General features: G+C 48.9%; 1 protein-coding gene across 1 annotated transcript; it reads right to left on the bottom strand.

The window, feature by feature from the left end:
- Positions 1-45,378: 45,378 nt before the first annotated feature.
- On the bottom strand, positions 45,379-111,128 carry Col4a1 (Collagen type IV alpha 1). Its single transcript, XM_065437187.1, has 38 exons — positions 110,777-111,128; positions 110,360-110,420; positions 81,468-81,635; positions 80,023-80,157; positions 79,215-79,259; positions 78,966-79,028; positions 77,928-78,050; positions 76,908-76,943; positions 76,753-76,815; positions 76,226-76,303; positions 76,009-76,125; positions 74,630-74,683; positions 73,941-74,003; positions 73,817-73,861; positions 73,072-73,191; positions 72,341-72,431; positions 70,403-70,696; positions 68,671-68,793; positions 67,706-67,884; positions 66,232-66,322; positions 65,307-65,422; positions 64,229-64,406; positions 63,094-63,276; positions 61,623-61,844; positions 58,498-58,659; positions 57,884-58,054; positions 56,553-56,831; positions 53,857-54,032; positions 52,795-53,038; positions 51,769-51,876; positions 51,268-51,339; positions 51,038-51,160; positions 50,670-50,912; positions 50,239-50,373; positions 49,879-50,016; positions 48,882-49,190; positions 48,096-48,385; positions 45,379-46,615 (listed from the first exon to the last, which is right to left on the bottom strand). Exons 1-38 carry the CDS (start codon positions 110,824-110,826, stop codon positions 46,346-46,348), a joined length of 5,418 nt encoding a protein of 1,805 aa, XP_065293259.1. The 5' UTR covers positions 110,827-111,128; the 3' UTR covers positions 45,379-46,345.
- Positions 111,129-134,126: the final 22,998 nt, after the last annotated feature.

Here is a 134,126-nt window from a genome sequence, read left to right as displayed (position 1 = left end):
TCTTCACGAGCGTGCCTCTGCTGGCGGCAGCCTGGGGTCCTGTCTGGAATGACAGAAAGCTGAGCTAGTTGGTTAGGATTCATTATGCAAAAAAGAAGTGAGGCGTGCAGACAGAACACTAGAGTAGAGAAATGGACAACACGAACGCCGTAGCTAACGAAGCAGGATTGTGCAGATAAGTAGGGGAACATGGAAAAGCGCTCAGAGTACTAGAAATGAAGCTTAGAACGACAGAAAGCTGAGCTAGTTGATAAGGATTCATTATGCAAAAAAGAAGTGTGGCGTGCAGACAGGACACAAGAGTAGGGAAGCGGACAACACGAATGCCGGGCAAGGCAACGTGCTGGCGTTCGTGTTGTCCACTTCTCTACTCTTGTGTCCTGTCTGCACGCCTCACTGCTTTTTTGCATAATGGTCCTGTCTGGTTCGCGGAAAGGGTTTTCACGCAGACACACAAAGGGGCCTGTGAACACTGCGGGGCGTCCGCCAGACCGGCATGCACTCGAGACAACCATGGCAAATTAAGAATCCATCCTTCGTTTCAATGAGGCATGGTGGTAGAGCATCCTTTTTGCCCAGGGTGTTACACGCCACCCGTAACAATACCTATAGGGATACACAGGGCTCCTTAAAAATGCTTGGGGAAGCTTGTAGTAGGAGTGGGCCAACTTGAAATGTGGGGTGAGCCAACTGAAATTTTGATGTGGGCGAACTTAAAATTTGAGCTTGGGCCAACTTAAAATTTGAGTGTAGGACAACTTGAAATTTGGGTAGGGCCAACATAAATTGGGGGTGGGCCAACTTGAATTTGCGTGTAAGCCAACTGGAAATTTGGCTTGGGCCGACTGAAATTTGGGGGCAGGCTAACTGTATATCATATTAACAGCAAATAAAGACGGGGACAGCGGGAGAGAACACATGAACAAACGTGTTCTCTCCCGCTGTCTCTGTCTTTATTTGCGGTCAATATGATATCCAGTAAACACCAACTACGCCAAACTGAAGTTCTTCTGAGGCTAACTGTAATTTGGGAATGGGCCAACTTGACTTTGGGGGTGGAGCAACTTAAGTTTGGGGTGGGCCAAGATGACATTTGCGGCTGGGTCAAATTGAAATGTGGGGTGGACCAACTGAAATTTGTAAGTTGGCCCACTTAAAGTTTCAGCATAGGCCAACTTGGAAGTTTGGGTTGGGCCAACTTAAATTTGGGGGTATGTTTACGCATACATAGACAACTCCCGTGGAGTTTCTGCATTTTCTACTCATGCCACATCATCCGATTAATCGCGGGTAAATTATTAATCGATAAATTATAGTTAGAATTGCCCCGCAACAAGGCACTAAAATCACCGCCAGCGCTTATGGAATCGGTGCTGCAGTGCTACAGTTGACCTGCCGCTAAGAAAGTTCTGTTTTCCCCGGAGGTCTAAGCAACTGCTGCTGTACAGCAGAAATAGCGCTACGGCAGCTATACGGGCGTCTCTGAAAACTGGCTTGATGAGAAGCGTCGCCAGCGGCATTGCAGGTGGCGCACGTCGATGGTGCACGAGATGAGACCGTTGGCGCTTGCAACTTGAAACGTTATGTCCATTCCGCTCGGACCGCGGTGTGGTATGCACACGGCTGCGCAGCAGGAACGCTAGTATCTGCCCACGGCGCTCATTCCAGCAGCAGAACGCTGCTCTGGCTTTGCTCTAGGACAGACTGAGCAGAGCGTGATGGTGCGTCCACTTGTCTGGCGTCGTTTTTGCAGCCAAATGCACACGGCGCAAAGCGTTATCACCCCTCCCCACGCAAGGGGCCGCACATGCACATGCCGTCGACGGCGGCCGCGCGAACGCGCCTCGAGTGTCCGTATTATTTGCTAGATCGAAATAAAATGTTCAGCAGTGTGTGCCGAGGTATGCTCCGAGTGCCCGCACTATGTGTTTATCTGTTTAGTCAAGATTAGGAAATGTGACTGAATTCTCCTACTGAAAGCCTTCTTTTTTTTTCTTTTTTGTCACGGCGCCCGTTCTTGCGGCGAGCGTCCGCGTAACCGAGCGAGCAAGCATAGCGAAGAATGAACGAGCGAACGCGGAGCACAGCGGGTGATGAAAGAGGGCGATAGTGAAGAGAGCGCGAGGAGGAACTCGGAGGAGGGGAAATCGTAAGAAAAGCGTAGTGCCGCCCAAGACGGGCTCTGCGGCGACGATGGCTACGAGATGGCGCCAGAGTAGTGCGCGTCGTCTGTTCACCGATGACGCCACCGATACCATATACGGAAACAAAACGGTGCATTAGCGGTCTGTCTGCGGCTTCTGCTGTGAATCGCGCCTACGCGTCATTTACGCGCGGCCTATCGCGATCTCCCGGTAACCAAGCAGTCGCGCCTCACTTAGCTCCGTTTGTAACGTGCCGCACGAGACAGATTATCCGCGCCAGCCGATATATTGCGATGAAAACACGTATAGAGCTGCACTCAAATTTCGCATTAGGGTGTATCGTAATCGTCGGGGATTTTTTTTTTTTACGGATATGAACACGTGCACCTGGGTATAGTTAAGCGTTCGATTATGTATTGCATTTCTTGTTCTACAGTACAGTCTACGAGCACGAGCAACTCTAAGAATCTAATGCAGGGGAACATTTGTAGGAGTAGAGGGACGCGCATTGAATCGCCGCACAGTCCACCACGAAGAACCCGGCCTTGATGTACAATTTCAACAGTGCATGGCGCCAAAGCTTTGCGACTCCCCTGTATGCGACCACTGTAACTAAAGTGAAGAGACCGCGGAGCACCTCGATTCTCTGTTACTGCACCCGATTTGACGTCCAACGTCAGCCTCTTCACAGCGCACTCAGCCAACTGGACGGTCGACCCTTCACAGTGGCAGAGAATCTGGATCCTTGGCCATGTTCTTCATCAACCTAGAAAGCTATGCTAGTGCAAAGGGAACCGGTCTGCAGTGCTTCTACACAATACTCAAGCGAACTTGGGTGTTTCGACAATAGCACTGTCCGTTGTGGTGAAAACCACAGGCACGCGTCATTTTTTTTTCCTTCGAACCCGTTTGAACCCGAATTAACAGTTTTAAGAAGCTCTGAACCGCTTAGAACCGTTATTGGCGGGGAGGAGTTACGGAGTCGCCATCTGGCGGAAGCGCCTCCCTTGCATAGTATGAGGGATCACGCGGCGCGCTCCTCATAGGTATCGCTTACGGCGTTCACTAAACACACCACGCGGCAGCCCTCCTGGACATTTATGTAGGCACTCTCAAAACGAGGGAAGTTTTTGATTGTCGTTACAATAAACTTGGGCAAACTGAAAGTGCAGAATCGTTTACAGACGCTATCTCCTCACCGAATGCGAACAGTGAACGCCACTGCGCGCGGTCGCCGCGATAGAGTCTCCCGAACCGACTTCTTGTGTGAAAGGTAGCCAAACCCTGAGAGTATAAACTATGTGGAAAAATTGGAGGCTTATCAAGGTTAAGCCCAGTGGATTCGCATCCACTGGGCTTAACCTTAGCGTATCCTTAGCGTTTGGAGGCATCTTGACCGCATACACGCCCGGCGCAAAGACGCTGGCGTGGTTGCGGGCACAGAGACTGACGCGATGGCGGGCGCGCGCCGCTTCATCCCTGGCGTGACGTCACATATCACGTGATGCAGCGATTGTGGCGCCGCCGCCGCGTCGCGCGCGACGGCGCGAACCGAAGCGCGGAGGCCTCCGCCGGGCGACATCCGACGGCGCGATATGAGGCCCCATCTGCAGCCGGTGTGACGTCATCACGTGACGTCACATCATGTGATCTCACTTCAGGGTCAATGGTGGCCACCGCCGGGAGGCGACCGACGGCGCGATATGAGGCCCCATCTGCAGCCGGTGTGACGTCATCACGTGACGTCACATCATGTGATCTCACTTCAGGGTCAATGGTGGCCACCTCCGGGAGGCGACCGACGGCACGATATGAGGCCCCATCTGCAGCCGGTGTGACGTCATCACGTGACGTCATGTCACGTGACCCCACTTCAGGGTCAATGGTGGCCACCGCCGGGCATCGCGCGAAGGCCTGAAACCTACGTTAATATGATTCGCATAATATGTTCTTATAGAGGGCTGTCTGTATAACCAAATGGAGAGCAGAATGGAGCCTCAATCCAGCGATCGCACGGGTTCGCAGCGACCGACTGCCCGTCTGCATGCGTGTCCGCGCACAATGTTTTTTTTTGCTTTCGCTGTGAGCGCGTTTTCGCACTATGCCATGAGCTTTAGGCCACAGCGTATGAGCATTTGACAGTACACTAGCAACCATTGTTGCGTGGACGCTATCAGAACTGTTCAAAAATAATTCCGTTATAGAGACTTCGACGGCTAGCTACGGCGACTGTGATGTGCCGTCGCGACGATTCAATCTTTTTTTGTCTTCTAAATTCTTGGAAATTTCAATATTATTTCTCAAGTTGCGTCGCACTGTATGTTTATCGGTCTTCTCAGCGTGAGATTTCCCTCTGCTTGTTTTTCGTAATCCAGTGCATTCATTCATAACACAAACATGACCATATGCCGTGCCTTTTTCTTATATGCGTCTTACCGCTCCCTTTCGTTCCAGTGAAGTTGCCAGTATCTAGCATCAACAAGTTCATAGACCAAACCGTCATGACATTAGCCGGGCAGCGGGCGCGGGCCAGCGTCTCAGTGCGCGTTTTCTGCTACTCACCAAACATCGCGCAGTCCCGGCGCCGTAGCAGAAATGTTCCTCGCGTCTGTGCTTGCTGCATACCCGAGTTGTACCCGATGGCTGTCTGCCGGTTCTAAGTTTCGCCAGCAAAGTTTCACGCAGCTCCTTGCCCTGCGGCTACGTGTGAATAAGGCTGGCACCGGGCTCCGTAGCGTACGTCTGGCACTGCGGCGTCGAGCAGTAGCCTACCATGCTGCACGCCTCCAAAGGCAGCCACTACCTATTATAGTGGTACTTTCAAATGTTGTCAAGCAGACACCCAAGGCGGTAAAGCCTCACCACTTAATCAGAACCGCGGCGCAGGTGGGACTTTAAACTTTCGTTTTCAGCTCGCTTCGGCGCTTCCGAAGCAGCCGACGCGGCCGCTGTGTCCACGTGATCCCTCATGACACGTCACGCCGACGGTGGCGCTAGCTTTTCCAGTGGTGGGGCTCGCCCCTAATATTTTTAGCTCCGGAGCTGAACCTGTAGTGAACCGAGAAGCGTGAGCTCGAACCCGAAACGAATCCAAAAAAATTACGGTTCGACACTCTGCCCAAAATGCTGCAAGTCAATTACAATACCCGTGTAGAGATGGCCGACTAATTTTTTTTATTCGATTAACAATTAATCACGGATCATCTTAGCCTTTAATTGATTAATATTTTTTGATGCAGAGTTTTTCATCAATTAATTTATTAATCGATATTTTAGGAGGGCCCTTTAGAAAGGTTGAAACCGAGTTATCTATTTTGTAAGACTCTATATTAATGTTTGAGGGGTTGAACCAGGATAAAAATACATTCGTATAAACGTTTGATAAGAACTACTCTTTATTTGTTAAATACTAGATATAGTTGGCCCTATATAGTGGCTTGTGAAATTATCAACAATATATGGTATAAAATGGAACTTAATTGAATAAGATACATATGACACTCGTGAATCACTGTACGGTTAAACAAGAAATAAGAATGATGGCAAGTGAAAGGTGAGGTCCGACTAAAATGCGCAAGAAATTCCAATATGCAAAGGGGAAAATAAAAGCACTGAAGCACGTGCTTTTTCGTACAGAGCGAAGGAATGCCAATTGTCTGAGATGCTTGGGTGTTGTTGCATCTCAGGGGCGATCCCACCGTTACAACCAGTTTGTTGCGTTTGTAGGCGATCCCACCGTTAGCAACCTGTTTCTTGCGTACTCCAGGGTAGCGTACCGTACTGCTGCCGAGAAGTAGCGACGCCTGCCTTTCGAAGCTCGACCGACATTACTTATTGGGTAGCGTAGCGTTGTCGGCGGGCTGCAGGCATCCGGTAGACCATGGCGACCGAGCAAGGGCGAGACGACGATTTGCTATAGTGCGAAACTTGCACTGTTTATTCAAAGGTAGTTGAAAGAAAATAAGAAGAGCATAAAGTATCAAGTATGAAGTATATATAAGTACATTTCGGAGCCCCTTAAATAGGCTCTCCACAACTGTGGGCGGGATCTTGCTTCCGTCGATGACACGTGACAGGCACCGAGAGAGGGCCCCTCCTCCTGCAATACCGAGCACGGGAAGGAGAAGTGAATCCTCTTTTCGACGAATCCGGGGAGGAGGTCGGGTGAATGACCTCTCCGGCGCCGTGGGGTCCGGCCAAGAGAGGGTAAGGGGATGACGTAGCACCCACGGTGCCCGACCAAGTAGAGGGTAAGGGGATGACGTATCACCCACGGTGCCCGACCAAGTAGAGGGGAAGGGGATGACGTAGCACCCACGGCGCCCGACCATGTAGAGGGTAAGGGGATGACGTAGCACCCACGGCGCCCGACCGTGTAGAGGGTAAGGGGATGACGTAGCACCCACGGTGCCCGACCATGTAGAGGGTAAGGGGACGACGTATCACCCACGGTGCCCGACCAAGTAGAGGGTAAGGGGATGACGTATCACCCACGGCGTCCGGCCATACGAACAGTGTCAACTGACAACTCCTTTGAATGGCCACACAACTAGCGTGCGAGAATAGACGCTCTCACGCTACTGATTTACTGGAACCGACAAGAACTCCGTCGCCATGTCAGATTATGCTTCAAATAGGCGCACATGCAGTGCCACGTCTACAGTTTACTGGGAGTGGCACGACGATTAAGGACTCGGTTGCTATAGTATGCCTTGAAATGCGAAGGCATTTGGCGTCCCGACTTTTGAAACATTGCACCAACGCAGTTATGGCGAAATCGACAGCGGTCCACATGCTTGGCCGAGACAGAGGGGAGGCCCAGTGCATGGCCGACTGTGGTTTCCCTTGTAGGACGCCCCTTTTGCCCTTGAATGAAGTGGGCGTGCAGCAGGTGGCATCTGACGATTTCCGTTGCCGGCTTGGAATACTGCATACCACATTTATGATTTTTGGCAGCCTTCGTCTTTGCATCTTCAGTGAAAAAATGTCCGCACTGCTCTTCTCTTTCGATTGCATGGCTATATGGTATGGCGAAGGTAACACACAATTACACTCGGGAAAATACAATGGCCAGGTAAGACTGAGGGCACAAACCGCACGTGTCTTTCGCCAGCGGCCAATCCACGCACAACGGTTGGATGGGGAGGCGGTAGACGGAGAGCAGGATAGAGAGAGAGAGAGAGCTCCGACTTCAGGCGACTTGGCCGCGTGTGTTAAGAGAGAGGAAGCGCTCAGCTAGGCATCAGTCGGGACTAGAACAGTCGGTCGCAACAGTCGCACAGTTCCTGCTCGTCCTCCGCCATTCTAGTACGTTTTCAAATGTTTCGCGCCAACCCTGTGTAACTCTCGAAAATAATTAATCGAACATGTTTGATCGATTACGTCGATTGAGTGCAAGGGGAACATCGATGAAGATTAATTGTTTTGCGGGGCACTTTTGATCTATTAACCGTTCATCGACATTACCAACTCTATACCCATTCCACCCACCCTTCCCCTCCTCTTCTCGATCTATCATAGCTTTGTCGAGGTCCATTCAAGCGTCTGTACTCTGCTACGTTTTCGAGATATTGCTGACAATTATTATGCTTGTTCTGCGGAAGCTGCAAGGAGCATATACACTTAAAAATGTTTATACTGGTATTGATTTGTTCGTTTTGGGGAGAAGTAATTTAAATTGACGATGAAGCTGTTTTCAGCCTCAAATGTTACAGATGTGGTTATGCTCCTGGCTCAAAACAAAGCCTTTTTTATTTTAGTAACAATAGTGTTCACTTCAGCAAATATTCACGCTTAAGGTCAGTTAGCTTCAGCTCACTGGTGAATGTGCTGGGGAAGCAGGATGAATGGTAGCGAAGTTCGATGCGCTCTTTGTGCCGTGGGAATGCCATCTAGCCACCGTACTGTGGGTTTTTCATACTCCAGAGCTGTGATCCACTCTTGCGAACTGTGTCTTCGATCACTAGGCTGAGACTGACGTTGGTATTTTGGAGCAGATGAATGTACGAGTATCGGTGTTGGAGAAGAAGCGAAGGACTTTGTAAACGTATATACATGTATTTTACAAGTTGGAGATAGCTGACAAATAGCTGGCGAATAAGGGACATATATACGTTTTTATCCAGTGCACTGTCTGACTGCATATAGGCAGTGGCGCCAAATCTGACCCGGCTGATTTCACTGCCATGCTGGCTTGGGCGAATGCTGTGTTGAATGCGATGCAGTAGTGCTGCCAACTCCAGAGGAATTTCCCTAGATCTCTTGATTTTAAGTCTTAATTGTTTAGGAAAATAGGACAAATTTCGCGCTAGGACATTGAAACGGCGAAACCACGGACATAACGGCGTGTTCTTTATTTTCAGTCACTATTAGCATGCGAAGTATGACTTGATCGTACAACAGCAGAGTGAATGCATCTCGTCAAGTCATCGGCAGCGTGTGGATGCCCGTTCTACGATTTTGCCGTTTGTACATCTACTGTCGATGTCTCTGCACTCTGAATGAAATATTTTGTGTAAACGGCGAAACAAATGTGCGCTGGAACGTTAAACAAAGCAGCACGGGAATATCTGAGCGCAAGTGAACACTCTATATATATATACCTAGAGTCACTGGGAAAACAATTTCTTGTGACTCTAGATATACCTATACCGCCGAGCATGACAATGCGGTGGTGGCGCTAAACAGCAGACTATGCTCGCGTATACTAAAATCATACCTGGAACCGCCCATAGACAAGGAAACCTTGCACAGGGTCCTCTGGTCATATGATTGGGCGAGTGTTGCTTTCGCGAAAAGATTAATATCAGCCGCGTATATATCTTCGTGTTTCGCTGCAAATGACGCGTGAGTGCGTGTGGGGGTGCTACGTCAGTACGCAGCATGTATATATATATATATATATATATATATATATATATATATATATATATATATATATATATATATATATATATATATATATATCACCTGCGAGATATGCTAGAAGCGATCCGATCGGATGATCTCACGCTTAAACAAGAAAAGCGCCGCTTTGGCTATGAAGAGCTCAAGTTTCTCGGACACGTCTTAAGCGCTAGAGGAGTACGACCCGATCCTGACAAGCTTGCCGCAGTAACCGCGTTTCCTCCTCCTGCCGAAAAGAAGGCCGTGCGGCGTTTCCTAGGTTTGTGTGCGCATTATCGCCGTTTCATTGAAACTTTCTCGCAGTTAGCGGAACCCCTGACTCCCCTTACAAGGGATGACCCGCCGTTTGCCTGGACACATGAGCAACAGGCGGCTTTCGCTGAACTACGACAACGTATGCAGTCAGCACCCGTCCTGGCGCATTTTGACGACGACGCTGACGCCGAGGTACATACTGACGCCAGTAACATCGGTCTTGGCGCAGTCCTCGTCCAACGTCAAGACGGCAATGAAAGAGTAATAGCTTATACTAGCCGCTCGCTGCTCCGTGCCGAGGCGAACTACTCCACCCCAGAAAAAGAGTGTCTCGCGGTTGTGTGGGCGATCACAAAGTTTCGCCCTTATCTCTACGGCCGTCTTTTCAAAGTGGTGACTGACCACCATGCCCTATGTTGGTTGGCGAATTTAACATACGCGATCCTTCAGGACCACTGGCAAGGTGGAGCTTGCGGCTACAGGAATTTGACGTCACTATCGTTTACAAGTCCGGCCGCAAGCACGAAGACGCTGACACACTGTCGCGTGCACCCGTCGAATCTGTACGTCAGTCGAGAGTCAGAGGAGGATGACGGCTTCCTGGGCGCCATTACTGCATCAGACTTGATAAGACGGCAGTGTGACGACGCTGAAATTCGACGTATCATCGACCACTTAGGGGGCCGGCCAACAGCCGTTCTACGCCATCCATGTCGCGTAGTGGCGTCCTTCTGTATGCGAAACAACGTGCTCTACAAGAAGAACGCCCCTTCACATGACCGAGCCTAGCTCCTGGTGGTTCCAAAAGTCTTGCGGGACGACATTCTTTTGGCTTGCCATGACGAGCCCACATCTGGCCACTTAGGCTCCTCACGAATGCTTGCCAGAGTATGCGAAATGTATTACTGGCCCGGGCTTTCGGCTGGCGTCCAACGTACGGTAAAGGGACATTAAAGGTTAATATTAAGCAAACCTGGACTGTTGAAATACCATCCCAGAAACCTCGACACGCTTGTTTCGTGCGAAGAAGAGACTTATTTTAAAACAAAATACGTTCTGAAGCATCCGCGTATCTCTAGCGCAGTTCAAATCGCCCGCCCTCCGATCGAGGAGTGATGACGTCATGGTCTCATACTGACTTTACGCCGTCAGTGAGTAAAACGGCGCCCTCAGACGGCGCTACGGCTTTTCCACGCAAAACGCAAACGCGCGGCCAGAAACAGAGCCAAGACAGAGCCGACAGCAGCGCGAAAGCGGAACTATGGTCGCTAGAGGAAGGGAAAGCGCGCGACGCTAAGCTGGTTCTTTATTTTATGACGCCAACTTCGACGCTCGTTGCAATCGATGACCCTGACAACGACACATTGACTCGCGATCCTGGGCTCGACTTCAGCGATTTAAGCACTGATGAACGTGACCTGCTGCTGAGGGCTCGCGCTGCCGGCGTCGTTGCGTACTACTACGACGGCGGCCTGCGTTGTCTTCTTGTCTCGTCTCTTGTCTACATTTTGCGCTGTTAACAGCAGCTGCTTTGAAAGGCACTCCACACGACTTCAGTAAGTCGGCGTTGAACTCGTAATCATTTGGACGAAAGTGCAGCGAGCACACTATGTGATTTTTCGGCTCTTTACAAACGCGCTGTGGCAGAGGTACGGCACTTAACCACTTCGAACGTAGAGGTTCACTCGTTGGCACACAGTGATAAGTAACGTTGGGTTCGCCGCTGCAAGTGCCCTTGGGCAAGTTCCGCGGACCGTTCGCACGTCCCACGACATTACATGGACGTGGCATTCTCGCTGCTTGTTCCAAATGCAAGTTTCGCAAGCCAGAGAACCAGCGCAGCACGACGCAATAACGAAACAACTGAAACTCCAAAGCGCGCGCGGCGCAGAGTCGACCGAGCAGAGTCGAGCGAAAACGAAACCTTTCGATCACCCATGCTACTCAAGGGTAACGTCAAAATGTTATTTTTTTCTTAGAATCGAATAGAAGTAGACAAGTAGCATTTCCTTCCGTCTTATAATCTAATGAAATTAAATTTTTAATATGAGTAGTTGAGTACTAGTGACATAAATTATGATGAGGAGTGCCTTGGTCATCGGGCTATAGTACCGGAATGTCACTGGGGGGTCTCAAATCGTGTCATGCATTTACCTCAGTTTCTCGGTTACTAAAGCTCTGTTCGCGATTATATTGACGCCTTAGACGTTCTAGAGCATTGCCTTATCACTTTACCTTAACTTCATAGTACCCTTTAAAGGCTGCCACGATTGTCAGCGGCGAAAGTCACCGCCCATGAAGCCCGCCGGGTTATTGAAACCCATCGAAACACCTCATAAGTCATTCGACCAAGTCGGCTTGGACATTCTTGGGCCTTTTCCTTTGTCAACCGACGGCAACAAGTGGGTGATTGTCGCGACTGACTATTTAACCAGCTATGCCGAGACAGAGGCGCTACCACGAGCCACGGCTTCTGAGGTAGCGCAGTTCTTCATGTACCCCATTGTCTTGCGTCCTGGTGCCCCGTCCACTGTAATCACACACCGAGGGACGGCGTCCACAGCACAGCTCATGGACGAAATTTTTCAGTTGAGCAACACTAGGCACCAATAGACTACTGCCTACCATCCGCAGTCCAACGGACTTACGGCGCGTCTAAATAAGACCATCACGGACATGATCTCGACGTACTGTACATCAACGTCCAGCACAAAACATAGGATCATATTGACACGTGTACTTGACTTGATCAGGCGACCACGTTTCGCCGCCTAACAAATGTTATCGCACAGCGCGGGACGCGCCTGCATATATCCGAAGTTTCTGGAAAGTTATCGATGCCTCTATCCGCTGTTTGTTGTCGCCGAACCTTGTGTTATCTGATTTCGTCGCCTGACGCCAATGGTGTAGAACGTTCTGGAAGGCACGCGGGTTGCGCAAGTCCCAACGATTAGTCTGGAACGCTCGACGACTGCTGTATAAAAGCCGACGCGCTTGACCCGCTGATCAGATTTTCGACGATCGCCGACCGTGTTTGTCGCTATCGTTCTGCTATAAGTGTGTTTCTGTGGGCATAGGTTCGCCCAATAAAAGTTGTTTTGTGGCGCAAGGGCCAGGTTTGGCCAGCAATAAAAGTTAGTTTTGTCTTTCACAGTATTGCTACTGTGTTTTTCAACTTCATCACCACCTGACATCTGGTGGAGGTGCTTTTCGTTCATGGACCGGACGCCCCCGACAAGCCGTGATCCAAGCCCGGACCGCAAAGAGAACAGCAACGTAGTCCCAGACCATCGAGCAAGCCGCCGTCTTCAACAGCTGCCCCCGGTGCTCGGACTTCAACCTGAGAAGGCCAAGAAGATTGTCGCCAAGGCAACCCCAATGGCAGCCCCAGCGTCCCCCATAGTGCTGCAGCAGCCCAGGGAGCCTCCGACGTTCCGCGGTTCAACATTCGAGGACCCGGAAACCTGGCTTGAGACGTATGAGAGGGTCGCTGCATTTAACAGCTGGAACAGCGACGACAAACTGCGACATGTCTACTTCGCATTGGAAGATGCTGCCAGGACATGGTTCGAGAACCGAGAAGCCACCTTAACGACCTGGGATCTTTTCCGAAGCGGCTTCCTGCAGACATTCACAAGCGTCGTACGCCGAGAACGAGACCAAGCACTACTACAAACCAGAGTGCAGCTGCCTAATGAGACCACCGCGATTTTTACAGAAGAAATGAGCCGCCTATTCCGCCACGCCGACCCGGAAATGTCCGAGGAAAAGAAAGTCCGCCTACTGATGCGTGGTGTAAAGGAGGAACTTTTCGCCGGAATGGTACGCAGCCCACCGAAGACTGTCAACGAGTTTCTTCGCGAGGCCACTAGCATCGAAAAGACGCTGAAAATGCGGAACCGGCAATTCAACCGCCGCACGAACTCGACAAGCTACGCCGGAATTCAGTCACTGGCCACCGACGAACTGCGCGAGACTATCCGAGCGGTCGTGCGGGAGGAACTACAGAAGCTGTTCCCGTCATCACAGCCTCCAGTGGCTTCTATTGCCGACGCCGTATACGTGAGGAGCTCCAACAACAACTCGGAGTAGCCCCTGAATCGCCGCAGCCTCAGCCGCAAGCGATGACGTACGCCGCTGTAGCTCGCCGTCGCGTTCCTTCTCCGCACCCACGGGACAGCCCAGTGACTACATAGCTCCGTCGGCCACCACCACCCCCGCCGCCAGCACGCCAACCCGTCACCCCACGCGGCATTCCTAGGAAGGCTGACGTTTGGCGCTCCTCCGACCACCGTCCGCTTTACTACTATTGCGGAGAAGAAGGCACATCTACCGCCGATGCCCATTCCGGGAGATGGGACTCCGAGGGTTCGCCGTTAACGCGCCGCGACCACAGATTGGCGAACGACCTCGCGATATCGCCGACTACCTCGCCGCTACTCAGTGGAGCCCTGGACGACCGTCCCGTTCGCCGTCACCAGGCCGCTACCTGTCACCGCAGCGCCGACCATACACCGGCCCAGCCCGGGGCCGCTCTGCGAGTCCATATCCGGAAAACTAAAAGCAGCAACCGATGGAGGTGCGGTTGCTGTTCGTCGAATTGACGAAGATCCTCTGCCGCCGACGAAGACGACGAAGAGACCATCTCGACGACATAATGACGACACGCTGCCGACCCGACGAAGTCAGGAAGCCGAGACTACACCGACGAAAGACGACTTGACGACGCCACGTTCCAGCTTCAGTTGAACACGACGCAGCCGTGATACGACGCCGAGACGCAACTGCAACGCCAGACAAAGAACCACCGACCTCGACGTGCTTCTCGACGGCCACGCGGTCACGTGCCGCCTTAGTAGACACAGGAGCCGATTACTCCGTCATGAGTGGACCCATCGCCGCGCAGTTGAAGAAAGTTAAAACTGCATGGTAAGGCCCTCAAATTCGAACTACTGGAGGACACCTCACTACGCCGACTGGAATATGCACGGCAAGAATTACTGTTCATGACCGCACTTACCCTGCCACCTTCGTTATCCTCCAACAGTGTTCACGAGACGTCATTCTCGGTATGGACTTCCTGAACCAACACGGTGCAATCATCGACCTGAAGACGAGGTCATTAACGCTGTCGGAAGATAAAGCGATACCACCGGAGAGCCCTCGTAGTCACCACGCCATGAGTGTGCTCGAAGATCAAGTGAGCATCCCGCCTCACTCCAGCATTGTTATTTCGGTCGGCACCTAAACACCCGCTGACGTAGAAGGCGTCATCGAAGGCGACCAACGTCTACTGCTCGACCGCGAAATTTGCGTCGCAAAAGGGATCGCTCGACTGCACGGAGGAAACACGAAAGTGTTGCTGACAAACTTCAGCCAGGAGTTCAAGCACATCAACAAGGGCACGATGATCGCATACGTCGAGGATATTCTGGAAACCAGAAATGCGTTTGTCCTCTCGGATTCTGCCGCATCTGCCCCGATGACCGTAGTTCCCGAACCAGACTTCGACATTAATCCAAGTCTCTCCACGATTAAGCAACAACAGCTCAGAAGTCTACTTCGACGATACAAAGAGTGCTTTTCGACGTCATCAAGGATTTGACAAACACCAGTCGCAAAGCATCGCATAATAATCGAAGAGTGTGCTCGACCACTCCGCCAAAGCCCTTATCGAGTTTCTACGCGAGAACATGAACCTATAAGGCCAGAATACATGGAGCGAACTTTCACGACGAAGTTCGGGCGGCAGAAAATCTGCCGCGTCGCGACGCCGTATGTTCGTCGGGCTGCGCTACATCGAGCGAAGACACGGCGGCCGCCGCCGGCGAGTCGCTGCGTTGTTATCGGTGTGGCTAGACAGTTTTATTTGCGCTAAGCCACTACTTCAAATATAGACGAGGCAAATGCGCTGTAGTGAAACACATGACTAAAAAAAAAAAACTATAACGACAACTATTATTTATTTATTTTTTTTTATTTAGTACATACTGCAGACCCTTTTCAGGGTCCAAGCAGGACAGGCTTTTGAATTGCGCTTTTGCATTGCGGAACACTCTAAAAACACGTAAAATTTTGTTTAGAAATGATTTCTAGTGTTTTTTATGTATTTGAGACATTCAAGTGCCGATGTAGTTTAAAGAAAGCGGTGATGCTATGCGTTGTGGCAACACTGGGCGGGTAAACAACTTTCGGCTCCTCCAACTCCGCGGCTCTAGCTGTTCTGTGGCTCAACGCGCGCGCGGCCGAAGCAAGCAGACCCGAAAGTAGCGCACGTGAGCTTGTCTATCCATGGCTGTTATTAACTTGTTAAATTCCAGCTGCGCCGCTTTGGATGCCGTTAATGCGAAAAGCGGTAGACCGGCGTGAACGATAGAGCGTGATCAGGATACACGGACAAGCGGGGAAGCCTAGTCGGAAGTCGGGGCGGATAGTGAGACCAGATTGGCTCGCTTTGGGGCGCCGCTCGTTTGCCGCTTCCGGTATCGTCGACGCCCGACGAACTTTTCTGCGCCAGCTAGATCGGCGGCGAACGACGTTTCCTCCGCCGCCGCGCGTCGCGCGTACGCCGCCGGGCGTCGAACGCCGACTATTCGTCGCATATTCGCTCCGTGTATTCTGGCCTTAAGGCACCAAGTCGACGAAATGCTGCGCGACGACATCATCCAGCCGTCAAAAAGCCTGTGGGCGTCTCCTGTAGTTTTGGTGAAGGAAAAGGACGGTACCCTACGTTTCTGCGTCGATTATCGTCGTCTGAACAAGATCACGAAGGACGTATACGTCCTTCTTCGTGATCTTGTTCGTGTATCTTCTTCGTGTATCCGTGGGAGGGGGTATATATACCCCCTTCCACGGATAGACGACGCATTGGATCGGCTGTGGAACGCTAAATACTTCTCTTAGATGGACCTCAAGTCTGGCTATTGGCAAAAAGAAGTCCGCGAAAGAGATCGCGAAAAGACCGCCCTCATCACCCCAGACGGCCTCTACGAGTTCAAGGTTATGCCATTTGGACTGTGCTCGGCGCCTGCAACGTTCCAGCGCGTGATGAACACGGTTTTAGCAGGATTGAAGTGGCAGACCTGTCTCGTTTACTTGGATGACGTCGTTGTCTTCGCCGGAAATTTCGACGATCACCTTAGGCGGCTTGCAGCAGTACTAGACGCCATCAGGGCTTACTCTGAAGCCTGAAAAGTGCCGCTTCGCTTACGGCGAGCTTCTGTTTCTAGGTTAGGTCTTCAGCAAATCTGAAGTCCACCCCTACCCGCAGAAGACAGCTGCCATCGCAAAGTTACCGCAGCCCATCGAAAAGAAGGCAGTGCGTAGATTCCTTGGCATGTGTGCCTACTACAGGCGCTTTGTCAAGGACTTTTCACGCATCGCGGAGCCGCTAACGCATCTAAACAAATGTGATGTCGAGTTCAAGTGGGAAACGCCGCAGGCCGATGCATTTCGCAATCACAAACGACATAGCAAGCATGGCCTGGGTTAGCACGTCTGCACCCCAACACATGTCAGCTTCCTGCAGGTGCAACCGTGCACGCTGATCTCTTAGCTATATGGGGAGCGGTCAACACAATTCCAATTGACATGGGAGGCATTGTAGAGCAGAGTGTGCGAAATAATTACCGGATCCTTACTGACTCGTACGAAGCGGTGACCGAATTAACGGTACCTACGACAGATGATGCAGTGGCCAACGACACCAGAAAAAAAAAAGCTAAAGAGAATACAGGACAATGGGACCAATGTTGAAATCCTATGGACACCGTGGCACACCGGCACGGACGGAGGAAACGCAGCTGCTCACGCAGTTGCCGCGCAAGCGGGTGGGCTTGCGCGGCAACTGCGCGAGCCGCTCACGATTACACGTACAGGTCCCCACACTCCACTTCCTCGCCAAACCCCGCGGACCAAAATCCATACCTGAAGGTATTGGCCGAAGGCTCTCCTAGCAGAGCACTGATGCATTGCATTCGTACTATAAAATAAAAGCAGACAGTAAACGGAGACTATTAGAAGCTACACCAGTACATGTGTTTGTCGACAAGGGCGGGCTTACTCGCACGGAAGAGTTTTTTTGGAATAAGGTTATGGCCAACGCTGCATACACACCACACATACTTGAGAAATGGCACCAACCCAGACAAGCTACGATTGCGAAGGCTTATACCCGATTCACACATTGCCAGGAGTCATGCAGAGCAGACTTGCAACACCTCATTTGGAGCTGTGCAGCTTTTTCCCAAGGGAGATCCAACATTAAACATTTACTACGCGGATACATTAGAACACTAGGAATTGGAATACAAACCAACCCTGAAACACGGAAAGCCATTGCGACATATGGCAGACAAAGTGGCCTGTTTCAAGTAGTGTAGAAGGGGTGGATCAACCCATGTGAGAGCGGCGGAACTGAAGACGCACCTGAGTCTGCATAAAGCGGAAGATCCAAGACTCAGATGAAAATGTGCTTCAGCCGACAGTCCGTGAATCCACATTCCTTTCCCTCCTAATCCCCAACAGTGGCCTAGAGCCGTCCCCTTCCTTAAAATAAAGGCTTTATTCATTAATTATTCAAGAACTCAAACGACGCATGCAGTCGCCGCCGGTACTTGCACACTTTGACGAGAACGCCGATACCGGAATCCACACTGACGCCAGTAGCCCAGGCCTCGGTGCTGTCCTAGTCCAGAGGAAAGACGGTCTTGAACGGGTAATATCTTCCGGTCGCTGTCAAAAGCGGAAGGCAACTATTCTACGACCAAAAAGGAATGCCTCGCCATCATTTGGGCTACAGCAAAATTCCGCCCTTACCTATATGGGAGGCCATTCAATGTGGTCAGCGATCATCACGTGTTGTGTTGGCTAGCTAACTTAAAGGACCCTTCAGGATGGCTGGCACGGTGGAGCCTCAGACAACAAGAATACGACATCACTGTAGCCTGCAAGTCCGGGCGAAAACACTCAGATGCCGATTACCTATCACGCGCCCCCATTGACCCGCCGCCGCAAGATGACGAGGATGACGACGCCTTCCTTGGAATAATAAGCGCGGAAGACTTCGTCGAACAGCAGCGAGGAGACCCGGAGCTAAAAGCCCTAGTCGAGTACTCTAAAAGGCACACCGACGTTGTCCCTAGGGCATTTAAGCGTGGATTGTCTTCGTTCACGCTTCAAAACAACCTATTCGCGAAGAAGAACTTCTCACCAGTCCGCGCCAACTACCTTCTTGTTGTTTCGTCGGCGCTGCGTCCAGAAGTACTGCACGCCCTACATGACGATCCGACCGCTGGGCACCTCGGTTTCTCCCGGACGCTATCGAGGATACAAGAAATGTATTACTGGCCGCACCTAACCGCCGATGTCGCCCGTTACGTCAAGACATGCCGAGACTGTCAGCGACGCAAGACACCACCGACAAGGCCAGCGGGATTACTACAGCCGATCAACACTCCTTACCGACCTTTTCAGCAGATCGGGATGGACTTGTTGGGACCGTTTCCGACATCAACTTCCGGAAATAAGTGGATCGTCGTGGCAATGGACTATCTCACCCGCTTCGCTGAAACTAAAGCTCTACCGAAAGGCAGCGCAGCCGAAGTGGCGAAATTTTTCGTCGAGAACATCCTGCTACGAAATGGTGCTCCAGAAGTCCTCATCACCGACAGAGGAACGGCTTTTACAGCAGAGCTCACACAAGCCATTGTGCAATACAGCCAGACAAGTCACAGGAGGACAACTGCCTACCATCCGCACGCGAATGGTCTCACGGAGCGCCTGAACAAGACCCTCGCCGACATGCTGGCAATGTACGTCGACGTCGAGCACAAGACGTGGAATGTGGTCCTGCCGTACGTAACATTCTCGTACAACACGGCGGTGCAAGAAACAACAGAGATCACGCCATTCAAGCTGGTTTACGGCAGGAACCCGACGACGACGCTCGACGTCATGCTGCCGCACGTCACTGACGAGGAGAATCTTGACGTCGCTAGCTATCTCCAGCGCGCCGAAGAAGCCCGACAGCTCGCCCGCTTGCGGATCAAGAACCAGCAGAAGACCGACAGCCGACACTACAACCTCCGACGACGCTTCGTCGAGTACCAGCCCGGCGACCGTGTTTGGGAATGGACCCCGATACGCCGACGAGGACTCAGTGAGAAACTACTGCGACCTATTTCGGACCCTACAAGGTCATCCGACGTATTGGCGCACTGGACTATGAGGTCGTGCCAGACGGCATTTCGCATTCACAGCGGCGCCGCGCACGATCTGAAGTGGTCCACGTGGTGCGCCTTAAACCCTTTTACGGACGCTGACGGACTTCCCTATTTTGTTGTTTTCTTTGCTACGAGTGCTTTTCTTTATTACTTTCATTTGTTTGCAGCATTGGGTCGATGCTTTCTAAGAGGGGGGTATTGACACGTGTACTTATCTTTATCGGGCGACCACGTTTCGCCATCTAACAAATGTTATCGCACAGCGCGGGACGCGCCTGCATGTATCCAAAGTTTCTGGAAAGTTATCGATGCTTCTATCCGCTGTCTGTTGTCGCCGAACCTTGTGTTATCTGATTTCATCGCCTGACGCGAATGGTGTAGAACTTTGTGGAAGGCACGCGGGTCCCAACGATTAGTCTGGAACGTTCGACGACTGCTGCATAAAAGCCGACGCGCTTTAGCCGTTGACCAGATTTTCGACGATCGCCGACCGTGTTCGCCGCTATCGTTCTGCTATAAGTGTAGCCTGTTTTTGCAGGCACAGGTTCGCCCAGTAAATGTTATTGTCTTTCACAGTATGGCTACTGTGTTCTTCAACGTCACCACCACGTGACAATAACTTGCCTTACGTGACCTTCGCTTATAATACCTCCGTACAAGAAAGGACGCGCTTTACACCATTTCGTCTCCTTTACGGTCGCGAAGTTCAGACGATGCTGGACGCTATGTTGCCGTGTCAAGAGGACGAGCGCCTAATTACTGACGCCGAAGAATTTGCCCAACGTGCTGAGGAAGCCCGCCAGCTTGCGCGGCTTCACATCGGTCAGCAGCAGCACGCAGATGCACCGCGTTATAACATCCGTCACAGACAAGTATGCTACAACCCCGGCGACCAACTGTGGGTGTGGACTCCTGTTCGACGCCGTGGCCTTAGTAAAAAGTTGCTCAGCCGATATTTTGGCTCATACAAAGTGCTGCGCCGAATTAGTGACGTGAACTACGAAGTCGTTCCGGACAGTGCAGCTCACACACAGCGTAGACAGCCTAGTCCTGGCATGGTTCACGTCGTTCGCATGAAGCCATATGTTACGCGTTCGTGATTATTTTTTTTTTCATTTACTCATTTTTTAACTATTTGCGCTCATATCTGCAGCAAATGCGGTTACATCTGTTCCTTTAGACTCTGGACGTCACGCTTCACCTCTGTTGTACTTGTGTCTTTCCTCTGGCGGTCACTGCCAGCATCTGCCTCGACCACATCTTTGTTTCCTTTACACCGCTTCTTAACCATCGAGCCAATTCTCTTTTCGAGGAAGGGGGGAAATGCCACCTGTAGTAGTGGGGACACTGCAGAAGAAGAGACAGGAAGGCCAAGAAGGAAGACGTGCGCGTGCCACCTCCGTCCGCTGGGTAGCCTGGTCCCATCGCCGTTGTTTTCAGACGCCAGTTGTCGCCATTAAACGTCCTCAGTCCTTTTTAGAGGCACGTGACAATATCAATGACAAAAATACCTTCATACCAGGCTAATATATAGGAAATGCAGAAGGATTACAAACGCTAATAACTCAGAAAAGAGTATGCACGAGAGTCGCTAATACATAAATAAATTTCCTTAGACATCACGATGTGTTTTATAAGAACCAAATAAGTATGACAATTCACCTTGGCATTGCTGGATTTATTTCGCCTGAAGATTAAATGTGCAGAAGGGATCTTTAAAAAAATCTGCAAATTCTTATTTGTTTGGGCATGCGTCCTTGCATGCGGCGCGCACACGCTTTTGTTTCTGTGGCGCATGTGCATTTTTGCCACTTCCGCATAGATCACGATCCTTTCTTTCTAGCACTTTACTAAAGGAAGTCTTGCATTGTAAATACAAGTTCTCCCTGCTGGAATTGTGCGCAACAAAAATACATATCATACGTAACGCCACTTATTAGAGAGTTTTAGAATAGATGCCCCAGTAGTTTGGGGCCCCAAAGAGCTTTGCGGGTGCTAGCGTTGGGGCACGCAGGAGTGAAGAGTTTTAGAATAGGGCTTTGCGTTTGCGGGTAGCGTCTTGCGCTGACAGCGCCACTACGGCGCCAAAGAAAAGCTATTAGAAATAATTAAATAAAATATACCATATTATGATAGGAATAAAGTAATTTTGACTTGCGTGTATTCGCGTTTAATTACAATTTAGAGGTTATTCTGTAAGTAGCGAACAATTAGTTGCGCTTAGTTTTGAGCAAACCAACTTTACGTGCCTTCACAAGCCAAGCTTAGCCGTGTTAGGCCTACGAGCCATAAAATCCACAATCGAATTCGGAATTAGTGGCGTCTAATGAATCAATCTTCATAACACACGCTAGTTGAGAGAAAGCGATAACCGCACTCACTTCTCCTAACTTGCGAACTTCACGCGTTACCACGAATCGAACCCAGTTAGGTGCAAGGTTTGAGCCGTCGCTTTGATGGGTGCCGCCATGTTTGCTGACGCAAAGCTTTTGGGGCCGCTATTTGGGCTCCCGCTAAATCGATGAAATAGCGTTCCCTACGCAAAACCCTAACGCTGTTTCGTCTTGCGCATGCGCAGTGGCTTCGACGCTATTTCTTTGGGGCCCCGAAACGTTTGGGGCCCCTATTCTAATACTCTCTATTATCCACGATTTACCGTAGAACCGCAGGAGGTCCAGCTCACTGTAATGCTTTTTGAGGTGTCGGGCAATTCTAGGCGCTGATAATTTCTTAACTCCTGTTTGGACCTCGAAATCAAGCGTAATTTGGTCTATGACACAATATATTTACCATAAGTGCAGATATATAAGTGCCCTCACCACGTGATGCGAACGCAATAATTTTTATCCGCTGAGCGCGTGGAATCGAGAACGCGTGACGAGGGCGCCACTAAAGCCTACCGCGTACTGTACAGTCTGTTGCGGCTCAAGCTGGCGTTTGCGCCAGGAATCCACCAAATCCACTGATGAGTACGTCCGGTAGAAGAGATGCAAGAAAAAGTGTATATTTTACATTATTTACACTTGCTCCACATACGGAAACCTACTCCAAGAGTAAACATCTGAGTTCCCATCAGGACACGTCACCACACTCTCACTGTCCCAACGGTATCCACTTTTAAAACCGTCGTCTTCCTCGGGAGACTAGACTAGGGAATCTGATGACTGTATCTCGGCCAAACACAATCGCCCCACCCATGACGCCTCATCGTTCCGCCAAACTCCGCCTCCTATGTTGCACCTTCGCCCCCGCATATGGAGCAAGCGGGTAGAAATCTGGGAATCCGAGGCTGACGCAGTTCCCATGGTAGCATTCGACGTTGGCCCCTTTTATCAATTAGTTCAGCCTGTCAGGGTCAGGTAGAGTGATCGTCGCGGCAGTTGTCAGATCGAAGTGAGCTCCTTTGCTTGCGCGTCACGGTCCATTTCGCGCCCCGCGTCGTCTAGGCGCGCGCTGATGAAGGGACTGCCTCGTAGAAAGCGTCTAAGGAATGCTCATCGCCGTATTGAGACATATGAAGTGTTTGAAAAAGCCCAATAACCCTGTAGGGCCTACTCCTAAAGACTAATTGCACAGATTGGCGCTAGAGAGAATGTCGTGGGGCGGCATCATAGGAGGCTGGCTTGGCGAGGCCAGCTGCTCGCCCTCATGCTCCCTGCTATAGACAAGAACGGCGCCGCCGAGCGGTGCTGTCGGATGGATGGATGGATGTTATGAGCGTCCCCTTTGGAACGGGGCGGTAGGTTGCGCCACCAAGCTCTTGCTATTATACTGCCTAATATCCTACCTAGGTTAAAAAAAAAAAAACACGATGAACTCCCACAACCAAATCTCCTGATCCCCTATTGCGAACTTTGCTTTTGTACGTCTCCGTTTTTTGTTGATTGCCTACTTTTCTTCCACCAATCCCCCAATCGACCCTTACGAATCTCTATTGCGGACATGTTTACTTTTCCACTGCTCTCGCTGAACCCAAGGACTTCAAGGAGGCCAGCGGTGCCTAAAACGACCACTGGGCAGACGTCTTCACATTCTAATAAAACATGCTCCATCGTTTCCCTAGCTTTACCGCAGCAAGCACATGCTTCTTCTTCCTTCTTATATTTCTCTTTATAGGTGCGTGTTCTTAGGCATCCCGATCTCGCTTCGAAAAGTAGTGAGCTTCCCCTTTAGTTATCATCAGTTGTTTCTTTCCTGATTTCGCTTTTTCCTCTTAAGTAGTTACTCATGGCAGGTTTCTTTTCCATCGCCGCACCCACGGGATTAATTCAGCCTCTCTGACTTTCCGCTTGACGTTCTTTGTTGCTGTGTTGCCCACCCTACAGGCTACATACTTGCTACTAAGCTTCCTAGTTATTTTCCTCCACTGTGAATCAATTTTTTTCCTGTACAGATACCTCAACACTCACCCAGCCCATTTACTTTCTTCCATATTCCTCAGTCGTTCTTCATAATCAATTTTACTGCGAGCTTCGCACACTTCAAAACTAGTCCAGCCCATATCATCCTGCACAGCTTTATTTGTTGTCTTCCCGTGAGCGCCCAATGCGAGGCGTCCCTCTGACCTTTGGTTCCCATCGAGAGCTGATTGTACCCCTGATTTAAAGCGAACAATCGCATTTCCAAAAGTCCTGGAGCCATTACACCTTTCCACATGCCTCCGCGCACCTCGTACCTACCGTATACGCATAGCCCTCTGTGCTTCATTATGGCTGCATTTCTCTTCCCCTTTACTGTTATGGTTTTTTCCTGTGTTTCCATATATCCATTGCCTTCGTTTATCCATATACCAAGGTATTTATATTCTGTTACCCGAGGTATTTCCTGGCCCTGTATCTCCACTGTCTGTTCACTGTTTTCATTGAATATACCATAACACCTGATTTTCTAACACTAAATTTCAAACCTAAATTGTTGCCTTCCTGTCGACAGATATTATCCAGAGGTTGCAAATCACTTTGCTTGTTAGCTAGCAACACAATGTCGTCCGCATAAGATAAACCTGGAAGCTGCTGCTGTACTACTGTACCCGCCTGTTTGTACGAGAGATTAAATCCGATATTACTTCCTTCTAGCGCCCTCTCCATCCTCGCCATGTACATCATAAACAGCAGTGGGGATAAAGGGCACCCCTGCCTCAGTCTCTTGCTGATATCAACTTTCTCCTCGCTCCTCATCTTTTCCCATTCAACGCAAACGGTATTTTCTAGGTAAATCTCTCTCAAAAGCTGTAGACAATTGTCACTTAAGCCTTCCACTTCCAAAATATCCCACAAATTGTTGCGGTCTACGTTGTCATAGGCTCTTGTAATGTCTTAAAAGGCTACATATAACGGTCTGCTTTCTACTTTTAATATTTCAATACACTCAGTAAGAGCCAATAAGTTATCATCAAAACGCCTATCAGCTATTCTGAAGCCATTCTGAAGTTCTCCCAAAATGCCATTATTCTCTGCCCATGCTTGCAGCTTTAATTTGATTGCCTGCGTTGCTAGCCTGTATATTACCGATGTAATGGTCAACGGTCTATTCGAGTGAATTCTATCTTTCTCACCCTTAGCTATATAAAGCAAATTCATTCTACTTTGTCGCCAACTGTCTGGTATTCGTCTATCTTTTAGAGTTTTTTCCATGGCTTTCACCAGAGCTTCCTTACTTTTTGGTCCTAATTCATTAATTAGCCTAACGGGAACCTCGTCTAGCCCCGTGGCTGTGCGCTTAGGAATTTTCTCTTCAGCTTTCTTCCAGTTGAAATTTGTCAGCACCAGCTGCTTTTCCACTTGGCTCTCCTTCAGGCTTTTTTTCTTCTTCAAATACACCCTCGTCCTTGCTTTGGAAAGATTCGGCTGTTATTTTTCGGATGTAATTTATTGCCGCTTCCCCTTCCAGTTTGTTTCCATCTTCGTCTAGGATGTGTTGTATTGTTGTTGACTTCCTGCCTAATAGTTTTATGTGATTCCAAAATATTCTAGGTGCGGCTTTCTTTTTCTCACGTATTTCTGACAACCAACGTTCACTTTCACCTTCTATCTTTGCTTGCACCAGTATGTGAACCATAGACTTTTTATCCCGGTATATTTCCCATTTACTGGCTACTTCATCCTGCTGGAATTGCGCCTTCTTTGCCTGCCTGTGCCGGCGTGTCGGATGGATGGATCGATGGATGTTATGAGCGTCCCCTTTGAACAGGGTGGTGGGTTGCGCCACCAAGCTCTTGCTATTATACTGCCTAATGTCCTACCTAGATTAAACAATAAAAAAGGAGAAAAAAAACACTATGAACTCCCACAACCAAATTTTTCTGATCCCCTATTGTGAACTGTGCTTTCATACGTCTCCGTTTCTTTGTCGTTTCCCTACTTTCCTTCCACCAATCCTCCAATCGCCTCTTACTCGCCGGCGTGAGAGCGCCGCATGCGGGGCAAAATTCAACTAGCCGGGTGTACATCTCTCCCACCTGTGGTTCACACCGCCTTGATTGCCTCTTGCACTGCGCGTGTTTGGGCACGTTTCATACCGCGTGGTGTGTGCCTGCGTGTGTGCGTGTACGTTTTATTCGAAGGACGGTGTACACGCTTCTATTTGCGTTTAAGAAGATCGGTGCGCTTGGCGATTAATTTCATGGTTGCAATGCGGCGAAAGGGCAGCGTCTGCTTGGCAATGTGTGACGCTCAGCAGGTAATTGGAAACAACATTGTATGTGCCGCCAGAGAAATCGTCGGCACATGCGACGTGTGTTAGCTGAAGTCATTTTTGCAGTTTCCCACAAAATGTTTGCTACAAATTCGTGTTGTCTCTGATGGCGACAACGGACTTCCATCGACACGGTGCGGAAATATACAAAATATACCGCCGCATAGCACAAATACGACATGCGCACACAGCTTTAACTAGTACGTTTCCTACAATATAGAATAGAGGCAGCAATGTAAATAGCTTGGCCACTTTTTAACAGTGCTCAAAAGACGGAAGTTGAAAGTATTAGTAATCATTTCTGCTTCAGCAATGCCAGCTCTACGAAGGCGCGGGCGTGTATCGTTCAGTAACTCGATCGATCGGTGCAGTGGTGATGCAGGAATGAACTCCGGTCATGTTCAATGCATCGTGCACATATTCAATTTCTCGGCACGCGTGAACTCCGGCCTCTGCTAGCGCAAGCAACAGAAGTGGTTTCCATTCTTGGGCAGCGCACACACAAACGAAACACAAGAAAGAATACAGGACAAGCGCTGGTCTAAAAACTTAAAGTTCTTATTTGAGAAAAAAAGATTATATGCCCAGTAATAATGAAGTTCCTGTGGATTACATGTAAAAACCGTCATGCACTTGCGAGTGGTCAATGGACGAGGTCGCTTCGTTTGCCAGTTGTTTACTTTGTTCGGCGCACCCGCAGTAATCCATGTCTGCCGTCTGCTTTTTTTCGTACCATTTTCTTGTGAATCGGCAGCATTTCACTAGTGACATTAATCCTTTCTTGCTTATATTGCTGTTGTGACAGTTAACAACACAATAATAATTTCCAGTCATCCGAAGAGGCGCCGTCGCAAACAAGATACGTTTCGCGTGCAGCGCGAGCTATGCGCGGGCGCTACCTTGAAGGGAAGCGGCGGAAACGTACACCCGTGGGAGGTGAAATCGTTCCGCCAGGGAAGAAACGAGCGCTGGCGTCTAGGATGAAACTTGGCGTGCGGGCGTCTATTTGCGTTTTTCGTCGGTGAAGGCACCAAGTGCGCGCGCGAAAGCTATATCGGCGACGTTCAGTCGAACTACAATTCACGAGTGCAATGCTGAAAGTCCACCTCACCTCGTTCTTCTCGAAGGTTCCGCTGGGCACTAAGCATTTGGAATGAACGGCCGCTCCACAGACGCAAAAGCAGTACCACTCATCAAAGGCAATGCCACAAGTGTAGTTTAGCAGCTCGACCAACGAATGAGCAACGCCATACTTTCATGTCACACTGAACGGCAGCCCCCACTGCTTCCTCACGAAGGCTTGAGCGCCCAAACAAACAGAGGTAAGTTCGAACAAACGCTGAATGGGAGTGGTAATTGCGCTGACGAAACCTACTAAACTGGAGAAACTCGGACAGCGTCGAACTTCCTCGCTTCTCGCAACAACGCAGCCCACAGCGCACCTTATTTGACTTTGGCCGCAAGAGAGAAAGGGAATGCTTACATGGCATGCACTATATATGCTCGCAAGTACCCGGATGCTTCGCGCTTTGCAGCGATTCATGCAGCGATCCTTCCACCATTTCCCTTCCAAGCCTGCTTAATGCTAACCAGAGGGAATACGTGAAGGGGGGTGGGGTGGAAGGACGGCGCCGGTAGTCGGAAGTAGCGACGCCTACTGCGCTCCGCGGAAGACGTGGATAAAAGAAGAGGCGCGCGTTCGAGGAAGGGAGGGGAAAATCCCAGTTACGTACGGCGCCGAGCCGCGTATTTCTGTGCTTGATCTTTTTTTTTTATGCGCTCGTGTGATGTATCCAGTATCATATGGCCGTCGCCGTCGCGAATTTGTATGTTTTTCTTTGTGTTTAGGTCGGCAAAATAAAGAGAATTTAGTCAGACTCATTCACAAAATATATTGTTACGCGAAGGACGAGTGAGTAAGACGAGCAACTATTTACAGGTTGTATTTACAACAGCGGTTACAGCGCTGACCAGTTAGATTCAGAGCGCGAGCCCAGTTCGTTCTCCCTCCTCCTTTCTCGAGTGATGGCGCCCACGCGCCTCGTTAAAACAATCAAATACCACACGCGTGTAGCATAATCCCCCGGCAGCAGAAGCGACGTCCCGGAGCGTCTAAATGCCAACAATGGGGGGGGGGGGGTGATACTGCTTCAGTCGTGTAACGTGCACGATATCACTGGACTGGGAAGCACATGGGGCGTCAGAGGCGATCTCGTAGGTGACGGGAGTCACGGCACGAAGCACTCGGTATGGGCCTGTGTAACGAGACAGCAGTTTTTCTGACAGGCCGACCTGACGCGACGGAGACCATAGAAGCACCAAAGAACCACGTGGGAAGTGCACGCTCGGTGTCGCTGGTCGTACAAACGACTTTGACTCTCTTGGGATTTCAGAAGGCGGTCACGGGCAAGTTCCCTTGCGTAGGCACAGCGGGCGATGGCGTCAAGTGCATATTCACTGGTCTGTGCCACGTGAACAGGGAGGGTTGTGTCGAGGGGCAGTGCTGGTTCTGGCCCGAACAGAAGGAAAAATGGGGAATAACCGGCTGTGTCATGGCGCGAGGAATTATAAGCAAATGTGACAAACGGTAGAGCGAGGTCCCAGTCAGTGTGGTCTGAAGAGACATATTTCGCGAGCATGTCTGTGAGAAGGCGATTGAGACGCTCCGTGAGGCCATTTGTTTGTGGATGGTATGACGTGGATAGCTTGTGCCTCGTGGCACAGGACTGCAGGATCTCCGCGATACCTTTCGATAGGAATGTCCGGCCACGGTCTGCGAGAAGTTGTCGCGGAGCTCCATGTAATAATATCACGCCGCGTAGAAGAAAATCGGCGACGTCTGTGGTGCAGCTTGTAGAAGCGCTCGGGTGATGGCGTAGCACGTGGCGTAATCCATGGCCACAGCGATCCACCTGTTCCCAGAGGTAGAAAAAAGAAAAGGGCCAAGTAAGTCCAAACCAAACCGGAAGAATGGTTCCGCTGGAATGTCGAGTGGTCGAAGGTACACAGCAGAGAGCGTCGATGATGTCTTGCGTCGCTGGCATTTCTCACACGCAGCTATGTATCTTCGAACGGAGCGAGTAAGCCCTGGCCAAAAGAAGCGTCGGCGGATCCGGTCGTAGGTTTTTGGCACACCCAGGTGACCGGCAGTGGGGAGGTAGTGAAGTTCGGGGAGAACAGCCGAGCGAAGGTGTTTAGGGATCACAAGGAGTAATGTAGGGCCGTAGGGGTGAACGTTGTGGTGGTAAAGTACGTCATCTTGAAGTGCAAATAAGCAAAGGGAACTGTCGGCAAGTGACGATTCCAGGCGGTCAATGATGATACGCAAGGACGGGTCACGGCGCTGCTTGTCGGCGACATGGAGCAGTGGAAAAGCAGAGAGAATACAGGCGTCGGGGTCTGTATCAGACGCAGAGGTCGCATCTTCGGCTGGGTAGCGAGAGAGGTAATCTGCGTCCTGGTGTTGGCGTCCCGACTTGTTACCCCTGTCTAAGGATATTCTTGTAGTCGGAGGGCCCAACGACCGAGCCGGCCAGTAAGATCCTTGATCGACGGAAGCCAACAGAGCGCATGATGGTCTGTGATTACTGAGAAGGGCTTGCCATATAAATATGGGCGGAACTTTGAAACAGCCCAGAGGAGAGCAAGACATTCGCGCTCGGTAATCGAATAGTTGCGCTCTGCAGTTGTCAGGAGGCGACTAGCGTATGCTGTAACGCGGTCGTGTCCGTGTTGGCATTGCGATAAGACGGTGCCGATCCCATAACCACTGGCATCGGTTCAGACTTCTGTAGGTGCGGACGGGTAAAAGTGTGCCAAGACCGGTGGATTAGTGAGAATCGTGATAAGGCGTGAAAATGCGGCAGCCCGAAGGGAACCCCACGTAAAAGGCACGTCTTTCTTCAGAAGTTCAGTGAGTGGTCGAGCGATTGCTGCGAAATCTTTCACGAACCATCGGAAATAAGAACAGAGCCCCACAAAACTCCTGACGTCTTTGACAGACTGAGGTACAGGAAAAGCCGTTACTGTTCGAACCTTCCCCGGGTCGGGTTGTACTCCGGAAGCATCGACGAGATGGCCTATAGCACTGTAATCTGTTGGCGCCCGAAGTGGCACTTCGATGAGTTTAATTCGAGCCCAGCCTTGCGGAAGGCGTCAAGGATAGCTGCGACGCGCTCAAGGTATACGTCTCAAATGTAAATGTAAGAGAAAACACAAGGACGTTGTCGAGGTAACAAAGGCAAGTTGACCATTTGAAACCTTGAAGCAGAGAGTCGATCATCCGTTCGAACGTGGCGGGGGCATTGCATAAACCGAACGGCATAACCTTGAATTGGTAGAGGCCATTTGGAGTGACGAAAGCGGTCTTTTCTTGGTCTTGCTCATCGACGGAAATGTGCCAATAACGATTAAAATTATGGGGTTTTACGTGCCAAAACCACTTTCTGATTATGAGGCACGCCGTAGTGGAGGACTCCGGAAATTTCGACCACCTGGGGTTCTTTAACGTGCACCTAAATCTAAGTACACGGGTGTTTTCGCATTTCGCCTCCATCGAAATGCGGCCGCCGTGGCCGGGATTCGATCCCGCGACCTCGTGCTCAGCAGCCCAACACCATAGCCACTGAGCAACCACGGCGGGTTGCCAATAACGAGATGAAAGGTCGGTGGACGAAAAGTATTTGGCACCGTGAAGACAATCAAGAGCGTCGTCGATTCGTGGTAAAGGTTAAACGTCATTTTAGTAATTCGGTTTATGTGGCGGTAATCAACGCAGAAACGCCTCGTGCCATCTTTCTTTTTCACGAGCACGACCGGCGACGCCCAAGGACTCGATGAGGGCTCAACAATGCCCCTGGCGAGCGTCTTGTTTACTTCCTGCTGAATAACTTGCCGCTCTGCCATGGACACGCGATACGGTCGGCGGAACAGCATCAGCAGTGTTTATCCGATGTTTAACCAGGGACGTCTGACCAAGTGGTCGATTGTCGGTGTCAAATATGTCGCGGTAGGAAAGCAAGCGGCGATATAGGGTGACTGCTTCGTCAGGTGCGAGGTTCGGAGCAACCATGGGACGCAATGTGCCGTCGAGGTTCAAGGCATCCTGTGGGTAATCAGGAGGATCTGGAGACGCGTCGGCTGCAAAAGCAGTGACGTGGTCGTCTGTCACTGACCGGAGCGTGGCCACCGCTATGCCTTCAGGTAACACTTGCTTCGTCAAGCCAAAATTGATAACGGGGATATACATCCGATTAGCGCCAAGGGTTACGACGGAGTGTGGTACAGAGATATCGCGCGCCAGGAGGGCATCACGAATAGGTGCGACGACATAGTCGCCGTCAGGCACGGTTGCCGGTGAGGCCAATTCGACGAAGTTTAGTGCTTTTGGAGGTAAGCGAACAAACGCTTTAGTGCAGAAGGTGTGCGGTTGATCGGGGCGAACGTCTGAAAGAAGAGGAAGCTCGAGGCACAGCGTACCGGGCGGAACAGTCGATGAGGGCAAAATGCGTCGTCAGAAAGTCGAGCCCGAAGATTTGGTCATGAGGGCAACTGGTCAGCACGGTGAACAGGACTGAAACTTGGCGGCCAGCAATTCCTATGCGAGCAGTGCACATACCCCTGACAGATACAGTGGCGCCATTGGCGACGTGTACGGCTCGAGTGATGGCAGGCGTAAGAATTTTTTTTGAGGCGATGACATAGGTTAGCGCTCATTATGGACACTTGGGCTCCAGTATCAATTAATGCTGTCAACGGAACACCATCTACGTCTACTTCAATTAAGTTCGTGTTGGTGAGGAGCGTCAACGGAGGATTTGGACAGGCCGAACGTGATGCAGCACTACCTCCAAGAGCTGCATGGCCTAGTTTTCCGTCCGTCGGTTCGGCGAGGAATAGTTGCGAGGTTGGGGTGACGGGGAGCGACGGCGTTGAGGCGACGGCGATCGCACGGAGGAGCGGCTGTCAGGGGCATCAGAAGTAGGGTATACAGACGGCGAGGTGAATAACGGGGAGCGTCGGCGTATGAGCGAGGAGCAGGGAATGAGCTCCAGTACGGCGGCATCTAGGTGGTGCGGCAGTGGCGGGATACATGACCAACGCGGTGGCAGCGAAGGCAGATCGGTTTGTCGTCAGGGGTTCGCCATTCAGCAGGATTGCGTGATCTGGGAGCGAAATACTGGTCATTACAGGTTGTGGACATGGGAATGGGAGCCGAATCTGTAGCAAGCATATGACGCCCCATTATGCCCCTCAGGCATAATGTTTGTTCGCCGCTAGGCTCGGTGGCCTACTAAGCTCGGCAGGCAACATTGTTCACCGCACCGCAATAAACACCGACGAGCACGGCTGCTCGGCGGTCAGTCATCGTTCAGCGCCACCACGCTGCGGAGCGTCCGTCTATCGGGGGGTGCCCAAGCCCTCCCTTGTTCACGAACCCGGGTGGATCGTTTGTCGTCAGGGGTTCGCCATTCAGCAGGATTCCGTGATCTGGGAGGGAAATACTGGTCATTACAGGTTGTGGACATGGGAATGGGAGCCGAATCAGGTCGGGAGACAGAGCAGGCGGTAGGGATGCCAAGGTTTGCAATTTATTGCCGCACAACTGCTTGAATAACGGAAATAGTGGGAACCGCTTGGTCAAAGGTACCGTCAGAGAGTCGTGGATGAAGGGGGGCCGGAATCACCGCTTCAATCTCACGGCGAACGATCATCATCATCATCATCATCATCATCAGCAGCAGCAGCAGCAGCAGCAGCAGCAGCAGCAGCAGCAGCAGCAGCAGCCTATTCTTTGTCCACTGCAGGACGAAGGCGATCTCCAATCCTCTCCCTGCGATCTCCAATTACCACTGTCCTGCGCCAACCGATTCCAACTAGCGCCCGCAAATTTCCTAATTTCATCGCTCCACCTAGTCTTTTGTCGTCCGCGATTGGGCTGTTTCACATGGCGCGATTTTCAGTCAGCGACACAGCGAATTCCGCCGCTCAGCGACCGCCGCGACGTCGTGGGCTCTCCGCGACTGGATTTCAACAAGTTGGTCGCGCCGTCGCTCAGTCGCAGCGATCGGCGCGTTGTGGGAGGGGCAATGTGTGTGACGAAACAAAGCGCCGTCAAAATAGGCGCTTTCCTGTTTTACCACCCGTTGGTAGCTCTGTCGAGCAATGTCACGCGCCACTTTTAGCTATGTTTAGGGCGTACCCACCAGCGTTTGCGGCTTAGGAGCTTCATCAACATTTTTCTTTTCTTCCGCTTACACAATTCGTTTAAAAGGAGAAGCTGCACGCTATCCAGGTCGGCAGAAGGACGCCGCTTCAACATAAGGCACGTACCCACTTGATCGCCACCGTCGCCAACCTCTTCATCCCTACAAATGGCGCCAGCGGCTTATACATATGCACACTCAATAGCAGCTTGTTCTTCTCCAAAAGAAAATACTCATCCAGGAAAAAAAGTTGTTGCTTGCATAGTAACAACGAAAATAGAGTGTACTGAACGGAACCACCCCACCGAAGCCGCACAAGCCGCTCGCTCATACTTGCGGTTTGTGCAGCGCCTCACTCACCATATCTGCAAGCTGTCGTAAACTATCAACGCTTTTAAGCGTTAAAAAATGGTGTACCTATTCTGTTATCCAATAAATATAGAAAAATTCAAATATTTGACTAGGTTCCATGTCGTTTTTATTTAACGATGCAGGCATGGATACTTCGTGAGCAGGAGGCAACCTTGCGCATCGCTGCGACGGAAATCGCGCTGCCGCAAACGCATGTGAACGCTGTCAGCGAAAATCGCTCTACGACGTGCGCGGCAGAACATTTTTTTTTGCCCCGATCGCGCCATGTGAAACAGCCTATTGCGTTTTCGTTCTCTTGGTATTCATTCTGTAACCCTAATGGTCCAACGGTTATCTAAGCGGCGCATTACATGACCTGCCCATCTCCATTTTTTCCTCTTGATGTCAGTTAGAATATCGTCTATACCTGTTTACTCTCTGCTACAAACCTCTCTCTTTCTATCTCTTAACGTTATGCCTAGCAATCTTCGTTCCATCGCTCTTTGCGTGGTCCTTAACTTGTTCTCAAGCTTCTTTGTCACTCTCCAAGTTTAAAAAAAATAAATTATTGGGTTTTACATGCGAAAACCACTTTCTGATTATGAGGCGCGCCATACTGCAGGACTCCGGAAATTTCGACCACCTGGGGTTCTTTAACGTGCACCTAAATCTAAGTACACGGGTGTTTTCGCATTTCGCCCCGATCGAAATGCGGCCGCCGAGGCCGGGATTCGATCCCGCGACCTCGTGCTCAGCAGCCTAACACCATAGCCACTGAGCAACCACGGCGGGTCTCTCCAAGTTTCTGTGCCGTATGTCAGTACTGGTAAAATGCACTGATTGTACACCTTCCTTTTCAATGATAATGGTAAGCTTCAGGCACGTACCCAGGATTTTTTTTCGGGGGGGGGGGGGCACCTCCTCCATCATCATCATCATCATCATCATCATGTTTTATGTCCACTGCAGGACGAAGGCCTCTCCCTGCGATCTCCAATTACCCCTGTCCTGCGCCAACCGATTCCAACTAGCGCCCGCGAATTTCCTAATTTCATCGCTCCACCCAGTGTTTTGTCGTCCTCGATTGCGTTTTCCTTCTCTTGGTACCCATTCTGTAACCCTAATGGTCCAACGGTCATCTAACCGCCGCATTACATGACCTGCCCAGCTACATTTTTTCCTCTTCATGTCAATTAGAATATCGTCTATACCCGTTCGCTCTCTGATCCAAACCGCTCTCTTTCTCTCTCTTAACGTCATGCCTAGCAATCTTCGTTCGATCGCTCTTTGCGCGGTCCTTAACTTGCTCTCATGTCTCTGCCCCATATGTCAGCTCTGGCAAAATGCACTGATTGCATGCACACCTTACTTTTCAATAATAATGGTAAGCTTCCAGTCAGGAGCTGGAAATGCCTGCCGTATGCGATCCAACTTATTTTTATTCTTCTGTGAATTTCCTTCACATCATCAGCGTGCCCTGTGATTAATTGACCTAGGTAAACGTACTCCTTCACAGTCTCTAGTGGCCGACTGGCGATCCTGATCTCTTGTTCCATTGCCCAGCTATTTATCATTATCTTCATCTTCTGCATATTAATATTCAACCCCACTCTTGCACTCTCTCCGTTAAGGTCTCCAATCATTTGTTGTAACTCGTCTGCATTGTTCTTGAATAGAACAATGTCATCAACAAACCGAAGGTTTCTGAGAGTTTTGCCGTCGATCTTTACTCCTAAGCCTTCCCAGTTTATTGGCTTGAATTCTTCTAAGCATTTAGTGAATAGCTTTGGAGAAATTGTGTCTCCCTGTATGACCCCTTTCTCTATAGGTATCTCCCTGCTTTTCTTGTGTAGAATTAAGGTAGCTGTAGAACCTCTGTAGATATTCTTACGCGAAGGATGAGTCAGTAAGACGAGAAACTATTTACATATTATATTTACAACAACGGTTGCAGCGAAGACCGGTCAGATTCACAGCGCGAGCCCAGTTCATTCTTCCTCCTCTTTTCTGGAGTGATGGCGCCCACGCGCCTCGTTCAAACAAACAAATACCACATGCATGTAGCAATATTTTCCAAGCTTAAGCTTTTTACGTAAGCGTTCTGTACTCCTTGATTACGTAGTGCCTCTATGACTGCTGGTATCTCTACTGAATCAAATGCATTTTCGTAATCTACATAAGCCACATAGAGAGGCTTATTGTACTCTGCAAATTTCGCGATAATCTGATTGATGACATGGATGTGATCCATTGTAAGGTATCTCTTCCAGAAGCCAGCCTGTTCCCTTGGTTGACAAAATCGAGTGTTGCTCTTATTCCATTGGATATTATTTTGGTAAATGTTTTATATAATACTGGGAGCAAGCTAAGGGTCCTATAATTTTTCAATTCTTTAATGTTTCCTTTTTTTGTGGATTAGTATAATGTCTGCATTCTTCCAGTTTTCTGGGACCCTTGCAGTCGATAGACACTTTGTATAAAGAGCCGCCAGTTTTCCAAACATTATGTCGCCTCCATCTTTGAATAAATCGATAGTTATTCCACCTTCTCCTCCCACTCTTCATCGTTTCATGTCTTGCAGGGCCCTTCTGACCTCATCGCTAGTTATAGGAAAATTTCTGTATCCTTTTCATTACTGTTTCTAAGTGAGGTATCGTGACTCCTCTGGGTACTATATACAGGTCAGCTTAGAATTTTTCCGCTGCTTTTACTATATCTTCGAGATTGCTGATGATATTATCCTTCTTATCTTTTAGTGCATACATCATGGTTTGTCCTATGCCAGGCTTCTTTTTTACTGATTTCAGGCTGCGTTAACTTTTTTACAGCTTCTTCAGTCTTTCTCATGTTATAGTTTCGAATATCAGTTATTTTCGCCTTGTTGATCAGTTTTGACAGTTCCGCGAATTGCGTAACGCTGTGCGGCCGCCAGTCCCATACAACCGCGTAGAGCGCAGGACTGCGATTCCAGACGTACTGCGCTCACCGCGAAAGGTTAAAAAACACCTACATAAGCACAACAGAGAAGTGGCTACGTGAGGCGGTTCAACCGATAACTCTAGAAGCGTCATTCAAAACAAGTAATTGTTCTCCACTTCCGGCGGCGTTTTCTCTACTTCCTTGCTAAATAAAAAGATGTTGATCCATAAATATTCTCATAAACAACGGTTAGCTTTTTTATTATTCGCTTTTGCTTGCAGTTTGGTTGTTGCCTTGGCTCTCTCCCTTAGTAGATCGCTTAATTTCTCAACTCCTTGCGATTTTTGTTTCCAGTTTCCAATTTGGCACGAAAATTTCCTATAGTATTAGGGAAAAACAGACGAGGTAACGGGTGACAGTCATCTTGCTTATGGGCTTAAGGGTTATTGCAGGGTTTTATGACGGACGTTCTTTCACATTATTTTATTTCCCACTTTATCTAACCCATATCACGTGTATATGGTTCCGGGCACCTGCCAGCGTCGCGGCGAGCCGTAACTCAAGGAAATAATGAAGCAAAGGGAAAGCTTAACGCAATTGGCGTTTTCTCCGCGGCCGCAACTCGTTCCATGAGAGTACAGACCAGCTGAGTAACAGCCGCATCCCTCGCCTGGTCCCAGGATCAGCCTAAACAAAGAAGGTTGAACTAACAAAAGCAACAGCTATGCGCGTGACGGTTGAATAGATGGTGACAACTGAACGCATCTCGAGTTAATCGCGCGGGTGCGGAATCTATGAGAAAATTGGCCTTCACATTACAAGAGATGCCGATAACTACCGCCATCTAAAAGGAGTGAGAAAGGCAGCATAATGCTGACCGATGAATAGCTGCCAAGTCTCAACATTGATCTGGCGCCGCTTCAGGAGTGTGTGAGGAGTGGTGGCGTGGGTGGGGAGGGGGGGGGGGTTATGCCACTTGATTTCGGGGGGGGGGGGGGGCGGGCCCCCCCGGCCCCCCCCCCCCCCCCTGGGTACGTGCCTGGTAAGCTTTCAGTCAGGAGCTGGCAATGTCTGCCGTATGCGACCCAAGCCATTTTTATTATTCAGTGAATTTCCTTCTCATGATCAGGGTTCCCTGTGATTAATTTATCTAGGTAAACGTGCTCCTTCCCAGACTCTGGAGGCCGACAGGCGATCCTGACCTCTCGTTCCTTTGCCCGGCTATTTATCATTATCTTTGTATTCTGCATATTATTCTTCAACCCCACTTTTACAGTCTCTCTGCGAAGGTCCTCAATGATTTGTTGTAACTCGTCTGCATCGTTGCTGAATAGAACAATGTCATCGGCAAACCTAAGGTTGCTGAGATATTCGCCGTCGGTCTTTACTCCTTAGCCTCCCCAGTTTAATAACTTGAATACTTCTTTTAAGGACGCAGTGAATAGCATTGGAGAGAGTGTGTCTCCCTGTCTGACCCCTTTCTTTATAGGTATCTTCCTGCTTTTCTTGTGTAGAATTTAGGTAGCTGTAGAACCTCTGCAGATAAGGTATTCACGTAATCAGCGAACTATACGTGTGACGTTCTCTTGAAATGGTTGTGTGGTGGTAAGAGGGGAGCAAGGGGAAGTGGCAGGGGTGTTTGGGAGCCGGAAAAACTGTGGGACGACGCGGCGGCTTTTGGCTAATTCGAAGCGGCGGCATTCTTTGACGATGGCGCCGACGGAAGAAACATCGTTATAGACGAACAAATTGTAGGCGTCGTCCGCGATGCCTTTTAGAATATGGCCCACCTTGTCAACCTCGGTCATGTGCTCGTCGACTTTCCGCAAAGCGCGAGCACTTTCTGTATGTAGGAGACATACGATTCGGTCGACGACTGGACACGGGTGGCTAGCTCTTTTCGCGCAGCCTGTTGGCGACCTGACGGGTTGCCAAATAGGTCGCGAAGCCGCTCTTTGAAAATGTCCCAGCTGGAGAACCTCGATCTCATGGGCGCGAAACCAGACACGCGATGTCCCGTCCATATAGAAGATCACATTGGCAAGCATGATGGTAGTGTCCCAGTGGTGGCTTTGGCTAACACGCTCATATATGCTAAGCCAGTCGTCGACGTCAACGTCATTTTGTCCGGAGAATGTCCCAGGATCACGGAGACTAGGAACCGTAACGTACGTTGTGGTTGGCGCCGCAGGTGTAGGTGGCGACGGGGTGGTTTCATCAGAAGCCATGGGCGCTATAACGTAAAGCTATTCCAAAATTTTCTATTCCAATTCTGAAATCAGCCCTCTGCGATTGGTCAAAAATATTTTTGGACCCCCCCCCCCCTTCACCTCTCTGTCACGCGACGTCATGAAAAGCGCGACAGCTCCCCATCTGATATGACGTGTACACACTGATTATGCATGATTTGACCGAACAAAAGAAAAATAGTTATTTGTGATTCGACGCTTTTCGCCATTAGACTTGGCTAGTGGTCAAAAGTTTTCGGGCTGCATCCACTTCACCTGCCACTCACGCGACGTCACAGAACCGCAAAAACTCACCGCGTCAAAGTGACGTGTACGCGTTAAAGATGCATTAATACGCCGAACAAAACTGAATTTTCTTCTGAATAGCCGCAGGTTGCCCCGTTTCGGAAGGAATAAAAGATGGCTGCCGCCGATCGCTCAGGCACTGGCTACTCGCACCTGCCGGAGAGCATGGGTTTATTTGCGTATAATAAAGCTTTTTGCGTGGCCGTGTAACGTTTTCGAACACTTTCGGCACGTTTACGACCTCGTTCTGCCAATTATTCTTTGCTGAGGATCCGTTTTACCGTCATTATTAAGCTTCCGTTGCATGCTGCCGTGATTTTTGACCAGCCACCGCAAGCTAGGTAAGGCAAAGCGGACCAATCGCAGACGACGGCGCCACCTCTTCATCCGGTTATCGACTTTCAGTGCAGTGGCTCGGCCCCATTGAATGCCTCTCCACTTGAGCATGCTCCTCGCCTCTTGTGAGCCAATTAGATAAGACAAGCTTCTCTGTGTAGGCAATGTTATTCGTTTTTCAAGCAAACAAAAGTGAACTCCTACGACCGAGGAGAGCGTTTGATTGGTCTCTTTGGACAACACTGCAGGTCACCGCCCGTTGCTTGCGTCGGCGATTACGCAAATTCTACGTCAGGAGATTGGAATAAAGACATATTGGAATAGTTTTAGGTTATAGGGCCCCATGGCTGAAAAGACGACGGTGCAGCCGCTTCGTAGCTCCGTGGCGAGGACGGGGAACATTCCACCTCCACCACAATGTTACGCGAAGGACGAGTCAGTAAGACGAGCAGCTATTTACAGGTTATATTTACAACAGCGGTTAGCAATATGCACACAAGCCCAAAATCGTCGGACACTTTTCTTGTTGGTCGGAGCTGGAAAAGCAGCAACGGCAGCAGTCTTCTCAGGATCGGGCCGAACACCTGCCGCGCTCACGACGTGACCAAGGAACTTCAGTTCCTGGTAACCGAAATTGCATTTCTCTGGCTTGAGTGTAAGGTCAGCCGATCGAATGGCTTCGAGTACATCCGGAAGGCGTCGAAGGTGCCCGTCTAAAGTTTCCGAAAAGACAACGACATCCTCGTGATAGACGAGGCAGCTTTTCTATTTGAGGTCAGCGAGAACAGTATCCATCATTCGCGGCAACGTGGCTGGAGCGGAACAGAGGCCGAAAGGGAGTACTTTTAATTCGTAAAGGTCGCCCGGAGTCACAAAAGCGGTTTTCTCGCGGTCCCGCTCATCTACTTCAATTTGCCAGTAGCCACTCTTCAGATCGATAGAGGAGAAATACTTCGCGCGCCTCAGCCTGTCCAGAGAATCGTCGACACGAGGCAACGGGTATAATATACATATAAAGATATCTTAGGGGAGAGGCAGGAGGACTAGGAGAGTTGAAAGAGTAGGACAGTTCCAACAAATACTTCTGATGTCACCTCCGCCACACGATGAAGAAACCCAAAACAGATATAGCGCCACCGTATACATATATGGTCCGTGCCCTAACCTGTGGCTGCCTCGTCGTAAAGTTTAGGCAAAGGGAAAACCATCTTTTGGTCTGCAAAAAGTCACTAACAGAGTTGTTGTTAGTCACTAACCATGGAGCCAATACACTAGGATCGATTTGCGCATGAAAAGAAAATCTTGAAAACGTGCACTTTTGGAATGTTTTCCCACTGAGCTCATAAGCATAATAAACCACTGTCCCTCGTATGAAGTGTTTTTTTCTCTTTCCTGTCTCCTCGTCCAGACAGCGCGATGCAGGGAACAGTGGAACGTTGTCTCCCAACTCCCTAACCACGCTGTGTACTTTTTTTCAAATTTTTCTCGCAGCTTTAATTACGGTTTGTTGTTGACTATTTATTGTTCCTTAATTATAAGTTTCTCTCAAATGCTTGAGAAGACATTATTACAACATGTAATCATGTATAACGCGGCATAAACGAACTGCCCGGGATTCATGACCCAGAAAAAGAAAATCGCAGTTTCGCCCGAAAGGCGAAGCATCGATTCTGATAGCAAATTAGTGGGCACCTAGCTACTCGAAGTAAGGATAGTAGTTTTATCAGCCGTTTAAACTTGTAAACATAGGTGTACTAACTAAATTAACAAGCATGGTGTCACGTGCGCAAAAGCAAACATGAACACATCTCACTTGATAATTAAGAGCGGAAAATCGCAGTCAAAACGCTGGAGTGAGGAAGCGCGGCAGCAGCAGCGAGCGAATTGACCTTCGTGCTGCGTCTCGTATCAACACAAACTAAGGCGCGAAAACACAGGGCGTGGCGGACGCTGTCCCCATCGCCGATAGCTTTCAACATACAGCGGCCCGGGCGCGTTTTTACCATTGCTAGTAGGTACAGCGGGGCGTGGCGCTTTTCACAGCGCTCGACATTTCTGCGCAGACGCGAGTAAGCGTGGGTGCGAGAGAGAAAATCTGGGGGGCCCTTGCTCCCTGAATATGTGAGTCTGCCTAGGCACAACGGAGGAGGTTTCTTAACGCGTGTTGTATGCGTCCATCCCCTAGGCATGCCGGTCCAGTTTGTTTACGCTCCGCCGCTGGCTGCCCCCGCGGTGAGGCAGTGGGCACGGACGCCCCATTTGGTGATCGCTGTTTCTGAAGGGGCAAGGTTCCGACTGGTGTTGTGTAAGTCGCGGGTCGCTTTTTTAGTCGCGCCGATATATTGCATTTTTTACAAGCATTGCTCCAGGAGGGCACATGTAACCGGCAAACGGAGGCCTCAGGTTAGCACCTGAGGTTATATTAAAGCAGGCGCCGCAGGATCTCCAGGGCACCCAAGCGGTTGCGGGGGATCAAAGCTGGAAGAAGGACGGCCCTTGGGTTGGGGCCGCGGAGGCCGAAGCGTGCGAGGCGTTCGCATAAAAAATTGGCCGTCCGCAATAGCGGACAGACGATCTTATACTCCCCTGGCACGCGCAGGCCTCTGCGAGCCCCAACACGGACCGGTCCGGGTTCTAGCTTTGATGTTCCCGTTGCCGCTTTGGTGTCCTGGAGGCATCGCCAATAATGCAAAATAATGACACATTGTTTTCATTAGTAAAAACACACGATTGAATAAATATAATTGCGTCCAGCCGCGAACTTGCGATGCTAAGTTCAGCACTACCGCGTCCCGCGACTTGTGCCGGCACGCCTAGGGACAAGTGCATACAACACGCGCTAAGAAACTTCTCCGTAGTGCCTAGGCAGAGCCGTATATTCAAGGAGCAAACGTCCCCAGACTTCCTCTCTCGCACCCGCTCTTACTCGCGCATTCGGGCAATCGTCCGTCGTCTCCGCAAGTGCCACACCCCGCTGTACCTACTAGCAACTGGAAATACGCGGCCCGGGCAGGCACGCGGCGGCCGCCCGGGCTTCCCGGAGTAGAACGCGCCGCCCTCCTTCCCCTCCCCCGGTGCTTTGCGCGCGACAGCATACGGCACGCTTCCTCCCCGCTTTCCTTGCTTGCGTGCTTGAGACAGAGCCGCGATCGCCGGCTCAACCTCGCACGTTTTCACTCGCGCATACAGCATACGGCGCGCGGCGACGATTTTATCGCCCCTGGGTTTTATAGGGAACCTCACGGCGACGGTGACGGCACAAGTGCGTCTGGAGTGTCTATGTAACTACTATCGCAATAAAAGTGGACGTTCAAGAGACAGCTATCACACTGAGCGGCGAGTGAATTTTCTTGACGTCTATGTAAACCAAGTTACAACCCTCCTTGTCACTGAGTGGCAGGGCCTACCAGTAATTGAATTTCAGTGGCCTCCCAGGAAGGTGAAAAAAAGACACTGCTTTCTGTTTGATTGCGCTGATACCATTTTGCAAGAAAGCATCCGTCGTCTTTTTTACCTACAATGTCAATAGCACTGGTGGCACGGATATAGTTCTGAAGGTCATAAAAGGAAGAGCAGGAACATGGACGTCCTTCTTGTTGCTTCGTGCAGCGCCAAGCAGACATCGTGCCAAAGCTGCCGAGCCACAAGTGGGAAGGGAAACAAAATACTGAGGTCCTTGTTTGTGTTTAATGTTGCCCTTTCAGCGTATTTGAGGGTACGTGTAATTTGTCCCATTTTTCCACCCTCGTCCCCCTCGTCCAAACAGAAAGGGTGGAGTGAAACACATTTTCTTTGTAAATTATCATTTTTCAAGCATTTCCAAAACGGCCTCGAAAAGCGAAGTGTGCAATCGAAGCAGAATGTCTGTTGTAAACTAAGAGCAGTTAAGCCTGCATCTGTGTTGACCAATTTAATTAAGATGGTAACTAAATCGAATGTGAAAATTGCATATATATATATATATATATATATATATATATATATATATATATATATATATATATATATATATATATATGCTACGTTATGCTACGCTGAATTATTGGACTTATTTAGTCACTGTCATCACTGTCTTCGCGAACGTACGAGACCTGTAAATTGAACTACTTGAAGAAGCCACGTACGCAAACCGGCTGCACTGACTAAGGCTATAGCATAGGTTTCACTGAATATTATAACTGCGTCGTGTCGGGCGTGCCGACAGCCAAAGCCCAAGCTTTGATAAACACACTCTATTAGGAACAATAAAAATTGGCCGCTGTCGTAGGAAGGGCGAAGGCATTGAAAGCGATAGCAAGGTTTAGCAGTGCGCTGAAACTCATCAGATGGTGTTCTAAGAGCGAAGGAGTGTGGGGGGGGGGGGGGGGGCACGTTGGCTCTACACGGCACGCGACGCCACTGCTGCTGCGCAGCAGAAGCAGCGCACTGGGATTTATTAGGGACACGTCGCAAGGGTGTCATGATGAGGAGCACCACCACCAGTGTGCAAGCCAGAGGAGACCGAAAGAAAACTGTCAGTGCTTGTAACTAGCAGTGTACTTACTGTCCGTTCCACCGAGACCAATGTATGCACCACGCTGTGGCCTGCACACAGCTCGCGTTCTACTGCGGCCGTGGCACACCGCTGCTCAGCAGGAACGCTATCGTTTGTCCCCACAGCGTTCATGCCAGGAGCGGAAGGCAGAACGCCGCCCTGGCTCCGCTGCAGAGCTGATTGAGCGGAGCGGGATAAGGCATCTCCTTTCTTCTTTTTTTTTTTAATTCGTGGATTTGCCAAAAGGAATATGGACAAGAATTAACAAAAGACATCCAATGAATGCACACAGCCCTGTTTGGTGCAGGTACTGCAGCTGCTAATTGGCGCACGTTATCCAACTGGTAAAGTCATCTGGCACATTCGGCTTTAGTGTGGCCTTCCTGATCATCTTGCGCCGAATATTCTTAGTACCAGGGCACAGCCACAACAGGTGGCGTATACATCGGTGCCGGGCTTTTCGGACACGCTGTAGGATTGTCACTTGCAGATACCCAGGCGCGGGTGACAGCAAGTTTCAGGGCCACCCCAGCCCGAAGCCTCCAAAGACAAACTTCACCTACTCGAGAAAGGTTGTGGGGAAGGCAGCAGACAAACGGAGGTATAAGCACACGTGTGACATATTTGCAGTCACAGTCATTGCGCTTCTCTGGTGGCCTTCTAACCCCCCACGCTCAGGCCGCGCCTGCATTGTGGATACCGTGACAGCACGACGACAGCGCGAACGTGCCTCGAGTGTCCGTATAATTACCATCGCAATACATCGTGAGCTTTGCGTCTGCTTTAGATGCACGTGACAGCACCAGGCTCACCCTGTCTGCTTGGCGCGGAGGCCACTGTCACCTGTGGTCATCTTGGGCTCGTTGCACAGGTTACCGGTGTTCAATTCCCTGCTTGTGCAAGATCACTGTTTTTTTTCTTTCTTCTTTTATTGTTCTGTATATTGGGGGGGGGGGAAGCAGCATTTAAAAGCCCAACTGTGTTTGCAACTGGTTCGTTTGAATCTCTTTCTCCACTATAGCAATCTGCAACTTGTCACGGATAACCACGTAAGGCATATCCGCACTTTGCTTGACTGTCTGTTCTCGTGTTTTGTTCCCGAAGAAGTTTCTTTCAGCGAACTGACTTGAACAAGGGTGTACGACAATTGATGTGCGATAAATGCTGAAGTGCTATAGAACTACTCGTTGCCCACGCGTGTGCCATGCGTGAGTAGAGTGCGCCTTATTCTCGAGCAGCAGGAACACCACCGCAGCAGTACACAAAGAAACACCACGGTTAGGAACATAAAAATGCTTAGCATTGTTTTATTTTATGCAACATAATTTTTTACACAGAGCGACTAGTTTAAGTTCAATGGCAGTGTTCCCCGACCCCCGAAGCCTCAAACATGATGCTCTAAGAAAAACAATTCTAGACTGCGCTGCTCAAGTAAACAACACATTTGACGTCACACAGTGAGGTTGCACAGCCAACAAAATTGGTCTGATAATATAAAAATGGCAGTGTTACAGGAGAAAATGCAGCACATATTATTGAAAGGAAAAAGAGAGAACTGCTTTGGCGTACTTTGCATAAGCAATAGTGGTGCAGATGTGTGTAGTGACGATGTATGTCCATTTCTGAGCCCTCGATGCGCTCGCTGGTTGTAACAACGTAACAAGGAAAAAAGAAAAACGCTAAGCCAAAAGGAAGAATATTAAATAGAGTGACCAGTTCTCCACTGCTACCTTGTACGGCACCATTGCGACTGTCCAACTTGTAGACAGCACCAGCATGAATCGCACAGTAAGCTTTTCTGATTGTCCATTTAAAAGAGCAGTCACTTGGTAGGTGTTTTCGCGTATCGGTAAATGTTTGTGTGTATGTGTGCGATATTGACTTGGCAGTTCGCTGCTAGGCAGCTTTGCATGCTAGCATCGAGTCTAGAAGAAAACAAACGAAGCACCGTTTAAGTTCAAGAGCTATGATGAAAACATGTACAAATGCGCCCTTTACTATCCTGCAACAAAACGGCAAGAAGACAAGCTGGGTTCCACCTGTGCTGATGAAAGGAAAAACAAAAAAGAAGTAGAAAACAGTAACAACAACAACAATAAAAATTTTTTCTAATCAAGTGCAGAAAAAAAAAGAAAGAAAGAACCCACATCGTGCTTCGGGACATCATTCCGCCCGCTACATCGGGTGGGTCCTTAGCTCTCCTGCTGGGCACTGTCCGTCGTTCTTTTACTCGCCATCTGTGCGCCTAGAAGCCGATGTTGGAGTCTTTGATGCATACAGCACAGCGACTAACACGGTTGCGAAGCTTGCCAGCCTTGAGCGTTTCGCTGACGGGCCGTTCGAACTGGAAGTCCTGCTCGATGGTGGACAGCCAGAAGCTGAGCTTATTGGCGAAGTAGTGGCACGTGCCGCGCGCGCCGTTGCACTCAATGAACGGCGTGGCCCTGAAGTCCTCGAGGCACGAACCGGGACTGGACAGCGACTGACCGCCTCCCTCGGCTCCGGCTGCCGTGTGCTGCGTTTCAGACGTGTTCCGCATTATAAACATAAAACGCTCATAGAACTGTCTCGCACTGTGCCGTCACAAAGATACCACGGCTCTATAGTGCTGCTAGCGGGAAGAGGGCGAGGTTGTTGATAAGAAGGGTAGAGAGGTCGGTCTGGTTGAGGTATGTCGTACATTCCTCTCACCGGCTTATCAATGCCAACATATACAGCTGTATTAATGTGTAGCCTATCGGAATGGCGGCAAAATAGGGTGCCAGTTGAACAGTGAGTGTGCGGTGTTTATTTTTTGCTTTTCATGATACTATGCATCAAAATCCCGAGCAACCTGAAGTGATGAAGGTTCGATTCCAACTGAAGAGATTCCGTTAGCAAGGGATTCTTGATGCAATGGACTGGAGGGGTGTCAGCGAAGCGAGCTAAACACACAGCGTCGGAGTGCAAAAGACGGCGCTCGCGCCGTAATACCGCTTTTTGTTTGCAAACTGGAGGAGGTTCTCGCATTTTCTCGTCGTCAGACAAAACCTATTATGCATTGTTAAGACCAGATCGCCGATTTCGCTGTCAGCCCAGGGTAGGGAGCCTTCATGCAACTCTTGCATGGAGGCTTTCACCGCCGTGGTTGCTGCCAACGCCTCATATAAACGATAAAATGCACGCTTGAACTCTGATGTCACATATAGCTGGACCACCGACAGCCCTCACAGTAAAATCAGAGAGAGGTCTAATGGGGAGGCCCAAAAAGAGCAGCGAGGCTCGTTGAAAATTATATTCTGGGGTTTCACGTTTCACAAGTACGATACGATACTGAGGCACGCCGTGGTTGGGGGGCTCCAGATTAATATTTAACATCTGGCGTTTTTTTAACGCGCACCTAAATCAAAGTACGCGAGAGTTTTTGCATTTCTCTTCCATCGAAATGCGGCCGCCGGCATCGGACCCGCGATCTCGAATCTGCGGCGCAACGCCATAGCCGCTGGGCTATCGCGGCGGGTAGCGAGGCTTGTCGCGTTCATACTTTCATCGCGTTAGTAGCGTGTAGTGCAACACGTTGACCTAGGTGATGGTATGCGTTTGGGTCTGTTGGCGCATAACAACGTGTGGGTGAACAATGCAAAGCTGGGTCACAGCAAGAATGACAGGACAACGCGCGTACTGGTATATGTGCGTAAGTGCGCAACTTTGTCTAGTAGTTCGCCGCTAGGCAGTTTTCGTGCTACCATCGAGCCTAGAAGAAAACAAGACAAGAACTGACAGCACGTTGTCCTGGCGCTCTTTCTTGCACCGCATTTGCTCTGTTTACTACCTGCTGACCTTGAGTTTATCTATGGAGCAGAAAGTAATACGAAGTTGCTACAATACAGACTGAGCGCTGTAGCCACTGCATGGTTGCGCTGTGTGTCATATAGGTATTATCGTTGGAACCCGGCGTAAGTTACTAGTTCACAGGGTGGTTAAAAATGTTGTGCGGTAAACCATTAAATACTCACCATGGCAAAACTGTAACCGATCCACAACTGGTTCCACCCTCCAGATGGGCACTCGGGTATTGACATGGACTGGCTGTGGACTGCTATGACGTTGGCTGGGGCTTCACAGACCACGCATCGACTGATGTACTGTCTGATGGTGTCTTCGCCAACGGGCATCATTGGTATCGGTGCGTTCGTCGAAAGCCAGTAGGACTTGTCGTTGCGGCTGGCGTAATTGCACACGCTGTTGAAGTCGCAAAACAGGAAAGGCATGGTGCTAAATCTCCTGAGGCAGGAGCCGGCATAACCTGTAAAAGGGGCGGATAGAAATAGTGAAGCATTGTGAAGGCTCTTTGAAGAAAGGGCTTGGTCTGACGTCACAAAACGAGGCAAACTATAGTCGGCGACAACCTAAGAACACAGTGACTATTACACCATTGCTCAAGTCAGAGAATTTGTGTAGATGCACCAACGAATTACGTTCGCTCCTTTCAGTGACCTCACGGCTCTTGCGAACTATCGTTTGGAGCGCGGATACACAGAGTTCGAGAAGCTTTGTAGCCGAAGGTCGTAGTGAATTCTTCGGTCACCACCGTGTACAGGCATTCACATCTTTATGGAGGCAGTTCTCCATGAATACATTTTGTTGCATCCAATGCTGCGGAAACATTATCGCCTTCGATTGAAATTGTGGATTAAACCTATTGGATCTTGGCGAAACTATAGCGATCATGGCGTTAAGCTATCGCTGCTACGGTTTCTGGCTGTGTGCGGACAACCAAGATTGATGTGGAGACTACTGACCGAGATCCTGGTTGTGGGACTTTTCGTTGCCTTCGATGTAGAGGAGCGAGTAACCGTCCCAGAGCTTGGTCATGCCGTTGAAGCAGGTCGGCACTGTCGCCGACTGGCTGTGGCGGACCAACAGGATTCCCATGAGGTAGTCGCCGCCGGGCAGTCCTGGCGGACCCGGATTGCCTGGTTGGCCCTGTGCTCCCGGGAGACCCGGTAGACCCGCGGTACCTTGAAGACCGCGTTCTCCCTTTGGTCCTACAGGACCCACTGGTCCCGGAGGACCCTGTGGACCTGGTCGGCCAGCCTCACCCTTCAGCCCTGCGCCGGAGGCCAACGATTCATGCTTCACAGTCTACTACGCTAAGCTGTTTGAACCACAGGGCGAACAGTAAGCAGTGAACAATTGAAGCCCATATATAAACGCATTTCCAATTGTATGTCTTGGACTCAATGTCGTCCCAGACAAAGTCGGTATTTTCTACATTAAACACATGTGCTGGTCGCGTGCAGTTTGTAATAGCTGAGTCCGAGTGGGAAGGTAATGGTCCAGCCTAGTTCAAAATATCTACTTAGGTAAGAGTCGTCCAGACAGCCGTTCTGCGCAGCTGCTTTGATGTTTAAGCAGCTGTTGTGACGCGCCTTGCGTGCATTAATGGCTTGGCCACATCTACTGTCAATCTTTATTTTTGCAGCTCGGTAAGTTCGACTTGTTTATGGAATCGCGGATAGTACCAGAATCAATTATATAATTGCAGTCAAGGCAGCGTATGTCGTATATCAGAAATTAAATGCCGCACAAGACGACACGTTGGATAAAAGTCAATGCGATTAAATATATGGTGTAATCAGCGGATTAGAAACCGCTTAGACGCTCGGTAACGCGCAACAAAAACAATTCAGTTCGCATCCACGGATGCGGACCTTAGTTAAGTAGCCGTTTTCAAGTATGAACGGACAAGCGTAAAGGTTGTCACTAAAAGCTGGCAACAGTCGTCGACGTACGAACCTGGGAAGCCAGGGGCTCCTGGGTTGCCCTTAGGTCCTGGCAGGCCTTGGGCACCCGTCTCTCCACGTTCACCCTTTTCTCCCTTCACTAAGTTGGCAGGGCCTGGTTCTCCTTTTTCTCCCTGGGGACCAGGAAGCCCTGCAAACAACACATGGCTTCATGGCTTACACACGCTTGACATCTTCGTCACCCTTCGTCACAAAATTTGGAAAGGTATGCAGGTAAGAAGAAAACTATTCACAGATATTTAGACAAAAATTGTCACTGCGTTATTTATGCGTGAATTTAAGCGCTATGATGCGCACGAATTTTATTGTAATTTTAACGAGGAGGTTAATAAAATACCGAATAGAACCGTACCGGGAGATCCGTCCAAACCAGCGAATCCAGGAAGACCAGGTTCTCCTTTGAGGCCTACCAAGCCTGGAAGACCTGGGAAACCAGCGTCGCCCTTGTCGCCCTTAACTCCCGGCTCGCCAGGGAATCCATCTTCGCCTGCAGAAATGAAAAAATGGCAGCGTACCAGGAATATCAGTGGGAAGCATCGCAGGAGTTTGTGCTCCCTTGTGCACTGGGTCAAGGAGCCGAGAATGTCACTCTCGCCAGCAGGTCGCGATGTTGCTTGTAAAAAAGTATTACTTCGGCATATAAAAAATCTGGATTTAAAGCTCCTTACAATGTTGCTCGAACAGCGCAATAACTTGAACTTGAAGAAAGTACCCTAAACGTAACTACAGGAGCGACGCGAAGTGGTAGGTATTGTGTGAATTGGCCCCCATTACGTGGCGTACCATTAAATCCTGGCGGCCCCGGTGGTCCCGGGGGTCCTGGGAGGCCTGGGAAGCCGGCATCTCCCTTTTCACCATCCAGGCCTGGGAAACCGTCCTGACCCTTCGGGCCCGGCAAGCCGTTCTGACCAGGCAGACCTGGCGGACCGGGGTAGCCGCGCTCGCCCTTCTGTCCCGGTATACCTTCAGTGGGAGACTCGCCTGGGGGTCCCCTCTGGCCGGGCAGCCCGGGGAAACCTGCGTCACCTGTTTAGGAACCACGCACAGATAGATCAGCCAGCAGCAGACAAGCGTGGCTAGGTACGCCGGCTTGGAGTAGCGTCAAAAACGGTTTGAGAGCATTCTCGAAGCACTAGCCCGAGCTAACCCACCCTTTAAACCAGGAAGTCCAGGAAAACCGTCCAGGCCGGGTCGGCCGACGTCGCCCTTTTCACCCTTGGCACCTACTCCGCCTTGGCCTGGAAGACCAGGAAGGCCCTGAGGTCCGGGGGCCCCTGGAGAAAACAGGGATTGTAAGATGTCGAATAGAAACGCAAGTTCTTTTGCGAGCAGAAAAGTTGCCGGTAAGAGAAGACCGATCAACCGAAAACAGCAAGCGCACCTGGGAACCCTCGCTCTCCGTCAAGACCTGAGAGACCTGGCAGTCCGGGCGTCCCTCTGTCTCCCTTGTCACCTGCGAAAGAGCACGCGTCATTTTGCAGAAAATGGGTAAAACAGTTGTAGTACGCGATTTCCTCATCTGATGTTGCACACATTGAGGTTATTGTTCCCTCCTTTATACTATGTCAACAAAATAAATAACATATACAAAACAACAAACCAAGTGTCTATGACTCGTGCTAGTCAATGGTTCTGCCATTAACTGCGCTTTTTGAGGCATCATTTTTACTTTATTCGAACGCAGCCAAGCGCGCTAACTGTGCTGGCTTGTTTATGCAGTATTATTTGTTCATCTGAAGAAGTGTGAGTTGTTCACACACTCTTGTGGGGGGGGGGGCAACTATACAGCCCACATGACTATAAGCACAGTCGCATACGTAGTTTCTATTAATCACAAAAATGAATATGCACAATGTAACATAAATAACCGGCATATTCTAACCTGGGAGTCCAGGAACTCCATCGTATCCTCGGTTTCCTTTTTCGCCAGGAAGTCCCGGGAATCCGGGAACGCCTTCGTCTCCCTTGAGACCCTTTTCTCCCTTTTCACCTGCAGGGAACACCGATTCACTTGTGAGGGAACAATTGCACTGTGAGTCTGCATATAGTCTTCAATAGTTTCCACCTATAAAGTTTAAGTTTTGTTTGCGATAACTGTGCAGAGATTGATCTATTTAAACCAAGAAATGGTAATAAAATATAGAGGGTGGCAGCTACAGAAGAGACGGAGATATGCAGCTACCCTATTCGCTTCTCTGCACACAAACTTGAACTTGTTCTTAAAGCACATTCACGGGCGTGAGCGACGACACTGCAGGATCGGGACAGAACTAGCGGTGTGTGGGTGCCACTGGTGACAAAACTAACAGCACTCCTCATTCTAATATTATCACAGAGTAAAGTACAAATGAAAGAGTGGTTTACGGCTGAAGACAACCTTTGCCCTTCGTACTCTCCGGAATGAAGCGCTAGTAGATCGTCTGTTTGCCCACGATACCATTATTGGCATTGCCATGTCTAATATTCAAGGTACGTAAAGCTCTCATTGGAAAGCCAAGTGCTTCTTTGCCCCTTGATTTCGATGTTCATAATAAAGATGAATGGAGCGACTGATGTCAATTCATCAATACGCAGGATCAAACGACCGAAGCTTTGCAAATGTTTCGACTATAGAGTTTTACATGACCACTCATACAGGGAGCATATGATACTACAGTAACTCCAGTTCAGGCCAAACGAGAGACGGCCGTGCGCATGCATTCCTTTAACTGAACGGCCATGAGACGTCTATTGAATCAAGCGACTCTTAGCTTTGCAGTGCCCTTTGTGCCTTTCGCGCATGCGGACAGGATACAAGCGCGACGTCACATTGTGGCTCTCGTGAGTGGGCAAGGTGATGTTCAGCTTTTCTTGGCTTATTAATTTACCGAGCCTATTTGACTAACTTCGCCTAAGCGCGCCACCGTACCGGGCAGGCCAGGGTATCCACGGTCTCCCTTTTGGCCTGGCCCTCCGTCCAGGCCGGGGAAACCGGGTGATCCGGTAGGTCCGACAGGTCCGACGGGACCCGGAACTCCCGGAAAGCCATCTTGGCCGCGGTCGCCCTTGTTTCCGGGCAAGCCAGGCGCGCCATCCAATCCCTTTGGTCCTATTATACCTGGTACGCCGTCGCGTCCTGGTTGACCCGGCGGGCCTGGGAGGCCGGGGAAGCCCTGCGTGTGTCAGGCGAGAGTTAGCGCGCTGCACACCATGACTACAGCGCTGAACACTTGATACGAGCTTCACTGCTTCGGCTGATTGGATGGCGTGGCAGCCAAGTAGTAAAGCGCGCGTAACAAGAAGTTGTCTTAACACAGTAGGCACTGAGTGGATGAATTTGCACCGAAATTAAGCATGCAGCTACAAACTAAGGGTACATGTACGATGCTCGTATTCTGAGGTTCTGCGTGCGACCTGCATCTGCATACTGCGTACCAAGATCAAGAGGGAATTCATCGGTTTATACCGCGTTTACAAAACCTATATGAGTATCCGTAACGCTGCTAGGTGCAATCGAAATGAACTTGAAGCGATGTATTGATGTCACTTGTGAATTTACGGTTACAGCATTGAAAGAAACAAGTATGCAGGTTGCAGCCTGAGCTCCCGCAGTGAAATTTAAACGCTTGCGTTACCGAAGTTGAGGAACTACAGTAGAAAACTGGCCGAGAAAAAAAAATAAATTATGTACATTATAGTCGCTATTAATCATGCCTTTTTACCACGTTTATAATTGCCATAAAGCGTAAATTGCCTGCTACGAGCGTATGGACCCTTCCGTACAATAACAAGAACTTCGACTTCAGTAATAACTGAATTAGGAACTGTTGATAGAGTCACATATCATAGAGTCAAATACAAATAGTGGCACTGCTATTATGTCAGGGTGCTTCGTGTCAGGGTACATTTGCTGCTAACGAAGGCTCCGAGCGATAGTCATCATTGACAGAGTATGCGGTGTGGATGTTTGAGATGTCCGCAAGGCCCTTACCCTGTCTCCCTTAACGCCGGGGAAACCAGGTGATCCGTCGGCACCCCTCGCTCCTGGTGTTCCAGGCACTCCCGGGAAGCCATCAGCTCCTTTTGGTCCTGGTGGGCCCTGAAGACCTGGTAGGCCTTGGCCCGGTGGTCCAGGATCTCCCTTCAGCCCAGCGACTCCATCATAACCTGCAAATAGACAGCGCGGCTGTAATAACACGTCATCCGCACGGCTTTCCCAGGATGCAGTCATTCAGTAAAAGTTCTTGAAGCCTGTTTGCCGTTGGGCCTTCTAGTGGCTTTGGCATCGTGCCACTCGTAATGGCATTGGCGTTCCAATGTTCTAGTGAGCAGCTGTGACCTACGTGCGTTAAAGGAGGAGGGGCAGCAAAAGTTTTGATTTGGGAGGGTCAAGTGGGGTATAAACTAGGTGTTTTGCACATATGCTCATCAGGATTTAAGGGAGTAGCTACAAGCCTGGTAGCCCAAGTCTACCTCGCTAAGCCTCTCATTGAATCCGGATGATTACGCTTGGTTAACAGCGAATTTCACCATGCGAAGATGACCACAGCACACGAAAACTGTTTTGTTTTGCGTGGATTGCCACATGTCATAACGTGGAAATTAAATAATAAATAAGCATGGAGTCCCATATTTCACGCATATGCTGCAACAATGCCTTGTGAAATGCATTGTTCATGAGCCATCGCTCATAGTCATTAATTTGGGCAGTTCTTTATATCCCTGAGTGCATATTCACGGACTGGCTTTGCCTTAGGGCAAGACCAAGCTAAATGAAAGGGACCAGCAGCAGGAGCAGAGTACTATCGCGCTCAGTATAAGGTACAATTGTGGTGGCGGTGTCGGCAGGTCTAAGAACTAGCAGCAACATTTTGAGAAGACATGTATGGCCAAAAAGTTTACGGTTAGAAAGATAGCAAATTAATGGGTACGTAGGTTCAAAAGAGGAAATTCCTTTTCATGCGAAGTCACCGGAGGTTGACTTACGCACCAATCTCCATATATATATTTTTTTAATATAGAAGGCCTCAGATATTTCAAGCGTGTCCTGATCGTCATTCCGATCGAGCACAGCTGTTTCAAAATGAGACTTACATCCGCTGCCACTACAGTTCAGTACTACATTAGACGTATTTTCTTTTGTTAGTTAAATCATTTTTGGGCTCTCCAAAGCGTTTGTTAATAGAGCACCCCGTTTGACCGATATAACTACAGCCGCAGGTGAACGGTATACGTGACCCGCCTTTTTCAAGAGGTTTTTACATCTTTCCGCTCACCAGATATCTTCCCACACTTCGATGCTTTGCGCCGCATTTATGCCGTGAACTTGGCTCATTTGTACGTGCTTTTGCAGCGTTGGAACAGTTGTTAGACAAGTGAGAGCTGTAATTGCTCTCATGGTGCTTATATTTATCATTTCGGTCTGTCCCACTATTGAGCAGTAAGTCGTAGGAATTGGGCTTGGTATATGATTTCCGGCTGCCGGACGGCATGGGCCACAAAGCTACAACAGTGCGAGCACTCCTTGGCATAATTTTGCGAATCAGGTGAACTGTTTCAGCGGATGCTTTGCCGACATTTTTAACCGATTTGACGCGAGAACCGCAATGATGAACTTCAAGGCCAAGAACCCGCAGCACTTGAGTATAAAAAAATTAGCAATTGGCCAATTTCGGGTTGAAAGCCGCCGTCTCAGACCAACTTTCTGGCTGATTTGTTGGCAGTGTGTACATAACAGGATTTATGCGTCGATAGCTGGAGTCTGGCAGTCTACACGTATCTGCGGAGGAGTTCGAAACATTTCTTCGATTTCTGACAGTGCGTCTCAAGGTTGCCTCTGGCGTACACTCCATGACATAAAAACCGGGAAGGGCAGCCGTACACATTGCCTCTAGCGTATACGCTAGAGGAATAGTATACGGCTGCCTGTACCGGTTTTTTTCTGTTAGGGAACCTCCCCTCTTATCTAGAATTGAAGGGGTATGATAATCAATTAAGCGTGACAGCGCACAAGCTCCCGTAAAAGCAACGCAGACGCATCAAGCTGCCGAAGTTTATTTCTTACTTTAGTTTTTCTTATGTGTTTGACAGATTGAGGCAGTTGAATCGTAAAATAACTGGATGCTGCTTTCGTGCAATGTTATCATTGGTGGATACTTGTCCTTATCAGTTGTGAATCTGGAAGAAAAAATAAAGCGAAGGGTCAGCGTGCCACTTAATTTTAATAATAATAGCACTCTGTCCTGTCGCTCCCTTTTTTTCTTCCTAATTTTCCCGCTACTTCCGTCATGTCCGGTTTGCCCTTTTTTTACATTTTCAGTACCTTAGAATAACTGCCGGCCTGCTTCAGTGGTCATCTCCGGCTCCGTGTGAATGTATTTCGCGAGCGCTAATGGCGATTCTTGTGCACTTAAATATCCTTCTTCTCCCGCGAAATAGCTTTCAAACTACTTTTACACATTGCCACAGGGTTACGGTTCGGATGGTGACAAGGGATAGACAAAGTTTATTTGATCAAATTACTTTGTTTCTATGCAGCGGCTCCTTTCTCTACTATGTGAGCCAACCGGCAAGGGTGTGGAGGCGAACCACTCAGTACCTTTCGCGTGTTAGTGAATGTTCAGTGATAAAGGTTGCATAACTCGCGAAAGGGCCATTCAAATGACGTATATCTTGTTTTCAGCTTACCAGGCGCTCCAGGAGGACCAACGGGGCCAGGGGATCCAGGAAGACCCGGGTATCCTCTCTCTCCCTTCTCGGAAACGTCGCCAGGCACACCCTTTTCTCCAGGCAGTCCGGGTAGACCAGGCTCTCCCTTGGCTCCAGGCGCTCCGGGGGCACCGTCGAAGCCTGGAGCTCCGGGGTAGCCGGCGTCGCCCTTATCACCGAGCAAACCGGGGGCTCCATCAGTGCCGCGCTGGCCCGGAATTCCGGGGAAGCCAGGACCTCCTTTGTCGCCCTTTTCGCCTTAGAATAGAGCAGAACACGTGAGTTGGCGCGTAGGACCCCACTGCGAGCGAGCTAGAGCACTTCAATGACGTGGCGTGAAGAGGCGCTACGTATCAATTTGGGCAAGAAAAGCTTTATTACAAATATCGATTTTCATTGTTTACCTCAGCGAAGGTGTAGTACTAATAGAGTAAATGTAGGCTGAACTTCCATTTCTTCAATTCCGCGCCGAAATCACAGCCGGTTGGTCAGCATGACGTCACGGAATGTATATATTCTTATATTTCGTCGGTTTAGCCCACGAGGAGTTCGCAAAGCTGGTTAGGTCGAGTCTGGTTTTTCTTTAGAATTCGATGTAGTCTTTCTTTATTGGTAAACGATCAAATAGGTCCGAACAGATGTTGTCAAAATCCATGGCGCTACACAATAAACATTTTAACACTACTATGGGCGCATAAAGGGCACTTGGTTCGCCCCATGGCTAAAATCTCACCTTTAAGAAGTAAAATCAAATCGTTGATGGGCACAAATTAAGTTTTCCTTTTTGACGATCTTCTGGTGGCAAGTAAACAGGAAAGATTCTACAGACGACGTGAAAACTGCATAAAATCAAATTTAATGGCTATCGCTGTCAAACACGTGTGTCATATATTTCGGTGCGCTTCGGGTGGTCAGAATTATCACACAGATTAAAACTAAGGCTTAGCTCATAGCAAGAATTCTTTGAGCTTGCTGTCGTGTAAAATTTAGTTTACAAGAAAATTTCACACAAGCATTGAAATAGCGCTTCTACAGAAATCTTTACAGCGTGCGAAGTACATTTCTTTGACGTACTATAGGATATTTGTGTGTTATGCGTAGGACAGGAACACCTTCATCTGTCAGTAAAACTAATATATCTTACAATCCGTGCGCCTCAGGCTACTTGATGCTTAATACAGGGAAGTTAAACATTCTAAAAAAGAAAAAGAATAGAAATTGAATATCGAAGCGAATCATAATGTTTTTGGTCCGAGCGTCAGTGACGGCCACGCTCCACCATGTATAAGCAAATCAAGCAAATGCGGCACCTGGTACTCCCGGGAAGCCGATTGTGCCGTCCCGTCCGGGCTCTCCGGGCGCTCCTGGGGCTCCGTCAAAACCGGGCAGGCCTGGCAGGCCAGGAAAGCCGGCTTCGCCCTTTGTTCCTGGAAGCCCCGGTGTGCCGGGTGCTCCTGATAGGCCGGGGTAACCGGGCTCGCCTGCAACGATGGCAGAGTTTGAGGTTAGCTTCGATATAACAGGAAATACGCTTTGAGATCGGGGACAAAATGGTCACAACTGTAGCTTAACGAACTTTTTAGACACTGACTGACAGAAGATTCTTTTGGATGAACATCTTACACTATGCAGAATTACGCAAGCGTTGGCTTCAGCAATATGAAAGCTTTTATAACTGCGTCTTGTAGTCTTACAAACGCACAAAGCTGAAATAGCAGCAGCATTAGGCATCCTGCATCTCGTTGACAGACGTTTGGGCGCCTTCTCTTCCGTGACGACAACATCACAGCACAATGCATTTAAAGAGCGCAATATACGTGTCGGCTGTCTCCGATGCGGTGCCACGCCGTAGTCAGCACAGCCCCTGAATAATGCCAACGCAGCTTAGGGCTATTCCGAAGAAGTGTGTGCGTCTTTCACGAACCTTTCTCTCCAGGGAATCCGGGCAAACCTTGGGGTCCTTGAGGTCCGGGAGTCCCTTCTCTGGCTGGTTCACCTTTGCTGCCCTTTTCACCCAAGACACCGGGCAAGCCGGGTGCGCCAGTGTCACCCTTCGCACCCGGGAATCCCGGCAGTCCCGGTTCACCTGCGCAGCAATGACCCAGGGGACGCTAGGAGGTTTGCCATCCACGCAGGTTTATCCCTAATTTCGCTCCAAGTGTTTGGTGCCACATTTTCTCCCAGTTAGCGACTGTCCGGGTAACGCAAATAAGCTGCTGGTGGCAACCGCTTCCTTCGTCGCTGTCGAAAGCCTAATGAAAGTTTTTTTTTTCATTTCTGGGGAAAATAAGTCGCAGCAATTGTAATTCGCTTGTTAAGCGCAACAAAAATGTGAAGAATAAAGTTACGGTACTTAGTGCCACTGCTGTTTACCGTGAATAATTACTACATAGAGCGCTTTATGGCACACTGTCGGTGCACCGAAGGCAACAAAAGACATGACGCCCACATAATGCCCCTCCAAAACTTCATCTCGCCAATTGTGAAACCATAGCCGATAAACGTAGCAAATAAATAACAAATAAATAAATAAATAAATAAATAAATAAATAAATAAATAATGGGCATCAGCTATAAAGGCAGTCCCACTTGACATGGGTCATGGATATATATTCCCACGATAGCTTTTCCAATGAGTGAATTTTGTTATGATAAACAGTGGTTGAAAAACGGTTGTCTGGAGCCAATGTTCGACCAGAGGACTTCGCTTAAGCTTGATTCACACTGCTGTCAACCGCCCCGCCCGATCACTGTCCGGCCTCCGGGCGTCCGTCATGAGACAGCGCTTCCTCGCCGGTTTCTCCTCCAAAATGGGATGACGGTGACGGCCAACGTCACCGGCATAGGCGGTGACGTTGGCCGTTGGATATATATATATAAATTTGCGGCCTTCCTCTTGTTGTCATTTGCAGCTCACAAGGCAAGGATCCTGTTTCCTTTTGCTCATTAGAGACAGGCATGGCGACTGGGACAAAACAAAACGCCCCTTTAGGCATTTGTACTGAGGTTGTCAATTCGCTTTTGTGGTGGTAGGTAACGCGGAAAAAAAAAAGGAACCATCCGTGCACTTTATCTACGCTAAGACAACAGCTACCACAGCTTGTTTCCAACTACACCAAACGCGACGTGTTGCTTCGGCCGGGGAACGGCAGATAAGGCTCGATGACGATGTTTTTCTTTATTTTCTTTATTTCGTTCTGACTATGGTGTTCTAGAATTCGCTATAGCTCTGACTAACTCAGAGAGAGCCTGTTCGAGGGCGTTGCTTTATGATGCGGGTGGGAACACAGTCACGTGGTATTTTCATATTTCGCGGGGTCTATGTATCAGTCGGCAAAAATTGGTACGCGATAAGTGCGTCGCTGAAAATACCGCAATTAGGTGTTCCGTGGCTGGGCCTACAAATGCCTCATTGACACTTTAATAATTAGCTAGTACGTCTCGAGTTAGATAATTAATTACAATTTACCTAAATAATTCTCAGTAATTAAAAAATAATTCTGGCGTCTACTGCACAGTACTGGAAACAATATACACTAGGTTTTTTTCGAATAACGCAATTGCTCTTTATTTAAATCTTGGAGCATCATAGTTAATTGGGATACCCTGTATATATGTTTGACTTCTGCATGCAAGTGGCGATGTTTCTATCCCTAATAAATTTTGTAACTTACTCAAAGAGTTTCTCTCTCTCTCTCTCTCTTTTTCGTGAGTCGCTAGCATTGCTTACTGGAAAGAGAAGCAATACTGAAACACATATCATTCACGTGAATTTCACACGTCGTTGATAAAAGACTCTGCCACCCGCCGTGGTTGCTCAGTGGCTATGGTGTTGGGCTGCTGAGCACGGAGGTCACGCGATCGAATCCCGGCCACGGCGGCCGCATTTCGATGAGGGCGAAATGCGAAAACACCCGTGTACTTAGATTTAGGTGCACGTTAAAGAACCCCAGGTAGTCAAAATTTCCGGAGTCCTCCACTACGGCGTGCCTCATAATCAGAAAGTGGTTTTGGCACGTAAAACCTCATAATTAAAAAAAAATAAAATAAAGAACTCTGCTAAAGGGGTCACTGAAGTCTGCAGGTTTCTTTCAGGGTCAAAAAAAAAAGATGCAAAACAATTTGAAGCGAGGTGAACATACAGCAACATGTTCATTCTCGAGGCATAGGCTCTCCATACCTTCAGAAATAATTGTTAATTGGCTGCCTCTTTTAAAAATACAATAAACTTTTTCCTGCGTATATATTTCAATATGTTGTGCATGTGCAGGGTGTTTACAATAGAAATTTAAAACAACGTTGAAGTGAAAAATACGGAGGAAGCAGCCGCCGCTAAATGCTTCTAATGCGCTTGTCATTCCTGTCAGGATTTGAAGAAATAAAGCGAAACTATGAATTAAAAACCGTGACCGTCCGCGCCAACAATGATGCAGTAAGCTATTAGCCCCAAGTTTCAGGTGAAAAGATAGAAGCAAGTCAAAAGAAACTTCAAATGATGTGGGTGACAAAACTCTGGTAATGACATTTTAGGTTTGTTTGGGGGGCGGGGGGTCCACCTTCGGCATTGCTGGGGCGGGGGGTCACAGGCCTCGGAGCTCCCCCCCCCCTTCCCCGTAGTCTGCACCCATGGTCACTGGCGTCGCGTTTTTGAGGAGAAACCGGTGTTCGACGGATGTGTGAATCATACCTTAGGGCAAACCTCCGTGCCGAAAGGTGTGATTCCAACCTCAGAAACCTCTTGTTCGACCACTGTTGGTAGTATAAGTCTCCATCCTCCCGTGAACCGCTGCCTCGTTTGGAGTTTTTTTCGGTTATTTATTAAGTTATTTTAAATAAAACTTAAGAGCCTATTAAGTTATTTTTAATAAAACTTAAAACGCTCTTTCATATATAACGAATTTGACCTGTCACTCTAGCGAGGCGCAACTGCCGCAAAGTGTGCCAAGCGGTAAGTGCTGCGTATACATGCCAAAGCATCCACAATGCGCTTCTCGTGCACTCGTCCGCGCAGCCACAACGTGTAGCAGACCGAATTGCAGGGCCACTCACCTGGAAGGCCGGGTCCTCCTGGGTATCCCCTGTCTCCCTTCAGTCCCGGGAAGCCGGGCAGACCGGGCGGTCCCGGCAGGCCGGAGCCGGGGAAGCCAGGTTCACCAACGGGTCCTGGGGGCCCGTCGAGACCCGGCAGTCCTGGGTTGCCCTTTGCTCCTGGTTCTCCGGGGATTCCCCCAGGTCCCTGTTCACCCTTCTCGCCACGAGGACCCGGAAGACCTGAAAATCATACAAACACTCACTTCGTACAATCGCTTGGGCTAAGGGCATTCTGCGTTTCATCTTTGAAGCCATACCCGGCGCATTTCAGCCTCCATACGATAAGATGTTCAGCGAGGCCTGGATTACGAATTATGACGTGCCCTCCGAAACAGTGCCCACGTATTTTGCTCTCTCTTCTCCTGCTTTCCACGCAATTGAAGAAATAAAAAAGAAAGATAAATAGAGAAAAAGAGGTTGCGATTCCAGGAGAGAACAGGCTGTTTGGGAGCACAAAATGTTTACGTATGATTATGAAGGAAGGTCTGACACTTGGCAGATAAATGCATTTTTCCGGGCAGGAAAACATTTAATTGCGACGTCCTTACACACTCCCTTATATTTGCCACAGCGGCCTATTTAAAGTATTCAGACGGTCAGGAACACTTTTCTGCACCGCGCACGAATGCATGCGCAGTGTGTTTATTTCTCTCTGTGTCATAGTTGCGCCATCTTTATTTATTTCAGATATCTTTTGTAGAAAACATTTCTTAACCACAGAGGCTGTGGAAGCAGGATGCACCACGGCTGCTTTATCAGGACCCACTTTTGTCTGCACCGCCTCCGAAGTTATTAGGATCTAAAAAAATTATTGCTTAACAAAAAGCGTTCAATAAATTGTACTTTACAGACTGGTATATCTGTTTATGCTGGCCTTACAGTTTTATGCGACAAGTGCTCGTCACGCTATCACATCTCTCGCAGCTTGAGAGTATGCTTCCGTCAGAAACTTAAATGCGACAGAATGTCAAGTGAATGGTAGTGGGCCATTTATCTCGGGCTCAAAATTCCATTTACACGTTAGGTTATACGCCTATAGCGACCAATTATATCTTCCTTTGGCGAATATTTGCAGAACGTGTCCAGCGCTGCGACAGCATAATGGCATCTATGCCACAAAGTACAAAAAACGAACTCCGATGTCACTTTTTTTTTGTCTTTGCTATGTGTAGTCAACGAGACCTGTGAATAGAATTGTGCAGACAAGGTGTCCGTTAACTGAAGCTAGCTAAGCAGCCGTTTCAGCCAAGGAAAGAAATATAGAAATTGTGTTCGCACTATTTCGTAAAGTTAGGAGAAATTGGAAAACATTCAGTTCACCCGGCCGTGCTTCCAATGGCGTCAGTGACAGTTTGCGAGCGCCACACAACGAGTCCCATACAGTGCCTTACAGGCTGTCGCGTGAAAACAGAGGACGACCGAAGCTCACCTCTGGGGCCGGGCTGTCCGGGGTATCCAGAGTCTCCTCTGTCTCCCTTCACACCAGGAAATCCATCGCGACCAGGAATGCCACCATCACCCTTGGGTCCCTGCAGTCCGTCCAGTCCAGGCCTACCGGGTTCTCCCGGTGGTCCAGGAGGTCCACGCACTGGGTCCAACAAGCTGCCGGGACCTGCGCCAGTCGCCGGGTGGAAACGTTGCTCGACGTGGAACTACAGCTTCTTGCCCACAAGTTCATGCCTACATGAGCACTCAGACTTCCGAAAAGCAGGTACGTAAGCGATGGCACAGCGGTCCCGGTTTGTGAGTGTGCACCTCTAAGGGTCGATGTGTCTGCGCACATGTGGACACAAACCGAATGCCTCCACAGTTCGACAGAATTGCGCAAATCGGAAATCAATGACAAAACCTAATTACCACTTGGTTTATTAATAATAATAATATTTGGGGTTTTACGTGCCAAAACCACTTTCTGATTATGAGGCACGCCGTAGTGGAGGACTCCGGAAATTTTGACCACCTGGGGTTCTTTAACGTGCACCTAAATCTAAGCACACGGGTGTTTTCGCATTTCGCCCCCATCGAAATGCGGCCGCCGTGGCCGGGATTCGATCCCGCGACCTCGTGCTCAGCAGCCCAACACCATAGCCACTGAGCAACCACGGCGGGTGCACTTGGTTTATTCGAGCATACCGTTCTCTATTACTCACAAGACTACCTGTGTTTCCTATCTTTTTTTTCTTTTTCATGCCATCACGTTGCATGAAGTCGCGACAGGATTTCCCTACCTGGTTTGGTTTTTCAGGATTGCACTATCTTGTAATGGATCTTTTAAAAATCCATTTCCGGTTATGCCTGAAAGCGAATCACTTATTTTTTTTTTTACTTTATTCGCGTGTTCTCGATACCACTGCCTGGTAGCGGTTTCTCTTCCATTTTTTTATGTCACGTAAACAGTTGCTTTATTTTTCTTTCTTTCTTGCGGAAGGTCTTGAAGCCGGCGAAATCATTTCCCTCCGTAGAATAAACAAACGCGCGTTGAATCTTCTTGTTCGCGAACATCCCGCGTGGCAAACAATGGAAAGACACGTGACAGCGGCCGCGGACGAGGGGTAGTTTCATACCTGGCGGGCCGCGCAGTCCCTTCTCGCCCTTGCCTCCGGTGAAGCCTCGCTGTCCCTTGGGGCCCCTCTCGCCCTGTTCGCCCTTGCGACCGTATCCGGTATCTCCCTTCTGTCCGACAGGACCCGGCCGACCCTCAGGTCCGGGCTGACCAGGGGTTCCGGGAGCTCCAGGCAAACCCTGCGACACACGAACCTTTCAGATCGTGTTGTTGTTGCCTCGAAATTGCATAGTGCTGCCTTTGACGTTGCGCTTCTACGTCAACGACTACACGGCGGCCACACGATATTGGCGTTTTTCTCCTGACCTGTACTTCTCTTTTTGATTATCTTGGGGCCCTTGTTCTAGCCCAGTGACATTTATGATGCGTCCGAACCATATAACTGATAATAATAATAATAATAATAATAATAATAATGGTGTTGGACGATTGTTCTTCGAAATAAATTATCAACTCACCCCCTTTTTTTCTTATTGCTTGTTTACTTCCCCATTTCAATCAAAAACTTAGCAGAGCTTGAGAGAGGCCAATTATGACACCGATTATTGATAACATAAACGTGCGGAAACATTACACAAAGAGAAGCAGGCTAGCAATTCTCTCTTGAAGATCTGTACTCGCATGAAGCAAGCATGTGTCCAAGGATATATTATCGGTATGGCTCGTTTACGTCGTATGCCGAAAAAGCCAATAAGACCCATTTTTTCACGCCTCATATATCGGTAATTGTAAAACCATGTGTGTTATCTCTCTGTTGTGTACAGTATATAATTTCATCAGAAAGAAGTTTCTTATTTTTGAGTCAGCGCTGCCGTCTGCGTCTTCTTAGCTTTTCGTGTCTTTCGCACTGTGCCCTTACACATATGAGTGCGTACACCAACAGAAGACGCAAACTGTCACTCCTTCTTTGGCCCTACACCTCTGCTCATTTGACTCAAGATGAGCGCGGCTAAGAGGATGTTAACACAACTCATCATCAATTCTTAATGAAGACATCTTCATCATCACCAGTATCATGATCGTCCACCACGTCTACTGTTGGTACGTCAGAACTGTCGGGGGATATCTCGTATGCGCACCTTCTCGCCCTTCAGTCCACGAAGTCCGTCAAGACCGCTAGGTCCTGGAGGTCCGTCACGGCCGTCGAAGCCGGGCGGTCCTAGTGGTCCTGGCACGCCTTTTTCTCCTTTCTGACCTGGTTTCCAGAGAGAATAAACAAGCAAATATTCACTCCTGCTAGCTTACTCCCACTAAATAACCTCCTACTTTTTTAACTCGTCGCTGCGCATTGGTTGCATTAGCAATGTAAACAACGCAGTTCGAAGAAAACATCTGCAACGTAAAAAAATGCATGGCTCATTGATCTTCGCAGCAATGACCATGACTGGCAATAAAATGTATAGTTAGTAAGGTAGGTGCCGCGAGTAATACACATATAGTGAATAGTAAACTCAAAAATTTGCATGAAATTGAACACAGCAGCTTCAGTCATACCGACATGCTGACGTCAGCACGTGCTGCTAGGGCAAATGAATTTCCTAACCATGAAATCTGGATTCACACAGGACAGAAAGGTTTGATTGAGGTGCGCCTCATTCATACACTTGGTACGTGTGCCCCATGGGAACAAACCCTCAACAGTATAAAAAGGGCAGTAAAAGCTCTGTTTCGACGAATGAGAGTCTAGAGAACGAAATGTCGTCAATGAAGAGAACATGACTAATAGTACGTGAAAATCTACCGCTAAGAACGAGATAGTCAATTGGTTTTTAATCAGCCTAAGTTCGATGGCACCATCCGAGGTAATTTAACAGATACGTCGATGTAGCTTACTATCTGTATAATTCACGAATTTAAAGCGAAATTATTCAATAAGAGGAAAGCTTCTAAAGCAGCATCTTTCGCCATTCTAATAGAAAATGCATGACAAACTATGGAATAATGTTACTTATGAGATAGGCTGAGAAGTTTCCTAGCGCATCAGCATTAGAAGCGAACACTTACCGACTCCCGGCGGGATGATATCTCTGTCGAAAATTGCTGGTTCACCCTTATCTCCTCTTTCCCCATCGCGGCCTGGTCTGCCAGGAATACCCTAGAAAGACAAGAAATAGTTTGTTTGGCAGGCAAAGCCTGTATCGCGAGGCAGAACAACCACCGCATTGTTTAGGACATGCACACGACAGCAGTATTTGCTGTGGGGACACCGGGATAACGGTGCTTGCATCCTGGTTTTGAGATAAAGTCGAGACATCGTCTTGCATCATTGTTATTTTATGCCACGAGGAACAGTGCTTCATGAGAACGGCTAATTCATCATTATAGCGTGCTTAAAGGGACACTAAGGTGAAAAAATTATTTCTTCTGCATCAGTAAATTACCGTTCTACAACACCAAAAACACCCCTCTTACAACGATAAGACGTTTGGTAAGCCAGAAAAAGCACAAGAACGAAATACGGGTGGCGACACCTACTTAAGTTCCCGCACCTGGGGGCTGTGACGTCTTGGATTTTGATGGCATCTTCTAGGGCCTACTAATTATATATAGCGGTACAGATTGACTATACAGTGTTCTAAAGGAACCAAATATTAAACATGGCAAGTTTCGGGAACCTTTACTCAGCCAACGCGGCCGAAATGCGAAAACATACTTTGGAATCCCCGACGTCACGCTGACGTGCTGGGGTTTCGGCACGAAATTCAAATACTAATACTTGGACCTTCATTTTCTCATCTAATAATCAAACTATTTTTTTTTTCAAATGACTGCCTGCAGGGTTCTCAAGCAATGCTTCATTAGTCTAAACTGATTTACTGTTTCGCTTTAGTGTCCCTTTAAGAAGATTCTCTCTTGTGCATGGTCACGCGATTCTTTCCGAAATATTCAAAGGACGTGCTTGCTTTACGAAGCACGTTCTGCAAAGAAGAAAGCGCAGCAGAGAGTATTAAACAAGAAATTACCGGGAATTCTATAAAGGTGGCAGAACCTCGGGACCTTGGCGCGCATTTTTCTTTCCAACACTCTACATACGACTGGAGCTTTAGCGCTGGTAACTCCTTTCTTTTGGGGGAATAGAACTTTGTATCACATTTATCTCGATCTTCCAGACGGTATTCCTCATCCCGTCATAGCGTGCGTTCGCTCTGTGTGAGTACAAGCAGAGCGCACGTACTCCACTAGGAACTGCGGTAACTCTCGAAAATAGAGTTACATGGGGAATGAGCAGTTGTCTACATTCCCTTCGTAAATAAAATAGGGTGAATAGAGATGTTAACGAGGACTTGTCAGGCCTGTAGAGAGTCAAGTATCCAAAGAGAGTTGTGGAAAAAAAGCTCTATGGGCGGCAAAACGCCGCGCTCCATCGCCTTTCGAGTCCTTGCAAGGCGCCGCGGAACTGCTGCATGGGCGGTGTTTGACGCGTGGAGCAAGCGAATGTAGTTTGAAGGTAAAGTGCATATCATAGGTCTGTACACACCTCGGCGCCAGGCGGTCCTGGAGGTCCGGGCAGGCCATCGTCACCGCGTTCTCCAGGGGCACCAGATGCTCCCTCATGGCCTCTTGGTCCAGGCTGGCCCGGCGCTCCATCACGACCGCGCTCGCCTTTCTCGCCTTTATCGCCATTTTCGCAGGACAGGCAACTTCCACCCTTCTCGCCTACGCCCCGCCCAAAACAGGAGAGCGCGTCAGTGCACTTTCGAAAGTTGTCCGGGGACCAATACATGTTGTCCTTGATACGCCAGTAAAAGCGCAATGAGCCAACCACGTTACCGAAATTACGTCTAATATAGTCAGCCGTCCTGATACACAAGTCCCTTCTTAGTCAACAGCGCCATAAGATGACTTCATTGTGTACCAATATAAATGTTCATGTGCAGCCCTCGAAACTATTGGTAAAAGCACGCATTCGCTACATGCAGCATCGCCCCGCGATTACCAACGGCGTTATTTGCGAGCCTACGTGCATACGTTATTGCCGGAGCCAGCTCCGCCTCGCCGAAAGCAATGGAGGTCATTGTGTGGCGGTGCTTAAAGCACTGAAAGTGTGTTGTTGCTAACAACTGCGAGTTATGCATACGCGCTGGAATGTCAGTGTTCTAATCACTGCAAAGCACAGCTGCGCCGTTAACTGCAGCAGGGCAGCTGCAAGTGTACTAAGATAGGCTAAGCTTATAATATGCGGAGGCCCTGTCACTGGAGGGACCGGCTGAAACAACGGAAATGCGCTAAAGGTAACCACAGCAAAATGCGCTTGGTTATATATTGTACGCAATAAGGTACTGGAAGTTAAAGGAAAATTATAAGCAAAAATATGCTCATGCAAGAGAGGAAGCGTGCAGGAACCGTCACAGTCTGTCCTGAAATCCAGACACCCTCAATAACAGCAGGAAATCATTTGATGCCTTTGGTGAAGATAGCGGTCAGGATTGAAACAGAACACACCTTTGGAGCCTGGAGTTCCAGGTGTGCCAGGTGTGCCCGGGAATCCGTCGAAGCCTTTTTCTCCCTTCGGTCCAATGGGGCCGGGACGGCCAGGAATGCCCTCCAGAGAGTCGCCGGGGGCACCTGGGGCCGAAGAGAACCAGCGCGAATCTTAGCAACACTTTTACATACTGGTCAGATGATTCATGGGGACAGAAATATAGATTAACAAGCTGTCCTACTTTCATACTTCCTCTGCAGAAAAAAGACTGAGAGGCCAGCCAGTGGCAAAAACAAAAACGCACATGAGGTCTTGTGTGCGTTTTCTTCATTTTGCACAAGCGCTCCATCTTATCCATTGTTACGTACATATTTACCGTGAACCATTTATTATTCGAGTAGATATCTCTACTCAATCTAAGTTTATGAGTTACTCTTCTCCATTCCACTGTTTTCGAGAAAAAGCAAGGGCAGCCTCATTATTACGACGGCGTCTAAGTGTTGACTTCCTAATGTTTCGTTCTGCACACAGCGGAACAGCGGGGATCGTCGTGCGTGCGCATTCATTAGGGCATTATGTCGAACAACTTTCAAGAACGCCATTTATAACTTATACCTCAAGATAATTCTGACCCTTGGGCGACACAACTGTTTTATTTCTTCTTGTGCGCGCCGGCTGCTGTTCTTTGTATACTATACATCCAATCAGATGCGTAATTTAGCAGCCTCTACTTGAAGAGGTCATTGCAGCAGACATGGCAACAAGCGCCGAAAAATGCATATTTTCCCAATGCTGCTGAGGTATTGAAGTCTGCGCGCGAAAAGTTAAAGGTTTTTTTTTTTGCCCGACTAACGCCCTGCCGACGTTGTGAGAAAAAAAATTGGAGGACGCTTAACCTTCGCCTTTAAGAGTGAAACGCGATAGCATTCAAAGATCCCTGACTGCTTCTCACGCTTCCCGGCAACTGCAGCGTACGTAACCGTAATGTTTACCGGGAAATGCTCACGGCGAACGTTAGGCACGAAGGCTGGCTTTCTAGTGGAAACGCGGCCTCTTGCATGAGCCGCGATGCGGCGGAGGCAAGCGCCATCTGGATGTGTTTCAAGGAAGTGGACGCGCCGCTCCGTGGACTCCGAGATATTCACGCGCCGGCGCGCGCAAATGGAGGACGCCGTCGCCGGTCTATAAATGGTAGAAACGCTGGAAGAGGGGTTTACTTGAGTTTTCGCGTAACAGAATTATGTTTTCTGATATATTCACATCACAATCCGAGAGCTATCATGTCTGTAGGTTGTGTGTGAGTCGTATTTTACGACTTTTTTACGCATTTTAGCTTGAGAAATACAATTCAGTAACTTGCTTGCGCCACATGGAGAGCCTGGGCATGGGTGGTTCGAAAATGTTTTTGCTGAAACGACGTGCGACGCCGGATTTTCTGCTACACGGGGCCTTAACGCTATCGCGTTTAAAATCCTTGTCATCTGGTTCACGGACCGAACGCTGCATCGACGCTCTTTCTGATAGAAGTGTCCAGGTAACAAAGAACAAATTTAAGCAACGTCAGAAGCGCCTCGTATTCATGCGTGTTTGCTGCAATGCCGTCATTTACATGCGCGTACTGTGATGAGACGAAATCAAATAGATCCCGCCGACGTCGCTACATATATATACAGGGTGTCCCAGCTAATTTTAGCCAGAGTTTATATATATCCCTGCATCAACAACACTCTCCTGGCTACGAAGCAGGCATACCGCGCTCTCCCTTGGGTCCCCTCTCTCCCTTGGCGCCAGGGAAGCCGTCAAGACCATTGCTGCCGTCCATGCCTTTGATACCCGGGTAGGAGATGCCGGGGACACCCTTCGGACCAGGTTCACCCTTGGGACCTGGGGCTCCTGGGTAGCCCGTTGGGCCCTCAAGACCAGGCAGACCCGGAAGTCCGTTGTCACCCTTGTCACCCTTCGGGCCAGGTGGGCCTTCGCGGCCCGGAATTCCGGGCTGGCCGGGTCCTCCAGCATTGCCCGGCAAACCGCGGGGACCGAGGTCACCTGCGCAGCGCCAGAAGCCGCCGCATCAGTGCACTTGCCCTGTCCGTACCTGAGCTTTATGAGCAAGACTTGCCTGCGTTCTGTAGTGAGCCAATAAATACGCGCTTGTGGGAACTAGCTACTTCGACAGCGCGTGCTCTTCGCCGGAGGCACGCGTGCCGAACGCATCACTTCCCTTATTGCTCTTTGGACGATACTAAACTGCATAACTCGAGTGCAAGATTAAAAAAAAAAAGCTAAAGGCCATCATATAATCGTCACCATAGCGGAGCAGGCATAACTCCGGCTCGCATGGATCTAGCATTTTTCTCGTGCCCCTTAAAATCTAGATTTAGATTCAGCAATCAGCCAACTAATAATATAAGTGCTCCCACTCGCTTAAACCTGCAAAAAGCGCAGCGAGGGCGACTTACTAGGTTTTTTACGGTGTGCACCGGTTCTGCACCATCTGCCACAGTGTGAGTATAATTGACTATTCAAAACCAAGCTCATTTGATGGGCAGGTGCGAGGCGCTAAACGAAGAAAGCCAAGCATTATGACACAGCCTTGCGCACTGCAGAATAAGAATCTTAACATGACCTTGTTGCATCCACATTTGACAGCAGAGTTAAGTCCTGTTGCTGGGATAATTGATCACGATATATTATGATCTAACAGCGGCACAATATAGCGCCGCTTCAAGGCGCGATAGAGACAAAGAAATGATCATGGCTTTGTAGGGCGCTGCCTCGGGTGTTTTGGAGTGGCCCCATTGCCTTGACATCCGTCTTTCATTTTTTTCCTGAACAACGACAACAACAAAAAAGGGGGGGGGGGCAAATTTAATAAAAAGTCACTAGGATTACATTTAGTCTGTCTTGAAGTTTCGCTCATTTCTCTAATCACTCTCCCTGCTTCGGTAAACTGTGGTGAGCACATACAGCACATACAGCACATACACACAGAGAGAAAACAAGCTGACTTTTAGAGCCTTTAGAGCCCGCGTAAGCGCTATCGCGGTAATTATTTCATTACCATTTTCCCTGTTTTGATGTTTTGTTTAGCTGAAATACCAATTCCGGAAGACGCGTCTAGCTCAATGAGTGCTGTTAAACCTCCCTTCACTATCTGCCTTTCTGTCTCGCCACGATCGACAAAAGTGACTTATTTGCTATTTAACGAGAAGTAGGGGTACCGAGGGGAACAATTTTTATTAATAATATCATAAGAAATTAACAAACAAAGACACGAAGGGCAACATTAGGGAAATTACTTGTACTTACTAAATGGATTAAAGAAATTATAAATTAATGGAAATGAAAATGGATGAAGAAAACGATCCCATGTCTCCATATCACGCGTGTAGTGCTCTTACCATTGAGCTAACGCGGCGCCGTTTTCCCATCCACATTATGAGGTATTTATGTTTTACTACTACAACTAACCCTGGCAGTGTTAGCCAGCGCCCATGCGGTAAGAGCATCGCACGTGTAATGCGAAGACGTAGGATTGCTCCCCACCTGCGGCCAGTTGATTTTTTTTCTATTTGCTATTTGTTGTTCTATCAAATATTCGTTGTAAAATCTACCAATCAAGCTTGACCTAATATTTTTGTTTGGCGTTCCTTCAGGAGTCGCCGGAACCGAACTTGAAGATTAGCTTACCGGGGAATCCGTCTTTCCCGGGTGGACCAGGAGGACCTGGCTGACCTTTAGGACCAGGAGGACCAGCGGGACCGGCCCTTCCTTGCGAACCCTGCGTCGCAATAACACTGCCGTTGCGCGACTGTGGCCGGACAAGCCAGGCTCATTTTCGAAGCTACGAAGACAGCGAAATGAGGTGAAAGATTTATCCGCCTATCTATCGTTTATCATTCAGAAAAAGAACAGTTGCAGCGCTCGGAGGCGACTGCGCACCAGTGTGCGTAATTGTGATAATCAGGAGTTAAATAAAAGGGGCCACGGCGGGGGGAGGGGGAGGGAGAAGCGGGTCTTCGACCAAGCTTTGTGAGGGGGCTCAATCACCCCTCGCCTGTAAAAAATTGTCCTTTTATAAGAGAGCGGAGTGAAACCATACGAACGATGATGGGCTATGCAAGATTGATGGCATGTATACAGCTAACTAAGGGTTAACTGGCTGAATTTGCATATTAGTTTATGTTTATGGGCTATTGATTTTTCCAAGATACACGCATGTACCTATATTGAACAGCCCATGTATGTATGAAAATCTCCCCGAAAATACAGGGAGCACAGGGAAAGTACAGGGAGAACTTACGCGCTGCTGGTGGCCATACAAAGATGCTTGATATTATGAACGCATGCACATACAAACAGCGGCTGCTGGAGCACTTCGTCATTACTGTGTTCTTTAGCAAAACTGCCGGACGACTTACTCCTGGAAGACCGGGTGGTCCTGGCAGACCACGGGGACCTGGTTCACCGGGAACGCCAGGGTCTCCTCGCAGGCCGCTGACTCCTTTCAAACCTGGAAGACCTTCATCTCCTCTGTCACCCTGCGGAATATATAGACGTGATTAATGCCTCACGAATGGAGTATTCGTTCACGAGCGGCCAGGACTGTTGCCCTTGTCTGAAGGAAGGAAAAGTGTTGCGCTAGATTGAAATTACGGTTTTAATTGTCGCAGTTTTCCTAACAGATGATCACAACGTGCCGCTTGCGGCGACACGTGTGATTGCTGTGCTCGTTACGACTGCAGTCTGAACGTATAGAATTACGAACGCGACGTGAACTCGGACAAATCCGAGAGAAAATGTGCTCACGCGCTGCGCTTTGTTACGTTGATGAACGCAACGTTCCGTTAACATCGCCGGCTGCGACAGTCTGAAAACGCGCAGGCAAAATTAAGGCGTTACCAATTAGTCCTATTAGTGCAATCAGTACGCAGTCCCGCTATAACAAGCATTTTATAGTCTGCGCGCCGTATTATTTAGGCTCGACAAGTGTTCGTTTTACGCTGCGACTATAAGCGAACTGGCTGGAAGTTCGTAACGCGAAGCGTTACGTAACATGCCTAATATATGCATATCTCGCGCATAGGTAACGGGAACAAGTGGAACCCTCGTGTGCATGAATTACGCATCTCTCGATCTACAGAACTATGCGAAAGCGTGTCTTACCTTAAATCCTGCTGGCCCAACAGGTCCTGGGTAGCCGTCTTTGCCCTAGAAGACGAGAAAATAAAAATCATACGAGTGCACCTCTAAGACACGTACGAGTGAAACATGAGGAACGATCATTCACCCTGGGGCCTGGGTGTCCCGGCAAGCCCTTTTCTCCCTTCATGCCGATGTCGCCATGCTTTCCCTGTTCAAAGAAAAATGGTGTGTTACAATGCATATTCATATCAATAATGCCACTTTAATGTAACAAACAGGAAACGTTATTTTCATTGAAATAGAGAGCTAAAGATTGGGCGGCTTAGTTCGAAATCGTCATTAAGATGGTCAAGCTACCTTAAGATATCTTTGAGTAAGGCACATATATAGGGTCGCGTTGGCCCAATCCGATGCAAGCACCTTTGCAACAATATATAGTTAGTAGTCGAGTGCTTTTTATTTACATTAATGCGTAAAGAGATGTGTCGCTTTATGCCCACAGAACAGTTTCAGCTACTCCTTGGAACATAGGAAAAATACTAATATGCCACAACAGTTCCCTGGAATGGTGCATGGAGATTTCATCTGACTATCATGCTACTTTAACTATTTTAAAGAAAATTTCTAAAATTGATACCTTATACGCAGAAAAAAAAAGAATATTAAGGCAAAACCTAATGAGTTTTGTGTTTTACGGTTCAATGCATTTTGCTCTGAAAAGAATCGGGCTTCTACAATGCAAACTTTTTCATCATGTTATCGCAAAGGAGCTCTTTATATAGTCATTGGTTTGATTCAAAGAAAATGGAGACGATCGCATGATTCAGAACTTACGCTTGGTCCTGGATTTCCGGATTGTCCGGGATCTCCCTTCATGCCTGGCTCACCCTAGAAAGGCAAGCATGATGTTGTAGATTAATAAGCTTGAATTGTACTGCGCGTCTTTTCAATAGTCCGTATAGAACCACTTTTGTCTAGTGCAGGAAAATGTAAACACAACGACAGGAAGCAGCGAACGCGGCTTGCCTAGGATTTCTGGGTTCAGAAGATCAGGGACAGTTCTTGGGCCCTATAACGTAAAACTATTCCAATATGTTTTTGTTCCAATCTCCTGACGTCAAATTTGCGTAACCACCGACGCAAGCATCGGGCAATGACCCGCAGGGTTGTCTAAACAGACCAATCAAACGCTCTCCTCGTGTATAGGAGGTCACTTTTTTTTTTGCTCTAAAAACGAATAATATTGGCTACACTGACCGGCTTGTCTTATCTAATTGGCTGATAAGAGGCGAGGAGCACGCTTCAAGTTGAGAGGGATTCGATGGGGCCGAGCCAGTGCATTGAAAATCGATAACCGTATGAAGCGGGTGGTGCCGGCGTCGGCGATTGGTCCGTTTCCCATTAGCTTGCGGTGGCTGATCGAAAATCACGGCGGCATGCAACGGAAGGTTAAGAATGCCGCTAAAAAGGATCCGCAGCGAAGGAAAGTTGGCTGAGCGAGGTCGTAAACGTGCCGAAAGTGCTAGAAAACGTTACACGGCCACGTAGATAAGCTTTATTGTACGCAAATAAACCCATGCTCTCCGGCAGGTGCGAGTAGCCAGTGCCTGGGCGATCAGCGGCAGCCATCTTTTATTCCTTTCGGAAGGGGGAGCCTGCGGCTATTCAGAGAGAAATTCAGTTTTGTTCGGCATATTAATGCATCTTTAACGCGTTCACGTCACTTTGACGCAGTGAGTTTTCGCGGTTTTGTGACGTCGCGTGACAGGCAGGTAAAGTGGGTGCAGCCCGAAAACGTTTGACCGATAGCCGAGGGCTAATGGTGAAAAGGCGTCGAATCAGAAATAACTATTTTTCTTTTGTTCAGTCCAATCATGCATAATCAAAGTCTACACGTCATATCAGATGGGGAGCTATCACGGTTTGCGTGACGTCGCGGGACTGACAGGCATAGTAGGAGGGGGGGGGGGGGGCAAACTGTTTTTGACCGATTGCGGAGGGCTGATTGCACAATTGGAATAGAAAAGCTTGGAATAGCTTTACGTTATAGCGCCCCTTCACTATATTAGTGTTCCGATTCAAAGCAGACGGACGGTTCATTGGTGCATCCCTGAGTTGTTGACTCGGCCACACTGTTAATGCCAGAACTGCATCCTCTCCGCCACTACAGCATTGGGAAAGGACAGTGAGGAGTCTGCGTAAGATGTTCGTACCTTGCTTCCCTTTAGTCCTCTTTCGCCAGGAGGGCCAACAATGCTGTCAGGAACTTTGTGACTCGGCTCGCTGCAGTTCCCGGGTGGTCCACGCGATCCTTGAGAGCCTTTTTCACCCTGACAAATAAAAAGAAAGCAGCTTAGTTAGAAAAAAAAAACGGCAGTGACAGAAACACTCCTCACTGGCATCCGTCTTTCTGATCATTACGAAACGTACTGGTTCTCCCTTGCTTCCAGTGAAGCCGATGCCCATGTTTCCTTTGGGTCCTACTGGTCCGTCGTTCCCTCGGAAACCCTGCACAAGTCGAGATGCTCTGTTAGTCAGGAGAAGATACAGAATGCGCATGATGGAACCCTTTCTTTTTTCGCCTCTTGGCGAAAGAAAAAAGAAGGCAGGTTTAATATACAACAGAACATTACGGCGAAGCAAAGCGCCGCGCAATGTATCGTGTGGAAAAAGGGCACTCTATGGTAACGAAAATAAAACTGATGAGATATCCAGAAAAAGAAAAGAACTACAGCTTTATATGATTGAATTGGAACATATCACTGAAAGAGAACAAAAAACAATTGATTGTTCTATACTTCCGTATGCCGGGCAGAAAGCTTACAGCACGCAGTTCACCGCAGCTTTCCAGGTTTGTGTCACACATAAATATTCTGAATATCCGAGGGGCTGAGATGCAGTGTTTCGGTGTTATTTTGGGACCTTGCGACGGATTCGTGTTCCTTAACACGGCTCACCGGTGGTCCTTCGGGGCCAATGTCACCCTTTTGTCCTGGAACGCCATCAGCTCCCGGTGGTCCCTGCAAGGCGGGTAATTAAGCTTGTTAAATAGCTCTTGAGCTAGTGTACAAAACAGGGAGTAAACCGTATAATCATGGACTGCTCGACTTACGGGAGGTCCAACTTGACCATTGCGTCCGGGGTCTCCCTGTTGAAATGGGAACAACGACCAGCAGTTAGTCTACACCGTACAAGCGCCGGATCACGGTGCGAGGATACCTTACCATTTACGTTTCCTCCGTAAAATGCAGCCGAAAAAAAGATAGCATTGCTCTAATTAGGGCACAAGACGCGTAATGAAGGTTTTATTTATTTATTTATTTTCCTGTTAAATCGAGACTTCGTGCGTACTCACTGGCACGGGGAAACGAATCAGGTGGCAGACGCAAATTGTGAGGAGAAAGCGCAAGGCTGTCGCATGTACAAGGTGTCCTAAATAACTTGAGTCAAATGTTTAAATAATATAGATGTAATCTACACGGTTAAGCTACTTCGGTGTTAGTTGCCGTCGCCCTGTGCAAGTGAGGGTAGATATTATAGTACGCAATTAATTTCCTGGAGTGCGCTAACTCGTAGGCTTCTAAAATATAAACTTTCTGGCTATGTTTATGTCAATGAAACACGGAAAGATATGTTGCTCCTGCTCCGGCATTTTCTTTTTCTGTATTCCCTGTCATATATGTAATCTTAATTTGTCTTCAAACGCGTCGAATAAAAAAGAGCGCGTTAAAACGAAAAACTACGCGACGGTAGCGGGCATATGCGTTACCCCTGCATGCCTGTGGGCATACTGCGAATGAACGAACTTGATTCATTGTATCAGCCGCTGGTGCATAAATATGCGACAATGTGTCGATTATGCTGCTGTCAGCCGCCGCTTCCGCGTTCTCACGCTAGCCCAAGTCTCACTCAATAGCATGCAAAATGCAGGCAGTGACAGCTGACAGTGATATGCTCAATAAAAAGTTTAAGGAAGATGGTTAAATAACCCACAGTAATTATTATGATAGAAGAAAATATATACTCAGTCGTGCAAGGTAACTGTGAACTACACCGAAATAGTTTCATCCACGTGGTAGAACGGAACGACTAGAGGGATAATAGCGAAATAGCGAGAGTTGGCAGCATTTACCTTCTCTCCCTTGGTTCCTGGGGGTCCGTAGGCGGGCTCTCCTCTAGGTCCTGGAGGACCCGGTGGACCGGGATCGCCGGGTGGTCCGTGCGGTCCGAGAGGACCGAGTGGGCCAGGATCTCCCTGTGACCAACGCAACAGGATTAACGTTAATGTGAACAGAAAAACGTGAAAAAAAATGAAGAAGAACAAGCAACGAGATACGCCTTTTGTTCCCAGCTTAACTGGAAACGAGAAAGTGTGCAGATATCACAGCGAAAAGGGCAGTGGCTTCGAGAACTATATATCGCCGGCGCTCGTTGGACGTGTCTCTTGCAACAGTAAAGTACAAACGCCATGTCATGTCCGGGTGGTGAGGCATTGTTGCTCCCGCCGTTTTATTTGGAAACAGCCGCTGGTGACCGTGTGGTTTAGGCGGCAGCGATGGAATGCACCCAAATCAGATTTCTAAAAGTATCGTAAGCAATTAGCTTGAAAAACAATTTTGGTGAAAATCAGCATTCAACGCGGCCGACAGGCATACGTGTGTCCTCTATTGTTCCTAGTTAAACTGAATAAGTTTCCTGTCCGTTATTATGCGAAGCCGAAATGCTTACAGAACTGACTATCGTTCAAAGAGACTGATTCACACCACTCAGATATACATACAGTGAGGAGAGTAGTACACGGCACGTCCTTAATGAGCTCCGCGGAAAGTGCTGTAAGATTTGGTAAGTTACGACGTTGCCGGCGATCTCGCTTAAATGTAAGCTAGTGTCAAAGGAAAAAAAAAATTAACCGACCGCCTAACGAAACTAACAGGAAAAATACTTCTGCTATTTATGGCGAATATATCCAAGATTGTCCGTGACGAAATACAGGGCAAGTATATATCAGAAGCAAGTACTTATTAATGCCCTCTTTTTGCGCATGCACCGCTCATACGACGCCTTACAGACCTGATGCAAGTTTGAACCGCTGACCTGTAAAGTAGTATATATAGGTTGCTTGCCCTCTTTAGGCACATTCCCTAGAACCGCAATCTCAGAATTTGCGCACCTTTGTACCGTTGCAACCGTCGAGGCCAGGAGCTCCTCTGGATCCCGGAGATCCCGGAATGCCCTGCGGAGATGAGTGGGACACATCATGCGAGGCAATCAAGCCGCAGACCTCATCGCCGTGAGCGACGTGACGGAGGAAATATTTACGCCGTGCATTTTTAATTTAGGCATGCGAAAGGCAATGACTTCGCCTACTACACCAGCTGCCTTAATGGCGCTCCTTAGGAGAGCAACACATTTCACTTACCGGTATTCCGTTAATTCCGGGGAATCCGGGCATGCCCATTTTTCCCTGTGGAGGATGAAAGAATTGCAACTTTTAGCTGATGAAAACCAAACAAAATCACCGCGGTTATGTTAAATAATTCGGAATTTTATTGCATCATTTTTAGAGTTTTTCCTGTTAGTGGCTCTTTTCTTTTTTTCTTTGATCTCTCAGTGTCGAACTTCCATTTCGCTGCAAGCTTGCTGCAACCATAACATCGTATTTCTTTGCTTAATTCTCTACACAGATAAAACTATTGTAAAGCCTGTTTCTTTCTTTTTTGCTATAGTGCTTTTTCGTGATGCCGAGCTCGAAAACATATTATACTCCAAAAATTTTGAAAAGAGAACGAGAATAAAGAACGTACAACTGTAACTCCTACACTGCGATAGAAATAAGGAACATTAAGAGCATTTCATCCGAACTATTTGTTTCGCGTTACAAATGCCCACTCGTTGTGAAGTCCATGCCTAAAATCGCACCTGTTGAATTTCGAATACGCTGTTTCCTTTGCATGCATATAAAAAAACCAAAAACTTGAGAACGTCAAGTCAAATTTATAGTCTAAGGTCAGTCCGGGCCCGAGTCGCCCGTAGCCGTTTCTGTAGGCGCACAAGTCACGCAGCTCGTGCCCTCCTTGCCAATATCAGTGCACCGTGCAGCATGACAGCAGCCTGCAGCATTAGGCGATCGCCAATTCGTAAAAGCGCCATCTGCGAGTTCGTATAAAACGTGGCTCGCACGCACGACGCGGGGGAGTCGCCTCCGAATCACGACGCAGAGTACTCGCCCGTTCTCCCTTGGGGCCGCGGGGTCCGTCCCGACCGGCCTCTCCTTTCTCTCCTTTGTCACCAGGCAGGCCTTCGGGTCCAGGGTGTCCCTGGATGCCAGGAGGTCCTGATGGACCGGTAAGGCCCGGCGTTCCCTGCGTTGGCGGAAAAGGAGCGCGGAATTGGCGCGTTTACCGAGGAACAGATGGAGAAGGGCGTGAAGGAATGGATGGAGGATAAGGAAAATAGCTTCGGTTTTGCTACACCCTTCGGTGGAGGAGGAGAAGTGGGGACGATAGATGACACGGAGAGGGAAAACACTGCGCCTGCACAGGCGCACGCACCGACAGCTCTCACTGAAAGCTGTCTTTGTAAGCACCAGTGCAGTGCGGAACAGTCAGAGACGCTTGCACAGCTAGGGACGACATTAACACACTCCAGTTCTTGTACTGCACTCTTCGTCGAGAAAGTACGTGTGCTGAGCAGGACGGAGCAAATGAGTGATAACGGTCGATAAGAACAGTAGCAGAAGGAAACGCTATGTACGAAACAATGTAATTTCCGTTAAACGTGATAGGTTCGAGTTGTCCGATTTTCTGTTGAACAAGAAAGCCTGCATATGGGAACTGTCTGGCACTTTTGAAAAACACGTTCATATTGAATAAGGTGAGGTCAAGTAAGCCAGAGGTGTACTGCTATGCTATTCTTGACTGCGGTATGAGGATAAAGATTGCGATGTGGTGGGAAGTGGCCATCACCGCCTACTCAAAGTGCCGTGTGTCGCCGGAGGGGCTCGGCTTCTTCGCTTGTCGGCACTCGTTTCGCAATCTGCAGTAGTCGGCAACGACATCCCTGATAGGCGCTTGTGAAGCATAGCGCAAAACCAGATACTGTCGATTTTAATTATCACTGGCACTTACTCGAGGCACCGTGTTTTGTTGAGTTCAGTCTGCTGGCTTCACTATTTTGTTTTCGTTGAACATCATCCTCGCTGATTTTGTTTTGTTCCTTCAATGGCTCCTTCTAGAGATGGTTTAACAAAGGTAAAGAAAAGGTCGCTTTGTTTATTGTGAAGCCACGTTGTAGTATTTATTTATTTATTTATTTATTTTATTTTATTTATTTTATTATTTATTTTATTATTTATTTATTTATTTATTTATTTATTTATTTATTTATTTATTTGCACCACATGTGTTCTTCACCCAAACGAAGGGGTGGATGAAAACCGAAGGCTCCTTGAAAGTTGTTGATCTATCAGATCTGAAGGGAATGCCTTTACCTGCGTATGCCTTTCTTGCTACACAAGGTGTGCGATTAACTACATCCCTAGTATCCCCAGTACCACATAACTGGGGATATTTTTTAGCTTTACTGGAATGGCCATAAGAAGCATTAAAGGGCACATGAGAGCAGTACTAAGAGGGCTAGCCAAACGAACAGCGAGATTCGCCATTCAACTGACCCGAGATCCTTTTTCTCCTATACATCTGCATCCCGAGCAGGAGCTGCAGTTCCTCTGTTCAGCGTAGCCGTTGTAGCCTCCGCGCCGGCTTCCGTTCTGGTCCCGGCCATTGTACGATCCGGACCGGTTGTACCGCGAGTTGTCGCGATAGAATGCACGGTACTCTGCCTGCAAACGAGAGAGAAGGCACCGAGGTTATCAATGCGGAGGCACGTTCGAAAATGCACGCGGGCAAAAAATGCAAATTTTCACGTTCGTGGACAAGAGAGAAACAAGCAGATGTTTTATTTCTTTATTCTTACCTCTCTCTCTAGCCACCAACGTGCAGCCAACATTTTTACAGAGCACACTGAAGACAGGACAAGCACCAGATATCCACATGACCCGACCTTACGTTTATTCTGCAACTCATGTTAACCTTAAAGTGCACCTGTCTCGCCAATACGTACTGTCAGAAGAATGAAACACCATTAAGCGCATTTTAGCTGCTTAATTTTAAGTACAACGATCTCACTTGGTTTATCGCGGCAATAAAACATACATAACGAAAGTAATAATCCAAACTTATATTTGCAGAAAAAAATAAAATGCACCGACGATTTCGATACTCCCTAATACGAAATTTGAACGCAGCTCTATACGTGTTTTCATTTCGCGATATACTGAGGCAAATAATTTGAATGAGACATGTAGCAGAGTCGGAAATCGTCGAAAATCTGATCCGCGGCTCAAGAGCGTCGGCTTTTATGCGTGACTCGTTGAAGGTTCCAGTGCAATCACTGGTGTCGCGTGGCCTCCAGAAAGTACTTCACAATTCACGTCGCGCATACAATCAGATTACGAAACAATCGCAAACCATGGCAGTTGAAACAAGCGCGAACAAGACCGAACCAAGCAAGCCAAACAAGCGCCAGCGAGATCTGACGCGCGCACACAATAGTACGAAACGAGCGGTCCGGCTGAGACCAGATACGAGTACGCATCAAGCGGTCGGGCGGGTCCGCATGACGCTAGTTTGCCGCGCGCACGTCACTGAAGAAGTCGCTCTCATTGGTTTCCGCCGTTCGCGGCTCGCGTCCCCCCTTCCATCTCCCCGCTCCTCGTTCACTCTTTCACCATTCGCTGTTGTGCTCGTTCGCTCAGTTACGCCGCCGACGTCGACGCACGCCGCAGGAACGTGCGCCCTAAGAGCTGCACACTAAAAACGAAAAACAAAAACAAAAATTCGCTCAAAGGGTGAAGCATTGACGACGATATCAAGGTTTTACCGTTGCGCTTAATGTCCTTTTACGGTGTTCTAACCATACGCGGGTTCGACATATTGACGCGATGCAGTCCGCTAGACAGCATCCTGCTGGTCAGAAGCGACAGCGCCCTGGCGTCTCACAGCGCTAGCGTAATGAGCGCGCCGCCAGTGGCGCTGCAGGCGTCGCACCTTCGTTGCGCACAAGGTGATGCCGTCAGCGTTAGTCAGCGCGCCTAGTGAACTATTATATCACGATGTAGCTTGAAATGTACTGCTCTGACCAAAGCCTACCCCCAGCAGCTCAGCAGGAACGCCAGTGTGCTCGTAGTGTGCGTGCGCGCAACGCTCATGTCAGCAGCGGAAGGCAGAGCGCGACAGTCCTGGCTCCGCCACCGAAGCGATTCGGCGCAACGTTGGCGGTGCCTCCCCGTCGGTTCGTCGTTTTTTCGCCACTCCGCGTCTCTGGAAACTCGCTAACCCCCTGAGCGCGAGCCGCGCATGCACCATAGATAGGCTGGATAGCATGGCAACGATGGGAGCGGCACCGACGGCGTGAATGCGCCTCGAGCGTCCGCATAGATACTGTCGCAATAAAAAATCGAAGCTCAAAGGCTGACAAGTGTCCGGCACTGCATGCAGTGAGGGAAAAGACGCGGTGCAAACGTACGTGCAGTGCATGCAGCAAGGTTTTCAAACCCGTATACAGAAAGGTGAATGGAGTATGCTTTAAATTAAAAATAAGTCGTACCAAACGCTTGGTGGCGTCCCAAAGAAATCAAGAGCATACCTGTCTTACAAACATCCCACGCGCCCCAATCCAAAGTACCTTGCCTGCCAATGACTGCACATTTAGATAACTGTTTTGTTAGTAATACCATGCAAAAGCTACTAATCGTGAGCAGCATTAAATCCCCTGTATTTGTTCCACGAGACGTGCTGATCCGCAAACGTTCTTTTTTTCTTCCTTTTTTAATTTTTTTTTTACTTTTTTGCGGACACTGGCAACGGTAACGGCATTTCTAATGTTGTGTATGTCACATCCCACTCGTATAAGCGCACAGTCCCGCCCGCATAAAAGACGAACGTTATTAACTTCCTAGTAAAGTATACATCTGACACCTCGTATGGCAAGCTAAAAGCAGGAGGACAGTCCGATAGCTCCATATTCGAAGTTTTTCTTAAGGCCCTCCGACCAGCGTAAAAACTACAACGGTCTCTACATCAACAACAGTAGTTGCCGGCGCATAAAGGATTCGCCATCTATGTCGTGAAGCGAACGGCGCCGCCAGAAGAATACGTGGGCAGAGAATTTATGATGGGGGCGGCGGCGGCGGCGGCTCTTGCGAAGCTCGCGCCTCGTAATAGTATGCAGAGCTTCCAAGAGATCGCCGCAGCAGCATCAAACCCCCTCCATCACCTGCGCGACAGCCGTAAAAAATTCTGATCCGACGAGCGCGCTAGACAGGCGAGAAACGAAGGGAGATACGGCCGACGGGAACCGTCTCTCCGGAAGAACCGCTTTTGCAGTGAACGACGTTCATCCCCACTTCGTGGTGTGACATAAACATCGAAAACGAAGGCTTCGTATATCAGTCGTCGCGGGGGATATTTTGCAAAGTACAACAGCATGGATGTATGGTCAGCGAGGCGGGCGGGCAGGAGACATGGCGGAATGACGAAAGTCTTGCGCCGTATGCACGCGTTAGCTTGCCATGCGATCCTTTTCGTCGGTCTTCTTCTCCTAAGTGTATAGGTAGGATGGGAGGCGACTATCAGAGACGTTCTGGAACTGGCACCGCGTGCGCCTTGTTTCTATCAATGAATATAGCGTTCAGTATTCCTCTGGGAACCTATAGGCCACGCTGAAAATGAGTCAATCAGCGTGGTCGTGCTTCTTCTAAATGATAATTCAGCTTCTAAGTAAAGCTTTCTTTGCCTACTATCTCGGCTTTCGTGTCCTTCCGTACTGTTTCGTCGAATAGCACAAAATGAATTGGTTTGTATAGCAGGGAATATTGGCCGACAAAAAGAGGGATAGGGGGGATATAAGGAAGGCAGGAATGTTAATCAGTCAAGAGTCTGGCTGGCTACCCTACGCTGTGGAAGGGAGAAGGGGAAGAGACAGAAGGGAGAGATAGAGCGCATAGACACGTGCACAGACAGTCATTGAGTCAAAGCCGCTCGTGCAAGTCAGACGTTCTCATAAACACAAAAGTGCCTTCACTGCCTTCTGAGCCGATGATCGGTGGGGGCGGTGTTCTCTTCACTCAAAGGACGATCATCCAATTTCCTCAATGTGTTGGACAAAGTGTTGTTGTTTGTGCTTTAAATTGAGGACAGTGGCACAATAAGTGGTCAGTGTTCTCCTCTCATCCGCAAACATCACATGCAGGACTATCAGCCATTCCAATCAGTGCTGAGTAAGGTTTCGTGAAGGCAATTCCCAGCCACAACCGACACAGAAAAGGCGCTTCGCGTCGGTGCAGTCCGGCCGGAGGTCTGAGTTGCAGTGAAGGGTTTATAGTCGGTGCAGTCTGGCGCGCCTTGTATGTGCATGCGGTATTCCACTCTGCTAAGGAGAGCGTGTGTGCTACAATGCAAAGTTGTATCGCAGCGTCGGTCCCTGAGAGAGGAATGGGGACGCAGCGGTCTCCTTTGTTTGACGTCCGCGCTGCCTTATGTGCGTCATCATTTCCAATGATACCGCAATGACCTGGTATCCATTGAAATAAGATAGCATTGCTTTTTTTCTCTCAAGTGGTGGACAACTTCCACGACTTCGCACGTGAGCTAATCTTGAGTCGGAGAAACGGAGAAACGACTGCACACATTGCAAGGCCGGCCTTGAATCGCGGAAGACTGCCCATTTTTGAGGACTTTCAGCCTTTATCACATGAAGCGCGTCCCGGAGCCACTGCGCCAGTGAGCACACGCCTGTCCTGCGCAATAAGGAACCATAAATCACGACATAAAACCTGTACATAAAATGTCGGCTTTTGAGCATCTCTATAGCACACTGACCTCTTAGTGGAAGAGCGCATCATATTCAACGGCTTTGTTGATTTCATTAAATTTCTTATATTTGGACTACCCATTCTTGGCCCAATGGTCATGTATAGGACATGTGCCAATGGGTCTGTGCCACTATTTATGTGCCCGTTTTTGCCCAGTCTTCTAGAATGGATATGTGCCACGGTGACACAAGAGGTATAGCATACTTAAATGTGCGTATGCATCTCGAGAGTGTGTGCACATACACCTCGCATCACCATTCTTCCGTCGACAAACATCACACATGGCCTTAATCCTAGTAACGTCGTTGCGTCGACATCTCGTGGTGTGCTTCCGCTAGATATCGTGTTTGCATTTCGGCATGAGGTTACACGTTGCGTCGGATGAAAATAAACACAATTGTATAGCATTTATAACCGCTTCACTAAAGCTTCGCCTCACATATATTTCCGCAGTTAAGTTGGATCTGCATAATGTTTTGTTAAAGTAAGGAGCTATAGGTTTTGTTATATTAAGAAGGTAAGGTAAGGAGCCAGTGAACAAAATTGTTAAAATGTGTAATACGCAGCTTAAGCCGATTCAGTGCAGATTACGGTCAATGCAGCAGGCAAAGAAATTTGCAGTTGCCCGCCTCCAGGACGCAAGGTCCATGGCATACATCTCAGTTGACCTTGACTCCACACGCTCATGTCCGCAAGCCTTTTTATGCGACGCTAACTTCCTTTTTTTTTTGCCTGCTTAGTTTGCTTATTCTGAGCGACTTCGTGTAAGCAAAGTCACTCAGAATGAAGCTTTATTGTTTAATTCTGCCCTAACATGACCCATGTTCACTTCCCGCCGGTTACTAGCGAGAGAAACAGCAGTGCTGGCACAGAACAAGATATTATGTGGCTCAGGGGGATGGGGGCCAAAAAATAGGCGCGTTCCTACGGCCGAGGCTCAGGGCAGAAGGAGAAGACCACGCACACCTCACATGCCAGCGAGCGGTCCTCCTTCTGCGAACCGAAGCCTAAATAAACTGGCGGAGACGGCAGAAGACAAGGCGTCCCATTTGGGATGCTGACCGCGAAAGGGGAAACGCGGGCAAGGAATTTCGTAAACATGCGCCCGATGGAAGCCAGTCGCCACGTCATGAACGGGCCGCAGTCACGCGACGGCAGGGGCCGGCGAGGATGAGCGGGGGCACCCCTTTATGGGCCGCTGCAGGGCTTCCGTCTGCGCGGCACATGTTTGAAACAATGCTCGAGCAGGCACCGCACTTTGAGCTCCCCGCCATCCCAGTCAACCCCTGCGGTCAACCCCTGCGGTTCGGGCTATGTTCGGGCGGCTGGCACGCGCTGAGGCTGCGAGCGCTTCGTCTGCCACGTTAGCCGAGGAGAGGCATAGACGGTGTTTTCGTAGATATACTATAGTTTGCACGAACGGCTTTCTCCTCGGCACGTTCTTACGCACGTGTCAGGAAGGCGCAATCGACACTTCAAATACTGCAGTCTGGTTGCAAATAATGCACTCTGAGCTGTTCCATGCGCGGCAACCAAGAATGCGCCCGAGACTGCAACGTCGCCAGTGAATATAACAAGCGACTTGGTTTCAGTAGTTGTACACGAGTTGCACTTAACTTCAGCGACATCTTTTTTTTTTTTTTTCGCCATCGTGCATACATCGCCATACTAGCGCGACAAATATGCCGTAAGATTAAGAAAAATTAAAAGACAACTTCTTTTTTTTCTGCACTGCAATGTCAGGAAATTGCCGCTGAGCACACAAAGAGAGAGAGAGAGAGAGAGAGATCGGCCTAAGTGGTGTGGTTCTAGCCTACTACTCCACTTTGAGGAAGGGGCTTGTGGGAACTGCAGGAGCAGGATAGGAAGATGAAGGTGGTATGAATAAGGTGGTGATGAGCGCTACCGTCTATTGCTTTTGTGCGACACGCACGTGGACGTTGCACGGCATATCCACCTTGGTGGTCGAGGCTACTATAGCACATATATGCAGGAGACCGCCTATGGTATGCATCATTTCCACAGCTGTTCTTGCCGCAGGCGTATTTGGGTGAGGCAGCAGCTGCCGCAAGGCGTCAATTATTCGCCACAGCATCGCCGTGATGAGCGAGTCCGATGGGGTCGATGGATAGCACCGCTATCACCCAATGGTGACGATGTCAGCGAAATTCATGCATGAGGTGGATTGTGCCGATATCTTGATTAGCACGGCAGACACACCTAAGTAATTAGCACACAGACAGAACATCGCGTGTCCTTGATTATATTTATACGACTCTACAGACAACGGTCGCGCGATTGAAGAGGTCGTGAATGTACGTGCGCTTAGATGGGTAAGATGCTACCATATCTTCAGCATCATGAGCTTGTTCGCGACGCCCTGCATAAGTATGTCTTGGTCGGCACCCTCTTCACTGCTCTTAAGCTATGTCGACATGAACCTCAAAACAAATTTGTCCTCCGTGCCGGCTTACGGGCGTAAGACGAACAGCAGCATGAAACCGTAGTGGCCAACAGCGCAGGGTGAACACCTGCTTCCATAGGCGGCCACCGTGGTCCGGCCAACCTGTAACCACCATGGTCGTGGAATGTTGTCAAATTGGTCAGAGCGTGAGGCGCCCAAAGTATTGTCGACTTCACTTGCAACATACATAAGACACCAGTGTGCGAGAGTGGCTCGTTCTTGGTCATTACCAGTCAGCTTTTGGCGCCATACTTGCACGCGTTGGTTAGCCTACTCACCCACGACGATTATGCTCCGGCAACAGAAGCGCTGTCTGGTACCTTCGAGGCTAATGCTTCACAGGTGGCTACTTGCAATCGCTGCCTATTTGGCACAACAACTTCACTATGAGCATGTGGACTATTTTGTCTTTTAACTAACACACGAGGGACTTCTTAGATCGAGTAGCCTGTCCCAACTCGAACGCATCTAGTTATACATGCATGGATGAAATAGCACTCAATGCTAATTGCCGTGAAGCGGTATTAAAACTTCCACATCACGAGCGTCTATGGCGGCGTGGTTATGTGCACATGCGAATCTTGTTGATCTAAGTGAACGTGGCCCGTGCAAGTTGCTGGGTTACTAACCGGCCTAGAAGAGAAGTATCGTAGGTGTAATAGCCGGCGCCTTGGTCCTCATTAGTTGTTTTACTTTTTTATTTTATTATTATTATTATTATTATTTGCCCACGCGGTATCAATGTACCCACGTGTCGCGCCGTGGCATGGCAGAACACCGCTCACTTCCCGGTTTATCTCCTGCTCTCGCTACAGCGTGCTCGCCAACAAGGACTTGAACAAGGCGTCAGCTTGAAGTTTGAACCCATGCTTAGCTCTGCGACAACCTGGGCGGTGTCATGGAGCGCACTGATACAATTAATTAGTGTCCCGCGCTTCAACAGGCCTGCTTTCGTCGGCGCACATGCGTATAACTCTGTCGGGCGAGACTGCTATCCCTTTCGCCATGAATGCGGCCTGCTTCGTTAACTATAACCAGCCTCGCTCTCCTCCTCAACGTAGGACGCAAACAGCGCACACGCACGTATACGGAACCGTCGGCGGCGGCGGCTGCACTTATACGTGTGTAGTGGCTCAGTCTGCGAATTCGAAGCCGTCGCGGTACAAGGAAGCCGCGACGACGCCCATCGTGTGGGAGTTTGTTTAAGGTCGCCGCGTCGCCCACGCGGGCCCCCGAGGCGCGATCGACACAGCGCCAGAGGACAGCAACTGCCGCCGCCGCTATTCAAATTCCGCGCAACGCGAGGAGGCTCGCGCGCGCGACGTTGCGTCACATGTACGCGCGGCCGTTTTGGCGTTGAGATGCCGTAGCGGCGGCGTGTGGCATCACCTGCGCCGCCGGCTTTCGCCGTCTATTTTTTGAAGACCCTTCGCGTCCAGACGCGTCGTGTGACCGGAGCTGGTGTCGGCGGAGGAGCGCCGTACATGGAGGGGCTTCCGCGTTGTCACCGGCGCTGTCGACGAGACCTTTGTTTGTGGCGCGTAATAAAGACGGCCCCCTACCGAGGGGCATACACGGTCCCGCTGTTTTCGCGGTGGTTTATAGCACCGGTTCCATCAGTGCACCTGCAGTCGCGCCACGAGCTCTCTCCGCTCGCCGTGGATGTGTGCGCTCGCCAACCCTGCGCGTCTCTCGCTCACGCGTGCGAGAGCCGTGTGCGATACAGCGCGAAAGAGGAGACATATTCGGCGGCCATAGCGCTCTGCTTGTCGTTCGCGCGTTCTTGCCGGGTTTCCGCCCCTCGAAGCTCTATTGTGTTCTGCGCCCTTGCGTCCATGGTTATAAGTTGTGCTGTTTTCTTAATTTTGCGAAACCGAGTTCTTCGACAGCGGCCGATTAAATACCGAGCTAATCCAACAATGATCAATGCATCATAATGGAAAATTTATTTGATCGTAAATGTAAAGCAGATTGAACACGATAAATCTTAAATTGAAAGCCGGTGAAAATTTTGTTACGGTTAGTGCCACTGGCGGTGACTTACCTTCCTTTGGCCACCGAGTGCGCGAACGTAAAACTGCGATCACCGTGCGCGAGCAGGATGCAGTTCATCAGTGCAGGTGCGTTTAGTTAGTTTTACCGTTGTCTTTTCATCACTTCGGAATGACTCGCATCCACGTGCATGCAGCCACACGTAGGAACTACAGGAGTGGTAAGTTTTCGGTTTGGGGAACGCTATACGGCAGAGGAATAAATAGAAAAAAACATAATTTTACCAAAAAGAACAGAAAGCAAGCGAAAAATTCTTTAGAGGCTATTGCTTCCTTCCTTTCTTTTTTTTTTTTAAGCTGTTCAAGTGATTGAAAGAAGAAACTGGTGCTAGAAATGAATACTTTCTAAGCGGTCGAATTAGCATTCCGTGTCGAAGGTTATCTTGCCCTCTAAAAAAGAGTCCTGAAAAATAAAAACACGTTTCGTTCAGATCCAAATGTTCGAGCTCGCCAGACAAGGCAAGAAAAAGAAAGCGTCAAAAAGAAAAAATACAGAGAGAGACAAACGCCCACCGCTGCATCCGGAGAAACGTCGCGGATGCAAAAGAAGACAACACGTGTGAGAGGGAAGAAAGACATGTGGTGGCCAAGGACGTAGGGATGCCTGCGGTTACTCGTACAGGTGATCGGTAAGGTGTCGCGTCATAGCAGTGAACCGACGCCGGACCGGACTGACAGCTTGTCCCTTGCAAATGCCAGCCGAAGAAGATAAAGTACAGAAACTTCTCGGAGGCGCGTAGGGATCGTTCGATAGCACATACGGAAGCAGTGCCGCTTCTGCATAAAAGGAACGCTAGGTCCGGAACGAAGCTCGCTAGCAAACACGGAAACGCTATTTCTTTCTTTATCAAGGCAGCGCGCAGTATTTTTGGGGACCCGAAGATCAAAACAACAAAAGGAGGGGCCGGGGGAGGGACGGGGAGGAGGAGGAGGCAGAGCAAACTTTCCGGCGGAGCTTTCAGGCTCATGAAACTCCCCGAAAAAAATAATATCAAAAGAGGAGGAAAAGCAAGAGGAAAGACAAAGTGATAAATAATTTAAAATAAACAAAGAGTGGAGATGAGGCTGGAAACCTCCACGGCCATATCCTGTCGGAAAGAAAGAAAGAAAGAAAGAAAGAAAGAAAGAAAGAAAGAAAGAAAGAAAGAGAGAAAGAAAGAAAGAAAGAAAGAAAGAAAGAAAGAAAGAAAGAAAGAAAGAAAGAAAGAAAGAAAGGTGGCCAAATTTCAGGAAAGGAGGTTCCCGGAGTTTTGGATACGTGCTCGACACACGAATGCTGGGAAGCGTGCACCAGTATGTACGTCAAACCCGACAAAAGAAAGCGAAAGGAAGAAAGAAACAGTGTGGTTATCCCACTTTTGCATGCGGCAGCAATGAGAAACTATTCGGCGTCGTTATATTACGAAATGCGCGCTTTCGATTGTACGAGGCGTGTTGTTTCTAAATCTCATAAAGTTCCGTGTTTCTGATGTATACGCACTCTCGTACTTTTCGTATTTAGTATTCCTCACTGGTGCCTCCGAAATACATGCGCAGATACCACCACTCTCGGAGTCAGCGTGGCACATATAAAACCTCGCACTGATTGTCCAGCGCGAATGCCGCGCGTTAGCTCCATGGTTAGTGCGGATCCGGCTAGCACATTGCCGCAGGGCCATGAGTGCTATCCCTGCAGTGGCATCGGCGGTAGCCAAAGCTTTAAATGCGTAAGCATTGCTAAGCTTGCCCAGCGAGAAAAGCGTCCGTCCGTTCCGTGAGACGACCGCTTTCCAGATAGCGGCCGCAGCAGCGAGCAAATTCACTTTCGTGCTGCCTCTCGCTTCAACGCCACCGAAGCGGCGAGGACACAACGCTCACGGAGCTCTCAGCACACGCCTCGCTCTGCCGCAGATCGCTTTCAATGTACGGGCCCGCGCGTCTCTCTTCGACGCTAAGTAACTGTCGAGAACACAATGCACGAAGCTAACGGCTGTTGACACTCCTTGTTGGCTTCGCAGGTCACTTGCAAGGTGCGGCCCGCGGGGCGGTGCCATACGAAGCCGCCACCTGAGTGCGTTTGGTCACGGTTCATAATGGTTCGACGCGGATCGATAAGGTGCTAAAGAGCGATAACGGCTTATAATGATCGGAACGTCATCAGCGCACCTGGTGCCGCCACCTGCAGCTGGTACTTTGCTTGCGTCATCAATGCTCCTTGCGCTGCCGTCCAAAACAGTTCGTGTCGCCGTAGCCCTATCGTTTGTACTGGCCTCATCAAGTATCATAACATTGATAATGACACCGGTCTGCGTGGAGATGAGCAAGTGGCACAGTGCTTACGCAAACTTAGACAACTCCCAGAGGTGTTTCTGCGTTAATTTTTTCTTTTTGTTAGCCATATGGTGAGGATGAGGGGGAGAGAGAAGTCATAAGGGAAAGGCATGGAGGTTAACCAGGCTGAGCCCGGAATGAGGAGTTGCCATGACGACAACGGCGACATGACGGCATTAAGGGAAAGTATACTGACAGACGGTCGCAGCCATAGAATTTCTAACAAAAATCACAAGGGGGAACTCTGGCACTGTAGTTTCTACGACGGGGGCTGCAAGCAGGGCGGTATACAGCCTGCGTAGGAGCGATGGTTGGAAATGGTGCTTGCTCACAAACATTCCTGACGTCGCCCAAAGTTTTTTGTCAAATCATAGTGGCTGATGTTCATGATGAAGTAAATACTACACAACAAAAAGTAATAATAATAATAAAGGCGAGAACAGCGAAAGAGCTGCGTAATTGACCGTACAATGGAATTGGCATATGCGAAGAAGTTGAATAACGGAATTATATTACGAGTCTGTCACCGGCAATTTCTTACAGGTCCCAGCAGTGACGTTATTTATTTATTTATTTATTTATTTATTTATTTATTTATTTATTTATTTATTTATTTATTTATTTATTTATTTATTTATTTATTTATTTATTTCAGGAGTACTGCCGGCCTTTCACATGAGGCCTTAGGCAGGAGTGAGTCGTAAAATAAAATTTAAAAGAAGCTGATGTGGTAACACAACAGCAAAACTTTCACAAGGCAAGTACACAAACGCAGATGTTACGGAGAAATCATCACCGAATACCGTGCATGAAACTTAACATTTTGAATCTTTAGAACAATTGTGACTAAAATGGTAGTACTTATGCATTTTACAAGTCTTTAGCGTATACACACAGAATTAAAAAAGGAACATCAGAATATCAGAACGATATATCAGAACGAAGATCCCTTCGTTGGATATCTAGATGTCGTTTATTGGTGGAACATCGTGAGCTGTTTTTGAACATAGTTTTTTACCATCATCATCGGCAAACACTGAGCAGAAGAACGTATTAAATGATAATGTAACTGATTCTTTGTTAGTAACAATAGCCCCATTTATAAAGGAAGAACTTCTTTCTAGGGGAAGAATGCTGCCAGAATTTCGCTGGGGACAAAAGTAAGATGTTTTCCAAAGTATCATTATAATAGTAATCTCTCGCTTTTTTGATATTTCAACGATATTTCAGTGTATTTCAACTGTTTGCGCACGACGCGGGCTTTATAACATGTTAGCCAAATGTTGGTTCTGGCGATGCTGTTTTCTTATCTTCCTCACCTTTCGTCCCAAGTGAAGAACTGACTTAGTAATCCGCGGACTTACATTTCTTATTGCTTTTACTTTTGTCAGTATGTAATCATGAACGCACGGCAATACAAGGTTTTTGAAGAAACACCAAAGACCGTCAACAGACCATTCGTTAGATTCCGAATGTATGGTAAATCGAGAAACATATAAGTCTAATGTGTGTAGTATTTTTACGTCATTGGCGCGCGAGAAGACAGAGACCACGAGTTCTTGCCTCTTGTTTTTTATACTTCGTGAAGGTTAACGCTCAAGTACACCATTTTATGATCCGATATTCCATCAAACACATATGTGTCCGACACTTGACGTAACACGATATTGCTAACAAAAAAGAGATCCAGGGTTGAAGCAGTGGTATTCTGGATGCGGGTAGGTTGCTTAACTAGTTGGGTTAGATCATGAAAAGGGACTATATCAACTAAGCGTTTAGCTGCATTTGATAACGGTACAGGAAAGTCGGTGTCCCATGTACCTGAAGAGACATTAAAATCACCGCCTAATATTATATTGCTAGAGTAACCGCGGACGGAACAAAGAAATTCATTAATCTTATCAGAGAATTCTTCACGTGGTGTCTGGGGGTCGGTAAAATCAGCTGACTATAAGCTTAAGGTAACCTGAGTCTACCTTCACGATAACGCATTCGAGACCTGGTATATCGGCCCATCTTTCGACTCGTGAAGTTTCCTAAAACATTATTGCTACCCCGCCGCCTCGAGAACTTCTATCCTTGCGGTAGATTCGGTAACCCTGAGGTGTGATCTCGTCATTGTGCAGCCAGGTTTCAGTAATTATAAGTAGATGAGGTTGATATGTTAACACGACACTGTCTAAATCGTCACATTTTGGTAGAATGCTACGAGCGTTAAGATTTATGCATCGAATAGGCCTGTTAAAGTTCTTGTCGTTTCATTTAATATGGATTTGTCTGGTAGCTGGCGTGCGGACAGAGACCATTTCATGCTGAACTTCATGTAGTGTTAGTAATCGATTGTCAATCTTAATGTTATCATGTACAAGCTTTACTTTTGTGCCCGATTTCCTAATATCAGAGGTGCTGTTCCAAAGCAGTTTCCTCACGTGCGTGGAAAAATCCTCTGAGATAGAGATTCCCTTCCCTTGAACGGAAGTGTCTTGTGGTCGCAAGTCGCCGAGTCAGCTTCGGCTGTTTCCCGCCTAACCGCACAGACCTTGGCGTGCATAGGCATGGGAGCCGTCACGAAGAAGTGACATGAACCAATTGCGCAAGGTGATGACTTTAAAATAGAGAGCGATATTACGGCCGGTACTTCAGTATGAGGGATAGAGACCTTCCTGCATTGCATTCATTTGAGAACGACAGGATAAATATTATAGCGCCCACTTGTCTACTGTTTCAATTTGGAAAAATAAAAAAAATGAGATAAACACCTGTCTCTGAACATGTATAGCGTGCCAGAAAATAAAAGGTGAGATTGGACGCAGCTTCCTTCGGTGACGTTGAAATGAAGCTGTAAATTGTCAGTACGCAAATGTTCGCACCTATTCTGCTGTACGCGGGAGCTATAACTAAATAAACAAACAACAAATATCTGCGAACAGATAAAACTGCTGTCGCACAGTATTTACGATATGACCCGAGACCAAAGAAGTCACGCTGACAAGCCTTGCGTGACTCGTTACTCGTAATTGAACCTGCTTGCTAGACAAAACAGCCGACTCAAGTTGAACCAATTCCAAAAGAAGGGAAAACACCAAAACCGTAGCGAGGAAGCGAAATACACATTTCGACTGTAAGCGCCTCTAGTATAAGAGGCAGGTTCGTTGTTGTTTCTCTCTCTCTTTTTCCCGACTGCCTTGATATCATCAGTAACCAGCCGTAAGTGCCCTGTCGTAAATTTATAGCACCGGTTAGACAATGGAGGGCCGCTTTGTTTATAAAACCAACAGAGAAGCTGATAGAAAACAGAGCGCCCTGCGCGTCCCCAGGCGAGCCCCGGTAATGAGCCCAAGAGAGAGAAGAAGGCTCGACAAGCGAGGCGCCACCCAGTCTCTATTCCCCCCCGTGTTATGAACCAGCCCGCGCTGTCTTTCCTTCACATCATCTTCCCTCCCCTCAGCTGTATGTGCCTCTCTCTGTCTGTAGAGCTGTACTTTCAACTCCTTCCGATTCGTATCTGTCTTCCGTGGAGCCAGATGACAGGATCCTCCGCCTTCCTAGTCCCGATAGCGTCGGGGCCAAAGCCCGCTTCCCGTCGTTTCTCTTTCTTACTTCTGATGGGGCGAGGCAGGAACCGCGAGTGGCAGTGACGAAGTGCTGCCACCGTAATTACGGAGCAGAGTTGTCCCGCTGCCGGGTTTGCATTGCCCCTGGCACGAGTAAATCGCGCATTCCGTTCGCGGTCAGTCACGGCGCGATAGCCGCTCGCGCCGGGGCGCTAACCGAAAGCAAAAAAGGCATCCCTCGTATTGACTTGAACGCGCTCATCGCAGCGGTGCGCGGATCAGTCAAGTACGGCAAGCACCAAGCAGAAGGAACTGAGTAGACAAACCTCGAAAAAGGACGAATGAACAGCAAGAAAACGGAAGAAAGAACGTATACTATTGCAGCCACCCGCATGTGCTTTCCTCGGCGCGAGTATAAGTCGCGGCTTCAGCTGCTTCCCAGATGGATCTTTTTCTACGTCCTAGCGTTCCTTCTACATCAAGGCGGCGGCGCGGCTGGGTCGTGGACTTGTTTCCGCTCCCAGCCCTCGCAATGCATGCACTCCGCGTAATGAACGGTGAAGGGTGCACGCTCTCCGTATCGGACTGGCGCCGCGGAAAGGCACACAGCACTCCGTTTAGCGAGAACCCAGCGCGTTGGCGTGTGATTGTAGCGGGCTCTGCGTGCTGCGACCGTCGGAGCTGGGGCCCCCTCCGGAGGGGGCAGCCACCGGGGCCACCGAGCGGGCATCGTGCCCCCTCCTTCTCGATTGTGCCCCCCCGCAGTCTGTCCCAGACGCGTCGCCGCCGACGACGTTGCTCGGAGACGAAATTGACAAACGACTCCTTAAAGCCTGTTCTCTGAGCCACGCTGAGACAAAGCCCCCTCTACCCGGCGGCCCGGAGACAGCCTATCGCTCCTCCCACAAAATGTTTCCACTGCTCCGATGTAGCGTATAACGCTGGTGCCGGTCAGTGACGCAACGAGGGAGCTCAAAATTGCTACCTGCGGCTTATTTTCTTTTACTTCACCGCTCACGCATCAAAACGGTCGCTGATACCGTGCAGTGGGCAATCCTGCCCCGGGGCAATGTTTGTTAAATAAGTGTAGACAAGCACTTAGCTTCTTTTTCTCCTCAACGACCGAGAAGGAGAGTGGCGCCCATAGAGACGTATAGGTATAAGCACATAATAGCAAAGTCATTTTAATGTTAGACGCACTAAACCGTTTTTTTTTGTTACTTGGGTCCTTAGGTAAGCTGCATATCGTTTCTTGCATTGCTTCCTACGTCTAATATTAAATAATGATAATAAATTACCGCCCCGTTTCAGTGGTGCCGCAATCGCCGCATTCAAGGAGAAATTGCGCGTTCATAAAGACCTAAAATGTTCCGAGCGTGTCGACCGCAAACCACTTTTGCTCGTGCGAACAGTGTTTCATCATCCGTCCTCGCTCGGTGGGTTTGACATTGGATGAGAGGAGAGACGAGTGCTCAGTGTCGGGGCGTACAGAACACCCCTGGCGAAGAAGTGCGGCTGAAACGTGGCATGTGTGACATCGCGCATGTGTCGCTCTTTCTGGAGTGCCGCTCGTGCGCTAGGCGTCTTAATTCCATGCGAGAGCGAGGGCTAATTGGTCTCATTGAAGAGGCTTGCCCACGCATGCGCGAGACCCCAGAGTAGAAAGGCCTTGTCGGAGACCTCCTGGAAGTTCCGGGCGACACGCGTGTGCGCTGCGCGCCTGTCGACAGGATAGCTGCTCGCATTTCGTTCGCGGCCATCTTTTTCTTCTTCAATCTATCTCTTCGTGTGTTCTTTTTCTCTCTTTCCATCGTGCTCTATTCAACCGAAGTCAGGAATGGCGCAAGAATGCGACAGCGCGTGAAATGTGAATAGCAGCTGCTCTACCCCTACGTCGCATAAGGGGATCTTGACAAACGAAGCCAAACTATGCGCACCACACTCTATATCACGCATTAAGGAACTCTTCCACAAAAGCAAGTAGTCATGTTGTCATTGTTTTATCCCCGCTAATGCATGACCGAACCAGGTGCGTTCGGTAAGAGAAATACAATTGAGCTGAGGACACCATCGATCTTGAAACATCCACTGCGTTTTCTGCATACCTCTCTCTCCTCTTTTAATTATTGCCACTGCACGCCCATAAAGGCTGTCACGGCATGTTTACGGCTTTCACCATGCAATCGCTGCCTGGTGGTTGTTGCACAGTCCCTATATGTATGTACGTGCACCGTGAGTGGTTTCAGGCGCTGGCGGCACGTATCATTCGGCTTGGAGTTGCGCGGGCAGATAGCGAGGAGTTGCAGGGAAGAGAGAGAAGGGGGGGGGGGGCAGGATTGAGAACGCCTTTATAGCGAGCGACAATCGTCCCAATAAGCGGTTGCGACGCTCTCCGGCTGACGGGGCGCGACAGAAAAGCCAGCAGCAGCGGACCTCCCGCGGCGGCCTGCGGGACGGGGGTACGAGCGCGCTCTCGCGCCTCTGCACAGGGCGGACGTCTCCCCGGCAGACAGTCGCGTGATGCAACGAGACTTGCCGGCCGTGGACTTCGTCAAAACTGTATTCCGGTTTCTCCTCCCCCTCCAGCGCGCATGGCAGTCGCTTGCGCTGCGCCCTCGCATCCCGCGGCGGAGCACAGGATGACAGGCCCTGCTTAATGCAGGACTACAAGTGTCAGCCACGCAGTTGCACGTCGTGCGTTATCTGCCGCTAATTATGCACGAAAGGTCACCCAGTGCATCGCCCTCCCCGTTCGTGTGTAAGACTGCTCGATTCGAGATCGTTATTATGCGCGCGGCCGGGCTTACTCGCGCTGACGAGCCGGCGTGCTGGTGTTTTGCGCAGACCGCGCCTGTAACTGGACTACAGAGAATGTGTGTGTGTAACAGCCCCAGTGTCGCTTGCGAGCTGTTAACGCCTGCGTGGCTTCCATCCGATTTGTCTGCCACGTTGCGACACATCCGTTTCCCTTGATGGCGCCGCCAGACACTCGGAGCTGGCGCCGGATTAATTACAGGCCGGGGGCGCATGCCAACAGCCGAACTTCTCTGTTCCGCGCTCTGGCACTGAGTAGCGCCGCAACTTGACCCATTTTAGAAAACGTGCTAACAACTGAGGCTGAAGACATGCGAACAACAGCTTTGTGAACGCAACTGCGGGAATCGTGTCGCAATGTATAACACGCAGGCAAAAAAAGAAAAGCAGTTTTCGTGCGCACGTGAAAATAAAGAAAAAGGAGAGAAATATAATCAGGGAGTGAAGAAAAGCAGTACGGTGAACGAGATGCCTTTGAATTGTTTATTCTTGCCTCCCTCAGCATGAAAGGAGCAGCGCAGCGACCGAATTTTCGGCATTCGATTCGCCTGGAATATTGATACCTTCCGCGAATACTGGTCAATAACATCTTGAATGGATCCACAAGCAATCACCTGCAGCTTGGTGGCATGGCCACAAGCATAAGTGTCACGTGCACCGTCGATTCTGCACTGTCCCTCATGTTCTGTATGAGTCCTGTATGAGTAAGTTCTGTGTGCGTATTTTATAAGGCGCCACGTTCCTTCGGGGTCCGTATCGTTTATCTAGCAAAACAGCCACTCTCCTCTCCTTCTCTATTCCGTTCTGTTCTATGCGCAGCAGCACTTAATGCAGCGTTCGCCCTCCTCCGTGCCTCCACAATGCGAAACTTCAACAAGCATCCGGAAACAGCGGCCGCATCAGCGAGCGAAAGTAGACGCAGCGGCGGCTGCCGCAGACGGGTGAGGGCAGGGGCAACGGGATAAGGTTTACTTCACCGTTCGGACCTACTTGAGGCTCCGTTCAAGCAACTCGTTACGGCAAAGTATAACCGTCATGTGCGCCACCACTGGAGAGATGCGCGGCCAGAGATCGCCGGGCGGCTGTATTTTCCGTGCGCATGACGTGAGCGGAGCTAAACCGAGAGAGAGTCGGGGCCCTGTGGCGGCGGGCAGCCGAATGAAGGAAGCAGGAGACATAAACAGAGGCGCACGCAGTTCCGACCTGCGCGAAGCCACCGCCACAAATATGCAAAGGGGGCCCTCCCAACGTGAGTGAGACGTGGAGCGGCGGAGCAAGTCCAGAAGCCGGGCCTCTTTCCTCGCGGCACGACGTGGCCCGGCGACGACGGGTCGAATGGCAGAGCAGCAGCAGCAGCCTTTGGGCCGTGCCAACGACCTCTACCCAAGTGAGGGGGTTTTATTTAGTGGGTGGGTCCTCCTCGGAGTCGCGCGCGGGCGCGCAGGGCTCCCTTCGGAGCCGACTGCTGCGCGCTCTCCGTTTTCTGCGCCACACGAGAGGCCGTGCGGGAAAGTGTACACACGGGCGCTGACTCGGGGCGATACAAAGTTTACCCGCCGCGGGGAAAATTAATCTCCCCGCGGCACGGCAAGGACGCGCCCGAAAATGCCATCTGGGCGAGCAACAGTGCCGCTCGAGAGCACCGCTCGCCTTAATGACCGACGCTTGCTCGGGGCTGCCTCGATGCTGCAGCGCCGTAGGCAGCTGGAGATATAACGGAACGCCTCTATGACTTGCACGTGGAGCACAATCCCGTATCCTTCTGTGGGTGCACAGTCTGAGCTATGAGTTGCTTTTCTGATAGCTTTGAGCGATGCAATGCGCGACATCATCTGCCATGCGGTGTTCTTCGATTGGAAGCCAAAAATGCGGAAATTCAAGTGCAGGGTGAGGCGATGTCGCCTGCTCGTCGCGGCCCAATAAGACTCGCGTTCAGAACAGAATATCAGTTCGCCCTAAAGACTAGCCGATTTACTGTCCTTCGAGCTGTCCTTCGATGAGTCCGCGGCGACGGATTCCGGCGGCAGTGGCTCCAGAAATGTGTGGAATCGATCGGCGGAGAAAGGGCTTTTTCGGCGGAATCCGCTGCCGCTGAACTGGATTCCGTGCCGCTCTAGACGCCGAATGCCTCAGTGCGAGTTTTGGTGCTGCAAGTCGGTGCCGTGAATGAGATTAAGATTAGGTGCACACGGTCTTTGTGTACCTAATTTTAGTCCCTTTCGGAGGCCTGTTTTCACGCACGTTAGTATAGGTATACTAGCCCACTATTAACGTTCCGGGAAATTGCAGTATTCAGCGGTCACACAGTATTTAGGCTAACAACACATTCAATAAAAAATTAATTGATTGATTGATGATTCATTGTGCTTATTAGAATGGCTCGGGTCGAAGATGCACTACATATGGACGAGGGTACTCTACATATCGCGGGGAGAACCCTTTTCAAGGGCGAAGGAAAATCGGTACCCGCCGTGGTTGCTCGGTGGCTATGGTGTTCGGCTGCTGAGCACGAGGTCGCGGGATCGAACCTCGGCCACGGCGACCTCATTTCGATGGGGGCGAAATGCGGAAACACCCGTGTACTTAGATTTAGGTGCACGTCAAGGAACCCCAGGTGGTCAAAATTTCTGGAGTCCTCCACTACGGCGTGCCTCATGATCAGAAAGTGGTTTTGGCATGTAAAACCCCACAATTTCTTTTTGAAAATCTGTGAATCGACGTCGATGAGAGAGGAAGTAGCCAGCTGCAAAACTGTGGAAGTGCGCCGCAAACAACACAAAAATAGTGTGCGATGGAGAGCGCAAGAGCAGCCAAGTTTTCTCTATAGCTAGTAGGAGCAATTATCATACGTTAGAGTCATTCTGGTATATTCGGATTGGTTGCAGATAGAAGGATGGACAACACAGCAATGCTAACGACAGGACATTGAGCTACACGCAGTACCTCAGAGGCACGAAAAAGGCACAAAGAAAAAAAAAAGAAGGTGGAAGAGAAAACGAAAGACCCGGACTTTACGCGCGCACTGCACATGACAAGGACAACGAAAGCACCTCAAAAAACGCTCCACAGGCGGCGTGCAGAATCACAGCGTCCCATTCATGGTCCCATTACAGCGTCCTCCAGGGGCATGCGTAATGAACACGTTGTCCGATGTGGGGCGTTAGTTCACGTGGGAGGACTTCCCGTCTTTATTGACTCGTAACGGTTAAAAAATTAAATTATGGGGTTTAACGTGCCAAAACCACTTTCTGATTATGAGGCACGCCGTAGTGGAGGACTCCGGAAATTTCGACCACCTGGGGTTCTTTAACGTGCACCTAAATCTAAGTACACGGGTGTTTTTGCATTTCGCCCCCATCGAAATGCAGGCCGCCGTGGCCGGGATTCGATCCCGCGACCTCGTGCTCAGCAACCCAACACCATAGCCACTGAGCAACCACGGCGGGTTTCGTAACGGTTACGCTGCGCACGCGTCGTAAATCACGCGTCTCGGCTAAAGGACACGTATAGCGAACAACCTCTGAGCGCTGTAATGACTCAGGGGTGATTAAACATTGGTTATGCGCAATGCACAGGTAAAGAATTGTACACTGCTCACTAGCGGTAGTGTTTCCCCAGTAGGCAGCGCTGCGAACCTGCACGTGCTAAAGCCCCTTAAACTTCTTTAAGTAATGACACTCTCCTCCTCCGCCTTCACTCCTCGTTTCTCCTCTCTTTGACGCTCCCTCCTCGACCGTGGCGCCGCCTACACTGCTCGAGCGTAGCAACGGCGCCAACAAGCGCTCCTCGCCACTCCGTATGCGCTTCTCGAGCAAAAATGGCGCTGATGCACGGCGCGAGGGCCCACGTGATGCTATTAGACTAATAGCGACGCGGCGTCGGCCAGAGCGCGCGAGGAGGAGGCGGCATTCTTCAATGCGTGGCAGTACTTTACGAAGTTTAAGGGGCTTTAGCATGTGCTGCGGTCTAATTTACTTGTGAAAGCGGTGAAGTTTCAAGAAAACCTGCGTAACGGTATTACGACAGAAGACGACTCTGAATACTACGCAAATAAGCTAAAAGCAGTTATCATTTTTGGGCGTACAAAGACAGAAAGAGAGAGAGAGAAAGCTGTGCAGCTTGTGGGTATGAAAGAAATAGTAACATTTTTCTAAGGACATGTCACACATGTAATGAAATACACACACTAGAACTATTATCAGCTGTTTCTTCTTATCATCCTTGCTTTGACCTAGGCTAGTATTGCACGTGCGTGCGTTTCCCATTCTTCGCGGTTCACCCCAAAGACACGATAATGTTCAACCGCGGTCGTGCCGTGCAGACAGTGAAAAAATAAAAAAGCTCGCCATCGAGTGGATGTAGTCTAGAGCTGAGCGTGTCGGCAGTGGAATCGCTGCAGACAAAACGCATGCGAGCCAGCGACAGCCGGCGCACAACAAAGGAGCCCTCGAAACTGGAAATGCTCTCGTAATTGCCCCAGCCAAGTCACGCGAAGAACTACATGTTGGCTTATCAAACTCACGACAGTGAGTCCCATCTCATGAACGTGTTCGGCCCAAAAAGAATCAACATAGACGCGCCACTCGTGGAAAGAAGAGGGCAGCAGAAAATATCAAAACAACTGGCCACAAATCACTCAGAGTAAAGGCGAAGCAAATGAAGAGCCACAACGGGAGGCCCAGAAAAAGAAAGCACGAAACGGGAGGGAGCCCTAAAGTGCGTGTTTTCAAAAGAAAAAAATGTAATAAAAGGGCCATGCCCACATGGAACCGGATACGTCATTATATGTTCCGGAGGTAGGCAGGCCGAGGAGGAGGAATCTGCCGACAAAGGTAGTTCCAAGAATGGCCACAAGGTGCCCCAAGGCGCCGCCGCTCCTGTCGCTATCCACAATTGGGCTTCTACGGCTCAAAAAGTAGTAAAAACGAGAGAAATAGGAACTCCGCGGCTCGTCTTGGAGCAAAGTTTGCAGGCAGAGACTGCCAGACACCCTTTTGCTTTTTGGTGTTTCGCTTAGCGGCATGCAGGTTTCGGCCGCTGCTGTAGGACATTTAAGGGTAGAAAGGAAACCGGCGGCCGTGAGCGCCTAAGCAAACACGAGTCGGCATGCGCGAGGGACGAACAACAACGTCAACAGAGGGCGCTTTAAACGGGGCCGGCGTAATTCAGGGGGCCTCGGCCGGCGAGTGTCGTGAAGGTGGCGCGTTACAAACACGTCAGGTTGGGCTCCGCGAGAGGGACCCTCTTCGGCTTTTGTGCGTGACACCGCGGTCGCGCAATCGCAATGTCATACAGGCCGCTGCACTGACCAGCGCGGAATGCCGGCCCTCACCGTCATGCGGGTACGCCAAGAATGACCCTGGCAGCTTTCCCCGGCGCGACAAAAGGACCCTACGTGCACGTGACCCCGCGAGGGCAAGGAGGCCAAACGGGAGAGACAGGAGTGAGGGGGAACGCCTCCGCCACTTGCGGATTCGACAGCGTCCGAACAAACGCTATCGAACAGAGAGCTGTTTGACGAGCGGATGGTCGGCTATGGTAGAGAATTCTTAGCATTAACGATTTCGTGGAATACTATCGGAGGGACTTGCGTGCTTCAGTGTGTGTCCATGTTTTTCAAGCGACATCGGTCGGACCTTGTCTCAGAAATTATTCCGCACTGATACAGAAATGAGACATTCGGATTTGTTGCACCCGGAGCCGTTGTTGCCCGGGGCGTGCAAGAGCGATATTAATAAGTGGACGGATATATGGGTGTTATGAGCATCCATCTTGAAACGCGGTGACTGCTGATACCTACATTTATTATCGGCGCTTAGGATAAGTCGATGCATTGTACCCGCTTTTCATACGCCTTGGTGTCAGTTCAGCTGTGTTTCGAACCGGTCTGGTCCCGATGTAGAGGCAGAGGCTTGTTTAAGCTAAAGCCCCTCCATCCACGCGTCAACGCCGCTTTTTCGCCGACCAGCCTGGTCGGCGAAAACGTGTATGGAGGGGCTTTAGTTTAAGCCAGCAGCCACTAGGCCACAGCCGGGAGAATGACAGAACGCTGCGAGATTCGAGATGCACTAGGCTTCTTTACACGTTTACGAAATCAAACCGTGTCGGTTCCTTGCCGAGCGGAGCACTTGGGAATGTACACAACGCGCACATGCCCCGTGAACGATTCCACCGCATCCCAGCTGTGGTCGACGGGCAAGTGCGCACCTATTTAGGCGCGATGATATCCGGAGGCTGTGAGGCAAAAATAGCCATCCCCTCTTCTGATAATCGTTGCGCCTCCAGGACGAGTCGCAATGTCGAGGTGGAGCCCGCGGCTCGACTGCGGCGTCCCGTGTGCTTGCTGGGGATCGCCCTAACGAATGCTTGGCTCTTGGAACAAGCGTCACGGGCGAGGGCTGTGGATTCGCGCATCGGCGGCCTTTCAGGGGACGGTGAGCGCAGCCGGCGGCATACTCCAAACAAAGGCGGGCGCTGAGGCCTCGTCCCGCTCCAAATAAAACGGCAAGCCGAAGAGACGGGGGCCCGAGTTTGCCCCGCTGAAAGAAGTTCAATTTTAGCGCCGCCTCGTCAGGCTGCTTCCGGGATGGGGGAGGCCCGCACTGCCACCACCACCGACGACGACGCAGGCTGCGCGACTCCACCCTGCGACAGCTACGACGAGGCCGTGGTCTTGGGGCAGAGCAGCGCACCTGGGCCGGCCCGACTAGTCACAGACAAAAACGAGCGAAAGAAAGCTGGACCCAGTGGTCATTCGGCTCCGTGTTTTATAGTACACATGTGTCTTGATTACCGAACGCGCCCAAGGTGCGTCAGTGCCGGCGTCACTAACGGCTTGTGTTCTGCAAGTGTGAAAATCGGCGAAACGCCGACTGCTCTGCAAGGAAACTCATGAAAAAAAAATTGTCAACCAACCTGCTGTAGCGTGGAGCTACAAAGGAAACCCTTTCATTTCAAGTTTTTGGTTTGACATTTTGTCTACTTTCTAGCTTCATGCTACAGTCGGGTTTGTCGGACAATTTTTCCTTTCGTGAACGTTCCTCCACTTTGCGGGATTCCGTAGAACTGATTGGTCGTACAAGGAAATTTGGTCATCTCAGTAGCCGGATTTATAGTGCGCGCGTTATATCGCACGTATCGGATTAAATGGCAGTGCGGCAGTAATTTTGATGGGAGAATAAGCGTGCACACTGCCAGGTAGCGAAACCTCTATACATGCCAGTCAGCGGGTGCGCTGACTGCGCGCACAGTTCGTTTGGCTTTTAGTATCTTTCTACGTCGTACTCTTTCTCTCGCCGACTCACTTTCGTATCACGAATGTCAACGTGAGTGAGCAAGGGCGGGGGAGGAAAATGAGGGGAAAGTGAAACACGTAGCAAGTGCGTCTATCCCCCTCCTCTTTTCTATCCCCACCGCATCTACCACGCGTCATCCGCGTAGACCTACGAATTCCCATGGACTTTCTTTCACTCGCTCGTCGTAATTAAATGTACATACGTATCGATAATATTGCGGCACGACTGGGTATGCCGGCACATATGCGTGGCGTTCAACCCTAGCAGCTGGGACACGTGCTTGGCGCTGCGAAGGGACGATGAGTACGCGGGAGCCTTGGAACAAGTCCGGCCAAACTTGGCGGAACAAGACGCAAACGTCGTACAGGAAGCACACAGACAGGAGTGTGACTGAACAAGCGGGCGCCACGCGCAGAACACGTTCTGGCTCTCCCGAATACCTTCGGGTCGTTTCGAAGGGGGCCAGCTGCCAGAGGCACCGCGTGAATCGCGTGTGGTTTCCGCCCTCCAGCCAGCCAGGCTCCAGATGCCCGGCGACGCTGGTCGGTGACACAAAGCTGGCCCCGTGTGCGGTTCATTCACAGCGTTTCCGGGGTTTGGAGCGCCGCCACACGAGCCGGCCGGGCTGCAGCGCGCGTGGGACGCGCTCGCTGTGTGCACGGGCGCCGCTCGCCGGAGTGATGCCATCGTTTCACTGAAAACCGATTGACTCTGCGGCGATGTCGGTGAACCTGCTCTCTCTCACCTCCACTGACAGCGATCGTCAATCGCAAACAAGAGCCGTGTGGCAAAAAAAAAAAAAAGAAATGTAGGTATGAATCTTTGCTCAACGGCTGGTTGTCTTTACGCCAACAATAATAGAGCGCATCCATTAGTGAATAAATACATCCGTATACATCTTGGGGCACGATGCTTGCCTGTGCGGACAAGATGACGCCCTGCAAAAATTAACTTTAAGGGAAGCGAGGAGCAGCGCCATCTGAAAGCCAGAAATCGAAGGCAAGGTTCGTTCCGTTTCTGATGTTCTTGCGAAACGTCGATGACCAAAAAAAAAAAAGAACCTTCGGAAATGGAAGGAACGTTTTCGGAAATGAAAAAAGTCCTAGTTTATCCACACTTGAAAAAAATTACGCGTGTTTGCTCTCTTCCGTGTGCTATCATGACCATTCACAGTACGACAGAACATGCGGATAGCTAGGTCAAAGAAAAATATCCAAAGAGCATAGAAACTGAGCTCTAATAGCCCGGAAAAGCGCCGCTAACAGCAAGTGTCGCCAACACGCTGCAGCCTAAATTAGTTGGCTTGCCGCACTACCTTGTGTGAACTTGTTCTACGTGCTCGCTCTTGTTTTTGCTCCTATACTAAACGATATAATTACTCCGCATATTCCTTATAATAGAAAGGTAAAGTAAAAATTGTGTTAATGTTTACATTCTTCTAACGCCCCATCTTGGTATCTCGAACAGGCATCCTTAGTCCTGAACCAGCATCGCAAGATTTGCAGAGGGCATAACGGGCTATAATAATTATCGTAAATTTTTTTTTAATGATCGACGATTACGATACGCCCTAATGCTAAATTTAGACGCAGCTCGATACGTGCTTTCATTTCGCGATATACTGAGGCAACGAATTCGAGACCGAAGTCACCGCACCGTCTGGCAGCGGGTCAGTGCCGTCAGCGCCTTCGCAGAGGGAGGGGCAGTATGGCAACGCTGGCGCGATGAGCGGCATCGACGACGACGAACGCGCGAGCACTGGCACGAGCGCGTTGGCGCCGTCACGCCGAGGGACACCGACGCGCAACACATGGACGGGTGCTATAAAATGCACGCTTTTGCAATTGCATCGGTACATTAGTAAGATGGACAAGCTCATTTAAAGAGAAGCAGGAGCATTCTTGTCGGCCCCTTTCAATACCTAGCCCCACTCTTGTATAAGCTTTACTGAAAAAAAAAAAAAGAAGTGTGACCATTCGCCGATTACTTTTTGCGAGAGAGGAGGAGACCAAGTTCACAAGCACATCGCCAAAAACGAAAATGCAACGAGCGCGGCATGGTAAGCAGTTGAGCGTCACTCGTTCCGTACGCACTTCAAAACAGCCGTAGCTTCAATGAGGGGTGAAAGCTACTCTTCAGAAATTTAAGAGAGCCCAGTCGTGAAGTGTAAAGAAGACCCGTGACACTGGCCTAGCCCTTTCTCGCAACTTTCCGTAGCTAATAGATGTACAGGTCACATCTGCTTGCACACATTGCTCTAAGCAAGTTAAACTCACTTGTCCTTTAACCTCCTGATAAAATGGAAGGAAGTTGACCCTGACGGCTATTTTCGCCCATAACTACAGCTGCCCTAACCAAGGCAGCGACAGCGAGGCAGAAATATTCATGGTCATCACACGATGGGTGCTGCTTTCCTGACGGTCATGCAAGCACGCAAGTAGGTTTCCCCGCATATCGCACTGGCTGCTATTAAGATGACCCAGGTACAGCTCGAAACGCCGCGCCAGTCTGATGGTCACGTGCCAAACAGCGCGCTCACGCTTGTATATATATATATATATATATATATATATATATATATATATATATATATATATATATATATATATATATATATATATATATATATATATATATATATATATATATATATATATATATATTTAACGAGGCTGACTACGTTGCTTCTGTTGACCAAGGTACGTGGAGAAGCCAGCTTGCAGGATTTTGCACCAAAGTCTCTCACCAGTGCATCAACTACAAAACCATGGCATAGTTGCTTCGCGCTGACATGAGACTATGTTGTGTTTCAACTTGTAGGGGTATGGCATCTGTTGGCATAAACGTCAACAAAGCTTATCCGTAAGAAAGACTGATTAGTTAGTTTTCCCCTTTGTTTGTTAGGCAAATACGACACGTGACCATTAGTAGTAGAATTAAACAACATTCGTCATTGCTACTATTAATAGTCATGTGCATCCTCAGGAGATTGTTGTGGAACGTTAAGCGGTCGACATACCTGTAATTATTTCCGCTGGTCGGGAATAGGGGAAGTAAGCGTGATATTTATAACCGTCTAGCATAATGCTATGAGAAGTCTATTGTTTCTGCTTTAGATAAAGAAAGGTTATGAAAATGCAGTTGCGATGTTTGAATGTGCATATATTTAATTAACTTCGATAACCAAGTAACTTTCCAACATACGACAGAAGTTGAGTGCTAGCACTTGCAAATAGGAAATTATATCCCACGCTTAAGCACAGTAGCATTTGGCGAAAGCTTTACACCTGTTTTGCCTATGGCAGGCTGCATGCTCTATAACGTGAGTCTTAGAGATGACCCGAACATACCTCTAACGCTCAGTAGGAAATTAAAGAAAAAGAAATAAAAGGAGAGCACAAAGATAAAAAAATAGGGTCTTTCTTTCGCGCACGCGTAGGGCGGACGGCGCATGTCGCTGCCATTAACGTTGGAGAGCTGAGAACCGAGCTCTCGTCATCAGAGGGTGGCCCGTAAATCACACCGGACAGCAGCTAAAAGGTGCTATCCGTAGTACTTGCCGGAAGGGTAAGGGAGTTGTTGGCAAGACAACTGCGTGAGCGTATAGGGAAGTGCGCGACATGTCTGCCGTGGTGCTTCGTCAGCGCTGGAAAAGCGCTCGTATAAGGGGAGAGGTGTCAACATTCCAGGCGGTTCTAAGTCGCAATGCGAACGGCACATAATATGCAAAGGAGGAAGCGGGCGGAGACGGCGGGTGAAGCGAGAGCGCGAAGCCCGTGGCGCGGCGGGAGAGGGCAAAACATGGCAGAGGAGGCGTCTTGCCCTTTCCTTCGCGCCAAGGCCCGCTGCCGCCCGGCGCGACTGCTCGATCAGCAGCGACCGGAAGCGATGGCTGGCTAGCCCGGCGTCTGTAGCAGACAGCACACGTGCGCGCTCAACTCGACAACGGCGGTTCGCGCGAGAAAAGAAAGCCGATCTCAGCCTTTTTCTCACTCCTTGATTCTTAGCAGTCAATGTCTTGATGTTGACTCCATCTTGCTATTTTTTTATTTTTTTCGTATAGAGCGGATGATAATCGGCGAATCACGTTCGTTTCTCCGGGAATGCGAGACGAATACATTGAAATGCGCCGAAGTTGACTTACCGGGTAATTAGAAGACAGTGCGCTATAGAAGCACAGTGCGAGTGATGATAGCAGCAGCAATCTGGCAGAAAGAAAAACAAGAAAGGAAAATAGTACTTAAGACCATAACCCAACAGGCAGATATGCGTTGCCCACATACTTTCGACGCTGATTGTACATTTCGCCTCTCCTGTATGATTTACCCTACAAAGTCCGTCTCTTACAAGTAAAGAATAAATCGACAGAGTGCTGTCGTACCGGAAAGCGCAAGTAAGATAATGGCGCTTTCGGATCCAGAAGAAATGTACACTCGAATATTCGTAACATGCGTTCAACAAATTTCGTGTCGCTCAAGCGAAACCAGCTGTCGCGGCAAATCGCGACACGAAACCAATGGAACACAACGTTCGCTTGCGCGACGTACAAGTTGGGGCTCACCTTTGGGCTAGACCCGAGGCCACCATCTCTGCTGCCCGCGGAGACGACATGCGCTTCGTCGGCTCTGTTCAGCACCACGGGGCCGGCATGGTCGTCGGTGTCTGGGGTTGCGCACCTCTTGCTTGCCTCGAGCCGCTCAGGGAGGACCACTGCACGGCGACAACCCCCCCTGTCGGGCTTCCGTCCGCTCACTGCCCAGGGAACTTTGTGTTCTTTTGTGTAGTTGTGAGCGTGGCCGAAGTCGCGCCGCTGCCGTGTCCGCCCAAGTGTGTGTGGCGTGAAGTGTGGCTGGCTGCCTGTGCGTGCGGCGCGCCCGGCCCTTCGCTGGCGGTCGGCGAAGCCTCACTAGTCCTGTTGGGAGCCCCGAGCTAGGAGCTCGCCTTGGCCTCGGAGGAGGAGGAGCGAGCATCTTCTTCCGGGGCGGGATGGGGGGCTGCCCACGTGACCCACTCGGGGCGGAGGAATAAAGTAGTCCGGCCGCGGGACCCCCTCTCCCCGCCGAGCGTGCGTAGGGGGTCCTACGTGCCTCTTGCCTGCGCGCACCCCCCCCCCTTCCCTTTCCCATCTCCTCGTCTTGAACGGCTGTCCCGCGAAGAACTAAACTGATCGAGTGTCGCATGGCTTCGACTTTGGCACCAATAACCTTCCTTACAACGCCGTTACGCGAATTGCCTCTCTCTAGCGGTTTGGGGAAGGGGAGCGTGCTTACCACGTGCAAACGATCCTCAATGGTAACGAGAAGCCAAAAGCCTCAGAAAGAATGATCTTGACAGTGCTGACGAACATAATACGTAGCAGTAAGAAAATAATAACAAAAAGAAAAAGTATAAACGTCTTACACTTGGGGTGTGCCCCAGCGTCCGTTCTTTTTCTATTTAATAAGAAATTTAATGTATTAAACTGTGCTTCCCACCTACACCGCCATATATATATATATATATATATATATATATATATATATATATATATATATATATATATATATATATATATATATATATATATATATATATGAAGCATATCTAAAATAATACAATTAAAAAAGTCATACAGCTTATTGAAGGAAACGAAACCGCTTAACATTATTGATTTCCAATGCAAGATTGTAAATGTTAATTCCCATGTTTGGTATACGCATATACGTGATATTAACATTGTTATAAAGACAACACACCGCGCAACGGCTCGAATCTTACGGTGGTTAGGAAATTAGAGCCTTCCGTCGACATCAACATGCTGTTGTTCTTTTTTATTAATGTTGTATGCCTTCCGATTCGCCGGAATAATTTTTTGGAAACGCTTAGGGACATCTTCGACATGAAGTATGTCAGTCATTATTTTTCTTTCTTTCTTCTTTGCCGAATTTCTGGCGCCCAACGCTTGTGAAAGTTGAAGCGAAATCGGAGCATTCCGATTTCGCTTAGGAATGAAAGAACCACGAAGAAAGCATAGCATGAAATGGAGTTTACAAATGACTATACACAGTCTGAAAAACCTGCTTCTATTCATTTCAAACAGCCCGTCCCGAAAGCACATAATATAATGCACATAATAGGAAGCTTTAGCACGAGTCTAACTCCGATTTTCCTATTCAAATAAACGTAAAGAGTAGAAATATTTTCGCGAGATAGACGCTAGATCGCTTTGTATGAATTTTTTTGCACTTGAGAGAGCAGGTCAAATACTCGTCACTCTGGGGAACGGAATGTTTATGTAGGGCCTGCAGTTCTTTTGCAAAAATTGTCGAAAATCGGTAAGTTTCGAAAGAATTGAGGAAAGACGTTTACAAATCCGTAAGTCTTCACCGAAAATCGATATCGCAATTCTGTAAACTGCATCGGTTGGAGCATCTAAAGCCGACAAATTTTATGTATGAGTTCAAAGCTTAGGTAAAATTGTGACACTATTTACAAGGGCTTTGCAAAAGACCGACTAACAAATTATTGGCATATTTCAGAGCGGTGTATAATATACGAAATTTGTTCGGTTTAGATATGTTATTAGGTGCGTTTTACAGAATTGTGATATCACTTTTTATTGCTGAATTACAGCATTGTTAACTTGATACATGATCCGCTTTTTTAAATAAAATTTGCAACTTTTTTTTTAAAGAAATGACGGCCTAAATAAATAATCCGCTTGCCACAGTAACTAGAATTCAACTTTTTTCTCTTATATGCAACAAACTTCATCAAATACAGTGCAGTGGTTGTCGAGAAAAATATACTTGTTCCCATGCATTTAGAAAGGAGCCCTCGAGCTAAAGCATCCTCCGAGGATGTTCAAACGTGCTGTTGAGAAAAACAACGACTCATCACTTTTCCTGGCTAATGTATCTGTTCCTCTTGAGATACTCCTGAATTTTCTTGGCTTATAGTTACTTGTTGTTGACGAGGTGTGAACGTGGGCAAATCGGTGGCACGCTTTTGCAAGTTTTCTTGTTATCGGGAGTGAAGTGCGGTAAAGCTCCTGTATGGAACATTCTGTTGCGCACTACGCAGTCCGACACGTACCTGTACATCTGCAGGCTCGCACGACAGTGTTGTGCCACAACCAAGGTTTTCCTTGCGACATCCACCGGGGCATTTCAGTGGCTATAGGGTTCTACTGCTGAGCTACGAGGTCTCCTGTGCGACTCCAGGCCGCGGCGGCCGCATTCTAACAACGACGGCGTAACAGAAAGGACGGACGCAGAAAACAGCTTCGATCTCATAACTGATGTCTGAGCAAAATGTACAACCGAAGCATAGAAACGCAAATATTACATGACGAAATGTTAGGCCCCAAAGCGGCCCAGTGGGCTATGGAGAAGCACATAGTCGAGGGCTCGCGACTAACTTTGGACACGCGGCGCCAACGGTACGCGTAAAATTTAGTAAGCGTGCTATAGTGATTGTGCCATCTGATCCCACAGTAATTCTATGCAGACTTGACCATGAACCGAACTCGTTACCTCGTGCTCGGCATCCGAGTGCCATTGCCAGTGAACCTTTGCGGCGGGTTCGGAGCAATCGCTGCGTTATGTAGCGAGCGGATGCTGGAGTTCGCGTCTCATTCACAAAGAGCAAATTAGCCTCTTTTTTATTAGCATTCTCTGGCAACTTTAGCCACTTTGCTGTGCGTGTCTAACCTCTTTCACCCAGTGACCCAAGTTGTCTACTAGCTTGGGCCACTAGGTATGTTCCGGCTGCTGTCTTGCCGAGCAGACAACGTGGGCCACGAGGTATGTGCCCGAACAGACAACTTTATGCTATCTGCTGCCTGGCCTATAGTAGACAACTTGGGTCACCAGGTATGGTGCCACTGGGTATGTGTGCCCGAACAGCTAACTTCGGCACGGCGTCTGTGCTATTGGTACGAGCAAATTCTTGGTTGATATCCAGTATGGATGTCCCAAGCTGACACAAGAGGTATTTATAGCCTCAAATATATTACACAGCCACCGCCACCGTAGTCCTCCATAAAGAAAGCAACAAAATCCCAATAAAGAAAGGCGTCAGACAGGGAGATACGATCTCTCCAATGCTATTCACCGCGTGTTTACAGGAGGTATTCAGAGACCTGGATTGGGAAGAATTGGGGATAAAAGTTAATGGAGAATATACCTTAGTAACTTGCGATTCGCTGATGATATTGCCTTGCTTAGTAACTCAGGGGACCAATTGCAATGCATGCTCACTGTCCTGGAGAGGCAAAGCAGAAGAGTGGGTTTAAAAATTAATCTGTAGAAAACTAAAGTAATGTTTAACAGTCTCGGAAGAGAACAACAATAGGCAACGAGGCACTGGAAGTAGTAAGGGAATACATCTACTTAGGGCAGGTAGTGACGGCAGATCCAGATCATGAGACAGAAATAATCAGAAGAATAAGAATGGGCTGGGGTGCGTTTGGCAGGCATTCTCAGATCATGAACAGCAGGTTGCCATTATCCCTCAAGAGGAAAGTGTATAATAGCTGCGTCTTACCAGTACTCACCTACGGGGCAGAAACCTGGAGGCTTACGAAAAGGGTTCTACTCAAATTAAGGACTACGCAACGAGCTATGGAAAGAAGAATGATAGGTGTAACGTTAAGGGATAAGAAAAGAGCAGATTGGGTGAGGGAACAAACGCGAGTTAATGACATCTTAGTTGAAATCAAGAAAAAGAAATGGGCATGGGCAGGACATATAATGAGGAGGGAGGATAACCGACGGTCATTAAGGGTTACGGACTGGATCCCAAGGGAAGGGAAGCGTAGCAGGGGGCGGCAGAAAGTTAGGTGGGTGGATGAGATTAAGAAGTTTGCAGGGACGGCATGGCCACTAGTACATGACCGGGGTTTGCCCTGCAGTGGGCGTAACCAGGCTGATGATGATGATATTACAGCGATAGCATCCCAATAGCGTCGAGCGCAGTCGCTTCATGGAGAGCCATTGCAACGAAGGTGCAGCCAGGATACCAGGGATACTAGGAGTTTCAAGTGGGGTGCAGTGACAAACTATACTCGGTCGTAGCGTCATTTGGCATTGTCCTTGGTAGCGTGAATGCCCCTTCGTGTGTCTGCGGTGGAAATACGGTGTGTCGATATATAGTTTGAACCTAATCGCATTAACGACAGCATTCACTTTGAGGTACGTCCTGCCAAAAAAATTTTTTTCGCCTTCTCTTAGTTCCAGCAGTTGAAGGTTCAGGGGATGAGCTTAGGCTGTGTGCCCTTCGTGTTACCAATTCTGCTGCACAACGCGTGAACGTCAGCATTCTAGGTGTCATGAAACGGAGACCGCAAGCTTTGCACAGGTCGCTAAGCAAAGATGAACGTGTACCCCTCAGCACTATTCATTTTATTGCGAGCATACACAGAGCCACGATTACTATACTCTTTTCGAGAGACCGCTTATTCAATCTGCTGTATAACGACAGTGAGAAAAACAAATTGAAACTTAGTATAAGTGCGTACCATGCAGGGTAGGGTGTCTGCAGCCCATGGATCATCTGTCATTAAAGAACGACGAGAAGGGAGGGAGGGAGGGAGGGAGGGAGGGAGGGAGGGAGGGAGGGAGGGAGGGAGGGAGCTGCCGCTTTTGTTTATCTGTCCACCGTCTTCGGTGCAATCAAAATGTACAAACAAACATGTCAAAATGTAGAAACAAACATTTCTCGGAGCGGAACTCTTTCGTTTCTCCTCTCAACGAATCGGCGCTGCCCTGCGGCGTTTCCTGTTCGTTAAACGTTTCAGATCCCGTTTAGCGTTTTACAGACGCAAGCGCCAAGAATAGGTTACCGTTAACGACTATCACTTTTTCTCAGCGGTGCATTTTTATTCCTCCCCACCCGCTCAGTTGCCTGCTATGCATTGTACTTTTTTTTTTTTTGCAGTGCGCTTAGCCCTGGCTTCCTAAATGAGGAGAAGTGTCTATTTTTCTTAGGCATTGTCAGACCTCAGCGCATCTTTTTCTATCATAGTGATTGGCGATCGCCCGTGGCTACCGGATGCACTGCAGACCGCTTCACAACAGCGTGCCACGGCCGCTGTTGCCAAAATTGGCGCTCGCTCCGCGCCACCCATCTTCCTTAGCGCCGGCAAGGGTGCCTCAGTAATGTTTAGAGCGTGAGAAAAAGGGCCGAGCGGTGTGCCGAAGGCGGTGTTCCCTGCGGCAGACTAAACAGTTTGGATGCGGACGACGACGCATGCGCAGCCACGATGCCGCCCGATTGCAACGCACTACTATAATGGGAGGACGACGTTCAAAGGCGGTGCCGGCTGTATAGCACAGCGGTCCCGATTTCTCCAACCGACCGCGTATTTTTCCGTAAAACGTGGACACGCCTTCAACCGTGCGGCATTCGAAGCATGCGACAAAACGTACACGCCGCCAGCTTCTGTGCAGAGGTTATGCTTGTGAGCCAAATGCCCGTTTACCGTCCTAAAATCTCCCCGAAAAGCGAGAAAATATACGCGTTCTTAGAAACAGCATGTACGGAAAGGCTCGTTATATTACATTTGCCAAGTGAGCTTTATTTTTTTTTAAATTAGGATACGTCGTGATGCGGCATAATGAGAGAACGAAACTAAATAAAGGCACACATACTTGTTTTGTGCAGATACTACAGGAGTGGCTCATAAAGCGTGTTGTCCGTTAGCTGTCGCTCATATAGTTGCCCTGTTGGCCAGTTTGTAATGCAACAGACCTGAGTGATTTTCTGTTTTTATTAGCTACATAGAATTTTTATTTTAACTTATTCTGTTAGCTTAAGAGTAGAAAAGAGAAAAAGAAGATATCTCCTGTCTGTGTGTGTATATATATGCCGGGTGTTTCAGCGAACACTTTCAAATTAAAAAAAAAAGAATTGCCTCTGGCAGATAGCACAATTGTAGTCCAAGAGCTGGTTCACTCGAAAAGGCGGATATTACTTGTACGAAAAATTGAATGCATAATCGACCAGTTAACGAAAATTTAATACTTAAGTTTTTAGCTAATTACCTTATGGCACCGTACTGCAATTAAAAAATTCTAGCCAGGGAGTTGGCAAGGCGGATCCACTTGGAAAGAATTCTCAGGCTGACACCAGTTTCGAGATATTAATTCGCGAACTTCGCGGAGGAATGCATTGGCGTTCCAGTTACTTTCGTGCTTCAACGCATATAACGACGTTTTGTTAAGAAAGTAAGTGGAACGACAGTGCATTTTCACCGAAAGTTTCACGGCACATAGCTCGCAAATGATGTCACCCACACAATTATTTTTGTGTGGATGAATTTTGTTAATTAGTCGATTATGCATTTTGATTTTCTGTGCAAGTAATGTCGGCCTCTTCGGGTAGACCAGCTCATGCACCAGAATTGGGCTATCTGCAACAGGCAATTTAAGAAAAAACTGAAAGTGTTCGCTGGAACACTATGTATGTATGTATGTATGTATGTATGTATGTATGTATGTATGTATGTATGTATGTATGTATGTATGTATGTATGTATGTATGTATGTATGTATGTATGTATGTATGTATGTATGTATGTATGTATGCATGCATGTGTGTATGTATGTATGTATGTATGTATGTATGTATGTATGTATGTATGTATGTATGTATGTATGTATGTATGTATGTATGTATGTATGTATGTATGTATGTATGTATGTATGTATGTATACAGTTTTTTGGCGCGAACTGTGCAAGAGAGACTAACGATGTAGCTTTCAAGTAGCCAAATGTCTCTTCTGCCGGTATAGGTACACTCCATCGTCAATGGCTCGCTCTCCGCCACTGTCAGTACACCATCTGTTCCACGTAACTGGTGCCAAAATTGCCAAAAGTATCATTACCTTGTTTCTTACCAGCTATACGTAGCACTTGCAAATTTTAAAATTTTGGCACAAGCTACGTTTGACACATGGTATATTGGCCGCTTTGGCTTGACGGTTGATAACGATAGAATCGAAAGAAAAGTGATCGTTGCAAAATACAGCCCTTTTAATGAAAATATTGTTGCCACATATGAGAAGGAGAGAGAGAGAAAGCAAGAAGAAAAAAGGCAGGGAGGTCAACCACACGAGCGTTCGGTTTGCTACCCTACACGGGAGGTAAGGGAAAGGGGGATAGAAAAAGGAAAAGAGGGAGGGAGCGAACACCATGTGTGCACGCTGCACAACGTGCAGCGAAGCGCCGTGATATGCACTGACGTCATCCCCCAGGGGCCAGTGGTGGTTGGCAGTATGTCTCAGTACGTCACAGTATGCCATTAGCACTAAATCGCTGCCTTTTTTTACTTCAGTGCGAATAGAAGGCTGCGGCTGAGCGATGGGGCTCACTCGAGAAAGCCAGATATCAGAGTATACGCAGAACACAGAACGCTTTTGCTGCCTGAGATAAATGTCACCTATGAGGTAAAAGTTTTGCCAGCTCGGGACGGCGTAGGCGACTTACGGCAGAATTAAGGTTAGTGATGCAATATCCGTGAATTAGCTGTAGGAGTGATGCGATTTCCATTTATCATCTATGCCTTGCGGCAAAACCCACGAATTAAAACTAAAGTGCGAAGCTTATACGCCTTCGGGAGATCACCCGCTTAGTGACTCGGTGCCGTCAAGTTTTTGTCGTCGTTTTGCACTGCTTGTCAATATGCCAATGCACTGAAGCACCGAGGAGGCGACTGCCAGTTTTCCGTTGGTCACAAGCTGGCCAAGATGTAGCATCGCTCGAATCAGGGCAAATGACTCTGCAGCCTTTCCATAAGAAACCAGAACCTGCCACCTAACACGCTCCGCAGAGCAATTTGAGAACTCTCCGAGTGTTAGTGTGTCGCTTATCGTCTCTGAATTTGATAAGTGTGAAGCGCAACGTGCGGCGGCGAACTCTTGCTTAGCGCAGCTCATGATAGCGTCCCTGGCATAATCAACGCTGTGGGCGTCTCTCGAGGTCGCCAGCCACGGAGGCGCGTGCCAGAACGAGAGGCCGCCCGGGCGCCGCCGTTCGGGAGGCTTGCAGCTCGCTCCGAGGAGCTGTTAGCCAGGGGCACCCGGCGCGTTTTATTAGGGACGCCTCGATTCCCAGCTGGTGCGCGAGTTCAAAATTGTTTCAAGTATTCGGCAGCCTAGCTGCGGTCAACGTCTCAGACCGTAAGGACGATAAAGAAGTGTCGCACACACGCACGTGCACACACACACGAAAGCGCTGTGTGTGCTTTTTTTTCTATCTGTGTCCAGAGTCGCGCTTCTTCAGTCGTCCTTGCGCAATACCAGTGGGCCCAAACTGCCATCCTGGTGAACGTCTCAGACGCAGATACCAAGTCTACCGAGTGTTTCTGTGACGACTATCGCAGCTCTAAACTAGGTCATCTGTGACAAGTGAGGTTTTTTTTTTTTATGCGAAGCATACTAGCCGCACAACCACGCTCTTCCTTGCTGCACCGCGCGCGGCCGCGTAGCTACCATATGACGTCATAACAGCTGCAAAAGCGGAGGCTCAACTCGTGCGCTCGCTTGCGGCCGCGTAGCTACATAGCCGGGTCTCAGCTCGTGCGCTCGCCTGCATGAGTTGTTTCTTCGTCTAGCCGAACCAAATATAGCCAAGCAACAGCAGTTCACCAGGCTAAACAGTGGTTCAACAACTAAAATAAAGGCTAGTATGCTTGGCATCCTGGGCTTAACCTTAGCTAAGCCACAGCCATTTTTTTTACACTCCACTCTTTGACTCCATGGGAGATGTTGCGACCACATAATTGAAGTCAGCGAGTATATACTAAAAACATAACATTCTGCTAGAAATGTGCTTTGCTCCAGCTTTGAAAAATGAGGACGCACATTGAGTCCGTATTCCTGGAAGTTGGTGCTGTGCATGAAGTTTCTATAGCAAAACTTTATGCTCGAAGTACCGGCTGTGTTTAATTGTGCAATTACAACAGGCCCCTAAACTCAATAATTGAAAAGTTATTGACATAACTTTTAATGCTTATAATTGTACTTGCGATTGTCACTCAAAGTGTGATACCTGCCACTTCCATGAAGCTTGGCTAGCAGAAATGAACATTTTATTTTGAACCCCTTACTTTCATTAATCAGAGGCAGTCGTCGCTGAAAGGCGCGTTATTTCCCGTTACTAAATGAGGGCGGCCTACGTCCACCCCTTTCGCAACATTGCCCATTCTTGCGATGTCTAAATCTGCAACAGAATATGTATGGTCACGCTTTTCGTCTCGGCCCGTTTCTGTCCGATATGATAGGGCCACCTTTTTTTGCTCTGCCATCGCGCACGGTTTCATTATTGCCTGTATTAGCGTTGAAGTTTTGTTATGAATATCTGGAATTATTTCATTTGAATATTTTAGAAAAATAGGGATACATTAACCTGTGACTACTATCAAAAGTGCCCTATAAGGAACCTTTTACCATGTTCTAATTAAGAAGTTTATTGAGGAATTTTTATTAGTAAGTATTCTGAAAGCCACTTATTAGTGGTAAAGCATGTCCGGTGTCATTTGAAATTCATTTGCTAAAAAGCCAGGTTCGCTACGCTTATAGCCTTTTAATAAAAATCTGTATGGCAAAAAAAAAAACACCCTGTAAGTCTTTGAGGTAGCCATAATTCAAACATGCGAACCATCAAATCTTTTCTTCCACGTACCAATGAGCTCATCGGTGATTTGCCTCAATAAGAAACTTAAGCACATGGACTAGTCGGTGAGAGCTGTGAGTCCCGTGTCCTGTGACAACATGGCAGCCTGAAAGTCATATATGAGCCGTGCTGAACCTGTTCGACGCTGTGGTTCACGAACGATTATAAATTTGTTCCCTCGACCTGGAACTGAACCGGGTTCCACAAAATGCATTATTATGTCATACAGAAAGGAAGTTGCGTACATTAAAACGAAAACAGTCACAACTTACTTATATAAACACTTTTCTTTCTCTGTAGTGTCACATAATTTATATTTATAAATTAAAAGTATATTAAATATGTCATCTTTATTGTTTAAATTCTTACCTAAAATGAATACTTTATTCTATAATTCGACCCATGCCCCTCTCTGACCAAGAGCCTCGTAACCACTGGCTTCTTGTCCATTCCCCCGTAGTGGGTGAGCGCAATTATTTCAGGAAATAGCAGGCAAGCGAAAAGAAGATGGTAGTCGTCCCTGTCAGAGAATGCTGTGTTCCCAGTGAATGAGCTCAGAGCTTAATGGACCACTGAGGTCTGCTGACTTTTATTTTTTTATTCTTTTCGGTTCGTCACTCCAGAACAAAATGATCGGCTAGGCTGTGTCGGGGATGCAGCCACAGTAGAGTACGTGAAACGTTTTGTACCTGCTGGCGAGGGTGCATGGGCATTAGGCTACAGGAATGACGTAACCAAACACACAAGCGACATTTATTCTTGCGTTTGAAAGCTTACATGTTTAACTTATGATACAGCTAGCGCCGGTCCTACGTGCTAGCTCCCAGCTCGTAGTGGGCACGCCGTGGTCAAAGGTGGGGGGCGCGAATCGGTATCCTTTTGTCTTGCTGCCCGAGTCACTTCACGCCATGTCTGAAGCCCTCGTGTCAAACACGTGGCCATCACAGTCAAGCAACCAATTTCGTCGACAAATCGCACTCTTGTAAGGCTTACAACTCCTGATTAGCACTGGTTTGAGTTTGACGGATTATACTTATAGGAACCGAAGTTAGGTCCGCTACAGCAATGTGTGCGTCAGCGAGCGAAAGGCCTGAGAACCGTCGGAACCGTTGGCAGGAGCCGAAGAAACTTTTTTATTATTCTTCTTCTGACCTCACAGCTCGCAGCACGAGGCACGAGGCACAAGCGCCGGAGCGCGCCTTACATAAAAGGCGGCCGAGGAGGATGACGTTGGCTGCGAGAGGGCTCCCCCCCTTAAGAAACTTTCAACGCCTTCAGGTGCGAATTGTGCCGAAACATCGAATCCAGGCCCTTCTTAAATTCGACCTAACGAGACCTCTAATGTGTATCATGCAGAACTGGAATCAGATTGGAGCTCAGATGATGGCCCGCAAGGAACACACATGGAGCTCGACTCCCGTGCTCTCAAACGCCGCGCATCTCCTGTAGCGCATGGATTTACAACGATTCACAAGATGAAGAGAAAAAAAAGCGCCGGCGTTCTAGATACAGCAATTACGTGTTGTAGAAAAGAAATAATTTTCGCCGGACACTTTATCATAATTCAGGGGGGGGGGGGGGGCTTCAAGACCGATTTGAGTAGTAAACGTTTGTGGGATTGGGCTGCTAACAATAAGCTATCATGCATTCACGCAAGAACACCCACATTTATTTGCAGTCAGTCACTTTCCACGATAGATCTTAGTTTCGCTAGCTCTAATTTGTCTATTTCTGCATGATCTGCTATATATCCCCTTAGTTTTGTTTCCAAATTGCATAATGCCCTCAATTTTGTTACCACACCACATCCCAATGCCTCGCTCTTTTTATTAAGTGATTTTAATTTCCCTCCAATTTCGTGGACTACCATACCTCCGGCATAAATATTGCCCTCTACTCAATGTACAGAATTTTTAGACCTGTGCTTTTTATTTTCGTTATCCCAACTAATTCGCATGCCAACAAGCATCACACGTGGAAGCGCTAACACCCTCGATCTAGTGCTGACTACCAACCCCGAGCTCGTCTCTGAAGCATCTTACTTAGCACGACTTAGCGATCACTTGCTCCTCGCATTCGAAGTTAGCATCCCTGTCACAAAAACTATCAACAAAATTAAACTAATACGCGACTACCGCAATGCAAACTTTGAAATTATTAACATCGCACTTTCCCGCTTTCTTGGCCCTTTCCTAGATAACTTTAATGAAAGAACGGTTGAAAATAACTGCAACGCTTTCAAGTATAAAGTTCACGAGATGGCGACAAAATACATTCCCTTGTGCAGTTTTCGTTCTAACCCAAAAGAACCATGGTACAACGTCCGCCTTAAACGGCTATCGAGTCGTAAGAAACGTTTCTTCAGGGCAGCTAAGCGCTTTCCCTCCGAACAGCGTTGGGCTTCCTATAAGCTCGTTGACAGTGCTTACATCGACGGATTAAAACGTGCGAAAAATAATTACCTTCAATACACATTGCCCTCAATGCTTTCTAACGATCCTAGAAAGTTTTGGCGCGTTATTATTCCTCTCAAATGTAACTCCATTCAGCTAGTCGATCCCAGTGGCTCTCTTATACCTGTTGCTGTGTTATACCTCTTTTGCTGTCATGACAGCAAAACTGCCATACAAAATTTTAGCAAGGGAAGGATCTCGCCCTTAGCGGCCAGAATCCTAGGCCAGAGAAAGTTAAATAGAAAAATTCAAATAATTTGGACTCCGGCGTACGAAGCCGTCCCCGGCAACGAGGCGGCCCACGAGCTGGCTCGAGATATCTACCGCCGAGCCACTACGGGGCTCTTCGATGACCGGGGAGCGGAGAGTTCATGCTAAAATATGGGGAGATCACGCAGCATTATAGATTGGCTCGCAGACTGGTATCCCCGCCAGACCTGAAATTAAACAACATACAAGCAGTCGCGTGGAGACGACTGCAAGCTTATACGTATCCGCACTCAGTTATGGCGAACCACATGTTCCCCGAAGCCAGGAGCGATAGGCGTAATCTTTGTGGGGCGAGAGGAACCCTCGGCCACATAACATGGGAATGCCCGTACTCTCCCGGGGGGACGCACAATATTGGCAGCAGATACACCTGGCAGACCCTGCTGCGCAGCTCGGACTCTGAGCTCCAGCTCCGACTCGTCCAACTGGCTGAAGAGCTGCTGGGACCCAAGACCTTCCAGCCTGCATCTGAGGCGGCGGCACCCGCCCCCTGACCTGCGTGTCGAGGGGTGGGTAGATCACCTTATCGCTTGGAGAATGAATGAATGAATAAAGCCTTTATTTTAAGGAAGGGGATGGCTCTAGGCCGCTGATAGGGATTAGGAGGGAAGGGAATGTGGGTACCCAGACTGTTGGCTGAAACACTTCTTCATCTCAGTCTGGGATCTTTCGCTTTATGCAGGCTCAGGTGTATGTTCAGTTCCTGCCGCTCTCACATGGGCTGATCGACCCCTTCTACACTACTCGAAACAGGCCACTTTGTCTGCCATATGTCGCAATGGCTTTCTGTGTTTCAGGGTTAGTTTGTATTGCAATTCCTAATGTTCTAATGTCTCCGTGTAGTAGATGCTGAATGTTGGATCTCCCTTAAAGTTTATTCTATCTCTTGTGCGTGAATGTGGTTGGGTTACCTGCAGGGGATGGCTGGCCAGTGCGTTGTGACCGGCGCGATGGAGGGACAATGTATGGTCAGCGATCAAGCGTCGAATAGTAGAACTTGTGGGAGAGGGAGAGGCTATGCGACAACGAAAGGATAGAAGCGATAAGGAAGATTCTTTTTTCAAGTGTGATATGCTGATGGTCGTAAGAGTATGTGGAATGAATATGACTGATGGCGCGATCTTGAACTGCTTCAAAGGCTTTGGCGAGGTATGCTTTATGCGGATCCCAGATGGAAGATGCATATTCAAGTTTCGTTCTTATTAATGATTTATAGGGTAACAGTTTTACATTCAATGGAGCGAAACGATGGTGACGTTTTAGAAATCAAAATTGTTTGTGAGCTGACTAAATCACATTAGTAACATGTGCGATTCAGGTTTGGTCATTAGCTAAGATGACATCTAAGTATTTGTAAGATTCTACTAATTCCATGGTGACGTTACCAATCCGATAATAAAAACGAAGTGAGTGATGACGACCGATAAATGAAACAAGTTTGCATTTATTAGAGTTGAATATAGTCAGTCGCACCCAAATATTGGTGCGCCTTGCGACATGAAATTGTTGGATTATCAAATGCTGGAACTATTAAATCACTGTCCAGAGATAGTCTACGTAGTGTCTCAGTCTCTTATCACCATAAAAAATCGAGCTAAACCTCTTACAGGTCTAACTGACGAATTTTATTGTGTAATCACAACCTATCGTAGACATGTTTGTGAAAATGACATTGGCCGAACGTGCAGAGCCGTTTCAATACCAATTGAAGACTGATATGAGTTTGTTCTAAAGGCATGTGTCACTTCTGACTTCGTCAATTTGATTTTCAGCCTCTTCCTAAATAAGAGTTACACTAGCACTTGTTTCTTGGCAGGAGCAAGAGCAGCAGCTATATTTTGAAGCAATGGGTGGCCACGTTTTGGTGACGTGTACCTAAAATTTGAACTGTGTAGGCATAGGCACCGACAAAGGGGGAGGGGGGGGGGGGGGGTGTCAGGGGACTCCAGGGCCCGAGCCCACTCCAGAGTTTACCGAGAGAAGGGGGGGGGGCTGAGCCCCCCCCCCCAGCGATGCCGAAGACCCCTCCACCACCCCCACCCCCACACACACCTAAAGCGCCATTACATTTGTCATTACCATTACCTTTGTCACCCTCATCATTTCAGGTTTCTTTTTACTTTCCTCGACCTTTTCATTTGAAATTTTACTGGGGCTAATAGCTTACTGCATAATTGTTGGCGCGGACGTGCACGGCTCTTAATTCATACTTTCGCTTTACTTCTGCAACAGCTGACAATAGGAGGACAAGCTCATTAGAAGCACCAGCGGCGGCTGCCCCATCCGTATTTTCTCATTTCAACATTGTTTTAAATTTCCACTGTAAAGACCATGTACATACAAAAGATATTTAAATATACACCCAGGACAAAGTTATACATTTCTGAAAAAAGATGGAGGTAGCCAATTCAAATTGATTTCTAAAAGTATGACTCGCATATGCCTAGAGAATGAATATGTTGCTGTATGCTCACCACGCCTCAAATTACTTTGCGTACTTTTTTGACCATGAAAAAACCCTATAGACTTCAGTGATCACTTCGGCAGAGTATTTTATCAATGGCGTGTGAAATGCACGTGAATCTTGCGTGTCTCAGTATTGCTTCTCTTTCCAGCAGGCAATGCTCACGATTCATGAAAAAAAAAATCTAATAATTTCCAACGACAATTAGGGATAGAAATATCGTCAGTAGCATGCAAAGGTCATAAATATATACAGGGTGTCCCAATTAACTATCATGCACCAAGACTTAAAGAAAAAAACAATGCGTTATCGAAGAAAACCTAGTGCAATTTGTTTCCAGCACAGTGGAGTAGCTGCCCATAATTTTTATGCGAAGCATATTACGAGAGCTCAACCCAGCTCCTCAGGCGCGGCGGTGTCGCCTTGAAACCACGTGACACCGTGACGTCACGACAGAGGAGAAGTGGCTTTGGCTCAACTCTTGCAAGACGGGCTGGGTGGGAATCGAACCAGGGTCTCCGGAGTGTGGGACGGAGACGCTACCACTGAGCCACGAGTAAGATGCTTCAAAGCGGTACAAAAGCGCCTCTAGTGAATGCGGTGTTGCCTTAGAAACGAGCTGTTTCTAAGGCGTGCGTCTCTTGCTCAGGCGCACATTTCGTTGCCGCGCCGAACGCTGCTTTGCTCGACGCTCACCGCGTCCAATGCGGGGCGCGTAGTCGCTGTCCTGTAGCCCATTGTCTTACACCCCTTGGCGGGTCGACGGGAACGCTGTCGCGTTCCACTCTTGAAGGCGAAGCAGTAATGCATGAGTTGTTTCTTCGTCTAGCCGAACCAAATATAGCCAAGCAACAGCAGTTCACCAGGCTAAACAGTGGTTCAACAACTAAAATAAAGGCTAGTATGCTTCGCATCCTGGGCTTAACCTTACCTAAGCCACAGCCATTTTTTGTTACTGAGATTTAATTAAGTAATTGTATTTGATTATCTAACTCGAGACGTACTATCCTAATTATCAAAGTGTCAATGAGGCATTTGAAGGCACAGCCAAGGGACACCTAACTGCGGTGTTTTCAGTGACGTACAAATTGCGGACTAATTTTCCACGACTGATAAATAAATCTCGCAAAATATGGAAAATACCACGTGACTGTGCTACCACCCGCATAATAAATTAACGCTCTCGAACAGGCTCCCTCTGAGTTAGCCAGAACAAAATAAAGGAAATAAAGAAAAACATCGTGATCGAGCCTTATCTGCCGCGCCGCGGCTGAAGTAACACGTCGGGTTTGGTGTTGGAAACAAGCTGTGATAGCTGTTGTCTTAGCGTAGATAAAGTGCACGGATGTTCTTTTCCCACTAAACCTATCACTACAAAAGCGAATTGACAACGTCAGTGAAAATGTTGAAAGGTGCGTTTTGTTTCGTCCCAGTCGCCATGTCTGTCTCTAATGAGCAGAAGGCATGATCTTAAGGCATGATTCTTGCACACACACACACACACACACACACACACACACATATATATATATATATATATATATATATATATATATATATATATATATATATATATATATATATATATATATATATATATATATATATATATATATATATATATATATATATATATATATATTGTAGCGAAGAGATTAGAATTGGTGGAGTGTGCGGGGTAACCTCAGACGATCATCCTGGAACTCCGGTCCCGTACCTTACCATCTATCATGCCCCAAGACGCCTCCCAGCAAACGCCTCCTCCTGCACCCACTGCGTGTCCCGGGGTGCCTCGTCATCGCGACCCTCCTATCTACACTGGAGCGGACGACACTGACGTGGACGAATGGCTCACGGCGTACGACAGGGTAGGCGACCATAACAAGTGGGATGAAGCAGCCAAATTGAGCCATGTTCTGTTCTACCTCGCTGGAGTGCCCAGCCTGTGGTATAACAACCACCAAGCAGAGTTCCAGACATGGTCGGAATTTAAGACTTCCCTCGCTGATGTATTTGGTCGCCCTGCTGTTCGCAAGCTGCGTGCCGAGCAACGTTTGCGAGAACGAGCTCAACAGCCAGGCGAAACGTTCACCAGCTATATCGAAGATGTCCTGGATCTATGCAGGAAAGTCGATTCGACCATGGCGGAGTCTGATCGCATCCGAAACATACTGAAGGGCATAGAAGACGACGCCTTTAACATGTTGCTGGCCAAAAGTCCACGCTCTGTGGCTGAAATTGTCACACTGTGCCAGAGCTATGAAGAACTCCGCAGGCAGCGGTCACTGACCCGTCGATCTCTACCGCGTGACGAACACCTCGCTGGTTTGGCTGCCATGTCCAACCAGGCAGCGTTGCTCGCAGAAATGAAGGCGTTCGTCCGCGAGGAAGTTGCCCGGCAACTCTCGTTGATGGATGTTGCACAGCCGCATTCGGTACATGCGCCTACGCCAAGTTTTGCGCCTCCGCTTCGCCGCGTCATAGCGCAAGAACTGCACGAGGTTTTGCCTGAGCACCACCAGCGTGTTCCTGCGGCTGCGCCTCACAGCTACGCCGAAGTCATGGCCAGGCCCCAACAGATGCCGACGGCTGTGCCACTAAGCTACGCGGAAGTCGTCACCCAGCCTCAACAACTCCCTCAACGGGGACCTCTCACGTACGCCGAAGTCCTCGCTATGCCCCGACAACAGCCGGCTATGCAATCACTTCACCAGGCGCCACGTCCAACGCGTCCTTCCACATGGATGGGACCTGCCGCAACGACTCGGTGGCGTACAGCGGACAATCGACCAATATGTTTTGCGTGCGGCTATGCAGGCCACGTCGCACGCTACTGTAGTCGCGTGCAGTCGCCTAGCGCTACACCTTATGGGCCAAGTTCTATGGCGGGTTCTCCGCGCCCTTATTACGACGACGAACCTCGGGCTGCGTCACCACCATTCCGCCGGTCCACCAACATCCGCCGCTCAACTTCTCCACGCCGACGCTCCCCATCACCGATGCGGCCTCGTCCCGAAGCTCGGGATGAGGAAAGCTAATCGTCGTAGTCCATGAGGCAAGGGCTGCGACGCCGTCGAAACGCGGAAGTCCTCAACGTAGCCCGACCAATGTAATAGACGTGTTAGTAGACGGTGTGCGCACATATGCCCTCGTGGATACCGGAGCCGCTGTATCAGTTATGGACGCAAAGCTTTGTCGCTTCCTTCGAAAGGTTACGACGCCCATTGCTGGATTCGCCCTCCGCACAGCAGGCGCACAGCGTATTCACCCGATTGCGGCGTGCACCGCTCGTGTTCTCATCGAGGACGTTGTATACGCCGTCGAATTTATTGTGATTTCCTCGTGCTCCCACGAAGTTATCCTGGGGTGGGACTTTCTCGCCCGCCACGATGCCGTCATTCATTGCGCACGGGCCGAACTCGAACTGTCGCCGATCTCAGATATGACACTTGCCGATGATGCTTCTTTTGCAAACAAACTACTCGTCAGGCACGACACCAACGTTCCTCCCAACTCGTCAGTGATTGTATCAATGCATTGCAGCAGCCTCTCTGACGCCATCGCACTACTTTCTCCATCAGGCCGCTTTTACACTCGAAAACGTCTGCTGCTGCCTTTTGCGACTGTGAACGTCAAACAGGGCTCCACAGCTATTTTTGTCTGTAACCCCTTCTCATACCCTGTGATGCTGCTTCAAGGCGAATGTCTTGGCCACGTGGAAGTGCTCGACGCCGTACAAATTACGGATGTTCCCGAAGACACGTCCTGCGCCAGTTACAACACGCTCGGTTCTCTGTCGACGTCCGACCCTTTGCCCACAGGTGTGTTCGATTCATCTATTGCCGATGGCCTCACCTCACCTCAGCGTTCGCAGCTTCTGCGCATCTTAGAAGAATTTCGTTCTTCTTTTGATGTCGAGCAACCTTCCTTGGGCCGGGCGTCTGCTGTCACGCACCATATTGACACTGGCTCCCAACCACCATTGCGGCAACGACCATATCGCGTCTCTGCGACGGAACGTCGTGTGATTAATGAGCAAGTGGACGATATGCTTCGCCGCGAAGTGATCCGACCCTCGAACAGTCCATGGGCATCCCCTGTCGTCCTTGTTACGAAAAAAGACGGCTCGATACGGTTCTGTGTAGACTATCGCCGCCTAAACAAGATCACTCGCAAAGATGTATACTCGCTGCCGCGAATTGATGACGCCATCGATAGCCTACAAGGAGCAGAATTCTTTTCATCTCTAGATTTACGCTCCGGCTATTGGCAAGTACCCATGGCTGACGTCGATAGGCCGAAGACAGCCTTTGTCACACCCGACGGCTTATACGAATTTAACGTCATGCCGTTTGGACTTTGTAATGCGCCAGCAACTTTTGAACGCATGATGGACAAAGTCCTCCGCGGTTTGAAGTGGCACACGTGCTTATGTTATCTCGACGACGTTGTTGTTTTTGCCTCTGACTTCACCACGCACCTTCAACGCCTACGGCATGTTTTGACTTGCTTAGCGAACGCTGGCCTTCAACTGAACCTAAAGAAGTGCCGATTTGCAGCGCGGCAGCTCATGATACTAGGCTATGTCGTCTCGAAGGATGGAATCCTACCCGATCCAGCCAAACTTCGTGCCGTAGCTGAATTTCCTAAACCGACGTCCGTCAAAGAACTGCGCAGTTTTGTAGGTTTGTGTTCCTACTTCCGGCGCTTCATTCGCAATTTCGCCGCCGTCATATCGCCCCTGACGAAGCTCCTTGGCAGCAACGGACCTCTCCATTCGTGGTCGTCCGAGTGCGACGAGGCGTTCACTAAGCTCCGTCGTTTGCTGACGTCTCCTCCCATTTTGCGCCACTACGATCCAACGGCACCTATTGAGGTACACACAGATGCCAGCGGTGTTGGCCTCGGCGCTGTCTTAGCACAGCGCAAAGAAGGGTTTCCTGAATATGTTGTGGCATATGCAAGCCGTATGCTTACTAAAGCCGAGACCAATTACACCGTCACGGAAAAAGAATGCCTGGCGATCATCTGGGCGCTTACCAAGTTCCGGCCTTATTTGTATGGTCGCCAATTTGATGTCGTCACGGACCACCATGCACTATGCTGGCTGTCGTCATTGAAGGATCCCTCAGGCCGTCTCGCCCGCTGGGCGCTTCGCTTACAGGATTACGATATCCGCGTACTGTACCGCAACGGACGCCAGCATGCTGATGCTGACGCCCTCTCACGTTCTCCCTTGCCAGACGACAATGCCTGCTGCGCAATATCCCAGCTTGACGTTTCTTCCGTCGACATTGGGACCATCGCTTCTGAGCAGCGCAAGGACCCCTGGATTGCCTCCATCATAGACTGCCTTGCTGATCCGTCATCGCAGCCAACCACTCGTGCATTGCGCCGTCAAGCTCGCCATTTCGCCATTCGCGACGACCTGCTTCATCGACGCAATTACACCTCTGACGGCCGCCAGTGGTTATTAGTTGTACCTCGAAGCCTGCGTTCTGAAATCTGCGCATCGTTCCACTCTGATCCACAGTGTGCGCATTCGGGACTTTTCAAAACCTACCAGCGCCTCCGACGACGCTACTACTGGCGAGGAATGTACAACTACATTCAAAAGTTTGTTCGTTCATGCCCCGACTGCCAGCGCCGAAAATCTTCACCCCACCTCTCGCCAGCTGGCCTGCAGCCTCTACCCTGCCCTACCCAACCGTTCGGGCGCGTTGGCATCGATTTGTATGGACCACTTCCCCTGACGTCGGCTGGTAACCGCTGGGCCATTGTGGCAGTAGATCACCTTACACGATACGCTGAAACCACCGCTCTCCCAGCAGCTACAGCGCGCGATGTTGCATCTTTCCTGCTTCGCCGATTCATCCTGCGGCATGGTCCACCTCAAGAATTGCTCAGCGATCGCGGACGCGTCTTCCTGTCGGAAGTAGGTGAAGCGATTCTCAAAGAGTGCCACGTTGTTCATCGTACGACTACGGCGTACCACCCTCAAACGAATGGCCTCACAGAACGCTTCAACCGTACGCTCGGCGACATGCTTTCAATGTACGTTGCTTCCGACCACACGAACTGGGACGCCATTCTGCCATTCGTCACCTACGCGTATAATACCGCTACGCAGAGCACCACTGGATTTTCACCCTATTTCTTGTTGTATGGTCGACACCCTTCGCACACCATCGACACCATTCTTCCGTACCGGCCGGATGCATCCGAGTACGTCCCTATTTCTGACACGGTCCGACATGCAGAAGAGTGCCGTGACCTCGCACGGGCCTTTACTTCCGATGATCAAGAGCGCCAGAGGAGCACTCGCGGTGACGCCACTGCCGCGGTCACCTTCGATCCGGGAGCGCTCGTGTGGCTCTCAGTCCCTTTAACTGCCCCTGGCCTCTCATCAAAACTGGTCCCTAAGTATGAAGGCCCTTATCGTGTTCTCGAACGCGCATCTCCTGTAAACTATGTCATCGAACCAGTTGAGCCATCTGAAGACATGCGCCGCCGGGGACGAGACATTGTCCATGTCGACCGTTTAAAGCGTTACTACGACCCACTCATCGTGACGAGCTGTTAGGTCGCCGGACGGCTCCCTTCTCGCTCCCGGGGGGTGGTTGTAGCGAAGAGATTGTAGAAGAGACGCTAGTGGGTTCAGCGCTACTGGCTCTAAACGCTAGTGGGTCGAGCTGCTCAGCAACGGCTCTCGTGCTTGGAAGCTGTGACTGCCCTGCCCGTCGACGTTGCGCTGCTCCCGAGCTCTGCCAAATAAACACCTTTAGAATATATATATATATATATATATATATATATATATATATATATATATATATATATATCAGTCACGCATCGACTATCATCAGAAATTATGAAAATCTGAGACAATCCGGCAGCTTCCACAAATAGGGGCGGAGGATTCCATCTTTGAGACCTGGCGTATACCCACGGATGTTCTAGCTTTTATGGCCTAAAGCCCTCATGCTGCCGTGCGGGACGTGGCTTCCCAGTTACCAATTTCCAAGTCATCAGTTTGGAGAATTCTAATTGACGGCTTTTCACTTGTACCACCTTAACCGGCACTAATGCTTACAATGCTTACACATAGCCACATAGCAACCACGGCAGGTTTAGTTTAATAATAAAAATTGTCTGTAGCATATGTGCTTTTTATGTGCGCTGTACTGCTGCTACTGGGTGGAATCAGAGACCTCTGTCAGGCACTCATTGCCTTTGTTCCTGCATCATTACGAGATATTATATAGTTTCTAGAAATAAATGCAAATTAAAATAATTTTACGAGCCCGCATGGTTCTCCATGTGTGATTGATAAATAAAATGTAAAAACAACTGACAGACGCGCTTACTAATAGTAATAGTAATAGTAATTCCCAATGCACTTCCGAACCCGGATATATCGAATCGGAAGGGAATCACAAAAAAAAGTTTCATATATAGGTAATTTGATATAGAATATATATATACACAAAAATTTCCATGGGGATTTTACAGCTGGTCGATGTACACAATTATTCGTTTTATGCGGGTTCGACATATCCGGGTATGACTCCATTTTATATTCCACATCCGCCGCCAAGGTCGTGAGTGGTGGCTCTGGCTAACATTCCCAGGGTTAGTTCTTGTGGAAAAACATAATTACCCTAGAAAGGGGATGGTGAAAAGGCACCGCGGTAGCTCAATTGGCAAGAGCATCGCACGCCTAATGCGAAGACGTTGGTTCGTGTCCCACCTGGGCCAGTTGTTTTTCAACCACTTTCATTTCCTTTTATTTATTATTTCTCTAATTCAATTAAGAAGTGCAGATAATTTCTGCTATGCTGTCCTTTGAGTCATTGTTTGTTGGCTTCTTACGATATGACTGTGTATAGATATACAGGGTGTTCCAGCTAACTTTAGCCAGAGGTTTAAAATATGCGAATGTCACGTAGCTGGACAGAACCAAGGTAATGTTGTTCGCCGTCGCATGGATGTACTAAAATTATTTTTAATTCCGCCTAATTAGATAATAAGACTTAGTTAATTAATGAACTTATGAAATATTATAAATA

Source organism: Dermacentor albipictus, chromosome 1 (assembly GCF_038994185.2).
Source record: "Dermacentor albipictus isolate Rhodes 1998 colony chromosome 1, USDA_Dalb.pri_finalv2, whole genome shotgun sequence".
NCBI lineage: Eukaryota > Metazoa > Arthropoda > Arachnida > Ixodida > Ixodidae > Dermacentor > Dermacentor albipictus.
This window is presented reverse-complemented; position numbering and strand designations above follow the sequence as displayed.

Excerpts from the sequence above, each read along its gene's own strand:
- Col4a1 (XM_065437187.1), bottom strand. The coding sequence starts at position 110,826 with ATGTCGTCTCCGCGGGCAGCAGAGATGGTGGCCTCGGGTCTAGCCCAA. Across the intron at positions 74,004-74,629 it reads CCGGAAATCCAGGACCAAGC|GGAAAGCATGGCGACATCGG; the intron begins GTAAGTTCTGAA and ends TTCTTTGAACAG. Across the intron at positions 50,017-50,238 it reads TGGTTTGGACGGATCTCCCG|GGCTTCCTGGTCCCCAGGGA; the intron begins GTACGGTTCTAT and ends TGTTGTTTGCAG.